We start from the raw sequence: 113,536 nt of genomic DNA, 5'->3' as shown, positions 1-113,536 counted from the left end.
ATCCTGAGAAGGAAGAATAAAACGGGGGGGATCTCACTTCCCAACTTCAAGCTCTACTACAAAGCCACAGTAATCAAGACAATTTGGTCCTGGCACACGAAAAGACCCATAGACCAGGGGTACAGAATAAAGAGTCCAGATATTAACCCAAGTACATATGGTCAATTAATATACAATAAAGGAACCATGGATATACAGTGGGGAAATGACAGCCTGGTGTTGTCAAAACTGGACAGCTACATGTAAGAGAATGAAACTAGATCATTGTCTAACCCCATATACAAAAGTAAACTCAAAATGGATCAAAGACCTGAATGTATGTCATGAAACCATAAAACTCTTATTAGAAGAAAACATAGCAAAAATCTCTTGAATATAAATGTGAGAAACTTTATCCTGAACAAATATCCTTGGGCAAGGGAAACAAAAGCAAAAATGAACAAATGAGACTACATCAAGGGAAAAGGCTTCTGGTACAGCAAAGGACACCATCAGCAGAACAAAAGGTATCTTACACTATAGGAGAATATATTTCTAAATGACACATCCGATAAGGGGTTAACATACAAAATATACAAAGAACTCACGTGCCTCGACACCCAAAAAGAAATAACATATTAAAAATGGTCAGAGGATATGAACAGACACTTCTCCAAAGAAAGAAATTCAGATGATCAACTGGCACATGAAAAGATGCTCCACGTCGCTAATTATCAGGGAAATGCAACTTAAAACCACAATGGGGTATCACTTCAACCAGTTTAGGATGGTCAACATCGAAAAGACTAGGAACAACAAATGCTGGCGAGAATGCGGAGAAAAGGGAACCCTGCTACACTGCTGGTGGGAACGTAAACTAGTTCAACCATTGTGGAAAGCAGTGTGGAGGTTGCTCAAAAAACTAAAAATAGAAATATCGTTTGACCCAGGAATTCCACTCCTAGGAATTTGCCCAAAGAAAACAACCTCTCAGATTCAAAAAGACATGTGCACCCCTAAGTTTACTGCAGCACTATCTACAAGAGACGAGATATAGAAGCAACCTAAGTGCCCATCAGTAGATGAAAGGATAAAGAAGAGGTGATACATATACACAATGGAGTAGTATTCAGCCATAAGAAGAAAATAAATCCTATCATTTACATCAACATGGATGGAGCTAGAGGGTGTTATGCTCAGTGAAAAAAGCCAGGCGGAGAAAGGTACTGCTCTGAACTTCCCAGAGCAGTGCTGGGTCAGGGCTGTGTTTCTTGCCCCAGCACACAGCTGACATGAGGGTGGTTGTTGACTAAGTGACTAGCGGGGGTGAAGATGCTGATGAGGGTGGGAGTGTTGGGGTCTTACACTTGTTCCCAGGAACCCCCAGAATCAGACCTGCCACCCATACAGAGAGTCAAACACCAGCCTTCTCTCTCTCTCTCTTACTACCGTCTCTCATCCTCTTTGTCTCCCCCATCTCTGCTTCTCCGCGTTGTGTTCTCGCTGTCTCTTTTATTCAGTTTCTCCGTCTGTCTCTCATTGTCTCTGTCTCCCCCTGTCTCTGGCTCACTGTCTCTGCATGTCTGTTTCTTGCTCACCATTTCTCCATGTATCTCAGTCTCTGTCTCCTGCCCTGGCCAGGCCGGGCCTGGGACGGGATGTGGAGTGACAGGCAGGCAGGGCTCCTGCCACTTGTTTTCCTGCCCTCACTGGCAAGGGGCCCAGCTGGGCCGCTGTTCAGGAATTCTCTGGCCACCCTGCTCCAGTCACCAGACACAGAAGCCAACGGCCTCTCCTCCCAGCACATTCTGTCCTGAGCAGGAAGCACTGGGGGCGGGCAGAGGCCAGGGCGGTGAGGGCATTCCTGCTGGGCTCCAGTTACAGGACAGATTGTCCTGGTGGCCTTCCTTCCCACCAGCACTGCCCCCTCACACCTCCCCTCCCTGGTTTGGGCTTAGGTCTTCCTGAATGGGGCCTCTGTGTTAGCTCATCCTCACCTCAGGGCCTTTGCACCTGCTATGCTGTCCACCTGGAGTTCTCTGCAGGCTTAGATCACACCCACCTCAAGATGCACTCCTTGTCCTTAGGCCAGAATGCTCCCTTGATTCCCCTGCTTCTGCCCTGATGCATTTTCCTTCCTGATCTTTCCACCACTTCCCCAGAATTATATATTTACTTGTTTGTTGATATGTTATCTGTTACCCCAGGGCCCCACTGTAGCCTTAGCCCTGGGCACACACAATAGGTGCTCAGGGAATATGTTAGGATTGACATCATTTCCTCCCAAAGCTCAGCTCTGCTTGAGCCGCCCAGGCTCACACCCATAGCTCCTCATCCTCTCAGCCTGCCTGACCTCCCCCACCCCTGCCTCCTGACTCTGCTGCCCTCACTGTTCCCTGCACCCCCTGCTGTTCCTTGCACCCTGACACAGCAGCAATCTCCCAGTCCTTCCCCCTTTGCCCAGCGAGTTCCTGCCTCCAGATACACCTTTTCTGCGAGGAGCTGGGTCTCACTACTTTTCAGGCCCACTGGGCTCCACACACAGGGACAACCATGATGTACACACACGTGTGCAGAAATACATGAGCATGCGTGCAGACACAGAAACAGGCCAGCAGACTCTGGCACACATGGCTGAGACCTCAGCTAATGCAGACCAGGTGCATGTGTGTCTACATATGCGCATAAAGCATGTTAACCCCTATTGGAACAAAAACAATAGTAATGACCAGTTCCTGGTGCCCATTGGCCCAGCTGAGGGCTGGTGGGGTGTTCACGTGTGGAGTTCCCCACCTCGAAGAAACAGTCATGCCTTCCATGTTACAGGTGGAGACAGGACATAGGGTTTGAACCCATGCCAGGGTGTGCACAGACTTGTCTACATGCGCCTCTGCCCTCTTTTCCCCCACCTAGGACTTGTACCCCATCCTTTTTTTGATGTTGAGGAAAGGCCAGGGAAGTCCCCAGAAAGCATCGGGCCAGACGAGAGGCCCAGGAGGGAGCAGTGACTCAGCTGGCAGCCATCAGCGCCTGCCAAGCTGAGCGGCCCCAACGCAGGATTCATAGAGAACAACAATAAGGGGTATGGGGCTGCAGAGTAAATGGCCCACACAGCAGACCAAAGGGAGGGGCACGCCTCAGTGGGCCCACTGTACTCCAACATGTCAGCCCTGCGGAGCCTTATTCACAGGTGGGGAAACTGAGGCACTGAGAACAGGTGACTTCCCCAGGGCCTCCCAGCCAGGATGGTACAGACAGAGGACCTCTAAGTCCTAAGCCCTTCATAAAAGGGTCTTGGGCACATCGACAGTCCCTGCCTGCCTTTTGGTGGGCAAAAGAAGCCGGGTCCACCTCATGGCTCCAGAAGTGGACATATGACCAGTTCTGGCCAGTTAGAGCCCCTTGTGTCCACCAACTACAGTACAGTTCAGGGATAGGCAGGTGACTCTGACTGGGCCAATCACCCTGGGAGCTTGGGGTCTTTCCAGAAGGGATGATAGTGGAGGTGATGATAGGGGCCGTCTGTGGAGCTAGAGGGAACATTGGGGGCTGGAGGATTCTGAGAGGGCTTCTGGGAGGAGAGGACAACAGAGTTGGAGCTTTGAAGGATGAAGAGGAGTTCACCAGGGAGCTAGAGAAGGGCATTCCAGGCAAAGGAAACATCCTATGCAGCCTCAGCTGGCAAGAGAGAGCCACACATATCCTCAGCCATCCCAGCGGCTCTGTGGGCTGGAGCCTAGCAGCAGCAGGTGCAGATGTGTCTGTTCATTTGCTCCTGGTGTCTTTGCGTGGGTGAACCACTGCCCTGCGCCTGGCACTCCAGAGGGACGCAAGTTAGATCTCAGGATCTAGACACCCAACACCATATCTTCCTTCCTGTGTGACCCTGGGCTAGTTGCAACACCTCTCTGAGCTTCAGTTTCCTTGGCTGGAACTTGACCTTGCTGAGGACAGGGTCAGTCCTGGGTACAGAAGGAGGGCAAGGTCTATGGAACTAGATGGCAGGGTGCTGAGGCAGTGGGAGAGGGGCCGGCCCATCCAGAATACTCCATCAACAGTTCCTGATCTCTCTGAAAACAGGAAACCAGTTCTCACGGGAGCTCCCAGCAGTGCTTCCTGAGCCTCCTCTTGACGCATGCTGGTGTGTGTGTATGTATGGAAATAGGTGGAGCCGCAGTGTATGCTTGTGTTTGCATGTCAGCCTTGTCTGTGGAGGTGCCCAGAGGCACGTGCACGTGTGCTGCATGTACTTGACTGAGGGTTTCCACATCTCAGGCAACATGGGAGCAGATGTGGGCTGGTTGGAGCATTTGCAAGTCTGGGTCTCAATGTTGGGCATGGGAGTGTGTCGGCAGTGAGCACTGCTGTATGCTGCCAAGAGCTGGCTTGTGTAGGAGCATACCAGTCTGTGCAGGCTAGTGCTGATTAAGGACTGGTGCGTGCTGAGGTGTGCTGGCTAATAGGAACCCGTGTGACAGCTCCAAGGCCTCTGAATCCCCAGGCTGGCCCCGATTCAGCTGCGAGTGGTCACTCAGATTCTTTCTCTTTGCTGCTCCAAACCCACCATGGCTCTTCCTGGTCCCCAAGGCCCTGCATGGACCCTGTGACTACCATGCCCACCTTTCCTTCCACCTGCCTCCCTGCTATTCTGGGAGGCTGCCAAATATATTCCTACCTCAGTGCCTTTGCACCTGTTATGCCCACTGGCCAGGCTGCTCTTCCCTCCCCTTCTCTCCGTCTCTCAGGCTTGTCTACATGCACCTCCTACACGTTTGCCTCCTTTCTGTAATGAGAGCTCTGTGAAGGTAGGGCTGCAGCCTGCAAGTGCAGGAACCCTTTGGGCAATCACCTCCTCCTTCCTGCTTCTTGCCCTCCTCCCAGTCCTGATCCCAGTCCCCCAGCTTTTACTACTTTCCTCTGCATGCTAGGGTGAGTGGCTCCCTCTATAAGCCTCAGGTTATTCTTCTGTAAACTGGGGCCACTCGTGGTGTGGCCTCATTTGCCCAGTCACCCAGGGAGCAGAAAAGCCTCGATTCAAACCTGGGCCGGCCTGATCTCAAGCTTTGTCCTTGCTCATATCAAGTGGGGGAAACACCAAGGGTCAGGGACAGTCTGGGGTCACTCAGTCACAGGAGCCGGGTGGGGCCAAACTGGGGCCTCCGCTATGTCACATTCCTGGGACGCCTGCCTCTTGCTGGCAAACTTCTCCAATCCCTAATACCCGCTTTTTCCAACTCAGTCCTGACCCCATGGGCTGAGAGCATTTGTGCCTGGCCGTGTCTGTACGCTCCCGTCAGGCCAGAGCTGAGGCCTTTCAGGAGCCTAGCATCAGCCAGCCAGGAGCACGGGGCCATGGCGCCCACATGCTGAGTTTCTGGAGCTGGCCCTCTGCCCTTGCCGTGCCTGATCCCCAGGAGGTGCCTCTTGCTGCCATTCACCCTCAGGACCTGCCGAGCTCTGCGATTTCAAAGGGCAGGCAAGATACTCCCACTTGCCCCTGAGGCCCATGTGTTCTGGTAACTGCCCTGCCCAGGTCCGTGGCCCCTGTGGCCTTGGCTCATGTCGGGCTGGTTCACCTGTGAAATGGACCAGAGACATTCCGAGGCCCAGGTACTGTGCTGGGGGCTTCCTGCCCATGTCTCAATGCCGCAGCCCCTCACACACTCCTGAAACCTACAGAGCCCCCTGTGGCCTGGCCCCCATAGCCCCTATCATGAGGCTCAATCCCACCTCAGGGCCTTTGCTCTTACTGTTCCTTCTGCTCATATAGCCCTTCCCTCACTCTTCACAAGCTCCTCTTTCAGGTCTAAGTTCAAATGTCCCCTCCACAGATGCCCCTTGGCCTGCCCCAACCGAAGCTGCCTAGTTCTCGCTCTCAGCCCCTCCCTTGTGCTTCTGATAATTCGGAATCATGACACACCGGTGAGTCCACAGCCGTCCTCCGCCTCCTTTCTGTAATGGGAGCTCCGTGAAGGTAGGGCTGCAGCCTGCAAGTGCAGGAACCCAGAGTGCGCCCCCGTAAAGGAAAGTCTCCTATCCTTGCCTCTGGCCTCCAGCTTCTTGCTGACTTCCTCCCACAGACCCTGCATGGTGTCTCAGGGGGCAGAAGGCCCTGCTCAGTTTTTTTGTGCACTGGCCTCTCCCAGGAAACTCTCCCCTCATGATCCTGAGCACCCTCTCCTTCCAGACTCGAAGCTTAGGAAGCTCCTCATTCTGGCCACCCCAGCTCACAGCACAGATGGGGAATCCAAGGCCAGGAGAGGTCCTGTTCATGCGGCCAGGCTCAGCATGTCCCTCCTCTGCTCACACACCAGCCACCGCTCCACAGGAGAAAGCCCAGCTCTGGCTCAGCATTCAAGGCCCTGCCCGTGTGTGGCAAGATCCTTTCTTTTCAATCTTCGCCTGATTCTCAGTCACTCTTGGGTCTTGTCTTGGTTGCATTTCCCGGTATTGACTGTTGATACAGTCCCAGGACACATTAACTGCTGTCAGAGACCAAATGTTTGCCACACGGAGCAGGTTAGCACATGAGGCTGCACGTGACTCTTACAGAGTGAGGGGACTCATATGCCTCGTATGGGAACATCATGGATCACTGTGCTCATTCTCTGCGGAGCAGGTGAACACCAGGAACCACTGACTACTGACAGAATACTAAGTGCAGTACCGGGAACAGGGACCTCCTAAGAGCTTAGATCAGGAATTGACAAACTTTTCCCAGAAAAAGTCAGATAATAAATAGTTGAGGCTCTAGAGGCCATACAATCTCTGTCCCAACTGCTCAACTCAGCCATAAACAATACACAAGTGAGGGGGCATGGCTGTGTCCCAAGGAAACCTTATTTGTGGACACGGAAATTTGAATTTCATCTGGTGTTCATGTGTCACAAATCTTCCTTTGGTATGTTTCCAAACATTGAATAGTGTAAAAGTCATTTCTAGGTGGTGGCCCTAGGGCTGGGGTTTGCCAGCCCCTGGATGAAGCTCCTGATGGGAAACAAAATGTCAGGATTCATTGTTTACAAAGTATCCGAGCTCTGTTTATAGTGCTTCCAGGTCTCCAGCTAAGAAATACTAGGGTGGGTTGATGATTAACAGTGTCTGATCCTTGACAAGTAACAGGTATCAGGGCTTGATGTTGACAAAGGATCAGGGCAGAGCAGGCATGATGGCTAACGGGGTGTCAGGAGCTGGGTTTCGGTTGGACCCAGCCCCCCACTTCCCGCACCGCACTGACCAGGTGGGGCGCTGCTGCTCTTGCTCAGAAAACTGTTTACCAAGTATCCAGTGACAGGGACCAGTGGCAGGGTATCAAGTCACAGCACCATCACACCAAGATTTGGGCCCTCTGACAACACCTCTAGACACCGGCTGTTTACAGGGGACCAGCTGCCCTATTTCCAGATGCTGGAGTCCAGACGGCCGGTGGGACAGGCTTCTCTACGGATGCCAGCAGAGGGCCCTGGGCCTGGGGACACCCTCCTCAAAATGAGAAAAGTGCTCCTAACCCAGGCAAAGGGGGATTTTGCTCATTCAGGGCCCCCATACTCAGGCTGGGCTCCGGGGAGGCAGGAAATGAGCGCTGAAGGCATTGGGTCCCGTAGTCTGGCTTGTATTCAGCCTCTGCTCATCCCTGGCTGTACCACCTTGAGCACATCACTTACCCTCTCTGGGCCTCTACTTCCTTATCTGCAAAATGGGCATGAGATGGATCACGGGTGCCAGACAAAATATGGGATACCTAGTTAGCCTTGGCTATCAGATAAACAATGAACGGTGTTTGGTTTTTCTTTTTTTAGTGTAAGTATATTGCAAGCAATACTTGGGATATAATAATACTAAAAAATGTATTGGCTGTTACCTGAAACTCATAATTAATTGGGTGCCTAGATGTTTATTTGCTAAATCTGGTTCACCAATGATGAAACTTCCATGACCGGTGAAACTATATGAACTATATGAAATTCAAATGTCAGTGTCCATAAGTAAAGTTTTATTGGAACATAGCATGACCACTGTGTTGTGACACTATCCTTGCCTCTGCCAGGAGCTCATGGGGATGGGTCCAAGTAAGGTCTGACAGCTGGCTCGTAAGTGCATTGTCTGTCTCTAGGAAACAGGCCCTGGGTGACAAGAATGAGTTGCACCAGAATGTCAGCAAGAAGCTTCAGACTGCAGGGGTCCTGCAGGAAGAGTGCCAGGGTTCTTCATTCACAGCATGTCCCCAGCACCCAGAGCCCGGCCTGATGCCCTGCAGGGATCAGTAAAAGTTGTTGCATGAACGAAAGATGGGACTTAATAAATAGTTACTAAACTCAAAGACTGAGTCCACCTTTCTTTATTAAATACTTACTGTGTGCCAGATACCCCACTCCCTGCCTGCCCAGGGCTCCTCATCAACAAGGGAGATGAATACTAATCCAAATATCACCATGAATGCAAAATTACAACCTGGACAAGATCTGCCAAAGGGAGACACCAGGGCTAGGACCTCCTGCATGGGGTCTCGGAAGGTTTCCTGGAGGAGGTCACACCTGACAGAGACCTGGAAGAAGAGATTTGTAGGTACAAATGGGTTAGAGGGTCCTAGGCAGAGGGCACAGCATGTGCAAAGGGCCTGGAGTGGGAGTGAGCACCATATGAGGAGCTGTCTTTGTGTTGCCTCCAACCGCCTTGACAATCTGCAGGTTCCAGCAGACAGTTGACACAGCTGAGCTTAGGATGGCCAGGGCTGCCTGGCAAGTGCAGGATGTGCTCCTTCAACCGCTCACAAGGGCAAAGACAAAAGCCCACCCAGCACTTCCTGGGTGCAGGTGGGTGCCAGATGAACAGTGCCCAGTACTGCTCTGCCCTGGAATTTCCTAAGCCACCTGCCTAGTGGGTGGACCCTTCTCTCCCTCACTGTTGTAACTGCGTCATGGGCTGTGGGACAGGAGGAATGGGACAGGGCCCCAGGATGCTGGGTGGGGTGGAGTCAGGACAGACAGAAGAGCTTTGGGACAGCCAGCCGGGAACTCTCAGGACAGAACCAAGGCTGGGATGGCAACAATAGCAAGCGCAGTAATAATAATAGCCTAGGGGCTACAAGTGCCAGGAGAGGCATCATTTAATAGCCCCCAGGATGGTCCCATAGCATCCCTACTTTACAGACAGGGAAACAGAGTCCCGAGGTGAAGCTGCTAGCTGAGGGCTCGAGGTTGACTCCAGGACTAAGGGGTCTTAGTTGGGCAGTTAAGACAAAAATCCCACGGCATGCGTGGCCTAAACAACAAACATTTTATTTCTCACAGGTCCAGAGGCTAGGAAGCCCTGGATCAAGGTACAGGTAGAGAAAGCCAGGGAGAGAAGAGAGAGACAGGGAGGGACAAAGACACAGAGACAAGGAAAAAGAGAGATAGTGGAGAGATGGGGAGAGAGAGACCAGGGGGACAGAAAAACAGGGAGAGCTCCTGGGCCTTTAATCCCATCTCCCAGGTCCGGCCTGGACCCCTCCCCAGGCCCCAACCCGGTGGATGCCCGTCCTACATACATATAGGGAAACTGAGGCCCCGAGCTGCCAACCTGCATGTGGGCCCTGAGGATGGAGTATAGGGAGGGCCCCAAAGGCTGCGGAGGAGGAACAGAAGGGCCTGTGCTGCCCCGTGGGTTTTGGAGCCAGGCTTGTTCTGTAGGAAGAATCCCACATCTTGGATGGGGAATGTGACCCTGGGATTCACAGGGACCTAGTAAGATAGAGGGGGAAGGCGGGGGTGGAAATGGGGTCAGCACCGCCTGGGTTACTGTGAATCTGGGGACAGCCCGTGGGTCACCACATTCTTGAGATTTTCCCTGACATAAAGTGTTTTAAAAATGACCTCTGGGCTCCTGAGGGCTGATCTCAGGACTGATGTCCAGGATCCAGGGACACCTCAGCAGCTCTTGGAGACCAGGCCAGAGGTGCTGGAGGAAACCCAAGGATACCCGAGGCCTGAGACAGAGGCAGCAGGCTGCCTCAAGGCGGAAGCTGGAGATTCTGCTCTGAGCATCCTCCTGCCAGAGCAGAACCATGGGTGCGCGCCGCACCTGCCCCCCGAAGCTGGAGTACCCCACTGGTGGCCCCCCTCCTCACTCCTGGGTGGGCCCGTGCAGTGCACAGAGCAATCTGCCTCCCCAGGGCTGACTTCCCGGTGATGCTGAGGGAAGCCCAGACACAGGAAGTGAGGGGGTTTTGAGGAGACTTGGGGTGTCACCCCATTCCCCAAGACCCGAGCACTGGGGCTGGCCTTATCACTGATATCCCTGAGCAACGGGGCTACCACCCAAATGAGCAGCTCTGGAGAGACCCAGCATTTAACCAGGAAAAAAAATCTCTGAACCATGGCCTCTACCCAGAGTGGGAACAGAAGGGCACACAGACAGCCAGGAGCTTAAAATGAACTTGACGTTCATCCCCAAACAGGAAGGGGAAGACGCCGGCCGTGTGAAAGTGGGTTCATCCAAAAAAAGCCTCATAGCGGGAAGAGGAATAAATGACAGCTCTAAAATTTATCTGGAAGGTCAGAAGATTGGAAATAGCCAGGACACTTCTACAGTAGAACAGGGCGGTGTTACCTGTCCTACCAGACACTGGGGCCCATTACAAAGCCTGTAATTAAGTCAGAAATATTGGCACAGGGAGAAGCATGTTGACCAACTGATGGGAATTAACTGCCCACAGACACCCGATGCAGGTCAGGAATTGGTTCCAAGATGGAGAGGGTCTGTGTCCCAGCAGCGGGGAAGGGGAAGCTATTCCACAAAAGGACCTGGGAAGTGAGAGTCCATGTTGAAAACAATTAAATTGGATCCTTAGGTCGCATCACACACAGCACTCGAAGCCATGTGCGTGAAGGAGTTATGTACAAAAAATAATAAAATAAAGCTTAAACGTCTTGGTAATGGACTGGAAGTTGGGACAAAGAAAATACACAAATGAGAAACAGAAGGAATAGTCAGAAAACAAAAAATAAAATGGTGAAATCTAGCCCTACGAGATCAATAATCACATTAAATGTAAATCATTTTAAGGAATGAAAAGAGAGACTGGCAAAGTCAATTTTCAAAAATCATGACCCAGCAGTATGTTGTCAGCAAGAAACCCCCTTCAAATATAATGATATGAGTAGGTTGAAAATGGAAAAGTGGAAAAAGATATCCCATACATACATTAATTTTAAAAAAAGAAAAAAAAGCAGTAGCAGCAATATTAATACCAGATGTAAACTTCAGAGCAGAGTAAATTACCAGGGACAGAGGCTAATACTGTATAATGATAAAAGGGCCAATCCACCAAGAAGACACAGCATTCCTGAATGTGTCTGCATCAACCAACAGGCCTGCAAAATATATGAAGCAAAATCTGACAGAACTGAAAGGAGAGATCAGCAAGGATATAGAAGAACTCAAGACCACGATCAACAGAATCTAATTGACGTTTATAGAGCACCCCATACAATAACCGGGGAATACCCATTCTTTCCAAGCTCCCGTGGAACACTTACCAAATAGACCATACCCTCAATCATAAAACAAACCTCAGCAAATGCCAGATAATTGAAATCAGAACCGAGTGTGTTCTCCGACCACAATGGAATCAATAACAAAAATAACAGGAAAATCCCCAAACACTTGGAAACTAAACAACATACCTCATCCATCAAAGAGCAAGTCTTAGGGCAAATCAAAAAATACACTGAACTGAATGAAAATGAAACTACAATGTATTGAAATTTGTGGAATATGATATATGAAAACTAAAAACAAATGAAACAGAAATAGACTCATAGACACAGAGAACAGGCTGGTGGTTGCCATAGGGAGGGAAGAATGGAGGGATGGACAGAACAGGTGAAGGGGATAAAGAGGTACAAACTTCCCATTACAAAACAAGTAAGCCACAGGGATGAAAAGTACAGTATAGGGCACATAGTCAATAATCATATTATATTATTGATATATTGTTATAAATAAATAATACTGTAATAACTTTGTGTGGTGACAGATGGTAACTACATTTATTGTGGTGAGCATTTTTAATGTATATTACTGTTGAATCACTGTTGTACACCTAAAACTAATATAATATTGTGTCAACTATACTTTAATAAAAACTGATCCTATGATGCAAGTGAAATAGCTCCTATGATTTAAAAAAAAAGAAACAGAAAAACCAATAGTGAAAATCAATAAAACAAAAAGCTGGTTCTTTGATAAGATCAATAAAACTGACAAACCTCTAACAAGATCGACAAAGAAAAAAGACAAATTAGCAATATCAGAATGAAACAAAGGATATCATTGCAGACCCTACTGACATCAAAAGGGTAATAAAGGAATACTAGGAACTATACACACATAAATTTGACAACTTAATTGAAATGGACAAATTCCTTGGAAATCATGAACAACCATAATACATCCAGTTTGAACTAAATCATTTGCATAGCTCCAAACTTTAAAGGAAATTCAATTTGCAATTAAAAAAAAGTCTCCAGGCTCAGATAACTTCACTGGATAATTAAATCAAGTGTTTAAAAAATGATTAACACCAATTCTAGACCATCTCTCCCAGAAAACAGAAGAGGAGGGAAAACTTCCCAAGTTATATGAGAAAGCTTTCAAGAAGATACCAAAACCATACAAAGACAGTATGAAAAAAAGAACACTACAGTTCTCATAAAAATAGCTGCAAAATCTTTAGCAAGATATTAGCAAACAAAATGCAGCAATATATAAAAAGTATTATACACCATGACCAAATGGAGTTTATTCTGGGGATGCAAGACTGGTTGAAAAAAACCAATCCACGTAATTCACCATATTAACAGGCTACAGAATCCACAAAAATAAGAACACTATTAGAACTAGTAAATGAGTTCAAGGTTGTAGGATACAAGATCAACATACAAAACTCAACTGTATTTCTATACATGTGCAAAGAACAATCTGAAAAATAATTAAGAAAATTCCACTTACAAAGGCATCAAAGTAAAATACTTAGAAATAAATTTAACAGAAGTATAAGACTTCTATGCTGAAAACCACAAGACATCAAGAGAGATTAAACACCTAAATAACTATAAAGACATCCCCGTGTTCACTGAATATAATACTTAATATGGTTGATGGCAATCCTCCACAAATGGATCTACGGAATCAATGCAATCCCTATCAAAATATGTGTAGAAATGAGTTAACATAACAGGCCTGAGAGCGCTATTCTTTGAGAATCCTGCTGGCAAGTTGGGGCCTTGACTAGGATCTGGGAACTGGGGGAGGGCTCCCACCACCCTAACTGATAAGAGTAGCTCACTGTGCCTTCATTGTGCAAACAATATGATTTGTGGTAATCAGCTTTTCTACTGGGAGTTTGGGTTTTGGTATGTGCAAGGAAGAGGGTGTCTGCATGACCAGCCCCCGATAAAAACCCTGGGCCTTGAGGCTCCAATGAGATTCCCTCACAAACGACATTTCACACATATTGTCACAACTCTTTACTGGGAAAATTTATGCTGAGTGAAAGAAGGCAGTCATAAAAGAGCACATATCGCATGAATCCATTTACATTACATGTCCAGAACAGGCAAATCTGTAGAGACAGAAAGTAGATTAGTGGTTGCCTAATGCTGTGGAGGGATAGAATTGGGGGAGCCTGGGGTATGATAACTCAGGGGTATGATAAGTACAGGATATGAGTTTTCTTCTTTTGGTGATGAAAATGTTCCAAAATTGAATATGGTGATGATTGTACAATTCTGTGAATATACTACAAATCATTGAATTGTACAGTTTAAATGGGTGAATTATGTGACATTTGGATTATTTTTCAATAAAGTGATGAAAAAAACGGTGGCAAATAAAATGTATTGGTTCTTTAAGAAATTCTGCATAAACATGAGTTACCTCTTCTTGAACATATCTCCCCGGGCAAGGAAAACAACAGCAAAAATGAATAAGTGGGACTATATTAAGCTGAAAAGCTTCTGTACAGCAAAAGACACCATCGATAGAACAAAAAGGAACCCTACAGTATGGGAGAATATATTTGAAAATGACACATCCGATAAAGGCTTGACGTCCAGAATATATAAAGAGCTCACACGCCTCAACAAACAAAAAACAAATAACCCAATTAAAAAATGGGCAGAGGAACTGAACAGACAGTTCTCCAAAAAAGAAATACAGATGGCCAACAGACACATGAAAAGATGCTCCACATCGCGAATTATCAGAGAAATGCAAATTAAAACTACAATGAGGTATCACCTCACACCAGTAAGGATGGCTGCCATCCAAAAGACAGAGAACAACAAATGTTGGCGAGGCTGTGGAGAAAGGGGAACCCTCCTACACTGCTGGTGGGAATGTAAGTTAGTTCAACCATTGTGGAAAGCAGTATGGAGGTACATCAAAATGCTCAAAACAGAATTACCATTTGACCCAGGAATCCCACTCCTAGGAATTTACCCTAAGAACGCAGCAATCAAGTTTGAGAAAGACAGATGCACCCCTATGTTTATCGCAGCACTATTTACAATAGCCAAGAATTGGAAGCAACCTAAATGTCCATCGATAGATGAATGGATAAAGAAGATGTGGTACATATACACAATGGAATACTACTCAGCCATAAGAAAAGGGCAAATCCAATCATTTGCAGCAACATGGATGGAGCTGGAGGGTATTATGCTCAGTGAAACAAGCCAAGCGGAGAAAGAGAAATACCAAATGATTTCACTTATCTGTGGAATATAAGAACAAAGGAAAAACTGAAGGAACAAAACAGCAGCAGAATCACAGAACTCAAGAATGGACTAACAGGTACCAAAGGGAAAGGGACTGGGGAGGATGGGTGGGTAGGGAGGGATAGGGGGGGGAGAAGTAGGGGGGTATTAAGATTAGCATGCATGGGGGGGTAGGAGAAAAGGGAGGGCTGTACAACACAGAGAAGGCAAGTAGGGATTCTACAACATTTTGCTAAGCTGATGGACAGTGACTGTAAAGGGGTTTATATGGGGGGGACCTGGTATAGGAGAGAGCCTAGTAAACATAATATTCGTCATGTAAGTGTAGATTAGTGATACGAAAAAAAAAAAAGGGGCAGTTCCTGTGTGGTAACCTCCAATGAGTTCTACACAAGAGTATAAAGGGCATATAAAAGTGTAGGCAAAGGGTCTGTTTGTGTTTATACGGAGGATCAAAGCCTAATTGCGCTACCCCGAAAATGAACTAGGATACGATATGAAAAAGAACTTCCAACATCAGCACTCTGGAAGACTCATGCCAGAAGATGATCATGAAAAAACCCCAACAAAGATCCATGCACTGCTACAGCTGTAGATGCACTCATCCCACCAGTTCCTGGACTTGCCATGGGAATGAAGGAGATATCTAAGCTGGCCTGTGCATACAGTAAAACAACAAATTTGACTGGATCTATACTGTTGGAACTCAACCAAGAATTAGGAGAAGTGCAAATTGTAGCGCTCCAAAATCTTACAACTACAGACTATTTACTGTTAAAAGAACATAAGGGATGTGAACATTCCCCAGGAATGGGTTGTTTTAATTTGTCTGATTTCTCTCAGACTTCAAGTTCAGTTGGACCATATCCACCATATCATAGATAAGTTTTCACAAATGCCTAAGGTGCCTAACTGGTTTTCTTGGTTTCACTGGAGATGGCTGGTAATTACAGGTATGCTTTGGTTATGTAACTATACTCCTATTATGTTAATGTGTGTGCGCAATTTAAGTAGTAGCTTAAAACCTATACATGCTGAAGTTACTCTACAAGAAGATATGTGAAAGAAATAATCAATCTTCCCAGGTTTTCTGCTGCCTGCTACTTCTACAGCTTTTCTTCTTCCTTCCTAATTACAACCCTTAAATAGAATTCGTGCCTCATATCAAATTTACCGAGTATCATAATTCTTCCAAGTGGTAAAGATACCTCAAGACAAATGCTGGGCATAGAAGCTACAGGGCATAAATATGCAAAGAAATAAAAAGCTAACCACTTCAAACAATAAGGCTTCTCTTTCACTTACCAACTTTACGTTTCCCTGTATGGCCCCGGAAGATGACTGGTTAGCCAGAGACGGGTAAGATTCCTCAAGGGAGGAACAACCTAAGACAGGCACAGTCGCAGGGGGGTCATCAGGTGAGAAATTGGGGATCAACAGAGGTGAGGCTTAGAACCTCACCCCCCCGCTCTGAGAGAAATCTTCTGCATACGTGGATGTTTTATTGCCCTTGTCTAGCTTGGATCAACACATAGTCTACAGGCACACACCTGATCATCTACATTTGCTCTCTTACAACACTAAACTATGTTTTCTACCTTTATCTTGTACCTACCTACCACTTCAGCATTTTATTAAAAATAGTAATAATAGAGAGAAATGTGTTATCCACATATAAATCAAGTATAAAAGTCAAATGAGTATTCATATTTGAACTGACTGTTTATAGTTCATAATGCATGAGCAAAACCGAAGGTTTCTGTGATGGCTGCCCTTGTAATGTTCACCATGTAAGAACTTATTCACTATGTAAGAATTTGTTCTCCATGTAAGAACTTGTTTGTTATGCCTCAGAAGATTGGAGACTGATGAAAATTAGGCTTGGGGTGGATTAATGATTGTGCATTGAGCATTGACTCCCCTATACAGAATTTTATTGTTGTGAACAACCATTTGATCAATAAATATGAGAGATGCCCTCAGAAAAAAAAAAAAAAGTATACACTTCCAATGGTAAAATAATAAGTAACCGGGATGTAATGAATATAGTCAAGATATTGTAACAGCTTGCTTTGGTATGGTGATAGCTGGTACCTAGAATTGTCATGTATATAAATGTTGAATCACTATGTTGTACACCTGAAACTAATGTAATGTAATACTGTGTGTCAACTACCCTTCCATAAAAAAATAATTATCTAAAAAAAAAAAAAAGAAATTCTGTTCAAGAGTGGCAAGAAAAGACTTGGTGGAACCAGTTAGGAAATTACTGCAATAAGCTAGGCAGTTTGCACCAAGGTGGTCAAACATTCTTGGCCACGGCCAAGCACTTCTATATGGTTCTAAGAAAAGCAGTTACTGAACAACCATTACCACCAATTTCTTTCTTGTTTTAAAATCGAGATATAGTTGATACATGAGTTTCAGGTGTACAGATTTTCAATTACATACATACCCTAAAGCACTTACTAATTAATATACATGAACCTAGTGCTCTCCCTCATGGAGTAAATGGAAATAAGTAAACACAATCCTCCTACTCAAGCATTTGTTTAGAAATAACTACAACACAAGGCAAAATGTGGCGAGTGGCAAAGTGAGGTGATACATAAAATTGCCAGAGGTCTCAGAGGACCCATGCTGTTGAACATGCTATTCGTGTGAACGCTGTCACCACTGTCACAGTCACCCCAGCACCAGCCAGGAGTGATTACTAAGAGTCTGAGTGCAGGAGCCACTGTTGGGCTCTTTAAGGGTTTGGACAATCACTGCTCTCCTCGCACCTGTACACATCTCTATGCGAGGGCTATTAAGGAAATGTACGAATAAGTATGCAAAAATGCCGTTTTTAGGATGGAAAGGGATTCTAACAGAAGGAATCATTAATTTCCCTTTTCATTTGAGGAATGCCTTGGCACAATCGGCTTTTGTCGGGGGTGATCCTGGGCTGCGGAGACACGCGCTTTCCGAGTAGCCACGAACTCCTAGTGGCCACGTGAACTCCACACCCAAGTCTTCCGCCTTGACTTGAAAGCAGCAGGCACAGAGGGTCTAAGCCTGATGCCCCCACGGGACGAGGCCGCTTTAGTGTCGGGAAGCCCAGGGGGGCCCTTGAGGCTGTGCGCGGAGGGGAGGATGCCTGCAGGCGCTGGGCGGGAACCCGAAACCGGAGACCCTTCCTCCCCTCTGGCTGACATCCATTCACTGAAAAAGGTAGAATCCGGACGGAAGGATGATATTTTTTTGCCAGGTAATGCTATATTTAAGCATGTCCTGTCACGTTTTCTGACAGGAAAAAAAAAAATCCCATTCACTGCCCGCTTCCCTCAGCCCCATCTCCAGGTCCGACGGAGGATGTATGTATATAATATATATGGCAAAAGGCTCTTCCAATACCTAGAAAAAATAAGTTTTACCTCTAACAAGCCATACACGGATCGGAACAGCTGTTCGTCGGAAAGCGGGTTCCCACCCACTGGCCACAGGAGGACGGGAGGCCCTGGCCCGACCTCTGTCCCCTTCCCAACACAGAAACTCTGGGGAATGGAGCCCCACCCCACCTGGCCTGGTCCCGCCCTCCAGTGTATAAGGAAGGCGCTCCCGGAAGCAGGCACACCTGGGTCGCCAGGAGGGTGCTGGGCCTGGGAAGAGAATCCAGAGTGTACAGGGACGTGGATGGCCAGACGCTCTGCCTCCACCTGTCCGTGTGTGCTCAGCACTGGTGAAAAGTGACTGCCCTCTAGGCTCAGCTGGCCAGGTTCAGCTCTAGGAAGTTGTGTGTGGCTGTTCCCCAGGAATCTTCCCATGCAGAGGCCCGGGAAGGATGGGGCCTTTGGGCTCAGGCTGTCGGTCAGCACATGGAGGCAGTGGGCTCACCCGCCCTGGTCCTCACCACATCACAGCGCCACCTTGAGCATCTTCCCCAGGCAACAGCCCCCTGGAGTCACTTTCGTAAGTAATCCCTTCGGGGAACTGGTGTCAGAGACCCAGGCCCTTCCAGCTAAGGGACGGTATAGGGCTATATAGCAGGTTGCCAAGCTGAGGGGTAGCCGTCCATTATGTGGAACTTGACAGAGTCTCTTGAACTTCCCCCAGTGCCCCATCCTGGTTTAGGCAGGAGAGCTAATGGTTTTGACATATCAAGTTTATCAAAACCCACCACATTGTAGACACTGTCCTGGGCACTGGGACACCGGTGAAGAAGGCCCACCCAGAACCTAAGAGGGCTGAGCTCCTGGAGTCTCCTCTGTTGTGGCCAAGAGGAGAGTGGCTGGGTTAAACCACACGGTTTTCCAGGGGGAGGCAGCTTTGGCCCTTAGTCTGAGAGTGGTAAGGCCACACAAAGGTTTACATCAGAGTAGGACGCCACCCTTTTGTGCTGCAGGCTGGGGACAGGATGTGGGGTCAGGGCTGGGGACACTTTGGGAGTCCAGGGAAGGATGGCCAGGGCTGGGCAGCAATGGAGGTCAAGTTTGACAATGGCTGGTGATGGGGGCCATCTCCCTCACCTAACTGGCGGGACTCCTGGGACACCTCACTTGCCTTTCCTCCTGTTTCCAGGGGAACAAGGAACGGTTACTTGTCTTCTTGCCATTGGGCTGTAGCAGGTCTTTATATACTGTAAATACAAGTCCTTTGTTGAGGTATGACTTGCAAGAATTTGCTCCAAGTCCATGTGTGGCTCGACTTTTTTTTTTCTTAATGACTCATGAGGGACATGGAAGTGAAATGTAGGTGGAAAACATAGACAATGCACATGAGAATGGCTAAAATTAAAAACTTGAATGAGAGAAGACATGAACGTAGTATCAGAGTCCCAGGGTATTGTGTGGAGAGGGGGCAGCATGGGGGCAGCTGCATACCCGGCCGGCTGCACAAGGCAGGAGGCACTCAGCAACGGCATCGGCTAACAGGTTCCCAGCAGGAAGGGCCAGCGCTGGTACTCACAGCACAGATAGAACTGAAGGACTGGCAGGGGCAGGGCCAGGTCAGGCTGACTCCTGGGAGCTGTAGGCTCACCTGTTCACTGAACCGAAACCTCAGTGAGGCCCAAGTTGCGCTTGTGTTTCTCTCCTAAGTTTCTGAAAGTGCTAACAAGCTTAGCAACAGCAGCAGCAGCAGCAGCAGCAGCAGGGGGAGCAGCCTGGAAGGCAAAGTGGAGGCCCTAGGCTTGCAAGCACTGCCCCCTTGGCTCCTGAGGCCTCTGTGGAGGGAGTGGGGCAGTGGGTCTGGACATAAAGGCATCTGTGGGCCCCCTCTTCTCATTTCCCCAACTTCTTCATGTGCTAGAAGTGGGGGAGGGGCTCTTGAGAAAATTCTGCATGCGAGTATTAAATGCAAGGCTGTCAGCTCCAAGCACTTGCAAGGAGACAGCCCCTTGCTGATTCTAACAGCAACATTTGCAGAATTTGAACACATAAGCCAAGTCCACTGGAAATCTGAACCGCAGATGGCAGTTCCTGTCTTATCAGCCAGCACTGATATTCCAAGAAACGCTTAGAGCTGTGTTTTTCAACTTGTGCCTATCTTCAGGTAATAGTCAGAAACTCTCCCTCAAGGCATTTCATGATCAGTTTTTGGGCTGCTGTTAAGGAATGTAACAGTAAGAAATGAATTTGTAATAGAAGAAAAGGGGAATCAAATCTTTGTTCAAAACTGAACACTAACATTTACTAGAAAGTGAACTCAAACAGCCCCAGAAACTTTGTCCACTAATGGGCAGAGGTGGATGGGGTGGCAGTTTCTTCTTGTTCTTCAGATTTTCCTAGTCTGAGGGTCAGAGTTAAAGCTGAAAGCTGATTTTGTTCAACCCCAAGCATCCAGTCCCCGGGAACTGAGGAGCATCAGAAAAGAAAAACACAAAGCTAGTGAATCGGAGGAGGAATGTCTGCTTGGACCTTTGCAGGCTGCTACTTCATGTGTCGGCACCCCAGCCCCTCTCCTACCATTTCCCCTTGAAAAGCCCTGACCGCTTGTGTCAGGAGGACGGTGGTTCTTCAAGGCAGGAGCTGGCCACTCCCTCATTTGCTAGCAAGTCAATAAACTATTCTTTCCTTTCTTCAAACCCTTGTCATTGTGTTTTGTGGTTTGACCTCAGGGACGAGGACTGGGTCTTGGTATCAGGAGCAGCACCCCCCACCCCGACCAAGTGCCCGCAGTGCCGCTCCTTCAGTGTCAGAGGCCACAGGGCCGAGCTGTCAGGGACGCAGAGCTCCCGGCTTCCTCCTTGCTAGACACGGGGGACTGTGCCGGCCAGGAGTTCATGCTGTGTGGCAGGGCAAGTACAAGCCTCTAGAACTCCCTGTATACATTGAAAGCAGTAATGCCTGGTGACACCAAGGATTTGAAAGAAGAACGGGTGGTGATTTCCACATACCCTTATTGAAGTCACTCATTTAGCCTACTTAGAAAACAGACGAATCTTGGAGATGACAGTGAATGATTGTCAGTGTAATCAGAGTGTCTCAAACTGCAGTTCCTGCTGCACATGGGGCTTCATCACTTGGTCCCCAAGCACCCAGTGTGTAAGTATTGGTCAGGAAAATGCTCTTTGTTCTCTTCCTGTGAGTAAAGACCAGCAGGGCAGTTAGCTTTCAGCCGGCAAGGAGAGAAAACTATCTCAGAGGCATATCAGACCTCCAGACTTGGGTTGTCATTTAGACAGAAGGAAGCTTCATCTCCTTTTTCTTCCAGAAGCCGTCACACTGGCCCATCCCATTGATGGTACTAGGCTGACTGGACCCAGTGATCAGGAAGTACAGCTCATCTAGGCATATTGACAGCGCAGTCACATGTCAGAAGGTGGACTAAATCCAACAAAAATTGAGGGACCTTTCATCTTAGAGAAGTTACTAGAAATCTATCTTGTGGGCATGCCAAGCTATCCCTTCTAAGGTGAAGAATAAGATGCTGTATCTGCACCACCACCCCAAACACACACACACGCCTGGTGCGGATTTCAGATTTGAGAGCAGCCTGGACCTGTGGAAGGTGGAAGGCAGTAGATGGCAACACCTGGATCTCCTCTCATTGCTGCCCCTTCAAGGTGCACACCTGAAAACGGCCTAGAAGGGGACTGACTTGCCCAAGATCACACGGCCTGGACCCCGGCCTGACCTGCGTGGTGTTCCATGCTCCATGCCAAGCCTGGTTGGCATTCTTCCATCTCTGAGTCTGTGTGTCAGACACATGTGACGCCAGTCCCCAGGAGCTGGAGGTGTCATCCATGTATCCCTGGGGATGTCCTTAGGGAGAAATGTCTGGCGTGACCCTCCCTGTGCAGGTTGGGATGTTGGGCAGGTCCTGGGAGGTGCTGTGGCCTCAGCAGGACAGGGAACTAGTGAGAAAAAGCGGACTGAGCTCAGCTCTTGTCTCCTCAGAGCTGGGACCCCGGTGACATTGCCAGAGAGCGTGGGGAGGGCTCTGGTGGAGATGTGTGTACTCATGCATGGCAAGGGCCAGGAGGGTGGGCAGTCAGCAGCCCAGAGGGGCACGTGGGCGTGTCTGAATGCAGGGAGGGGCCCTTGAAGAAGTGATGTCACTGATGACATGCCAAGTAGAACCTCAATTGTGACCCGGACGGATGGAACCCAGCTCCTGGTCGCAGAACCCAGTCCAGCTCACTTGACCGGAGGCGCTCGACAGAGCAACATGCGGTCTTGTTGTGCGGAGCCTTCTGAAAGCGAGGGAGTCAGGGAAGCCGAGAGGGAGAGTCTTCCTGCTCGCTGTGGGCGTTGGCTCAGTGACCTCCTCCAACGCCTCTATCCGTGTATCCCGAGGAGCCCCGAGGTAACACAGGGCAGCCCAGAGCGGGCCATTCCAGGGCCAGGCCACGAGTGTGACCCATCCTGGCTGACGTTTCCCCAGGCCCCTTGTGTGTGTGCGGTGGGCATGGGGCATGGGTGGGACTGAAGGCTGGGGAGCAGGGGGCAGTCAGTGTCACAGCTCTGGTCTCATGATTCAGGACATGGAGGTGAGTGTTGGGACCAGGTACTTCCACCCACATGTTAATCCTGAGCCCAGGGGTGTCCTCCTCTTCCCTGAGGGACTGGATGTCTATGCAGATGGCCCTGTGGGCCTGATCTCGGGGGCAGAGTTGGGGGCCCACATTGCCCCCTGTGGGGAGGTCCACGCAACCATGGGTGCCTCCTCCCCAGCTACCAGGTGCCGGCTTTGCAGAGCCCCACCCTGGGGAGCGTGGAGGAGCTGGTGGATGGATTCACCTACTCCATCTCCCTGGACCTGGGGCAGGCTGTCTACACCCAGGATCCCTTCCCTCCCAGGGCTTCCCCACGAGAGTGGCTGACAGGACCACTCCAGAGGGCCTGGAACCTTGTTCCCGGGGGCACCCCGTGCCTCTCCTTGCTCGCACCCCAGGGGGCTGGGGGCTCTCGGGTGAGCTGCAAACCTGCCTCGTCCTGGTGATTCCTGGGTTTCCCACTGACTATATCCCTGTTTCCCCCCTTAGCCTGAACCTGAGCCATCTGTCCATGGGACTGAGGTCCGCAAGTGCAGGGATCCCTGGATAGGTGTGAGGAGGAAGTGGAGAAAGCGAAAGGCACGAGTGGAACCAGCTCCAAACACCAGCCGGAGCGCTCCCGAGGCCACACTCCCACCCGATGATGCTGACCAGCTGACCACGGGCCAGCGGCTCCCCCGGTGAGCACCCAACCCCTCCTTGGCCAGTCGGGCCTCTGCCCACAGCCCGCGGTGTGTCTTGCGTGTCCCCACGTGTCTGAGCCTCAGCGTGCTCCTCTGACAGGCAGGGAGGCTGGCGATCAGCCTGTTAGGGTGCCCATGGGGAACATGGGAGGAGCCTTAGAGGGGTTCCCCTGGTGCCCGGCATGGTAAAGGACTGCCGGCCAAGCTGGGCCACTTCGGGGCTTACTTCTCTGTACCCGATGAAAGCCTTTGGCCTCACCCGTCAGTGGCCTGGAGCCTGGCTCATTTGGAAAAGCACATGGGAAGCAGCCTTTGGAACGGAGGCTCGCGATTCCCTGTGTTTGGGCCGGGTCCTTGTCCTCACTGTCGCCACATGAGGGACCTCTGGGGGCAGGAGAGGGGTACCTGGAGAAGTTCTGGTAGGACTTCCTTAAGCAACAATAGGTACGCAGTGCCCACTTTGTGCAGACCCTTTGGGGACACTTAGCACAACTGAGTGAAGGAAGCAGACACAATACTGGGACCCCATCCCGGGTGGACTCGGGCAGTCACTTCAGGCATCATCCGCAGGTCACGGCCAGGGAGTGTCACGACTGATGCCGTCACGGCCTCCTCAAGCAACAGGGGGCATGACGAGGGGCCAGAGGGGGAATTGAAAATGTGAGCGTTCACTGGGTCCAGAGGAGGTGCTGCCCATCTCACAGAATGGGGGGAGGAGGAGTTTGGGGCTTGGGGTTGGGGGAGCACAGCAGAGCCCAGCAGGTCACTCATCTTTGGGTTCCCATGGGTGGGCTGACGACTGGGGACTTCCTATTCGGGAGGATGGGAGAGGATGGGGTCCCAGGACAGACACGCAGGGTCAGGAAGGGGGAGGGGCAGGTGCCTGGACAGGCAGGGGAGTGCACAGCGGCCAGGCCCACACAAGGGTGGACCCGGAGGGCAGTGTGGCTGGAAAGACCAGGCTTCTCACTCTGCCACCCCCAGGCCTTACCCCAGCCGCAGGATGGGACGGGCTAGGCGCCTTGCCTGGGAGCCTGAGAGTGTGCCCAGCGACCTCCACGGCAGCCAGCCTTCATCCACCCTGGTGGGCCAAGTCCTCCAACACTTGGTCCAGGAGGAGCACCTGGGGCCCACGGTGGCGGTGCTGGAAGGTGAGGGGCTGCAGCCAGGGGACCGTCTAGGGTGGGCTTCCCGGACTGGGGTTCCCTTCAAGGCACTGAGGGCTCTTCTGTCATTGTAAGGCGCGGGGAATCAGGCCCACGGTGACCCTTTCTCTGTGTCCCGCTCCAGACCCACGGCAGAGGCAGCTGGCTCCAGAGACACGGGGAGGGCCGGCTTCACGGCTAGAGCCCATCCAGGAGCTCCCTGAGACCCCTGTGCTGGCAAGACGGCTGGTGTCACCTGCTTCAGCTCCTGCAGAGCTGGAGGATGTCCCAGCAGTGGCCTCAGCCTCAGAGCCAGGCCCCGAGCGGGAGCCCCATGAGCCCACAGCAGAGCCCAACAGGTCACTCAGCTTTGGATTCCCATGGGGGGGCTGACGACTGGGGACTTCCTATTCGGGAGGATGGGAGAGGATGGGGTCCCAGGACAGACACGCAGGGTCAGGAAGGGGGAGGGGCAGGTGCCGGGACAGGCAGGGGAGTGCACAGCGGCCAGGCCCACACAAGGGTGGACCCGGAGGGCAGTGCGGCTGGAAAGACCAGGCTTCTCACTCTGCCACCCCCAGGCCTTCCCGCAGCCGCAGGATGGGACGGGCTAGGCACGTTACCTGGCAGGACGAGCAACTGGGGCCCACGCTTTCAGAGCTGGAAGGTGAGGGGCTGCGGCCAGGGGACTGTCTAGGGTGGGCTTCCCAGACTGGGGTTCCCTTCAAGGCACTGAGGGCTCTTCAAGATGTCATTGTAAGTCATGCGAAATCAGCCCCGGGGTGACCCTTTCTCTGTGTCCTGCGCTCCAGACCCACGGCAGACGCAGCTGGCTCCAGAGACAAAGGGAAGGCTGGCTTCGTGGCTACAGCGAGTCCAGGCGCTCTTTCAGACCCCTGTGCGGGAGCTACGGCCATTGTCATCCGCCTCAGCCCCTGCAGAGCTGGAGGACATCCCAGCAGAGGCCTCAGCTCTGAGGCAAGGACCCAAGCTGGAGCCCCAGGAGCCCTCAGGCCTGGTGCGCAGAGCAACTGCCGTGATGGTACCAGGCCTTACAGAGCCAGAGCCATGTCCAGACCCCATGAGCCCCTGGGACATCCCAGGAGTGGTTTCAGCCCCGGTGCCAGGCCCCGAGCTGGAGCCCCATGAGCCCTTGGTCCCGGGTCCCGTGGCACCTGCAGGAATGGCACCGGGACTGGCAGAGCCAGAGGCGGACCCGGAGCCCACCCGCGCCTGTGTCGCCATCACCCGGCACGTGTGGAGGAAGGAGGAGTGGACCATTCTGGCATTTCCCCATGGCCTGGTGGCCGAGCAGCTGACCCTGATCTGTGCGGTGAGCTGAGCGGGCTCTCAGGGTCGGGGGTGGGCCTTCCCTGTGTCACGGGCTGCCCCAGACCTGCCGTCCCTGACGTGGACTCCTGTGATCTGGGCCCACGTCCCAGCTTCCCCCCAGACTCACCATGTGCCCTGAAAGACTCTCCTCGCCCCCAAGCCCTCACTGACCACACGGGGACAATAGGGCCGGCCCTTAGGGATCCTTGCAGACCAATGATTTGGAGCGGAGGGAAGGTGGGCAGGGCCTGGCCGGGCTGGGAGGGGCAGGGCAGGGGAGGGGTGCTCAGGGAGGTGCTGCCAGGGCCTTAGGTCCTCGGGCCATTGGCCTGGCAGGCTTCCACAGCCTCCACACTTCAGAGGCCCCTGCCATGGACTGACTGTGGGAGACACTGACACCAACAAAGGCTCTGGGTGGAGTTGTTTTGGGGGAAACTGCACCTGAGTGGGTAGTGGGGTCCACGGGGTGGCAGATGCCCCAGTTTGGGCAGGCGTGAGCTGCCTTTTGTTGCAGGGAGGAGGTGAGTGAGGGTGCCTGTGAGCAAAGCCCCTCTGTTCCCCACCACTGGGTGCCTCAGTGGACAGGGTCTGAAGTCCGGATGGCCACGAGGCTCACAGCACGTCCTCAGCTGCCTGGGCTCCAGCTCTGACCGGTGACCCTGCCTGGGAACAGGGGCACCAGGGGCACAGCTGGATGACCCTCCCTTGTGATCCCCAGGGGCTGTACGACAGGATGGACTTTGCGGAATTTAACAGTTACTTACGGAACCAGCCACAGATGGGAGACATTGAGCGCCTGGCTCTCACCACGTATAGGACGTATAGGGTCCTCAGGGAATTTGATGCCTTGGTTAAGTTGGTCACCACCACCTGCCTCGGGACCCCGAGCATGATGGCCTCGGACAGGGCCGAAGTGGTTAGGTTCTGGATCTGGGTGGCCATGGTATGTCATGGGATGCCCCCGGGGTCCCCTCCTTGGCCAGCTCTCAGAATGGGTGCCTGTGGTCTGCCCTGCACAGTCCCTGGGCCCCTCCTGCCAGGGGTGTGCAGACCTGCACTCACAGGTCCCAAGGGGGGGACAGCCATCCCTGGCCCCTTCCTTGGGTTGAGCTACAGTCCTCCACCCAGGAGGGCTGCTCAGCAGGTAGTAGGTGTGCTGGGCTCCCTGGATGTCTGTCTCCTTAAGGACAGGAGTTCATGGGGGGACAGAGTAGAGAAGCAGGCCACGCTCTCAGCTCTGTCTTCCGTCCCAGGGGAGTCTGAACCTCAGGAACTACACTGCCCTCCATGCCATTGTCTTGGCCCTGCAGAGCCCTGCTATTCATCGTCTGGAAAGCACCTGGGGACATGTTTCCTGGTGGGTACTCCTGTCCCTGGAACCAGGGCACCTGAGTGGACAGGGACACACCGACATCTGGCAGTGTTCCCTCAGTTGGCTGGGACTTCCTGGGAGGTGGCGGAGCTTAAGGACAGGGATGGCAGGCTCTTGGGGCCCCCTGTGGGTTAGGCCACGGGTACCCCTGCAGTAATCAGTTTCCTGCAATGTCAAGTGTGGGTTGAAGCCCACTGGAGATCTTGAGCTTGTGCTCTGCAGCAGGAGGTCTCTGCCCCAAGGACAGCGACCTCGCCCAAAGCAGATTCGCCCCTGGGGAGAACTGGGAATGGAGGCCCTGGGTGGAAACATGAAGCCCCCTCCACAGGCCATGGATTCCCCAGGGCTCAGGGCCGTGGTGGAAAGCCTCCTGCAGGCTAGTGGACCTTCTAGGATCTCCAGGAAATGGGGTCGGTCCCGAGGCTCTCCACCTGCTGGCCATGTATCTACCTCCTCCTCTCCTCTCCCCTTAGTGTCTGCCTGATGGTATATGAAGACCTGAAAACACAGGACAACTGGGTTCACAGGAAGCGGCTGTTCAAGGTAAATGGAGGTCTGGAAGGGAGGGGTCCTCGGGGCAAGTCCCCTTCCGTGCTGTGGCACAGCTTTGGGAAGGACTCCAGGTGTGCGGGGTGAGAGGGGGGAGCTGATGGAGGTAGGGTTCCCCAGGCCCCCAAGGGCCTCATCTGTCTCCCTCCCTGGCTCCACTTTACTGGGGGCCTGGCATCCATCAACCATGGACTGGTTGTGGGAGGCCACGTGGGAGGGGAGCATGAGCACCTGAGTGTCCTGGACCTTGCAGGAGCTGGAGTCCATATTGAGGGCAAGGCAGCGGGGCCGCATGGGACCCGAGGAGAGGAGGACAAAGGTGAGAGAGGCGTGGCCAGGTTCGGGGCTGTGGGGGCAACCCTGCACCTGCTCCTGGTGCCACCAGCCCTGAGCTGCCAGCACTGGGGTGACCAGGAGGAGGGCGAGAGCAGCTGGGTACAGGGGGAAGTTGGAGGACAGGAGCAGGGACCACAGGGCCTGGGATTGGCCAAAAGCCAGCCCTGGGAGGGCCCAGGAGGGGAGAGCTGGGCGAAGGGAGGTGGGGAGGCAGCACAGGGTGGTCCAAGGTAGCTGGGGGCTGCGGATGTGGGGTTCAGGGGAGGCTCTGTGGGCGCCCCTGAGGCAGGCAGGGACTCATCACCTCCCCAACCCGGTGCACAGGACGTGGTCCCCTACCTTGGACTGATCCTGGACGATTCCATAGACAAACACCTGGAATATGAGGATGTGAGTGAGCCCAGAGGGGCACAGGGGGGTAGGATGGTGAGCTTTAGAGAGGAGAGAGCCCCCAGTGAGCCCAGACCTCTCAGCACCGGGCCTCCCACACTCCTGAGTCCCCCCTCCACCCCAAGAGCAGGGCTTCTTGGAGAGGACTGCCAGAAGGACCGGCTTAAGCCCCGGTCCTGGCCCCAGGGCAGGTGGGGCTGAGGGCTCCAGGGGGCAGCATCTGGGCAGGACTGGCCTCCTCCTCAGGCCCTGCCCAGGGGGAGGGATGCTGCTCCTTCAGGGCAGGAAGCACATCAGGGGGCTGGCAGTGCCTTCCCACCGGAGGCCTCAGCTCCCCAGTGCAGTCCCTGCTTCTCGGTAGCCCCGAGCCTGGGCCAGGTCTGGGTGCTGTTTCTGGGCAGGACAGCCTTGGAGGCCCTGGTGGGCCTCCAACTTGAGAAAGGGTGAGGATGTTCCGGCCTTGTTCTGGGCTCAGGGGGCTGTTTCTGATGCACTTTGGTTTCCTTCCTGCCATCAAGACCCCCTGGGCAGGACCCTGTCCAGCCCATCCTCTGGGCCTAATGTGTCTTGAGAAAGTTAAGACACCCAGATCTCATGACACTCAAGGCTTTGTCAGGTGGGGGATGGGGTGTGGCATCAAGGCCAACTTCCTGGAGGAGGAGCTGGAGACCCAACTGTCAGAACAGGCAGGGCTGGATGGCATTGGAGGGAAGGCGGGTTCCCATGAGCAAAGATCCGGGACCATCATAGTGCCCCACTCCTCACACACCTCCTTCTCTGTACCCTGTTCTTTCTCTGCCCCAGTTCCCTGTCATCCAAAGTGAGATCACCATGCAGAGGAAGCTGGCCAAGGTGTATGACCTGGAGCCTGATGAGCGCTTCCGGTGCTTTGCCCAGGCCGTGGAGCCCCTGGATGAGGAGGAGAGGTGAGGCCGGCCAGAGTCAGGTGTGGGCTGCAGCTGCCGGGAGGCTCTGGGAGAAGGGCCCCCTGACGTGTGGCTCCAGGGGTTCACAGGTGTCCCTCTGTCCTGCAGCTACAGCCTGTCCTGCCAGCTGGAGCCCCCAGGCCAGGGGGCCGGCAGAAAGTGACTATTCTTCAGGCCCCACAAGATGTAAATTTACCAGCCGGCCAGGGCCAGGTGAGTTTCTGGGCTGGGGCGATCGGCAGGGGGTGGTGGGCTGCTCCTCAGCCTCAGGGAAGCTTCAGGCCATGTGGGGTGTGGGGGCGTCCTAAAGACAGGTGGGGCTGGGGTCCCAGCTCCACGGCCGACCAGGCCTGTCAGACTGAAGGGTGTTTCCCCTCCCCCTCCGGGACCCAGCCTCCTCCTCTGTAAGTAGGTGACGCTCAGGAGCCTTCCCGTGACAGGGACCCCCCGGGTGCTGGTGATGGACAGGACCCTCCGCACAGGGCCCGGAGCCCAGAGGGCAGTGGGGACGGGGTGGAAGCAGGATAATGGGGGGAACCCGGGATAACCTGCCTCTTCTGATCACCCGTGTGTGGCCCTGTAGCTGCTGTCATCGGGCCCGCGGCCCTGCTGGTGTCCTGGCTGCATGTGGAGGAGAGCTGCTTCCCCTTCGGGCAGGCGGCCCCTGGCGCCCCAGGACCCCAGTCTGCTTGCTGCTCCTCCTCCTCCCGCTGCTCATCCTGAGCCTCTGCTGGGGCAGCTGCTCTGGCACCTCCTCCGTCGGCCGACTTCGGCATCTCCCCGGGCTGCCGCTGCCTCCTCAAGGGCCTGTACGTAGCCCCTGCCAACCTGGCCGCCTTCGTGCTGTGTCCTACCCTCTGCTCGTGGCCCGCTGGACAAAGGCGAGCCACCCCACCGTGTGGAGGGTTTTCGCCTTTGAGTAGGAGGCCTCCCACCGTGACGCCAACTGCTGCCTGGGTGCCATCAGCCACCGAGTCGTAGCCACAATGGTCCAGAAAGAGCTGGGGCCCGTCCTCACCATGGCCAGCCTTTCCCAGGATGGACACAGAGACGGCGCAGTGCTGCATGGGACCACCGCCCCCTGGGTGCCCAGCGGAGGCATCCGAGGCTGCAAGGGTGGCCGGCTGACGCAGGGTCCCAGGACATGCTCCCAGCGGAGCCCTTGTGCAACTCCCTCCCCTAATCCCTGAGAAATAGCCTCCCCAGGCACAGTGTGGTCTGGGTGTTGTGTCTGAGGTTAATGGTTCCTGGGGGTTGGGGTCATCCCTGTGCAGAATGTAATAAATGATGAACGGATCGCCACCACACTGCTCTTTCTTCTCAAAGCTCTGCCCCTCCTGCAGACATCGTGTGCCCCAGCCCACCGCACCCCCAGCCCTCAAACTCTATGACGCAGGGGGGCCCTGACCTCCACCAGGTTTCCCTCTATCCTCTGTTCTCCCCCCATAAGGTGCTCAGGAAGAACGGGGCGCACTAAGCCCCAGGCTGGCACACCTTGACAGCACTGGGGAGGGCTGTTCAAACAGAAAGTGAACCTTATTTCCTGTCACCTATAGATTATGATCAGACACAGAAACTTGCTGATTAGAAGCCCCAGGGTGTCTCTTCAGGTCTTGAACACCACTGCAGACGTACCCAAGTAGATCCCACGGCTGCAGGGCACCAGTCTAGCACTGTCCCATTTAATGAGACACAGCTGCTCCACACATTCCAGAAAATTCCTTTTCAAAAAACGCTGAACTTGGTCTCTCAAAGCACCTCCAAGAGGTGCACTCCTTACATTGGGGGGCTTTCTGTGAGCCCAATTTCTCCACACTTCACACCTCAGAGCACCCCCCAAAGCTCCCAGGTCCCCAGTCCTCCCCCATGGTGCCCCTCAGCCATCCATCCCCAGGCCAGGCTGCTGAGCGGCCTGACGTCTGTGACAAAAGGCTCGGGAGGCTGAGCAGAGGCAATTGGCTCTGGTCTCCCCATAACACTCCCCAAGGGCTCTCGGGATGTGTTCACCCTCCCAGGAGAGGAGGCCTGGCCTGGAGGGGAGTTCCACGATCAGCACAAACACCTCCTTGGGGGGGCTCCAGGCTGGAGACAAGTCTTCAGGTCTTATGCTGCAGGTGGAGCCCCAGACTGGGAATAGGGAAGCAAGGAATTCATGCTGTGTGGCAGGTCAAGTACAAGCCTCTAGAAGTCTCTCTAAAGTATATATTCCAGGAGAGATTACAAACTGATGTCGCCACCAAGGATTTGAAAGATGTAGGGGTTGTGATTTCCACATACCCTTATTCAAGTCACTCGTTTGGCCCACTGAGAAAACAGATGGATCTTGGAGATGACAGAGCATGATTGTGGATTCCATCCTACACTAGATCCAGATGCAAAAGCACTTGCCTGCGCTGTGTGACCGGGAGCCCAACGAGCACTTCATGTTGTTTTTCCAGGCTGTGGAGCCCCTGGATGAGGAGGAGAGGTGAGGCCCAGCAGGTGTGCTGTGTGGGCACCAGCAACTGGTGAAGCAGCTTGGATTTGAACCCCTGGTGGTCTGTCTCTAGGACAAGCACACTTCATTCCCAGAAAGTATATTGGGGTAAGGGGGAGACCTCCCTGAATGGCCACAGCGGCTGTATTAGCTTTTCTCTCTTTCTTTTTTGTTTTGGATCTGAAATCATACCTTTTATTTACTCAGAGAGTGAGTGGTGTTGGTTCCCTATGTCTCAGTTCTCCATAGGGTAATGCAGTGAGAGGCAAAAATACCCTATGTGCACACTGGGGTTTGCACCACAAGGAAGGAATTCTGAAATCATGAAACTTGGAGCTTACATTGATAGCTGGCACTTTGGTCCATTTGCATTTCTGGAGATGGAAATAGACATGTTTGCTCTGGAATGTAAACAGATCCTCACTCTGGAAGAGAAGGAAAGGTCTCCTCTATTGCTTAAATAACCTGGAGTGTAAACATTAGGCTCTGGGGAGAGAGGAAACTTTCTGTCTGGTGGGCTCTGTCTTTTGGATCCTTATGCAGTCATGTTTAACCCAGATACCAAAGCTGTTTGCTCAGAAAGTCCTGACCATACAGAAATGTAAGAATATTCATGAGGCATTGTTTCCTGACAAGTATATGTTCTGCAGTGAGCATCTATGAGATGGGAAATGTGATTCTGCGGTTATGTCACTAGTCTCATTTCTTCATGCTTTGTGCGGCTCCAGCTGAGGGTGATTTTGGTGTTTAAAGATGAGCAAACCAGCTGCTTTCTCAGGTACTTAACTGAGGAAACAGTGCTCTACTGCGGTTACGTAAGGAAAGACTGCGAGGTTTATTAAGATGCATGTAGGTCTCTTTTTCCTAAGAAATTTGAAGTGTAATTTTGTCAATTAAAACCACAATGAGATAGCACTTCACACCAGTTAGGATGGCCAACACCCAAAAGATAAACAACAACAAATGTTGGTGTCGATGTGGAGAAAGGGGAACCCTCCTACACTGCTGGTGGGAATGTAAATTAGTTCAACCACTATGGAAAGCAATATGGAGGTTCCTCAAAAAACTAAAAATAGAAATTTGACCATTTGACCCAGGAACTGCACTCCTAGGAATTTACCGTAAGAATGCAGCAGCCCAGTTTGAAAAAGATATGCACCCCTATGTTTATCGCAGCACTATTTACAATAGCCAAGAAATGGAAGCAACCTAAGTGTCCATCAGTAGATGAATGGATAAAGAAGAGGTGGTACATATACACAATGGAATATTATGCAGCCATAAGAAGAAAAGAAATCCTACCATTTGCAACAACATGGATGGAGCTCGATGGTATTATACTCAGTGAAATAAGCCAGGCAGAGAAAGACATGTATCAAATGATTTCACTCATCTGTGGAGTATTAAGAACAAAGCAAAAACTGAAGGACCAAAACAGCAGCAGAGTCACAGAACCCAAGAATGAACTAGCAGTTACGAAAGGGAAAGGGACTGCGGAGGGTGGGGGAAAGGGATGGGATAAGGGGGAGAAAGGGGCATTATGATTAGCACACACAATGTAGTGGGGGGTGGGGGGGACAAGGGAAGGGCAGCATAACACAGAGAAGACAAGTAATGATTCTATGGCATCTTATACACTGATGGACAGTGACTGTAATGGGATATGTGGGGGGACTTAATAAAAGGGGGTCTAGTAAGCATAATGTTGCTCAAGTAATTGTACATTAACGATACCAAAATAAAAAAACAAATAAACTTAAAAAAAATAAAGACATTCTAATAAAATAATTATTCTTACCACTTTCCCAAATCCTGATTAATACCTTAAAACACTTTCAATTCTCCTACCCTTCCTGACTTTTATTACTGTTATCATGCACTTTAATTCTACATGGTCTGATCTCCATGAGAGCTCACTCTAGAACTCACAGACTAACATTCACCTCTCTTCATAAATTGCCTTGTCCTTTCCTCTTCGTTTCTCCCTGCATTGCCGGTTTTCAACTTGGGGTTACTTTCCTTTGGACTTTAGAACTCACTCTAGTAGTTCTTCTAATTCAAGGCTGCGAACTATGAAGTGTCTCACTTTTAACTTTTTCTTAAAACACCTTTGTGGTTAATATTGCTGATGGGTGTAGAATTGTGGTTTGACATGAAAATTTCTTGGGGCATTTTAAAAATGGTGCTCTGTTGATGTATCTACCTTATGCATATATGTTTAGACATCACCTGTCAGCCTTTTTCTTGCTTATTTGGTTGGCCTCTGATTTCCCTGAAGTCTTTTACGTTAATTCTGGTTTTTCTATCATACTGTAACCCCTTATGGTTTATACAGTGTAGATATTGTGCTTAGGGAATCTTAACTGCATGTGTGGATTGCTGTCCTTTATCAGCGGGGAGCATGCTGTGTATTTTCACCTGTGGTATCAATTCCTTACCCCGCATTCCCTCTGCTCCTCTTTCAGTCACATCCCACTTCTCCTTCCACTCTGTCCTGACATCTCCAGTATTGTTCACACAGCGCTTTTGTTGAGATATTGGTTCTTCAACTGTCTTGCCATTCAGGAATCCAGCCTTTGCTGGAATCAATCACTTCTTAAATTAACTTCTTAATTTAAGTTCTAACATAAACACAAAATACACCATTAATTTGGAACACAGCAGAGCTCTTTCACAATGAGGAGAAAAACATTTCCTTCCTCATACAGAGAAACACAGAGAGGAGAAAATGACAACCTGGATCACACTAAGATATATTATGAGCTGTTTTTTATCAAAGTTCACCAGTGAGATAGAGCAGTGGAAAGCCTGAGTGGGAGAGACTCAAATTACCTGCATCTGCTAAAGGACATCAAGCCAAATTAGGTAAATAATTTCATCCAATAAAACAAAGTACTGAAAGCCCACTAGAAAAATATGGCCAAAGCTAGAATAGACATTAGATAAAAGAGGATAAGCAAATAAGTGAAGTGTTTTTAAAAAGCTTTCTACCCTGTTTAATTTTAAGGGAAATGCTAATAAAAGTTGCAATGAGCTGTTGTAAGACAGAAACCAGGTTAGATGAATGAAAAAATACCAGGAATACCACATGCTCCTCAGGTTCTGGAACAATCAGATCATTCGTGTAGGCCTAGTGAGAAGTTAAATTGGTAGAACCTCTTTGGAAAACAGCCGGCATCTACTAAGGCTGTGTACACGCCTACAGTGGTCCCTGCACACAAACATCCCCAATATTGCGCACCTGTTTGGTCCCAACAACGAGAGTCAAAATCACTGTTCTAGAAACTAACCAAATGCTCATGAATACGGAATGGATATACACAGTGCTCTCTGCAGCCCCTGGGACCCCACACAGCAATCAGAATTTACAAATAATTACTGACAGAGGAAGAATCTCCCACATCAATTGTTGAGACACAGACAGATGCAGACACAGCCCAAGGATGTACAAGGATTCCGATTTTTCTATATCCCTGCCAACACTTCTTTTTATAATAGCCATTCTACATGAGGAGTGATTATATTTTGGTTTTGATTTAGTTCTCTGATTATTAGTAATGTTGAACGTCTCTTCATGTGAATCCCATTTCTCTGTTTTTAAAGAAGTATCTATTCAAGTTCTTGGCTCATGTTCCAATTCTTTTCCTGCCTGAGTTGTACAAATTACTTACATATTTTTGGATATTAAACCCTTACCAGATACACGATTTTCAAGTATTTTCCCCAATCTGTAGGTTGCTTTTCCATTTGATTATTTCTTTTGCAGTACAGAGCTTTTTAGTTTTATGCAGCCCCTCGTTTGTTTTTGTTTGTTACCTGTGCTTTGGAGCATCTGACCTAAAGTGATGAGCAGATTCAATACTGTCCCCACAAATACCACAATGATTACTTTTCAAAAATACTTTTTCAAAAACTAAGATTCAGTTGGAACCACAAAAGACCCAGAAGAGCTAAACAATCTAGAGAAAGAAGAAAATGGAAGGAACCACACTTCAGGACTGCAAACTATATTACAAGTTACAGTAATTAAAACAGTAAGGTCCTGGCATAATGATGCACATGTAACTCAACAGAATAGACGAGAGAGACCAGAAATAAACACGTACAATCAACTATTAAGGAACCAAGTGTAAACAGGAATGGGGAAAGGACAGAATCTTTGACAAATTATGCTGGTAAAACTGGATAAAGCCGTTAAAGAGCTCTCCTGCTAGCTTATGCTCTCTCCTCGCCCTCTCCCCTCCACCCCCCACCCACTCTCTCTCTCACACACACACACACAATCATTAAATACCAGTGATCCTTTGCCATAACCTGGATGTATTAAATCTTGTATTTGCAGATACCCTGAAGTTTTAAGTGGAGTATTTCCAGCAAGGCAAGTAGAGGGCCAAAGAAGATGGGATATGGAAACCTCAAGCTGGTCAGTGAAACTGGAAGCTGGGTCACCTCAGGGCTGTGCAGTCCTGGTAGGTGAGGTTAAGAGAGCCGTGCCTGGGTCCTGGCCAGGGCTGGGGACAGACATCCCTGTCCCTGTATCCAAGAGCCACAGCCCAACCCAGCTGTGATCAGAAGGGCAGCCACACAGGCCCCCCAGAAGCCAGGCAGGAGAGAGGGAACAGCCTAGACTGAAGTCCACCTATCCCACCGAGCATGGGGGGAGCCGTAAGGCAAGCAGTGACTACACAGCAGTGGGGGTGGGCCAAGTCCCCAACCAATTCAGGGAGAGGGAGAAGTGGGTTTGCTTTGTCACGCTCTATGGTTTACATGCACGTTATTTAGTAAACCAGGAAGAGAATTACAATAGCATTTTCTTTCTTTCTTTTAAAGCCCCTGAAAACATCTTGTCAGAGAGGCCACATGATGGGACCCGGAGGTGTGCTGGCAGCCCCAGGTGCAGGGGAAGCTGCTCACTGCCCGAGCCCCCTCCGCAGCCGTCACACGGGACTCCTCCAGGCTCTGGCCCTGCCCCTGCCGTTCCTTTTCAATCCGACCCACCTTCAGGCCTCAGAGGACGAGCCAGCCCCTCCCTGGACCAGTCCTGTCCTCAGCTACCCAGCCCCACAGCAGTGCCAGCTCCTCACCTGCCTTTCAGCTCAGGTGAAGGACGGAGCTAAACACCGTCTGCGCTGGTGTTGCAGTGGTGAGGAGGATCCCAGGGAGCAAGAATTCAGGGCAGACAGCAGCACGTGAGGAAGAGAGCAGAGCAACCGGAGTGCATTTTCGTGCAGCGCGCTCCTTGGTCTCAAACACGGATTCCTCACAGCAAAGCGATCATGCCTGTCGCAGACCTTACATGTGGCATAGCATTCATACAACAGATAGAACGATAGTACCAGTGCAAACAGGCCTGACATTTCGAGACGCCAGTGTGGGGTGGGGGCAGATTTACACTGATAACTCACTTGACCTATAAACTCATTACAAGCATTTTATATTGGTTCAGTTTGTCAACGTTATCTTATGACCAGAGTTTCTCCCAGAGTGATGTACCTCCGTTTTGCAGGCTGCCATTCAACCTTGCCAGGCTGCAAACGCAGTGTGGTCTTGGCAAACACAGAGCTTCACCCTTTGGGGCATGTGGTGTGCTTTGGCCGACAGGTACTATTTTCTTGGTTTGAGGCTCTATCTACTGAGGTATTAATAAAATGCTGGATTTCTCTCCAGGCATAACCCACTTATCCATCCCTGTACCCTAAGCTGTAATTTCCTCCTCTCTTCATTTGCCATTTATCTTTACCCAGATTTTTCTGCCTGTGGAGTGGACATCAGGTCTGGCTACAGTGCTGGTCCAGATGGCTGGCAGCAATACCAGTCTCACAAGTGCCTCCCCTCAGCCCCCTCCCACCCAAGGAAGGTAGGGTTACCAAGGAGCAGAGCCTGGGGGCTTTCCCGGCCACAGCTCTGCTATCAGTTCTGACCTGGCTACCTGGGGTCAAGGCACCATTCACCTCAGCAGGCGCTTAGGAATTATGACATAAAGATTTAAGGGTGTGGTTACATCTTCTTGCTTAATTAGTAAAGTTCACTGCTCTGGCACCCTCAGAAGCAGCTGTGTTCCTGGAACCATTGAATGGGTTAGGAAAAAACAAAGTTGTGGTGGTGTGAGTAAGAACAGAACAGTGCACTAGCAACCGCTCCCAGACCCCCTTCCCCAGACCCCTGGAGAAGCAGAGGAACCTACCCTCCCTTAGCCGCCTCACGTTGAGTGTGAGCACCCACTCTTGAAGGCATGTAAGCCAGCCCCTCATGCCTTTATCTCCCATTTTACACAGCCAATGTTCCCACAGCCCGTTCCAATTTTCTATTAAACCATTGCTCTGAGAGTGACATGCAACACTGTACATCCGTCTGATGGGATGTTTCTCGGCCCACCGTGGAACAGCATGGTCGGTAAAGCGTGTCCCCTGGTCGGAGATGTAACCTGGCTGTCCAAACTGGTATAGAATCTTCAGTTCCAAACCTTAAACGGTGTCTTCAGCATTTCACCTACCACTGGGTATGCAAAGCATAGTCCCGAATAAGTGTCTACTCTGCTAACGACCCACTTACAGCCTCCGAGCGGTAGCAGCGTTGATCCAATCTCACCCACTGGCCAGCTATGTGCAGGGCGTGCCCACTGGGGAACTTTCCCCATAGCCAAATGCAGTGTCTGTCTCTTTAGCTGACAGTCGGAACAGGTCTTGCTGGCATTCCGTGCCTCACAGGGTGCAAGAGGAATACGCGTAGACTCAGCCTGTGCGCGCGCTGCTGCAGCTCCCCACAGCCACTCTTTGTATGGACCCCGGCGGCTGCCTCCAAGGGCCGCACCAGCAGGCCCACCTGGTGGCTACAGTCACCTCCCACTCCTAGAAAGGCTTCTTCTGATGCAAACCAACATGGCCTGCTTTAATGTGCCCCTCAAATTCCCAGGGCAATATTCATATGGCCGTCGCCAACACAGGCATTCCTTTCATAGTCCAGTTTCTATTTCCCGTCTACCTGGCCACACAGCCAGGCCAGTGGCCACAGCCCCGGGTCATAGGAACCCCAGCACGAGGGGCTTTCCTCACTGCTCCATTCTCCCGTCACTGCCCAGAAAAGGGATTGGAATTCAGCCCACTGAGATCACTTTTTTCTCTTTCCTCCCAGCCAGTCTTGCCATCCCCTGGTCTTACGGAAGCAGCTCTCCAACCAGGATACTGTCCATGCCTCCTGGAACTGCCATCTGTAACCAAGCAGCTCTGTCGTTCAGCTGAGAGCTGCTCCTAGGGCACCGTCCATGCAGTTCCCCGGGGGCTCCAGCGTCGGTCCCAGAGGAGATGAGGCTGCCTGCTCATGGATCCGTGGGGGCCTCCTTGCATCCCCCCGGCAGCCTGCCCCTGCAGGAACCATATCCGTTTGATTATGGGACTCCTCTGGGCTCTGCCTTCCCTATTAGGGTGTTTCTCTGACATCACCCAACACGTATGGGTATCTCAGGTTTCAAAATTGTTTTATTTACTTCGGTCACTTAAGCAGTCTTGATTAATTCCCAACAGCATGTTCATAATTGTCTCCCAAGTGGTGTGTACCAGGCAGCACCATGTGGGAATTTTCTGGTCCAGAATCCCAAGGGTCACAGCTGGGAGGTGCTCGTTTTCTTTTTACTGCCACAAGCTGCAGTCTGCATGGGTGTGGGGGGCAGACACTACCAAAATCCTGTCTCAGTGGGGGTCACAAGGGCCCGATGGTGTCAAGCACACAGCTGCCATGTATAGTTCTGACGTGGCCCGCTTCTGTTCAGGACCCCACTCAGATGCAGCTTTCTTTCATGGAGTCTTACACACAGGAGCTAGAAATAGTCCCCACTGTGGAATATGAGTCCTCCAAAATCCAAATAAACCAAGAAAGTGCTGTGCTTCTTGTTTGGACCTGGTGGGGGAGTGACAGCAGTTTATTGATAGTCACACTTCTGGAATATCCTGGGTGGCTCCTGCCCATGTTCTTCCTACGAATTTCACTGAGCAGGACCTTGGACCTTCGCTGGATTTATTAACCAGCCCTGGTTGGGCACGTATGTCCTTGTTGCATTCAAATGAGTCCTAGCCAGCTCCTCCATTTCTGGTATTACCATAATGTCACCAACATCGTGTATTATTACACTCGAGCGTTGCGCCAAGTCCAAATCCCTCCTGACTGCGTAGTGACAATCAGCCGGGGAGTTCAGATCCCCGCCTAGCACAGCAGAGGCAAACTGGGATCCTTCCCACCTGAAGGCAAACCGGGCTTGGCTCTTTTCAGGAACTGAGATGGAGAAGAAAGCATTTGCAAGGTCCATCCAGGGGTACCAGCCTCCTCCAACCTGCTGTACTTTCTGTACGGCTGAGACCATGCCTGGAACTGCTGGGACTATGGGCGGCACGCACTTCATCTAAGCTTGAATAGTCTCTATGTGCCGTCCACCTCTGCACAGGCCACACAGGACTACTGCACAGCAGATCTGTGGACAGCAGCGCTCCAGCTTCCAGCATGGCACTCCTAAGAATGGTGATATGTTTGTCAAGTTCCAGCCATTCCCAATTTAGCATGTCCGACTAAACAGGCCTGAGGGTGGGCTTACATGCCTTCTGTGTTACTGTATTAGGCAGGGGAAGCCAACCCCAGTCAGACACAGTATCCACCCCAATAATCCTTTCAGGTAAAGGGGACGCAACCACCTCAAGCAAAACGTGCTCAAACACTCAATTTTCATCCAAACTTCCACCTCAATACCATCAGCCACTGCATCTCCATATCCTCCCACTCTAACCTTAGCCCCTGCTAAGACTTCACCAACAGGTTTTGGTATCATAGTGCATTGGGCTCCTGTACCAAGGAGCCCCAGGGCCATTTTCCTCCTCCCCCTGGCCATTTTTCCCACATACATGCGAACGGTCTCAGGTCCCAGGCTGGGGTGCGGCCAGAAGACCCTGGCACTTTTGTCTATCTTTAGATTGATTAACCTGCCTGACCACCACTCCCGGGGATTCCCAGTCAGTTTCCTTATTGTAATCATGGACTTCAGGCTTTTTAAATTCCTCCGAACTGGGGTACACAGAGTGGAGTTTTTGGGGGGCTGTAATGTTGCAGCAACAACAGGGGTTCCCACCGGCTCACCCACTTTCTGGTACTGCTACATTAATACCTTTTTTCAACCCCAGCAGTGTCTGCTTGATTCACACAATTTTTCAAAGACCATCTGAAAACTCCCACTCACTTGGCCCGAGTCCCTTCACTCTCCCCTTTGTCTCTCCCCATCTTCCTAGTTATGCTCATGTTCTTGGTATCGTAAGACCCACGAGGGGAAGCTGAGGTAAGAAATCTGAGAAGCCTCCTCAAACTGCTCGATTTTGTAGCCGTCAGGTTACACGGGCTGCCATGTACTGGGGCCCTTAGCCTCAGCGCTCACCGTGACCTGTGTACCAGGACCATTCAGTGGGCGCCTACCTCGGTCACTGCAAAGCCAGTCCCACATAGGAAGCATTAGCAGCTCTTCCATCTGGGGTGCTCCATCTGCACTTAGAGGGGCGGCTGGGCAGTCCCCCTTCTCAGGACATACAGACCTCACAGTGGCTTTTACACAGTCCGCCAGGCAGGCTGTTCCCTCGGGAATAACCTCCCGTGTGTCTGGATCACTCCCAGCCCCCTGTGATTGCCCAAGAGGGAGAGAGGGTCCCGCATCAGCCCAAACACGCCCTGCCACTCGGAGGCATTCAAAACCAGACACGGCCCCCAGGCTGGGGCCCTCACGATGCCCTTTACTAAAGGTTCTTCAGGAAGCTGGGGACACCGGTCCGCACAGGGAGCCAGTTCCCTTACACTATGTTCCCTGCTTTCACACATTTCCTGGCTTTTGCCTCCTCCTACATTATTTTCTTGGCGACTAGAGGTCTTAGAGGTACTTTGTGTTGCTTGACACCATTTTCCCTTTCTAGGCGGCTTTGAGGCTCATGGCCGAGGCTCAGGTTGACCCAAATCCCAGCTTGGTTCCGCATCAAGCCCTGACCCAGCACTTTCTTTCATTTTCATTTTGACTATTACAGATAACAACAACCAGGGAAAGGATTATTTAGCCTGCTTCTTACTCATCTGCTCTTCCTTACATAGGCACCAAGCCAACTCCTTAGGAGGTGGGTCCACTGCTATTTCTAAATTCCACTGCTAACTTTTACCCTTTAGTAGCCAATTTTAGGGCAGCTGCTCCTTCATACCAAGGGTGAGTGGGCAGCCGTCCAGGCATCAAAGGTTCCTCATTCTCTGCCCTTCCATTCTTCCTCTTCAAAAACCACGTATTTCAGAGCACGTGGGCAATTCTAGCAAATCCCAGCACCGTGACATCAAATGTGTTTTCTCACATCATAATACAACTCCTTTTGAGTTTGCGGACATGATTCCAGCACTGCACGCGCATGTGCGTGCATGTGTGTATGTGAATGTGAGATCTCACAGACACCAGGCAATTCTTAAACACTGGCAGGGTGTCTGAGAACTCAACTCAGTTCTAATGGCATCTGCCTGGAGACGGCACCAGATTCCCCAGGTGAAGGGCTCCATCCTACAAGACTCCCCACCTGCCCCTCCAGATGCCTGTCACAGGCCCCAGTCAGTGACCTGTGCTTCTACAGAACTGGCTACAGATTGCAGGTTCCGATGTCCTCCCACTTAGATTTGATTAATTTGCTAGAGGGGTCACAGAACTCAGAAAAACACATTTAGCAGTTTAAAAACGGGTGCCCTAAAGAATGCAATTTAACAGCCAAATGAAGACACACGTAGGGCAAGCTCCCAAATAAAGGAGGTTCTATCCTTGCGGAGTTTGGGGCCTGGGGACTAGCTCTGTTACACACGGAATCCTTTTGGTTCCCCAAGCGAGGAAGCTCTCTCCGACAGAGAAGCAGGATCCCGAGAGAGAGATACCCATCTCATTGATGTTGCTGAGGGCTTCACTCTATAGTCATGACTGACTCTACCATTGGCTGATTCAACCTCCAGCCCTCACCATCAGGTGGGGTCTAAAAGTCTCTCATTAACATGACAAGACTCTGACTTCACCTTTAAGGCTCTGCAGTGTTTTCAGGAAGTGTGGAAGAAGAAGAAATATACCTGGCAATTATATATTTGGGTTACTGAATGACCAAGTATGTATGTTGTATAATTGATTATATCACAATATTCAAAACAATGTTCATTACTTGTGTTATGCTCACTGCTGTGCCAGGCCAGGGGAGTACAATCATGCAAGACCAGTCTTCTGCATGGAAGGAAGACCAAAGTCAACAAAGTGAGAAAAAAGATAAACAAGACAAGATCCAGTTGTAACCAGTTACATTAAGTCACTAAACAGGGCACTGAGATAGCAGTTCATGACGGGAAGGAGGACCAGGCCAAAGGAAGTCATTTCCAGGAGGTCACATATAGGCTGAGACCAGAAAGGGGAATTTCAACAATACAATAAAACGGTCATGCATCATGATCAAGTGGGATTTACTCTGGGGATGCAAGGATAGTTTAATATCCACAATTAATCAATTTGACACATCACAGCAACAAAATGAAGGATAAAAAGATGGTCATCTCAACACATGCAGAAAAACTTTTGACAAAATTCAATATACATTTATGATAAAAATTTGAAACAAAGTGGGTATGAAGAGAACACACCTAAACATAAAAACAGACATATATGACAAACCCACAGCTATCATACTCGACAGTGCAAAGTTGAAAGCTTTTCTCTGAGAACAGGAACAAATCAAGGATACCCTCTCTTGCCATTTTTGTTCAACATTATACTCAAAGTCCTAGCCATAGCAATTAGCCAAGAAAAATAAAACATGTTCATATTGGAAAGGAAGTAGTAAAACTGTCACTATCTGCAGATGGTTTCATGCTATATGTAGAAAACTCAAAAGCATCCACCAAAAATGTATTAGAAGTAGTAAATGAATTCAATAAAGGTGCAGGATACAAAATCAATATTCAAAAGTCTGTTGTGTTTCTATACACTAAGAATGATTGCAAAATAGAAGAAATTATAAAATCATTCCTACTTACAAATGCAGCAGAAAGAATAAAATACCTAGGAATCAATTTAACCACAGAAGTAAAATAACCATATGCTCAAAACCACAAAATACTGATGAAATAAGCTGAAATTATTCATTTGAACTTACGCAAATAAGCGGAAAGATAAACCCCGCTCATGGATTGGAAGAATTAGCATTGTGATAATGTCCATACTATGGAAAGCAGACTACAGATTCAATGCAATCTCTGTCAAAGTACTCATAGCACAAGAAGATATTACAATGCTAGGAGCTACATTACCTATGCTATATTTCCATCCCTGTGACTAAATTATTTTATAATTTGAAGAATGTACCAAGGTATCCCCTTCACCAATAAAAAGAGAATATAAAGAAGGTTAGAGTCCTGAAAAAAAAATACCTATCATACTCTTCACAGAGCCAGAATAATCCCAAAATGTCTGTGGAACCACAAAAGACCCCAAACAGCCAAACCAATACTGAGAAACAACAAAGCTGGAAGTATGATGCTCCCCAATTTCTAACTATACTACAAAGCTGTAGTAATCCAAACATTATGGTATTGGCACAAAAATAGATCCTTATATCAATGGAACAAACTAAAGAGCCCAGAATTAAATCCACACTTACATGGTCAGGTAGTTTATGACAAAGGAGGTAAGAATATATAATGGGAAAAAATATCTTCAATAAATGGTGTGGGTTATACTGGACAGCTACATAAAAGGAGGACCACTTTCCTAAAACATATCCAAAAGGAAACTCAAAATGAATTAAAGACTTAAATGTAAGACCTGATACCACAAAATTCTTGGAAGAAAATATGGGCAGCAAGCTCTTTGACTCTGCTCTTAGCAACAGTTTTTTTCTACCTCTCTCCCGAGTCGATGACAATAAAAGCTAAAATAAACAAATGGGACTCCATCCAACTAAAACGCTCTGTACTGTGAAGGACACCATCAACCATACAGAAGAATAATGTACTCAATGGTAGAAGATGTCTGCACATGACATATTCAATTTTGGGGTTAACATGTAAAACATACAAAGTACTCCCTACAACTACTAATGAAAACGTAATCCAATTTAAAAAATGGGCAGAGGACCTAGATAGGCATTTTTCCCAGGAAGACATGTAGATGGCCAACCGACACATGGAAAGAGTCTCAGTATCACTAATCGTCAGGGAAACACAAATCAAAACTACAATGAGATCTCAATTCAAATCTTTTAGAATGGAAGTTTGAATCGGAGACAAAAAGTAACTATACAAGGATGTGGAGAAAAAGGAACCCTTGATTGTTTGGGAATAGGAATTGGTGTATCCAATGTGAAGAACAGTATGGAGGCTCCTCAAACAATTCAAAATAAAACTCACATATAACCCAGCAATTTTGCTTTATGTATTTACCCCAAGAAAGTGAAAATACTAATTTCAAAGACATATGCATCTCTCTGTTCAATGCAGCTTTATTTACAATAGACAACATATGGGAACAGCCCAAATGTTGAAAGATACATGAATGGATAAACATATGAAACACACACGCGCGCACACACACACACACACACACACGCACGCACACACAGTGGCATATTACTCAGGTTTCAAAAAGAAAAAAAAATCCTGCCATTTGGGACATCAACAATGTAAGTCTCCTTCAGAGCACTTGACCTTGACATGAAGTGCTGTGAACTGGACTTGCCCTCTGTGACGTTCTTCCCCATAAAACACAACTCCAAGTAATCACAAGAGAAACGTCACTTTAAGGGCGATCGGGGAAAAATTCTACAACATTAATGGCAAAGAATCTTGAAAATGGAAAAGACCATCCAAAACAAAGAAAGTCTCAGAAACGCCAACAACAAGGAGTGTCCGAAGGGGACGAGGTCACTGGATGTACTGAGGTGTCCTGAACTGGATCTGCGAGAAAGGGTCCAACTATGGAAATCTGAGGGAAAGAATCGATGGCGGATGGTGACAGTGCAGCGTCACTGTCTGTAACTGTAACAACGAACTGTAATGATGGTAGTAAGAGGGGAAGTGATCTGAGCAAATTGCGAAACCCTGCCCTATCTTTGCAAATTTTTTGTAATTCTGAAACTATCTTAAAATAAAAACGTACTAAAACATTTTCATAGTTCAACACTTACTATCTTTAAACTATATGCTAGAAATTACTATTGATTTTGATTCTCAACTAGTTCTACTGTTTTTTAAAAGTACTCTATGTCACAGAGAAATAATTAACCCAGGAAGATACATAATTTCCAAACTGTGTTACAGTTTTCACGTTCAATGGAGAATGCATGTGCATATTTACTTATTATACATAATTTTATTTGCAGGGTCTTTTTGAAGTCATTGTTTCACTGGTATGGTTGTGTCCTGGGGTCCCTCTGAAAAAATGTCATCATAAATATATGTAGAGATTCAGATACTATGGTGTGTATTTTACTTCAAAGCTGAACATATTCAAAAGACTGCTTATAAGAACATAAAATAAAATGGTCCAGTGTGACTAGTTCACAAACTCCAAGAATACTTCTATATTTCAGCAGTAATGAAACAAAATCAAGTGTAATTCAAATACTCAGATTACAATAATGAGAACAGAACGTGTGACCATGAAGAGATTCTATGGTTCATCTTGATATTTTCCAAACAGAAAATGTCTAAAACATATTCAAACATCAGTTCCTAGGTGAAAGTGAGCAAACAGTGAAAAAAAATCTAATTAGAACTGGCAGACATTCCTGCAAATGATAGTACGTGTTGGTACACTGTGTGCCAGACCTCAGTGATACTTAAGTGATCACACAGAATTATTCAAAGCTAGAACACTGGTATGCTCCACAATTTGATATAACTTACTTGTTGATGTAATTTTTTATAGCTAATAATGTAGGTGAACATAAAAAGTGATCTGTTGCTTTATGCTTACAATTCAAAAGGAACATACACCGTGCCTAAGAAATCGGGTTAGATCTGAAATACAACTCAGAACAGAAAAAGTTAACGGTTTTCCTACACTTTTGATTGCATAAGAGAAGTAACCCCGCGTGAATAATTCACAGGACAGGCTATGTTTAAGGTAAGAGCACTGCCAACACCACAGAAGCACGGCCTCTGAACAGCCCCAAAGGTTCGTCTAGCAGAGACGCGCACCACTGCCCCTCTCGGTCTACAATCACAGGAAACGCAAAAATAGGAAAGGAACGTAGGATAGAGAAAACAACTGGCAAACAAACAGTGATCAGAAAGAGTAATTTTTCCACTAGCTTCTGAGGATATCCTGCCAAGTGTTTCTATGCAGTTTTAGAAAGATTTTCCTTGAAATGTGGTTGGGACCACTCTGAACCATGAAGTTAGTTAAGGTAAAAAATCAGGACAGGAGTGCAAAGAGCACCAATGGTGTGTCTCCTATGTATCACGCCAAGGTGTAGGGGCTTTATTTCTACTACATCACTTAATCTCGACATGATTTAATGTGACGTTACTCATCACTTTCATATATGAGTAAAAAATTACTTCAGAATCACATCCCTAAACAGAAATGCAAGGAAGTAAATATTCCTAGAATTCCTGCCACTTTCACCCAACTCCTTAGGCTCAGCACCTTTTTCATAGGAACGGAAAGAAACATAGCTCTAAAAGCTACTATTCCATTTCAAAGAGAACTCACTCACATCTAAGTGCCTAAATGCAGTGAAATGCCATGTTCACACCTTGACAGCACAGAGGGGAGCAGTTTCCCAGCAATCTAGCTGGCCTGCCAACTCAGCAACCAAAGGGCCACCAACCAACACCAGCCCTGGGTGTCCCCAAAAGGAGGCTCCTTTACCTGTGACTACCCATGCTCTCTGGAGAATGGCCACCAGGCCGGACCACGGGGGTGACATCAGCGCACAGGCACAAAGACCTACGGGGCCTGCACCTGTCTCGGCCCCCGCAGGCCAGCCAGGGTGCTCCCTGTGTGGGGCCTCACATCCAGCACCTGGTCAGCCTCTCTCTCCATGAGGGCGTCCCCTTGCCTTGGAGCCTGGCTGACAGTGGTCAATCACCTCCTCTGCCAGGCCTACTGGGTTTCACCACTGCTTACCACCATGGCCTGCACCTTGACTTGATTTCCCTCTTGCCTTCCCACTAAGCAAGAGTCGCCTCAGAGCTCTGGATTTTTACTGCGACCTTACCAGTGTGCTCCTACTTTACGCCTTTTGGGAGTTGTAATCTAGCTCGTAGTTTTCTTTGCACAAGCTTTAGCATAGTGCACTCAGGATCATTCCTTGAGAGTCCCCTGCCTGTCCGATAAGTGCAGGGACTGTCTGATATCTCTCTGTCAGAGCTTTGGTCAGACTCAAGCCTGTTTCCCTTCCCTGGGGCTACAGGTAGGGAAATGACATAGCCCCAGGATGGCTGCCTCTAAGGAAGGGAGGTCAATAGCATAGAATCATTTACATGTTGGACTCAGGTTTCAGCCTGACTACTGCACAGACTTCATTTACATTATACAGGAGAAAGTGGCCCACCCCTAACAAGATGGCTTTGAATGAGGAGCAAGCGAACTATTTCCAAAGCGAGAGATAAAATTCAAAGGCTGCCACGGACATTTATGGGGGGGGTCCTATACACTTAAACACCTGTTTCTGCCATTGCCTGGGAATCACCGTGCTGGTCACCTATGGTAAGAAATCTGATCTGTGAGACAAGAGGTCAGAGGTCGTCTGTGACTCTCCCATAGGCAGCAGCCTAGCCGGAGGTTCACTCCGCGCCATCGGATCCATTGGCCGGAGCCGAGATCCAAGGACCACTGACTACTAGTCCGGTCTGCCGTCCCAGCCCGCAGCTTACGAGAGGAAAGCAGGAGCTCTGCGCAGCCACTGCCCGACATTCCCATCTATCGAGAGGAGGGGATCATGGACGGGAGACACCAGGAAACTTTCAGCAAGACTTAAGACTGGTAGCCGATGATAATTGTCTTTTACGTGGGTAACGGATGCACAGACACATTTTTATTAGATAAAAAGAACACCATGTAGACAGGAATAAAAGTGAAGCGTAGATCTCCTACCTTGTGGTGGTTGGCATCGGCTTCCGGGAAATCGATGAAGTTAGAAGAGAGTTAGGAACGCCCCCTGCCTCACTCAGAGGCCAGGGTGGCCTGGAGAAGCAGGCTGGAAGTCAGAGAGACAGAAAGAGGGACACGCCTCATGGATACCCAGTCGGGCAGTCGGGGTCTGATTCCAGACACGCGGGCCTTTGAGAAGCCGCTGAAGCGCATCCTCAGCCTAGACTCTCGCAGGTGCCCACGGCCTTCCTCAGTCCCTGGCGTCCAAGGAGATGCCTCGGAAGGGGAATCCTGGCCTCCACTCAGGTGACTTTCCCGGCTCCCAAGGGAGACGGGGGATCCACTGAGGGAGACGCAGGGGAACCTGGCGCTCGAGACTTTGAGATCGGCAGCCGGGCTAGTCCCATTTAAGTGGCTGACGAGCGCCCGATGTTGTGTGCCAGGGACGGCTTCCGTCTATAAGGACAGTGAAGGAAAAGGCAGGCTTGGACGCTGATACTCACCTCCGAAGTTATCCCGGACGAGCCCCCAAAAATGGTGCAGCTTCTCACACCACAAGGGTATGAAACTAGAAATAAATGATGCAAGTAAAACGAAAAAGCGCACCATCACATGGAGGCTTAACAACATGCTCTTAAATAAACAATGGATCAATGACCAAATACAAACAGAGATCAAGCGATAGATGGAGACAAATGACAACAATTATTCAGTGATGCAAAATCTGTGGGACTCAGACAAGGCGGTGCTGAGAGGGAAGTATATTGCAATACAGGCCTACCTCAGGAAATAAGGACAATCCCATATATGCACTCTAAACTCAAAATTAACGAAACTAGAAAAAGAAGAACAAATGAGGCCCAAAGTCAGCAGGAGGAGGAACATAATAAAGATTAGAGCAGAAATAAGTAAAATTGAGAAGAATAAAACAATACAAAGAATCAGTGAAAACAGGAGCTGGTTCTTTGAGAAAATAAACAAAATACATAAACCCCTCACCAGACTAACCAAGGAAAAAAGAGAGTCTCCACACATAAACAGAATCCAAAGTCAGAAAGGAAAAATCACTACGGACACCACAGAAATACAAAGAATTATTAGAGAATACTATGAAAAATTATCTGCTAACAAACTGCATAACCTAGAGGAAATGGACAACTTTCTTGAAAAATACAATCTTCCAAGGCTAACCCAGGCAGAACAGAAAATCCAAACAGACCAATTACTAGCAATGAAATTGAACTGGTAATCAAACAACTTCCTAAGAACAAAACACCTGAGCCAGATGGCTTCAACGCTGAATTTTATCAAACATTTAGTGAAGATCTAATAGCCATCCTCCTCAAACTTCTCCAAAAAGTAGAAGAGGAAGGAATACTTCCAAACTCATTCTATGAGACCTGAATCACCCTAACACCAAAAACCAGGTAAAGACACAATAAAAAAAGAAAATTACAGACCAACATCCCTGACGAACATAGATGCAAAAATACTCAACAAAATATTAACTAACGGACTTCAAAAATACACCAGAAAGGTCATCCATCATGATCAAGTAGGATTTATTCCAGGGATGCAAGGATGGTTCAACATTTGAAAATCCATCAACATCATCCACTGCATCAGCAAAAAGGAGGACAAAAACCACATGATCATCTCCACAGACGCTGAAAACATATTCAACAAAATTCAACATCCATTCGTGATAAAAAACTCTCAACAAAATGGGTATAGAGGGCAAGTACCTCAACATAATAAAGGCCATTTATGACAAACCCACAGCCAACATCATACTTAACAGTGAGAAGCTGGAAGCATTTCCAGGATCGGGAACAAGACAAGGATGCCCACTTTACCCGCTTTTATTCAACATACTACTGAAGGTCCTCGCCGCGGCAATCAGACAAAACAAAGAAACAAAAGGCATCCAGATTGGTAAAGAAGAAGTCAAATTGTCCCGGTTTGCAGATCACATGATATTGTACATAAAAAGTCATAAAGAATCCACTCCAAAACTACTAGAACTAATCTCTGAATTCAGCAAAGTTGCAGGATACAAAGTTGATACACAGAAATCTGTTGCATTCCTGTACACTAACGATGAACTAGCAGAAAGAGTAATCAGGAAAACAATTCTATTCACAATTGCATCAAAAAGAATAAAATGCCTGGGAATAAACCTAACAAATTAAGTGAAAGGCCTGTACCCTGAAAACTATAAGACACTCTAAACAGAAATTAAAGAGGACACTAATAAATGGAAAAACTCATCCCATGCTCTTGGGTACGAAGAATTAATATTGTCAAAATAGCCATCCTGCCTAAAGCAATCTACAGATTCAATGCATTCCCTATGAAAATACCAACAGCATTCTTCAATGAACTGGAACAAATAGTTCAAAAATTCATATGGAACCACAAAACACCCGGACTAGCCAAAGCAATCCTCAGAAGGAAGAATAAAGCAGGGGGAATCTCGCTTCCCAACTTCAAGCTCTACTACAAACCCACAGTAATCAAGACAATTTGGTGCTGACACAAGAACAGACCCATAGACCAGGGGAACAGAATTGAGAGTCCAGATATTAACGCAAGCATATATGGTCAATTAATATACGATAAAGGAGCCATGGATACGCAATGGGGAAATGACAGCCTCTTCAACAGCTGGTGTTGGCAAAACTGGACAGCTACATGTAGGAGAATGAAACTGGATTATTGTCTAACCCCATATACAAAAGTAAACTCAAAATGTATTAAAGAAAGACCTGAATCTAAGTCATGAAACCAGAGCACCGTCAGGAAAAAACACAGGCAAAAATCTCTTAGACATAAACATGAGGAATTTCTTCATGAACATATCTCCCCAGGCAAGGGAAACAAAAGCAAAAATAAACAAGTGGCACTATATCAAACTAAGAAGCTTCTGTACAGCAAAGGATACCATCAGTAGAACAAAAAGACATGCTACAGTATGGGAGAATATATTCATAAATGACATATCCGATAAGGGGTTGGCATCCAAAGTATATAAAGAGCTCACGCACCTCAACAAACAAAAAGCAAATAATCCAATTAAAAATTGGGCAGAGTATCTGAACAGACACTTCTTAAAGAATAAATTCAGATGGTCAACACGCACATGAAAAGATGCTCCACCTTGCTAATTATAAGGGAAATTCAAATTGAAGCCACAATGAGGTATCACCTTACACCAGTTAGGATGGTCAGCATCCAAAAGACTAGGAACAACAAATGCTGGCGAGGATGTGGAGAAAAGGGAACCCTCCTACACTGCTGGGGGGAATGTGACCTAGTTCAACCATTGTGGAAAGCAATACGGAGGTTCCTCAAAAAACTAGAAATAGAAATACCATTTGACCCAGGAATTCCACTGCTAGGAATTTGCCCAAAGAAAACAACTTCTCAGATTCAAAAAGACATGTGCCACCCTTATGTTTACCGCAGCACTATTTAGAAGAGCCAAGATATGTAAGCAACCTAAGTGCCCATCAGTAGATGAATGGATAAAAGAAGAGGTGGTAAATATACAGAATTGAATACTACTCAGCCATAAGAAAGAAACAAATCCTCTCATTTGCAACAACATGGATGGAGCTAGAGGGTATTATGCTCCGTGAAATAAGCCAGGCGGACACAGACAAGTACCAAATGACTTCCCTCATTTGTGAAGTATAACAACAAAGAAAAAATGAAGGAACAAAGCAGCAGCAGACTCACAGAGCACCCATGCCTGGCGACCACATCCCAATACACCCACCAACCCCACCAGCCCCCTCCTCAGGGGGCCACGCGCACCACTGGCCCGCTCCTCAGGGGACCCCGCGCCAGCGCCCCGTCCTACCTTGAACCAGCGCCTGGAGCAAGTGCAGCTGGAGCGTCCGGAGCGGCCACCACCCGCGCCACCGGCCTGCGCTCAACTTTGTCGGGCTCTTGGGCGCCACGGTGCAGCAGAGCGGCCCGTTATCAGGCAGCGGCGGGCCTCCAGGAGCGCGGCGGCGGCGACGTTGTAAGCAGGGAGATTTCCTCAGAACGCCTTCGGCGTCCCCGCAGCCAGTGCCAGGGCCGCGCCGCGGCTCCTGAGGAGTCCGCCTGCAGTTGAGGACACGCCGCTGCCGTCGTCCTCCCCGCCGGGTGCAGGGAAGAAAGTGCGCCCTCCCAGGGGCTGCCGAAGCTGCTGATTGGCCGAGGGGAGGAGGCTCGCGGCCCCGCGCCCCGCCCCCACCCCCTCGCCTGTTTCCTAACTCGCTGACCCGCCCACTAGGAACGGCTTCCTGCACCGCCTCGCCCCCTAGGGACGTGCAGCAGGCCCTGCAGGTACTGCTACCCTTGACCCTTTGGTAACCACAAATCCAAAGCCTGTAAGGGCAGTAGGTACATATCAGTAATCACCCTAAATGTAAATGGACTGAATGCAGCAACCAAAAGACACAGAGTTACACAGTGGGTAAAAAAGCAATACCCATCTATATGCTGCCTACAAGAGACAACTTCAAACCCAAAGACATACAAAGACCAAAAGTGAAGGGATGGAAAAAGATGTTTCATGCAAACAATAGGGAGAAAAGAGCAGCAGTTGCAGTACCTGTATCACACAAAATGGACTTCAAGACAAAGAAGGCAACAAAGATGCATGAATGCAAAAGAAAATCTCACTTATCAGAACCAGCTCCAGAACAATGCCTAAATGTGCAGGACGTATTCATTCCTGCATTCAGCAATCCTTTACTGAACTAAATGCTAGACAACATAGAAACAGAAAAAGGAAGAGATTGCCCTTATCTCACAAAGCTAAAATAGTGTGAGAAAGGCATACAAATAAATTCTTATACTACAAATAAAACTCATTTAACATTTGGGGCATCTTTTAAAAGGAAAAGAACACAAAAATAAAAATACAAATTTAAATCCAAGAATGTCCAAGGGGTCGTAGGGTGAGAGAGGCCACTGAAGAGTAAGCTTCATGAGCTTCCTGGTAAATAAATTCACCTCTACTGAGCTAGAGCCAAGGAAGAGCCATCCATGAATTTCTTGCACTTGGCCGTCTGCTAGTTCTCAGGGATGCTGGTATGATCGATCTAGAAGCTGGCCCTCTTCCCTGTGTCTGTCTTTCACACACAGACACACCCACACATACTTTCCACAATCCCTTCTCTTCCCTCCTGTGTTGTCTTGGAGGAGACGGGTCATTTTCTAGGTGACTACAAAATTCTTATAATTATATATCTAATTAATGTAAAATATTTACAAGACAGTGTTAATTGTATTCCACAATGAATTTTATTTTGGTGCAAAAATGTACTTCTCCTCTGCTTCAAAAGCATTTTTTATGTAGAAAAGCATTGAGATAAAAGAGTATCAGGGTCCCCCTCCGTCCGCCCCCGCCCTCCCCGCGAAGCCGCGGGGCCCGGGCCGAGGCAGTAAAGGTGGTGGGACGGCAGCGGCGGCGGCTCCTCCTCCTCAGGCTCAGCTCCGAGGGGCGGGAGCAGCTGCGCGCTGCCCTTCGTTCGGGCGGCACCGCCCTCCCCGCGCCCGTCCGCGCGCTCCTCCCCGCGGAGCCGAGCCCACTCCCCGCCGCCGCCGACTGCTCGGTGCTGGAGAATCTGGTAGAAGCACCATTGTAGGGCAAATGAGGACCCTGCATGTTAATGGAGTTAATGGAGAGGGAGGCACAGAGGACCCGCAGGCTGCAAGGAGCGACCACGAAGGAATATATCATCCCAGATGATGGCTGCAGGTTCTCAACTTCCCGGCGATGACCTGTCACACTTTGCATGCTGGAATTAGCCCGTCTTAGAAACTTCTAATAAGAATACTATTCTGAGGGGCGGAAGATGGCGGCGTGAGCAGAGCAGCGGAAATCTCCTCCCCAAACCATATATATCTATGAAAATATAACAAAGACAACCCTTCCTAGAATAAAGACCAGAGGACACAGGACAATATCCAGACCACATCCGCACCTGAGAGAACCCAGCGCCTCGCGAAGGGGGTAAGATACAAGCCCCGGCCCGGCGGGAGCCGAGCGCCCCTCCCCCCCAGCTCCCGGGGGGAGAAGAATAGGCAGAGCGGGAGGGAGACGGAGCCCAGGACTGCCGAACACCCAGCCCCAGCCATCCGGACCAGAGTGCAGACACAGTACGTGCCCAGGGGGCCCTGGATGCGAGGGAAACAGGGCAGCAAGAACAGTGAGCGCGTACCGGAGGCCGGAGGACATAAGAAAAGCGCGCGACCATTTTTTTTTTCCTGTTTTGTTTTGGCCAGCGCTTTTTGGAAGTCTTAAAGGGATAGGGACCCCAATACTAGGGAAACAGGGCAGCAAGACCGGTGAGCAGATGCCTGAGGCTGGTGCTGGAGAATAAAGAAAAACGAGCGGCCACTTTTTTTCTTTTTTAATTAAAAAAAAAATTTTTTTTTTAATTTAAATTTTTTTTTTTTTTGGTGGTTATTGTTTTGTTTTGGCGGGTGCTTTTTGGAAGTCTTAAAGGGGCAGGGCGGGACACTTAATCCAGAGGTAGGGAATCCGGGGATCTCTGGGCACCCTAACCCCTGGGCTGCAGGGAGCAGGGATGCCCCTCACGGAGATAAATAGCCTCCAGGCCGCTCCCCCTCCAACGCGACTCCACCACTTTGGAGCAGAGGCCCGAACCAGGCCACACCCACAGCAACAGCGGAGATAAACTCCATAGCAGCCGGGCAGGAAGCAGAAACACTGTCTGCGCACAGCTGCTCAGCACAAGCCACTAGAGGTCACTGTTCTCCAAGGAAAGGAGGGCCACAAACCAACAAGAAGGGAAGTTCTTCCAGCCGTCACTCGTCCCAGCTCTGCAAACTATTCCTATCACCATGAAAAGGCAAAGCTACAGGCTGACAAAGATCACAGAGACAACACCAGAGAAGGAGACAGACCTAACCAGTCTTCCTGAAAAAGAATTCAAAATAAGAATCATAAACATGCTGACAGAGATGCAGAGAAATATGCAAGAGAAATGGGATGAAGTCCGGAGGGAGATCACAGATGCCAGAAAGGAGATCGCAGAAACGAAACAAACTCTGAAAGGGTTTATACGCAGAACGGATAGGATGCAAGAGGCCACTGATGGAATTGAAACCACAGAACAGGAACGCATAGAAGCTGACAGAGAGAGAGACAAAAGGATCTCCAGGAATGAAACAATGTTAAGAGAACTGTGTGACCAATCCAAAAGGAACAATATCCGTATTATAGGGGTTCCAGAAGAAGAAGAGAGAGGAAAAGAGATGGAAAGTATCTTAGAAGAAATAATTGCTGAAAAAACTTCCCCAAACTGGGGGAGGAAATAATCGAACAGACCACGGAAATACACAGAACCCCCAACAGAAAGGATCCAAGGAGGACAACACCAAGACACATAATATTTAAAATGGCAAACTTCAAGGACAAAGAAAGAGTTTTAAAGGCAGCTAGAGAGAAACAGGTCACCTATAAAGGAAAACCCATCAGGCTAACATCAGACTTCTCGACAGAAACCCTACAAGCCAGAAGAGAATGGCATGATATATTTAATACAATGAAACAGAAGGGCCTTGAACCAAGGATACTGTATCCAGCACGACTATCATTCAAATATGACGGTGGGATTAAACAATTCCCAGACAAACAAAAGCTGAGGGGATTTGCTTCCCACAAACCAGCTCTACAGAACATCTTACAGGGACTGCTCTAGATGGGAGCACTCCTAGAAAGAGCACAGAACAAAACACCCAACATATGAAGAATCGAGGAGGAGGAATAAGAAGGGAGAGAAGAAAAGAATCTCCAGACAGTGTATATAACAGCTCAATAAGCGAGCTAAGTTAGGCAGTAAGATACTAAAGAGGCTAACCTTGAACCTTTGGTAACCACAAATTTAAAGCCTGCAATGGCAATAAGTACATATCTTTCAATAGTCACCCTAAATGTAAATGGGCTGAATGCACCAATCAAAAGACACAGAGTAATAGAATGGATAAAAAAGCAAGATCCATCTATATGCTGCTTACAAGAGACTCACCTCAAACCCAAAGACGCGCACAGACTTAAAGTCAAGGGATGGAAAAAGATATTTCAAGCAAACAACAGAGAGAAGAAAGCAGGTGTTGCAATTCTGGTATCAGACAAAACAGACTTCAAAATAAAGAAAGTAACAAAAGACAAAGAAGGACATTACATAATGATAAAGGGCTCAGTCCATCAAGAGGATATAACCATTATAAATATATATGCACCCAATACAGGAGCACCAACATACCTGAAACAAATATTAATAGAACTAAAGGAGGAAGTAGAATGCAATGCATTCATTCTAGGAGACTTCAACACACCACTCACTCCGAAGGACAGATCCACCAGACAGAAAATAAGTAAGGACACAGAGGCACTGAACAACACACTAGAACAGATGGACCTAATAGACATCTACAGAACTCTACATCCAAAAGCAACAGGATACACATTCTTCTCAAGTGCACATGGAACATTCTCCAGAATAGACCACATACTAGGACACAAAAAGAGCCTCAGTAAATTCCAAAAGATTGAAACCCTACCAACCAACTTTTCAGACCACAAAGGCATTAAACTAGAAATAAACTGTTCAAAGAAAGCAAAAAGGCTCACAAACACATGGAGGCTAAACAACACGCTCCTAAATAATCAATGGATCAATGACCAAATCAAAATGGAAATCCAGCAATATATGGAAACAAATGACAACAACAACACTAAGACCCAACTTCTGTGGGACACAGCAAAAGCAGTCTTAAGAGAAAAGTATATAGCAATCCAAGCATATTTAAAAAAGGAAGAGCAATCCCAAATGAACGGTCTAATGTCACAACTATCGAAATTGGAAAAAGAAGAACAAATGAGGCCTAAGGTCAGCAGAAGGAGGGACATAATAAAGATCAGAGAAGAAATAAATAAAATTGAGAAGAATAAACCAATAGCAAAAATCAATGAAACCAAGAGCTGGTTTTTCGAGAAAATAAAGAAAATAGATAAGCCTCTAGCCAGACTGATTAAGAGGAAAAGAGAGTCAACACAAATCAACAGTATCAGAAACGAGAAAGGAAAAATCACGACGGACCCCACAGAAATACAAAGAATTATTAGAGACTACTATGAAAACCTATATGCTAACAAGCTGGGAAACCTAGGAGAAATGGACAACTTCCTAGAAAAATACAACCTTCCAAGACTGACCCAAAAAGAAACAGAAAATCTAAACAGACCAATTACCAGCAACGAAATTGAAGCGGTAATCAAAAAACTACCAAAGAACAAAACCCCCGGGCCAGATGGATTTACCTCGGAATTTTATCAGACATACAGGGAAGACATAATACCCATTCTCCTTAAAGTTTTCCAAGAAATAGAAGAGGAGGGGATACTCCCAAACTCATTCTATGAAGCTAACATCACCCTAATACCAAAACCAGGCAAAGACACCACCAAAAAAGAAAACTACAGACCAATATCCCTGATGAACGTAGATGCAAAAATACTCAACAAAATTTTAGCAAACCGAATTCAAAAATACATCAAAACCATCGTACACCATGAACAAGTGGGATTCATCCCAGGGATGCAAGGATGGCACAACGTTCGAAAGTCCATCAATATCATCCACCACATCAACAAAAAGAAAGACAAAAACCACATGATCATCTCCATAGATGCTGAAAAAGCATTTGACAAAGTTCAACATCCATTCATGATAAAAACTCTCAGCAAAATGGGAATAGAGGGCAAGTACCTCAACATAATAAAGGACATCTATGAAAAACCCACAGCCAACATTATATTGAATAGCGAGAAGCTGAAAGCATTTCCGCTGAGATCGGGAACTAGACAGGGATGCCCACTCTCCCCACTGTTATTTAACATAGTACTGGAGGTCCTAGCCACGGCAATCAGACAAAACAAAAAAATACAAGGAATCCAGATTGGCAAAGAAGAAGTCAAACTGTCACTATTTGCAGATGACATGATACTGTACATAAAAAACCCTAAAGACTCCACCCCAGAACTACTAGAACTGATATCGGAATACAGCAAAGTTGCAGGATACAAAATCAACACACAGAAATCTGTGGCTTTCCTATATACCAACAATGAACCAACAGAAAGAGAAATCAGGAAAACAACTCCATTCACAATTGCATCAAAAAAAATAAAATACCTAGGAATAAACCTAACCGAAGAAGTGAAAGACTTATACTCTGAAAACTACAAGTCACTCTTAAAAGAAATTAAAGGGAACACTAACAGATGGAAACGCATCCCATGCTCATGGCTAGGAAGAATTAATATCGTCAAAATGGCCATCCTGCCCAAAGCAATATACAGATTTGATGCAATCCCTATGAAACTACCAGCAACATTCTTCAATGAACTGGAACAAATAATTCAAAAATTCATATGGAACCACCAAAGACCCCGAATACCCAAAGCAATCCTGAGAAAGAAGAATAAAGTAGGGGGGATCTCACTCCCCAACTTCAAGCTCTATTATAAAGCCATAGTAATCAAGACAATTTGGTACTGGCACAAGAACAGAGCCACAGACCAATGGAACAGACAAGACAATCCAGACATTAACCCAGACATATATGGTCAATTAATATTTGATAAAGGAGCCATGGACATACAATGGCAAAATGACACTCTCTTCAACAGATGGTGCTGGCAAAACTGGACAGCTACATGTAGGAGAATGAAACTGGACCATTGTCTAACCCCATATACAAAAGTAAACTCAAAATGGATCAAAGACCTGAATGAAAGTCACGAAACCATTAAACTCTTGGAAGAAAACATAGGCACAAACCTCTTAGACATAAACATGAGTGACCTCTTCTTGAACATATCTCCCCGGGCAAGGAAAACAACAGCAAAAATGAACAAGTGGGACTATATTAAGCTGAAAAGCTTCTGTACAGCAAAAGACACCATCAATAGAACAAAAAGGATCCCTACAGTATGGGAGAATATATTTGAAAATGACACATCCGATAAAGGCTTGACGTCCAGAATATATAAAGAGCTCACACGCCTCAACAAACAAAAAACAAATAACCCAATTAAAAAATGGGCAGAGGAACTGAACAGACGGTTCTCCAAAAAAGAAATACAGATGGCCAACAGACACATGAAAAGATGCTCCACATCGCTAATTATCAGAGAAATGCAAATTAAAACTACAATGAGGTATCACCTCACACCAGTAAGGATGGCTGCCATCGAAAAGACAAACAACAACAAATGTTGGCGAGGCTGTGGAGAAAGGGGAACCCTCCTACACTGCTGGTGGGAATGTAAACTTGTTCAACCATTGTGGAAAGCAGTATGGAGGTACATCAAAATGCTCAAAACAGACATACCATTTGACCCAGGAATTGCACTCCTAGGAATTTACCCTAAGAATGCAGCAATCAAGTATGAGAAAGACCAATGTACCCCTATTTTATCGCAGCACTATTTACAATAGCCAAGAATTGGAAGCAACCTAAATGTCCATCGATAGATGAATGCATAAAGAAGATGTGGTACATATACACAATGGAATACTACTCAGCCATAAGAAAAGGGCAAATCCAATCATTTGCAGCAACATGGATGGAGCTGGAGGGTATTATGCTCAGTGAAACAAGCCAAGCAGAGAAAGAGAAATACCAAATGATTTCACTCATCTGTGGAATATAAGAACAAAGGAAAAACTGAAGGAACAAAACAGCAACAGAATCACAGAACTCAAGAATGGACTAACAGGTACCAAAGGGAAAGGGACTGGGGAGGATGGGTGGGTAGGGAGGGATAAGGGGGGGCAGAAAAAGAGGGGTATTAAGATTAGCATCCATAGCGGGGTGGGAGAAAGGGGAGGGCTGTACAACACAGAGAAGACAAGTAGTGATTCTACAACAGTTTGCTACGCTGATGGACAGTGACTGTAAAGGAGTATATAGGGGGGACCTGGTATAGGGGAGAGCCTAGTAAACAAAGTATTCGTCATGTAAGTGTAGATTAATGAAGAAAAAAAAAAAAAGCAGTTCCTATGTGGTGACCTCTAATGAGTTCTACACAATGATATAAAGGGCATATAAAAGTGTAGGCAAAGGGTCTGTTTGTGTTTATACAGAGGATCAAAGCCTAATTGGGCTACCCCGAAAATGAACTAAGATACGATATGAAAAAGAACTTCCAACATCAGCACTCTCGGGAAGACTCATGACAGAAGATGATCAGCAAAAAAAAAAACTCCAACAAAGATCCACGCACTGTCACAGGTGTAGATGCACTCATCCCACCAGTTCCTGGACTTGCCATGGGAATGATGAAGGAGATATCTAAGCTGGCCTGTGCATACAGTAAAACAAAAAATTGGACTGGATCTATAATGTTGGAACTCAACCAAGAATTAGGAGAAGTGCAAATTGTAGCACTCCAAAATCTTACAACCACAGACTATTTATCGTTAAAAGAACATATGGGATATGAACAGTCCCCAGGAATGGGTTGTTCTAGTTTATCTGAATTCTCTCAGACTGTTTAAGTTCAGTCGGATAATATCCACCATATCATAGGTAAGTTTTCACAAATGCCTAAGGTGCCTAACTGGTTTTCTTGGTTTCACTGGAGATGGCTGGTAATTACAGGTATGCTTTGGTTAGGTAACTATATTCCTATTATGTTAATGTGTGTGCACAATTTAATTAGTAGTTTAAAACCTATCCATGCTGAAGTTACTCTACAAGAAGATATGTCAAAGAAATAATCAATCTTCCCAGGTTTTCCTATGCCTGCTACTTCTATAGCTTTTCTTCTTCCTACCTAATCACAACCTTTAAATAGAACTTGTGCCACATGTCGAATTTCTCGAGTATCATAATTCTTCCAAGTGGTAAAGACACCTCAAGACAAATGCTGGGCATAGAAGCCACAGGGCATAAATATGCAAAGAAGTAAAAAGCTAACCTTTTCAAACAATAAGGCTTCTCTCTCACTTACCAACTTAACATTTCCCTGTATGGCCCCGGAAGATGACTGGTTAGCCAGAGACAGGTAAGATTCCTCAAGGGAGGAACAACCTAAGACAGGCACAGTCGCAGGGGGCCATCTGGTGAGAAAATGGGGAGCAGCAGAGGGAGGCTTAGAACCTCCCCCCTCATATTCTGAGAGAAATCTTCTGCATACATGGATGTTTATTGCCCTCGTCTAGCTCAGATTAACACATAGTCTACAGGCACACACCTGATCATCTACATTTGCTCTCTTACAACACTAAACTCTGTTTTCTACCTTTATCTCGTATCTACCTACCACTTCAGCATTTTATTAAAAATAATAGTAATAGAGAAATGTGGTATCCACATATAAATCAAGTTTAAAAATCAAATGAATATTCATATTTGAACTGACTGTGTATAGTTCATAATGCATGAACAAAACCGAAAGCTTCTGTGATGACTGCCCTTGCACTGTTCACCACGTAACTTATTCACTATGTAAGAATTTGTACTCCATGTAAGAATTTGTTCGTTATGCATCAGAAGATTGGAGACTGATGAAAATTAGGCTTTGGGTGGATTAATGATTGTGCATTGACTATTGACCCCCCTATACAGAAATTTATTGTGGTTAACAACTATTTGATCAATAAATATGAGAGATGCCCTCACAAAATATATATATATATATATGTATATATAAACACACTTCCAATTGTAAAATAAATAAGTAACCGGGATGTAACGTATCGCATGAGGAATATAGTCAAAATATTGTAACAACTTGGTATGGTGATAGCTGGTACCTAGAATTAACATGTATATAAATGTTGAATCACTGTGTTGTACACCTGAAACTAATGTAATGTAATACTGTTGTCAATTGTCAATTACCCTTCAATAAAAAATAAAAAAATAAAAAAAATAAAAAATAAAAAAAAGATTAGCATCCATAGGGGGGTGGGAGAAAGGGGAGGGCTGTACAACACAGAGAAGGCAAGTAGGGATTCTACAACATTTTGCTATGCGGATGGACAGTGAGTGTAAAGGGGTTTATAGGGGGGACCTGGTATAGGGGAGAGCCTAGTAAACATAATATTCGTCATGTAAGTGTAGATTAGTGATACCAAAAAAAAAAAAAAAAGGGCAGTTCCTGTGTGGTAACCTCCAATGAGTTCTACACAAGAGTATAAAGGGCATATAAAAGTGTAGGCAAAGGGTCTGTTTGTGTTTATACAGAGGACCAAAGCCTAATTGGGCTACCCCGAAAATGAACTAAGATACAATATGAAAAAGAACTTCCAACATCAGCACTCTCTGGAAGACTCATGCCAGAAGATGATCATCAAAAAACACCAACAAAGATCCACGCACTGCTACAGCTGTAGATGCACCCATCCCACCAGTCCCTGGACTTGCCATGGGAATGAGGAAGGAGATATCTAAGCTGGCCTGTGCATACAGTAAAACAACAAATTTGACTGGATCTGTACTGTTGGAACTCAATCAAGAATTAGGAGAAGGGCAAATAGTAGCGCTCCAAAATCTTACAACTACAGACTATTTACTGTTAAAAGAACATAAGGGATGTGAACATTCCCCAGGAATGGGTTGTTTTAATTTGCCTGATTTCTCTCAGACTGTTCAGGTTCAGTTGGACCATATCCACCATATCATAGATAAGTTTTCACAAATGCCTAAGGTGCCTAACTCGTTTTCTTGGTTTCACTGGAGATGGCTGGTAATTACAGATATGCTTTGGTTATGCAACTATACTCCTATTATGTTAATGTGTGTGTGCAATTTAAGTAGTAGCTTAAAACCTATACATGCTGAAGTTACTCTACAAGAAGATATGCCAAAGAAATAATCAATCTTCCCATGTTTTCTTCCGCCTGCTACTTCTATAGCTTTTCTTCTTCCTTCCTAATTCCAACCCTTAAATAGAATTCGTGCCTCATATCAAATTTACCGAGTATCATAATTCTTCCAAGTGGTAAAGATACCTCAAGACAAATGCTGGATATAGAAGCTACAGGGCATAAATATGCAAAGAAATAAAAAGCTAACCATTTCAAACAATAAGGCTTCTCTCTCACTTACCAACTTTACATTTCCCTGTATGGCCCCGGAAGATGACTGGTTAGCCAGAGACGGGTAAGATTCCTCAAGGGAGGAACAACCTAAGACAGGCACAGTCGCAGGGGGGTCATCAGGTGAGAAATTGGGGATCAACAGAGGTGAGGCTTAGAACCTCACCCCCCCTGTCCTGAGAGAAATCTTCTGCATACATGGATGTTTTATTGCCCTGGTCTAGCTTGGATTAACACATAGTCTACAGGCACACACCTGATCATCTACATGTGCTCTCTTACAACACTAAACTATGTTTTCTACCTTTATCTCGTATCTACCTACCACTTCAGCATTTTATTAAAAATAATAATAGTAAAGAGAGAAATGTGGTATCCACATATAAATCAAGTATAAAAACCAAATGAGTATTCATATTTGAACTGACTGTTTATAGTTCATAATGCATGAGCAAAACCGAAGGTTTCTGTGATGGCTGCCCTTGTACTGTTCACCATGTAAGAACTTATTCACTATGTAAGAATTTGTTCTCCATGTAAGAACTTGTTTGTTATGCCTCAGAAGATTGGAGACTGACGAAAATTAGGCTTGGGGTGGATTAATGATTGTGCATTGAGCATTGACTCCCCTATACAGAATTTTATTGTTGTGAACAACCATTTGATCAATAAATATGAGAGATGCCCTCACAAAAAAAAAAAAAAAAAAAAAACAAAAAAAAGTATACACTTCTAATGGTAAAATAATAAGTAACCGGGATTTAATGAATATAGTCAAGATATTGTAACAGCTTGGTATGGTGATAGCTGGTACCTAGAATTGTCATGTATATAAATGTTGAATCACTATGTTGTACAGCTGAAACTAATGTAATGTAATACCGTGTGTCAACTACCCTTCAATAAAAAAATAATTATCTACAAAAAAAAAAAAAAGAATACTATTCTGTTTTCGCTGGGGGGTGGAGGGGAATGGGGCCCAGACACCTAACCTCTAAAAATAACTGATGGTGGCAGAGAATGTCATTTTTATAGGACTGTCATACATTTAAGAAGAAACAAGTTTAAAATATTGGGCCATGAGCCAGCATTTAAGAGGCAGGTGGGGAAAAAAAAGAATTTTAGGAAAAGAGACAGAGAAAGTTCTGCCACTGAGCTATTACCTGAGTCTCAGGAATGGGTTTCAAGATAATGCGGGGATCCGTGCTCCCTAGGCATGAGGACTGTAAAGAGGGCACTTCCTATGACACTTAGGAAGGCACTGGGGTATCTGGGGCACTTTCATAAGATTGGTGGTGAGGTGGGAAGGAGGTGGATTCCATGAGCTGATAACTGAGAAAGAATTGAGTGTTTGGTGGTAAGAGGAAAGGAAAAGTCAAAAGCAAGGCTTGGTCACGGCTACTCTGTTAGAATGGGGAAGGATGCTGTTCATGGAGGAAACGGGACCTGTGGGACCTGGCATTTGGCAGGGCGAGCACAGCAATAGGACAAGAGACAGAAAGAATCCGTAACCGTTTAATGCAAGTTTCTTAGGTAAGAGGAAAACAAGTACATTTTAGAAGAAAAAAATGAGGTTTAGAAAATACATATGAAGTTCTTGACATTCTGAAGTAGAACTATACAGCTTTAGTACCCATAGTAATAAACACACACTGATGGAAATCCTAGCACATTGCCGGCACTAGTGGGTCTACTTATTATCATGAAAATTAAGTGATAGTGAATCTCCCCCTCATTCTGTTAGACTGTCTTTTGAAAGCAACAAAAATAATAACAGAACAAAAGAGCATTTAATTCCAAAGCAAGATAAGTGACACCTAAGTAAAAGTGACTTTCCCTCTTAGCTGTAAAACCAGGGCTGGCTTTGGTCAGTCTTAAACGCAGGAGTCTCAACTGGACTGACAGAATTTTTGTGCCTGAATCCATCAGCCCCTATGGGATCTCAGAGATTTCAGTCCACTCTGGAACCAAAGATCACTCACAAATGCTAATCCATACATATTCTTAGATATCCAGCTGTATACCTAGGGTCCAGGATCACCCGAAGAATTTCTCTGGGCCCCAAAGAATCCTACATGCTGGGTAAGACCCTAGGCAAGACCCAGAGCTCCTTGAATGAGGTGGTTTCCATCTTGAACCTATGGGAAAGAGTTGGAACAAATCCAATCTTTATGATTAAGCAGAAAAGACAACATTTTCCATAAGAATGTTATCTTCTGCAGGGCTGGCCACCAGTTATGTTTTGGACAGTCATTTGGTTTTTGTCAAGTTAGCTAATTGTTAGCTAATGTCATCTTTAAAAAGATGACATGACTTTTTTAGTTGGTCATACTTGTGAGGTTCTTTTCCCAAATGAATGGGAATTGAAAGATATAACACACAGATACACAAAATTCCCCAAATATACAGTGCGTTGAAAGTTGGTCCATAGCAGAAAGACTGAATTCTAGGCCTGGGTCCAGGGGTGGAGATGACTATTACATTCCACTGAGAACTCCACGCTTGACTCTTCACTTAAAACTAAAAATCCCAAGTCAGGTCAGATGCATGAAGTATTGGTCTCTAACATGAGGAGGAACTGAAAAGAAAAGGGGGGGTTAGGGAAGTAGTCATAAAGATTTAGTAAGCAACTGAGAAGGAATTATGTGGGAAAGAAGGAAAAAAAAAAGAATAACTGTGGTGTTATTAAATGCCTGGGCCAGATACAGAATGTTGTGGGTCCGTGTTTCATTCCATAAAGCCCAGTTATCATGATGACATTATGAAGTAATTAGCTATGTACGATATACTCTGTTTTGGAAATGCTTTCTACCAGATGCCTTTTATGGCACATACCAAAGAAAAGAGTTAATTCGTTAAATTACTCTGTTTAGACATTCGAAGTCCTAAATCATCACTCGTGACATTAAATTTATATTTGAACATCATTATGAATGTCACAGGGGTAAATCTTTTCACAATAATGAATAAAGTGCCTCTTGAAAGATGTTAACTTTAGAGAGGATCTTGTGGGATGGCTCTTAAAAGACAGAGCTCTGACTCTCTTGGCTGTAGATTACATGTACACAGAATGTGAACCTCAGATACCTATGGAGAGATCCCTTTGCGTTTGCTGTATGGATATGGACAATGGGAAGGTAGAAGAAGATTAGAGGAATTAAAGCTAAATTCAAAGCTAGTTCTAGGGTGGTTACCGGGAGGGAGCAATTTGCTGCAATGACCACATACAGATTTACTGCTGGTCTGTGAAGTAAACAGTAATCTTATGGGGAGAGAAGCCTTAGATTATGCCCAGGCTGCAAAGGGGTTTTTCACTCTCTGTTAATAATGCTTGCAGAGTTTGCAGGTTTTCAACCATTACCGTTTTGTTAGAACATCCTTGCTAAAATAAAACCGCACTGTTTTATGGGTCTCTCTGACACCTCCCAAGAATCCAAGAGAGGAAATGGAGACAATCAATGTCATCTAGGTGAAACTTGCAGAGGCAATTTAGGGAAAAATGTCATTATCCTTTCTGGGGTTTTACCATTTTACAAAAGTTATTACCTCACCTCTTAAAGTATTGAGAGATTATACTTATTAGTCAAGATTTTTATGTTATGTGTTTGTTCTTGGAAAGGCTTATTTCAACAGAAGTTAACCCAAGTGTCATGCCTGGTATCATAATCATCATTATCACTTTAAAATTTGGTCAATGAACTTTAGTATGCAAATACAACAGGTATGCACAGTCTTACGTGCATATGAAAGTAATTCTCTTTATCCTCATTTACTCATCTGCTAACAAAATGTATGCAATTGGCTATGATGAGACAGGCACAGTGCTAGAGATAATAATATGGAACTTGAAATCATCACAGTGTTTGCCATCAAAGAGATTAACGCCCAGTGGGAACAGATAGTTGTTTAAAAAAAATACAGAAACAATGATATAGCAATAACAAACTGGAAGAAATATTATGGAGATACAAAGTGTGATAGGAGATTGAGTCGGTTTCCCAAGGTAATGGAAAGGTCTTCCAAGCAACTGGAATTCAAATGGAGCTTGAAAGGCAAGTGGCATTAGGCAAAGTGTAGTAGCTGTAGAAAAATTGAGCAGAAGAAACAGCAAGTGCAAAGGCCCGGAGGCCCAAAAGAATGGCAAATGTTAGAGGCTTGTTGCAAAGAGACCTCCTTGAATGAACTACAGAGTGAAGGATGAAGCGCAATGAGATAAGGCTGGAGTTAGGCCCAGCCTAACCCTTCAAGGCCATTAGATCTGATTCTGGTAAGCAAAGGGTGACTGGGTTAGATTTGCATTTCAAAAAGAGTACTCTGACTGCTATATTCTGCAAAGTATTTGGAGGGATCAAGATTCCAGGGAGAAACCTTTGCTGTGGTCAAAGCAAAGCAAAGATGAAGGCTTGGATTTGGGTGGTATTAGGTGAAGAGGGATAAAAGGAGACTAATGTCAAAATCACAGAACTTGGGCATGGGCTGGATGCAGTAAAGGTGCCAAAGATGACTGTCAGAAGTGGGGAGTCATTGATTAATGGAAAATGGTAATATCAGAACCAGGCTTTTTATACCTATCCTGTTCTATCTGAAATTCATTCCATGCAAAACTATTCAGTGCTTACTGGATGTAAAGTGTGGCTCTGAGGATTCTAAGGGATAGCAATATGAAAAAAGTGGACAGAAAATATATCATCTCTGGCCTTTAATGGACTCACATTCAAATAGAGATGATGCTTCTCATCGCCAAAACAGAAAAGAGAAACAACTACACACCCACACACGTGAATGTATCCACACACAGAAATACAGGTGTAGTACACATGTATGTTTGTATATGTGTATGTACATATATATGTATATATAAATTTGAGTTATTTGCATAACACATGTGAATTAAATATATGGCAAGTGGATTGAGGAAGATAAAGATAATTAGCGTGGAGGTGAGGAAGAGAAATTGAAAGTTGCATGAGATGGTGTTCTTAAAATAAATGAAAATGTTTTGAAAACTATGAAGTCTTCCTTCCTGATTACAAGAGATTTATGACACCAGCCTATTTATCAGAGTCCATAAAAAGAAATTAGGCACTAGTATTCAGCTATATAATCCATTTTTAATCTATGATATATCCCTACAATCATAAAAGTAGTCATTAATAATGATAAATAATAACAGTAATCATTGGTGTGTAGTCATTTTTTAAAACCATAGACATAAGTAGAAAAACATAAACATAGATTTCATTTAAATGTTCATTTGAATGTTACCTTTTTCATATTTGGGGGGTGTTCTACACTCACAATTTTTTAAATCAAATTGACTCTTTTCCTGGCAGACAGAATAGGATTCATTAGTAGTTCTGTTAAGTATTTGCCAAACGTTATGGAAGACACCATTTCCTGTTTTCCCCGGGGCATGCTGTTGATCAGAAGCCTTTTGTTTAACTGGACTTGCATGTTGATTCTAAGAATCTAACTGAACACTGGACAGTTGCTAATCTGTGAATTCTTAAGGCTCCTTCCATCTCATCTTCCTCACAAGGCAGTCTTTGCCTCATTCAGTTTTGCATGCATTTCTTTAGATTGCTTGTTAATGCCTCCAATTTCAGTGATAGTATCATCTAATCGCTCAGATAGCATGGAATTGTCCCTTACCATTACTGTAATCATGCAGATGGTGGAATATGCTTGGAATCAGAACTCATGTCATTATTATTTAACAAAGACTGTGTCCACCTCCACCTTCTAATAATGCCTAAACATCATGCTGATCTTTTGACGCTTGACTTCATACAGAACAGACCTGGGTGATACAGAAACAAAAGTCTACACTTAAATAGTAGCTGTTTCATGCTACATAGTGGTAAGTTTAGTACATTTAGACTCATTAGAACAAATTTTTCTGTGAGCACATTTTTTACTGACACTTAAGGTTATTTAATAATGTCCCAGTACGTTCGTTATTCAGAATAAGAGGCTTGTAAACAACTAATGTTCTGTTGTCAGGTTTTTTTTCTCAGTTAGAAATAAGAATATGTATTTGTTTGTTAGTAATCCTTATAACACAGTTTTATCTAACAATGGAATTAATTTTCCATTTGTATGTTCACAAGGTGTTAAAATATTTTGAAGAATCAGTTATAAATCAGTAGCTGTGACTTCACGCGAGATCAGGTATATGTCATGCACAGTAAAAGGTTAAGGTAAGACTAGGTCAAGAAATCATTGCTAAAAGCACACCTCTTGTGTAAAAATATAAAGTTCAGCGCTATACACTGCATCTTTGTAGAAGTGAATAACTTAAATTCAGGTACTTCTCTTGAGAAGGAGACTTGGGAAAACTTAGCAGAGCTGTGTAAGGTTTTAATTCACTTATCAAACAAATATGTATTGAGCTCCTGCAAAATGCCAGACAGTGTCCTGGACACCAAAAAATGACAGTGAAAAAAAAAAAACTGCAGAGATATTTACAAAGAGGAGAGATACAGGAAACTATGTAATAATAGTAGTAGTAGTAATAATAAATGAATATTGTGTATTAGAGGATGAACAAAGTACCTATATGGTACAAGACAGCGCAGTGAATTTACAGAAAGTTTTACAGAGGAGATGGTTATTTGAGCTGAGTCTGAAAGTCTGAAGGGCCACTAGCGGGAGTCATCAACCCGGAGTGTATAGAAACCTGCTTAGGCAGCTATGGACAGAATACAGGGGATCTATGCACTTGGGGATGTGAAAAAAATGTTTACATGCTTATTTTCCTTGAACTCTAACTGGAAATTACTATTTCTATCAATTTGGAATGTTGGCAACAAATCACAGTAATATTAATGGCACCTATGATTTTCCTCACCAGTAAAAATCAAATTTCCTGAAATAATAACAGCTATTAGCCCTGCTGATAGATCTTATTACCTAATGTACCAATAAAGAAGCTCATTTATTACTACATCACAATTTAAAAAATATTTACCTGTCTTTCAGTTTCATTGGCTGTCTTTGTCATCTGTATTTTACATATCCACTTAAAGACAGTCTCCTGAGAAAGGGTCCCCGAGCATTACTAGAATTCCAAGGGGTCTACGGGGCACCAAAACTTTTAGTATCACGATGAGAGGATATGACTGACTGGAGTAGAATAGGACGGTTAATATGCGCACAAACAGAATGTATTGGCTGCAAAAGCCCGTGACAGGAGATGTATAAGAGAATTCCTTTAGAAAGGACTGCAGACCCCAAACCCAAAAATGCAGAAACAGGGTATCAAAAAGAACTGAGAAGGAAATCAGGCAGTGCTTTGTCCAGGTATAACATAGATTTACCTGACAAGACCCTTTTAGACCGTATTAACAAAGAGAAGGGTAAAAAAGGCTCAAAATGAACATGTGTGCCCAGATTTAAAAAGACAGAACTTCAGAATGTGAACGGCCTTAGAATGGAGGCAAATTTGTGTGGGGTTGTATACATTTCTAGTCTCACACTGGTCTTCAAACTGTTATATGTACCCTTTTTGAAAAAAAGAATAAAGGAATTATAAATTACAAAGATGCTGGGGTTAAATGCAAAACAAAAAACAAACAAAAAAAGGCCTAAAATAATGTATCAACACAAGGGATCACTAATAGAGAAAAGCCAAGGGATACAAGGCATTTGTGCTTGAAGGGAAGGAGAATCAAGGTCCACTGTCAGCGTCACTGGTCAGACTGGACAGCCTGGGCTAATGGACCCCGAACACATTCTGAATATGAAAAGCAGTCTGTTCAGCCGAGCTTTGGAAACAGAGTAACTACATGTTGTAACACAGTCGAATGTTGAAAGGTTCACCCAGGATGTAAAGGGCCAGTAGGAGTGTCCAGAAAATGGAAGCAAGGAGCTTAAAGCATCAAGATAATTTTCTAAGCTACTCAATAAAATAAATATTATGAAATTTTAATGCATTTGTAGCACTTCTTATTTCCCAGAACTCTTCTAATCCTTTTAAATATAAGGTTAGGTAATTTGCCCACAATCTTACAGCTGAGAGGAAGAGGACAGGGCAGGTGCACTGCTGGCGCTGACGCGGGAAGAGGGGGCTCTGCAGGGGTGTAGTCAGTTTCCAGAAGGGCATCCTGGCAAAAGTTTCCAAGCTTCTTAGCTAGGTAAATAATTAGCTGTAGCACTTACTGTCTGAGAAAGTTCCTCACTCCTCTCAAATAAAGAGACATAAGAAAACCTTTCAGCAGTGTGAACAAATGGTGATTTTCCAACAGATGTTTACCTTCTAGTGTTGTTCTAGGGGTAAATCCTCTCAGGCTGAAGTGTGCTGATAAACCCAGAGGGTGAGTTATCAGGGTGCTAAGGTACTTTCTCTTTCCAGTTGGGTATCAGGAACAGCTGTCCCTGTACTGTTCCCCAACTCAGTGGGAGCTGAGTGCTTCCCTCCCTTAATTCCATGAAACCTCGGGAACCCTGAGTGTGAGGCTGTGGGTGACACCACCTTCCAGAGCAGCTCATGCCTCCAGCCGCCATCTGTGTCCTTTCCCTGCACCTAAACCCTCCCTCTTCTCCACTTCCAAACTTATAAAATCACCAAATCCTATCTACCTTACCTCTGAACGTGTCTTTACCTCATATATTTACCTCCATTCCTACTTCCAATGCTACTGCCACCTATGGCTCACCTCTGGTACTGCAGCAGCTTCCGGCATGGCCTGGCCGCGGCTGACTTTGTCCAGGACAGCCACTTCTCCACGTGAAAGCCGGAGTGTGTTTCCTTAATCACTGTCCTGCTTCTTAGCTCTCCATGGCCTTCAGAATGAAATGGGAATTCCTTACTAAAGCACAAGTCCTTTAACATGACCTCTGATTCTATCTTCCTTCATCTCACTACTCCTTCCCTCTCACACTAAGAAACTGTTCAACCAAATTACTTTTGGCTCCGTTGGCCTGCAGGCTCCTGGAACGGCAGCCTTTTTAAGGTACTATTTCTTTTCTTAGAGCTTTCTCCTCCCTTTCCCCTGCCCTGTTATTCTGACAAATACCCTTGACTCTTCAGATCACAATTCCAGAGAGCTCTCCTCTTGCAGATATTCTGAGGAAGACAGTCTTGTCCCACCTATTTGTGTGTCTGTACCCCCGTTGATAAGGCCCAGGAGTCCAGGGATGGTGACCTTCTTGTTCTCATTGCATTTCCAGCTTCTATCACAGCATCTGGTAGACAGTAAATATTTTTAAATGGATAGATGACTAAGATAGGCTTGTAATAAGATTTGCTCTTTAAAATAAATATTGATAGAGTAATAATCTTTCCAGACAATATTTCTACATCTATGTTTAAGAATGTCAAATTAAATGTCATATTTTTGCTATTTGCATCATCACTAAATATGAATTGATGACTCCTGACTAAATGAGTAAGAGATAGAATATTCTATTATTAAGTCCTGAAGCAAAAAAATCATTATTTACTAAACAATTTTTTAAAAAATATGCTTTCTTGCGTATTTTGGTCCATATTTTTTCTTCATAAAGTGTAGAAAGCAAGTGATGTAGATTTTGCATAACTATTACACGCATAAAACCTCATCTTTTCTCTTCTACTCTCCGCCCCCCAACAAACTAGACACAAAGGAAGTAAAGAAAATCCACTGATTGACAGAAGTAAATAATACTCTTGTATCATTGGAAGAAACTATGTAGGGGTAATATGAAGAATGTAGAATTTAAGAGACTGGGGTAAATCGCAGAATTTCCAGAATCTCCTGCCTGGTCTTAGTCTATTTACATATCAATAGGTATTTACTGCTGCAGATTTCCCCCCGGGGGCCGCTGGGGCAAGAGGTAAAGAGATAATGGTCATTCTTTCCTCCTCTCTGTTCCCGGTACATAATTGGTCTGGCATCTGTCAGTCACAAAGGACACACCAATGGAGTTCCTCCTGGAAGAGGTGGGCGGGAAGTAGAGAGCACACTGTAGTTGCAGAATGTGAGTGGGGTTGGGAGGAGACTGAAGGGGCCGGGCCTGGCCAGCGAATTTGAGCAACCCGTGCACATTAAAAAACAGTTTCTCCCAACCTAATCCTTTCCTTTGACTTATTTTGGTTTCATTGGTTTCACAGGCAATTCGCCCTGGGCCAGGGAACACCCTTCCCGCCAAAAGCAAAAGACACAGTTAAACAACTCCCAGCCTAGTCTGTTTACCACTGAACAGGAAAGCAGAAAAAGATCTTCGGGGAAAGTAAAAACAAAAATTGCCTAGAAACACAGGTGGATCAGTTGTCTAGGGCAATCGTTTTTGGAGGCTGGATACAAATCATTACCGTTTTCAATAAAACCCGCCTTGTTTGTTCACCATGATAGCCCTAAATTAACCGCAGGCTATAGACATCAAATATAAAACCAGGTGATGCAACTTGATGAAATGTACTAGGTTGATTTTTAGGCATCAGCGTCATACTTGAAAAATAAGAGAGTGATTACCTTTAATCAATGCATTTTAAACTAATTTTGGGGTCCGATTTGCCAGCTTTTGTAGAGCCAGGACTAATCCCAATTGGCATCAGAAAGTCAGTCTTCACCTGGGCAGCCAGAAGCAGGAGTACGGACGGACACCTGGGCTTGACGGCTGATATTTCACCTGCTGAGACTCTCTGACTATTTCTCCTCTTACTAGACTAGACAGAGGACCGGACAAGCTTCCAGAAAATGCAAACTCTCTGCTCTGCCAACTGCGTACATATTTCACCTCCAGTGGTAAGACTATATATAGCCTTCTATTTCACTTTTTGACCAGGGGTTCCCCCTTATCTTCCCCACCTAAGTCTAGGGAGGTGAATTCCCACTAATTACCACCAGGAGACTCATCACAAAATCATCATCTTCCCAGCAACTCAGTCCCAGAAGTCTTGGCCCTAGTGAATCCCTGACAAATTGTTATTAACATGAGAACATCTTTTCTTTTGTCCAGTCGGACCCTGCTCTCAAATTGTTACGTTCACTCTTACAAATCTCAAATGCCTAAATGTTTCCTCACCACAAACTTTCAAAATTCCTTCACTAATGGTTGCAGAAGTAGAATTAAAGAATCAGTTTTATGAAAACCAATTGCACCATGACTTAGTACCTGGAGAAGAGACCACCCAACCACACATTTAGCAGAGAAAGCAGAGTATCTTGTAACAGTTGCACATCAGTTGGTTTTGTGACTTGGAGACTGAGTCTATCAAGTTTCCATATCAATCTGAGATGCTCCCTTACGGGGGAATATGCAATGTTTTAATCAACTGTAACATCTTGCTTACTGTCTTAGAAACCTAAAGACATCTGTGACACTGACACTAGCACAGGGAATCTTAAACTCGGTAGTGATAGGGATAATGGCAGGAAAGTGCCAGCGATTCCAGATCCAGTAAGGGCTATTCCTCTCAGCCTTAGATGGGAGCTCTCTAACACACCACCTTGGGGACAACTGGGAAAAGTCCCTGTGGTGATGGGGTGTATATTCCAGAGTGAAGAGATAGACAATAAGCAAAGAAATAGGACATTTATAATGTGTCAGATGGTATAAGCCAGACAGAGAGATAAGGGAGGCTGGGGAGTGCCAGAAGGAGGGAGGGGTTGGGTGGTCAAGAAAATCCTGCTGTCTTACTACAGTGATGGAAAGTGACCGCATTGGGGTATGGGTGGGGACTTGATAATATGGGTAAATGTAGTAACCACATTGTTTTCTCATGTGAAACCTTCATAAGAGTGTATATCAATAATACCTTAATAAAAAAGAAAAAAGAAAAAAAAAGCTTGCTGAAAAAAATATCTGAGCTGAAATATGAGGGAAGTGGCAAGCCAGTTTTCCTATTCCTCTAAAAAGGACCATTTGATTTTATAATTCTTTTCATGGATTTCATGTTTTAAAACATTTCACTTTCCAAGAATTTAAAGTTCTGGTTAAAGGTCAAAATACATTCCCTTTGTAAGAAGCCGTCAGAATGCAGATAAAAATTGGGCGCTTGGCATTCATAGCAGAAGGCTAAATTCAACCAGCAAAAGGACCCTCACTTCATGATTATTCCAGCTCCAGGTTTCTACAGGGATGGTTGCAGTCCAATGAGACATGCAATGTTCTCAACAAAAGCCCCCAGAGGACAAAGAGCACTATGTTGCTCAGTGACGTATCCTGCGACATAGTAGGTGCTTAATAAATTTCTGTTGCATTCGATTTCTTGAACTTATGCCATTCAACTGGAGCATTCATTGATCACTGGGATTGATTTTTCCACTTAAGATCTGCTTTGTCCACGATTACAAGTTTCCATTTTTCTTGGCCATCCTTGTTTCCAGCTCATCACTGGCCACGATTGTTCTCTCAGTTGAGGCACATGAGAAATTACTGAATGCATCAGCATGATGAGAAATCAGCGATGTAACAATGCCAGATGTAGGCAGGGTGGGGTGTATTTTTCTCTAAATGGAACTATTAGATAAAGAGAACTCCCCAAATATATCAAAATGCACGTTTGGAGAGTTGGATATCCAAAGGGAGGGACCAGCTATTCACAGAAAATAAAGCCACTTCCTTTTCAGTCCCCTACTGATTTTAGCTGTTTCAAAAAGAAGGTACAGAACCGCACAGATCTTTCCAAATATCCATGCTTATCGCTAGTGGTTTGATCTTAAGGGCTGCTGAAGACACATTCTGATTTCTCTTCCAGTTCATTTCTCAGATTTGTACTGGATGCCATTTACCAGGGTTGGGTTTATATTTTCCCAGTATGTGCTTCCTACAAAGATCTGCTGCTGACAGCGATTATTTTAAATTCTATTTCTTAAAGCATGTATTCTCCTATTTGGCCATTTTCTACATTTTATCATATCCAAACCTATCATGGATGGCAACTGCCACAAATCCCTGTGGGAAAAGATCTTTGTGAAGAAAGGTAGATCTGGGAAGAATATCAACCGGTACTGAATACTTTTAGAGAGATCTTTTCTCCCCTCCCTTTTTTCTGAAAGAACTCCCCACCCCCACTCAAAAAAAATGAAACAAAGCTGCTTCACCAAAGATGGGTTATACAGTCATCAACCACTGAGTGCCTATTACATGCAAGGCATTTTTCTAGAACCTGATTGCTATGACATATGGTGTGGCATCTTAACAAAAATTTTCTTCTTTCAGTGGGTCAAGGGATGGGGGCAGAGGCTATCATAAGTCCATGCGCCTATCTGGCTTTCCCTAGCTGGATTTGGACTTGAATTTATACCAATTTGACTTCCATCTAAATTCATTTATTGGCTCCTCATTATGTGTCACCCCTGATTTTTAAAAAAATAACAGAAAACACTTAAAAGTTTAAACTCCTTAGGTTAAAAGCTTCACCCTTTCCTCTGAGATACAGCCTTTGCCATTCCCCGTGGGCTGCATACAGATCTAAATGGAAAATACAGAGGGAAACTTGTGCCTGGCAATGAAAGCACTCATAGGTTAATGTCCATTTTGAATGGTAAAGGTATTCTTCTATAAGCAGTTCATGAATTGTTCTTCAGGTTATTTCATCAGTTTGCAGAATGCCAGTTAAGTCTCTATTACCTATATACATAGAGGCAATCAACTCTGGGGTTACATTCCCACTGTTGATAGGCAAGGATTATTCACAGGCTCATTCCCAACCAGTACTGAAGCCACGGTGGCCCAACTAGACCCAGCATTGTGGCCATCAAGGGGGACCCCATGCTGTCTCCTTAAACTACAGAGACTTCATCACTCATGGTGAAAATGGTAGAAAAATGCAGCTTGTCACACATTTGCTGCAAGTGGACAATTCCTGCCAAGCGGACACACATAAGTTTGCTTCCTCTGATGGCACCGGATAATATAACTCACTGCTGAAACAGTGTTGCCAGGAAAAGAAGGAAAAATATGAACTTGTTGAGCTAAGGATAATATTACAAAAACAAGGAATGAGCAATGAGGCCATTTCTGCATATGTCTACATTTCAGTTGGCAAACTGCAATCTGGAGATGTGCAAGCACCGCCACAGCCACTGTCTAACCTGGGATTCTGTTCGCAGGTGTGAGCTGAGCACTTTGCCCAAGGACCTCTGCAGATAATTACTGGGTTAAACAAACAAACAAACAAAACCTTCTTACCCTCCCTAACCAGTACATACATGAGGAGTGTAACAAATAAAATGAAAAAAAAAAAGAAATCAGCCTTGCAAGCAACTGCCCAATGTAAGTCATTACTTGCCAAGTGCCTATAACTTTTATCTATAATGATTCTTCACGGCATGACATTCACTTCCAAGTAGATGTCTTGATAAATGTGGCCTCAAAACCCATGCCTGAGAAAAAGCTGAGTGAGGAAGAAATTATTCTATTTCACACCGGTGTGACCATCTGCGAGCTCGTACACAAGCCATGAGTGGACTGAACACATCTGCAATGTTTGAAAACCTACCTGCTTGCGGATGCTTTAAAGGCAATGTATGAAACATCAATTTCTTGGGATCTTTCCCGGCACCCATCATTGTAGGCACTCATTTAGTCATCCAGGAAAGATTCTGGGTCACGTACTAGATGCCAGGTACCGTGCTAAGAACTGAAATACAGAGGTTCGCACATCTGACAGACGCTGCCCTCACAGAACTTATCTTGTAGCTGTGAAGGGAAACAGTTACAAAGTGATCACACGAATGCATAATTGCACATAATACTTCCCCATCTCTTCCTTGATTCTCTAGTAAAATGAAGTGCTCCTTTTTCTGTTCTCCTATAGTAATTTTCTGGTTTCTCCATTCAGCACTTACTACTGCCTGCCTTGTTAATATTAAATCAGGCCCATGTCTCTTATTGGCCTACGATCTGCTCAAGAATAAGTTTCACACACCCCCTCCCTTCCACCTCTTACCTACCCCATGCCTGCCATTTCTACCACAATGACATATATATTTCATATGACTGACATATCAAGTTGACCCATTTACTAGCTTTTCTCTGTATGTCAAACTCATTTCATTTCTTAGTGCCTCAATTTATACTGTAGGAAGAATATATCCCAGCCCTGTGGAGCATTTAGACTCTTAAGGATGAATTGGAAATCCTTAACATAAAGGCATCAGGATATAAGAACCCCTTAGAAGCAAAACAATCAGCCCAAAGGCATTAATCATTTGCATGGGAAGAGGGACAATTTTATTGGACCTAAGGACCCGAAGTTGTATCAGCGCTGGTTGATATCCATATCCAGTTTTTGGTAAAATGGGAAAATAAAGGTAGAGCGGTGGATTTTTCATAGGCTAAATTTATTCAACTTATGTTGAGCTTATCTTTCCTAAAGTGTTCCTTTTTAATGTACTAATGATGATAATGGAGTAGTTTTTAAAGAGCGTTTTATCTGTTAATGTTTAAATGAAAGGCAATCTATATGAGTCTGTGTTTTTCTTCTGGAGTTTTACTGTTCCATAAAATCCAGTTATCTGGGAAACACTGGCCTGTGGTATCTGCTCCCACTGGCTGGAACAGTTAGCAGCAAAAAGTCGGCCCAGATCCAGGGAATTTCAGAAGATAATTTCCTTGGCAGGAAGCCCACCAAATTCAAAGATAGATACTGAAGACAGATATAGTTGGCCTCTCCCTTGGTCGATATTTTTTTTAAACAGAGAAAATAAAATTAGCATTTTCCATGGTGCTTACAGCTGAGGACATGATTATAGGTCAGCTGAAGAGAGGAGAGAAAAAAAGGGGCATAGGGAATAGGGAATCAAGAGAAGGAAGACATGAAGGCAACAGAACGTATAGAATGAAGAACGAATAAAAGGTTTAGTTTGTGGTGGGGGGTGTGGATAAAGGGAGAAAATAAAAATAAGAAATTGAATTGGTGTGTGTATAGGTGCGAGGGCACACATACGAAGACCACAATTGCCGCTGAAAATACAGAAGCCAGTAGCTCAGGAACTCAGTGTTGCCTGATTTTTCTTTGCTTCAGTTTCGTCAATCAGGCAATAGCCGAACTCAGGGGTCAGGAACCCTAAAATGAATTATTTTCCTGACCCACCAGTGTCCTCATCTTTGCTTGTAATGTCTGCTTTCTTCCAGGGCTGAGAAGATTAGTTAAAATGGAGTAGATACACACCTCAGACATCAATGAAGGACTGTGACCCCATTCTTAGGGACGAAAGAATATCACATTTCTGGACTTCTCCTCCCTAAACTACTGGTTGGGGCAGGGGGTGTGAGCAAAGCAAAGGAAAACAAAACCCAAACCATGTTTGCTCCTAAGCCTTTCCTCCAACTTCTTTCTTCTCTTGCCAAGGATGAAAGGAGTTATTAAGCATAGATGCTTATATGTGGGTTTTTTTTTTTTGGTCTATGTCCACAGAAAACATCCCTACCACTTAGAAACAAGTCTGCCCATAATTTGATGCTCAGCTCAAGGATTCTACTGTATTCCTGTGGATTTCTGCTACTTTCTTCTGCAGAGAATGCTCTTGAGAGCTAGAAGCTCTTCTCTGTTCCTGAAGTCAGTGTTCTCAGATCTACCAAGAAGGCCTGAGGGAGCGTACATGCGGAGGGCGCTCAAGGAACAAGGACAAGTTCCCGCCTTTGGGGTCCACAGGCTGGAAAACCAAGACCGAGGACCATCCTGCCAGAAGGGTCCCCTTCCTGCCTCATTATTTCCTTCAAGTTGAACCACCCATTGGATAAATATGGTGGATCCATTTGTCCCTCCAGGTCTTTCCCCATTTGCTTTTCTTTTGGGGGAGAAATAAATCTTTTGTTCATAGGATAAGCATTGCCTTGCAGTTTCAAGCCTAAATCATGCCACATTTGGAAGTTGGGAGGGATGGTCAAGAGCCACTTTGAAGGAAAGATCATGTTCACTATCTCTGGGATGTGGCTGGGTTATACTGCATTTCTCCTCACCCCATGGTGGGAGTGAGGTTTAATATCCATGTAATAAAGATTTTCCCCAGCAGGTGGCAGTCATCACACACAGCTCAAATGTCCAGCCATCAGCTTTCTTTCAAATTTATAATTCAAAAGAACTTAGGAGTAAATCCTACAATTTTTTTGCACCCTGAATTTGCTACCCAGTCTCCAATTCACAAAGCTTATAGGATTAGTCATAACACAAGAGTTTTGAGTTCACATGGTAACTCAAATTTTGCTGAAGATGGAAGCAACTGGCAAATATTTCCCATGGAACTGAGGCCTTTCATTATACTCTCTGTTCAACTCTTGTTTTCCGTTTTATTAATTTTTAAAAATTTCATTTACCTGGGATAATTTTGTTCTTAGAATTTTTTCACACTTTATATTTAGTCTGAAAAAAACAAGGATTTTGCCGTGAATTTTGCAGTATTGTCATTGTGTATTTTAGCTTAATTTATATCTATGCTCATGAAATACAACTGAAACCATGGTGAAACATTTGTACACACTCTCACAAAACTGAGATGACCGATATGCTCTCTTTCGGTACAGATATTTGGGCAATTTTCAGGTATAGATTATGTTGCCAGCATACCATGATGATGGATAAAATATTTTCTGAAATCCAATATTTCTTTCTTATCACAGACCTGTGCATGCAGTTTATGCTTATAAGCTTTGAAATTACTAGCTTATTACGGTTTTTCACTTTGCTTCTCTATACAAAGGGAGAAGTGTATGTGTATATATTTTACTTTAATCAATTAATCTTGTGGAATGTAATAAATGGAATTATTTTTATCTTTACTGGTACACTTTTTGAACCAATCCTATCATAGATACTGACTAAATGAGTACCAAATTTGTTTCCTTTTCCTGGACAAAAAACCAAACGACATTTCCCAGCTTCCTTAGATGTGGGTGGGGGCCCAAGTAGCTGATCTTGACCAATGGAATGTGAGCGGGTCTGTGCCACTTACAAACCAAGGCACTAAGAATGAGTGTGTGTGAGGGGATACATACATGTGCCTTTTTTCACACCCTCATTCTGCCCACAGTATGTTGGCTTCATAATGCAGGAATGACCGTGAAGCCAGGTGTTGAAGATGGAGGCACCATCTTCCCTTTACAGCACAGGAGGAGAATAAATTCCTGAGTCACCTCTTGGAGGAGAAACCCAACCAAGAAAAACTACTAAAACTTGAACCAACTAGATACAAGTTTTTGTTATATTAAAACACTAAGATTCAGGCATTATTATTATTATTATTTTTACAACAGCATGTCCTGAGTAAATCATAAAAATAACTTCTTTTTCTCAAGTTTGCACGTACCAGTTAGTATACCAATGAAATGCCTATGCATAGATAAAATGAGTTAGGTTGCACATTATTTTGATATAAACACAGGATCATTTTTCATCTGAGGATGCTCTAACATTATATATCTCCTATACTTATTTTTATAATTTTAGGTTTATGAGTGGCTCTTTTACTACATATATATGAGGACAGGCTCTTGGCCCATTTCAGCAATACTGCCAGCTTGTTCTACAGGCCTTTCTCCATCCTTAATTAATTGATTCCAGGAACCTCTGCCAAACACTTTCCAATTTCTCATTGTTTCCTCATTTAGAATTTGTAATCACAATTCATCTAATGGCTTACCATTTTTAAGGCAATATCAACTATTTGATTAGAAATGTAGTGATTGTTTTAACCCTTCCTAAGGAAGCAATGCTTGATGAGGAAACCAGGAGTGGAACTAGATTAGTACCCAGAACTCCAGAAAGTCTGGTTCATGAGGCAAAGTATTTACATTTACTCTCCTAAGTCTAGCTAATGGTTAGAAACTGAAGACCTGGAATGCTACCAACTCCCTTCTGAGGATGCTTAAAGACGTCAGCAGTGTGATCTGGATCAGGGGAACAAGGGGCGAGCTTAATTATCTTAGGCTGGATTTTAGGCTGTTTCACTTGCAGCCGCGCTTTCTCCATCTACAGAGTAGGCATTATCTAATATGTCAATTTTCAAGGTGAACATCCTTAAGACAAAAGGCATTAATATACTAAGATACAAGTTTTCAAGTCCATAGTAGAACTGACCATTTTTTTAAAGGCTTTAGGAATCACCACTCACAGGAAAGATAAGAATCCATCTAACTGTACTAGTGTTCATAAACAGAGATGGTCTATAAAATCCATGAAATGTCTTACATGTCTTAATCTAGTTTTCATACATTTTTAAGAATGTGTACATAAGAAATTGAATCACAACCAAAAGGTGGCAAGATTAAAATCTCTTGCTCATAAAGGACATGTCCATAAGTACTTTGGCATTAGCGCCACCCTAGACTTAGGGCCCCATTGCCTCCAAATAGTTGACTGTGTATATACATATACGGATGTCCTGAATGTGCAGATATATCTTATTTCACTTCCTGGTTAAGGACATGGCTCTGGAGTCAGGTTGACTTCAAATCCCAGCCCCACACAATGACTACCGGGGTGACCTTGAGTATATTTCTTAACACCACCGGACCCTCAGTATGCTCATCTGAAGAATGAAGAATGATTTGTCTCAAGAGTGGTTAGGAGGAGGAATGTGAATTATCTCTGGGAAACACTCTGCACAGTTGCAGGCACACAGCAAGGGCTCACCAAATATGAGCTATTTTTATTATCCTTCCTCTGCATGCTTGGGCGGTCCACTTCATTCCCTTTAAATCGGCCGAGCCCTCCCACAGAGGGGGCCCGGCCTGCACAGCGGCTACTGTGGGGATCTAGGCTTTCCCTCCAGAACTCTCTCTCCCACACCACCCTTCATTACTCTACTCTTTTTCCACCTTGGCTCCCACAAAATGCCTCACAGGGAAAGAAACATGCTCTTTTCTTGTGCCAGTTTCTTTATCTGCCCCATAATACTTCTTTGGACTTTTAATACCTCAGTAGGGAAAATGAATTCTCCTATTATGCTAGCTTGACTCAGTATCTAATGTGTTAGCCAAAATCTTGGCTCTCCCAGGGCCACCTTCCATCCCAACATATCATGAAAGAGTTGACCTCTAAAATACATATATTTGAATTATAATTATAGGGCGATTCATTCCATTATGATTACTAGGACTGTTATAATAATTCACTCAGATTAACTGACTTCCTAACCATTGTAATAATAAAACCTTTTTGGCAAAAGGCATTTATGTAATGTATTCAATTATTCTAATTATCTTACATAGTCTCCATTTTTGTCCACCATTTCTCTATTTTAAAAAGTACTGGGAATAATTTTATAGGAAATAGTCCTATTTCCAATTGCACAGAACACCTTGATTTCTTTTTTTAACTACTTAGTGTACTTTAGAAGTTAAGAGTTTATAGTTCTACACTATTCTGACTCAGCTACTGGTTTTTTGCTACTGCTGCTGACAATGCTAATAAGTGGTGATCCATTGGCATTCTACTGCGTAGTCAACTGGGAAGTTCATCCCAAGGAAGGCTTGCTTCTGGGTGCATTGGCATTCTTTTCCTCGCACTAGGTGTAACCGATGCCAGGTGAAGTAGCAGAGGCTCGCTCTGGACCATGGCTAGGCAGCAAGGGCCCCCAGCAGGCTCCTGGGCCACAGGAGTGGGGAGGCGCCCAGCGTTCTAGCGCTCGGGTGGATCTGACCATCAGGATGGATGCAACAGAGAGCTCTCATCCGGGTTCCTACCCCTGCACCCTAATTGTGCTCTCCACCCCCACCCTGAGCTCCCAAGCCCTCCAGCCAGGCTAGCGCCTCCGGTTTCCTTTCCTCCCTGAGTCTGTCTTGCCAGGAATAAACGGAATGTTTGTATGTGTGTCCCTAGGAAGGGGAGCAGAGGTGGGGGATTATCAATCATGGCTTATTTTCTCTGAAGATAGAGAAGTTTCTTTATCTTTTTGTATCTGATTCTGTCATTCTTGGCAGAAAACACATGACACCTCAATAATGGATACATAAAGAGAGTTGAAGTGTATTCTGGGGGTCAGAGAATAAAAAAACCCATTACCAGCCCTGGTCTGTAGTTGCCCAGTGCGGACTGTAAGCTGGAAGGACGAGGCACCCGGCAGGAGCGTGGCCGTCAGAAGAGGAATAGCTCTGGCCAGCCGTGGTCAGGCAGAGAGCTCACGGGAATGAATGCCTATGACTCTCTCCCCCCAGCCTACAAACTCTTCACCAGGGCCTCTCTGGACAAACGCAACCTGAAGACAGAGGGCAAGGGAGTCCTGCTAATGCCGCCCACAGATGCCGACATCCCAGACCACAGAGCCTGAATGAGCCAGTTGGGAAGTTCAAATGGAGAATCATCATCACATGAACAAATCTCTTAAAAAACAAGCCACACACTATCTCCTGTGCAAACTGTAATTACTTTTCAAAGCACAGTTCAAGTGTGGCCTCTTGGGAGAGCTTCCCGGGGACTCTAGTTTTTACTGGTCTCTCTCTTATTTGGATTTCTAGCCCTTGTACTTTGTCTTGATATTTCTCTTTATATATACAAAGAAAGGGAGCTATAATATTGGAAAATAATTTGGAGTATTTCTTTTTATAGTATATTGGCATTTAGTTGGAGGCTATATCAATGAATAGTTCTTTCATATTTAATAGTGTTATCTTTAAAAACATTAATTACATATCTCAGTACTTAAAAAAAATTCTCTGACCTTCCTAGCCCTGTGGGCACTTCACTGCTTTTCAGTTTTATTCAGACACTATTTTATTAATTATGTTCTATGGTTCCAAACCTGTAATGTGAGACAATGAGGATATAACTTCTAAACTCAGGAGCTTCTATTCTTAGTTTTCATTAATTAATTTATTCATTTATTCAGCATTTTAGTGTGTATCCACTACATGTCAAATACCGTTCTGGCACTGGAATTACAACAGTGATAGAAAAACAGACATGGTACTACATAGAATGTACAATCTAACAGGGGAGAAGCTATCCAAAAAGAATTCAATGAGCATATATAAAATCACAACTATGATAAGTCAATAAAAACAAGGATAAAAAGTGCCATGAGTGGGGAGGATGGGTGGGAAGGGAGGGAGAAGGGGGGGAAGAAGAAAGGGGGCCTTACGATTAGCATGTATAATGTCGGGGGGACACGGGGAGGGCTGTACAACACAGAGAAGACAAGTAGTGATTCTACAGCATCTTCCTACGCTGATGGACAGTGACTAATGGGGTGTGTGCGGGGGGACTTGGGGAAGCGGGGAGTCTAGTAAACATAATGTTCCTCATGTAACTGTAGATTAATGATACCAAAATTAAAAGAAAAAGCGCAATGAGGACAAATAATAGAGGGAATTGACTTAGGAGGTCAGAGAAGGCTTCTCTAAGCACATGATCATTAATGAGAACCCAAAAGTGTAAGAGTGAATTACATGACTGCTAGTTGGAGCATTCTAACCACAGGGAACAGCAAAACCTGTGTCTCCAAACATAGGGTGGTGACAGGGAGGAGCCAAGGAAGGCAGCAGGTTAGGGGAGACGACGAACCTGGGGACAGAGGAAAGGCCAGGAACCACCTGCAGGGTAGGGATTGGCGAGGATTTTCGGTCTTTACGTGAAGAGCAATGGAAAGCCATCGGGGGTTTAGGTAGCGCGGCTAACACGGTCAGATTTGCAATTGAAAATCATCTTTTTGACTTCTCTGTCGAATAGGCAGGTTGATGTGAGGGGTCATTGTGGCTTGGGCTAGGACACAGTGGGAGAGGGAGAAGTGAATGAATTTGAGTGACATGGCGGAGATAAAATCCATTAAGAACTTGGTGAACCATTGGATGTGGAAGTGAGAAATACAAAAACAGGAAGAAAGTTTCTCTCCTGCATTAGTAAAATGAGGGAGGAGCTCATCATTGCAATCATTTAGAAACACCAGAATAGAACCAGACACGGACCAGCAGAGCCCTGTGACATACAATGTAATCTAAGGGTTATAATAACTTATCAACAAGACATGATAGAAGCACAGAGGAGTAGGAATCATGCTGCATCATGTTTTATAATGTAACCAGAGCCAGGACATTGTCCAGTGGCATGACCATAGTCCTATTCTAGCTCTAAGGACAAGTTAAATGTCTACAGATACAAAAAACCTAATGTGATTTCTAAAGATAATCCACTTAATGTAAGATCTTTCGGTACCTATTTGCTAGGAAAATAGGGGAATGTGTTCTCCCTTTGCACTTGGAAAAATTGAGATTTGTGGCAGTTAATAACTTGGCCAAGGTTATATACTCTAAGTCAGCAGAAAAGAGAAGGAAAAACAATCAAGATTCAAAGAACTGGAAGGAAATTTAGAGATCCTTTGACCTAGTGCCTTCATGGACCAAGAGTAGAATTTTTGTCAAGGTCTGTCAGGTGGTTAGTAATAGAGTTATAACTAGAACCCAAGTGTCTTGACTGTCAGCCCTGTGTTTTTTTTCACTTCAGCACTATCACTGGGTTTTAAGCTAATGCCCCACTGTTCAGTGATTTGGCCTCTCCCAGGAGCCAAAAGAGCCCTTTCTGAAAGCGAAAAACATTGAGGCAAAATTGAGGCCCAACTCTGTTGCGTGAAAATGTAAGCTGACGAGAACTTTGGCAAGTCTGTGAATAGCACATATGAGAACAAGTACAAATAATGCCCTGCGATCTCAATTTCTTCATCTATAAAATGTGATAGCTGTGAATAATTATGTTCCTGTTCTACGAAATTATGGTTCTATATATGATTCCCCCAATATCTATGTATCCCTGCTGGACTTGGGAAAGTATCCCTTACCTTTCATTGTTTGGAATATGTTTCCTGAGGAAAGGGGGTAAGTGCTGGGTTTTATCATTGAACATATTTTCATGTTTAAACTTCAGAGAAAGTGAAAGGAAAGCATAAAACAGGAAGCATCTGTATTTTTAACTGGCAGAACAAGTGGAATTTCATGTGACTTCAACATTTTTCACTGCCTTATATTAACAGATGGCTAGAATTCAAAAGTGCTTTATATAAGAAAATGGATGGAAACTGGTAAGAAGACCCTGCAGAGGGGAGAAGGAAGGAAGACAGGGAGGGAGGGACAGAGGGAGGGAGGGAGAGAAAGAAAGACTGCAAAATTGCACTGGCTTTCCTCATAGTCCAGGGATAGGGCCCTGGGTTCAGAGCTGGCTAGCGGACCCCAAGTCTTGACGCCTCCACCGTTCGCTGATTTTTCTAAAGTATGCAGACTTCCATCTTCCTCATCCGAAAGATGAAGCCGCCAAGAGAGAATGAGAGGACTTTGAGAGAAACAGAGCTTCACTGAAGCACTTGCTTGCTGTTTGCCCAAAAGCATATGTTTAGTAGGCCTTGGTCCCAACACCGGGACTGAAACGCAGTTGTTGTTGTTTTCCCACCTCGTTGTTTTAGGAGGAAGCTCAGTAGCCCAGGAGGAGGTTATTCGATCCCTAGAACTAAACTGTTAAGTCCTCCCACCCTACTTCCCAGACCACCAACAGGCCATCGGGCTTACGTAGATTTCTCCTGGTACCCAACACAAAACACGACTATCACCTTCTTCCCTAGCGTATCCGTAGACTCTGAAGTTTTCCCGCCGTCAGGCTCTCTGTGATGTCACAGATGCCTGGGAATACAGGTGCAAGTGAGGTGAGTTTACAGCTTTTCATCAGAATTCTTGACTCAGAAAAAAACGGTATGCGAGAGTTTGCTACTGATGAGACAACTTCCGGGAGCTCCTGGCTGGCATATCCCTAGCCCGTATTTCCCATACTTTCTCTGCCTACCTTGAACTATGACGTCAGCTGGCAGACCACAGAGACAGGAACTCACTCCTCCCTCAAATTCTCCCTCTGTGGCACACCTTGGTATTTCCCCCTTTTTCTTTCTTCCCATCCTTTCTGTACTCAGTGAGAGAGGAGTCCCTGAAGGGGACATCATGGAGAAGGCTGTCAGTGCCCGAAGGAGGAGGTCAAGCATACAGGACGTGTACGCACGGAGGTTCCTGCCTCCTCCTGCACTCCTGGAGCCGGCAAGCTCATGAAGTCCCCTGCCCCCACCCATCCCGTGTCCCTGTCCTTCTAGGTGTCACACATCGCTTCTGCCTAGACCTCTGAGCCAGTTGGAAGAAATCTCCAAAATGCCAGCCTCACTTGGGTCTTAACTTCAAACCTTTGCGTGCGCAGTGTCATCGTTTCTCTGCATTTTTCCCCCTTTCACAGAACCTAAGAGAAGAGATTCTGACTCTTCATATCTCACTGGTTTCTCACTGTCACTGACAGATTTATTCATGTGTTCTGAAAAGCGCAGAAAGTTCTTCCCCAGGGGACACGGAAGGGAAACCCTGATTTAAAAGCAATCAATTGAGGCATTCGGTTACAAAGCAGGCTGGACCTTTTTGGAACCAACATTCGGGGTGAAAAAAAAAGGTTCTGCCACACCTCAGAGGCTACTTAATTTTTAGAATTAAGGGAAATCCCTGGTGCTCACTCTTAGCCACATGAAGGATGGAGAGTCCTCTCTCCTATTAAGCATATCAAACCAAAATACAGTATGTCTTCTCCTAAAGAATTTTGTTTTATATGGTTACCATTTTATTCTCTACTTTCGGGTTCCTCAATTAGGGGACATTCGAGTGGGTTCCCACCCCCCTTCAAAGTGTGAGCCAGGTTTTGTGTGCATATGTATCATAGCAAGTGAATTTACTAGGACAGCAGGTTCATAGCTTTACACTGACTTTTTTTCTAAAAAGGGATAAAGCAAGCTTGCCTCATAGATTAATTACTGCAATAAGTTTTTTGTGCGCTGATCCGAGGCTTTAACCCATTCAGCACTTACTCTTTGGGACACTTGCTTTTGGACTCCATTCACGTAAAATCAACTTGTGAAACATAGTATTTTCTCATAAACTGGAGACTGACTGTATTACCTGAAATAGTTCTGTATAAATTGATGTGTGGACCACACACAGCAAAGGAATTTACTGTTTAAAGAAGTCTTATGGGAATTTATCTCATGATCATTGATCATCCCCTACATTATGTGAGTTATGAGTGTGAGTTAGATGGTCTTAAAAGAGTACTTGCATGTGTCAAAAACTAGGGTTTTGAGGTTTTTTTCAATTATCTATCTTTCATCCACTAACTTATTTTTTAAAATAAAAGTTAAAGTTGGAATGTGTGACAAATCAACAGGATTTCTTCAAATAGAAGGGCTTGTAAATCTCCATCACCAGCACCCACAGGGAAGAGCTGTCTCCCTATAAGGACCATGACTTTGAGCAAGCAGTATTTCCTTTCTACTTATACAGCAATTCCCGCCCCACTCCCCACCCCCCGGATGGAATGTCTGAACACTACATGAACAGTGAAGATTGTTACAGTGCAAAAAGTTATTGAATATAGCTATGGAGTTCTTTGGATACAAAATAAAAAGATAAATTACAGATGACTTGGAGTCTTATTTTGTAATGTCACTATATTATAGCCTAGCTCACTAGTCAGGCATTTATAAAGTCAGTCAGAAATCTCCACTTCTCTCCCCTCTTCCCTGCTCCGTTAAATGTTCCCATTTTCCTTATGGGAAATATTGCCGAGGGCCTGGTGCATCTGGAGGGACTTTGCTGACGGTCTCGGAAATCCTTTCTGACACTGACATTTTAGGAACATCACCCAAAGGCACTGGGCCTCCCAGGTGGAACTTTAAAGTTGGGGTCTAAAGGAAAAACTTGGCTCCGAATCTGCCCCTGGTCTTCCAGCTCACGCTGGCCATTGACAGGTCCTTTGGCCCACATCCCTGATCCCAGCTGCTCCATCGGGCTCTCCCCCTTTCGCTTCTTGCCTGCCGCATTAGCACTTTCCCATCTTTAGGTTTCTGGTCCTCATGAGCTGTCTTGTCCACCACTCATGCTTTCCCTTGAAGTCAGGCTTCCCAGGGTCTAACTTACTGGGGATTCTGGTGCCTTCCCCTACCCTGCCATCAATACAGCTCTGAGACATACCTGACCCCACCTTACCTTAACCCCACATCTGCTTTCCTGATCCAGATCTTCTATTTGCAGAATTACTACTGGGGAATTTATTTCATGTTCTTTCATTTATTTCTATGAGTTTTATTTTATATTGATATCATTACTGTACAATTACTTGAACATTATGGTTACTAGACTCCCCATTATCAAACCCCTCCCCCCACATACCCCATTACAGTCACTGTCCATCAGCATAGTAAGAGGCTATAGAATCATTACTTGCCGTCTCTGAGTTTTATTTTTGTCCAAGTGAAAGCCTGATTCTTAGCTTCTCTGTTCAGGCTTTTTTGCTTTATCTTGGCCATTCTCTCAGTCATTTTCTGGGAGTTCCACCCAGGTAACCTCCATGCATATCAAGAACTAATATGCCCTTATCACTCCTTCCTAGACATCTCCCTGGGCTACGAGGACGGCATTTATTCCTTGGTACCTGGATCCTGTGCAACTACTTTAGGTATAATTTTTTTCCTTACCAGCTGTCTTGCCTATGGTCTATAATGTATCATGTATCCCATTTCATATAGATACTCCTTAGCTACTGCACCTCTTCCTAAGAAACCTCCAATTTACTTTTTCCTTTCTTTTTTCAGCCACCATTCCAGTTTACAGTTGCAAAGAACACAACAATCCCATCTTATTTGTAGATGCAAATTTATAACCTGGCTTCTGACCAACAGGAGACAGGTTAATTGGCAATAGGATACACACACACACACACATATATATTTTTGGTATCATTAATGTACAATTACATGAGCAACATTATGGTTACTAGACTCCCCCCATTATCAAGTCCCCACCACATACCCCATTATAGTCACTGTCCATCCGCGTAGTGGCAATAGGATATTTAAGAAGAAAAAAGAGAGGCTGATTTACAATCAGTATGGGAATGGGACACTTCTGTCTTCATACTTTTCTCCTCCATTTGACCATGGGCTGAAACTGACAGTCTAGTCCCCTTAACAGCCTCAGAGGCACTGAGACGCTAAGGAGTCAATAGGCCAAGTTGCTTTTCCCTCTGTCACTCTCAGTGCAGGAAGTTCTCAAGTTAAAATGTGTTTTCTCTACTAAATTGTGGCATTTACTTCCCTGGAAGGCTTTCAACCCTTTGTTCTTTTTCTTTTCTCTGCATAAAAACAAATAAAAATGCAGTTTGCAAATGCTGTGCAATCTCTGCTTTGTCCTGTTTTCATTTATCTGATTATCTTTTGAGATTTACTTTTGACGTAGCTGGATGTCTTCTCATAAGCCAATGGCTATGGTATAAAGCATCTTAATAAGTTCAATCAATACATATAGAAGAACTATTTTTTAAACATTCCGGATCTTGCAGCTTGAGTGGAGAGAGTGAGCAGTCAGTGGGGAGAGGAAGCCTAGGAGGCAGCTGGTCCACCTCTCAGAGAGAAAGGAGGGGCACTGCCCTCGCTGTGCCTTTTCCAGGGGAAACACATCCAAAGATCTGGGTGAGCCCATTACCAGGGAGACCCAGGATCCCAGGGCTGAGGGTCCAGACTGTCCCTACACAAGTGAAGCGGATCGCTGTCCTAGAAACAGGGCACCTGGCCTCTGATGCCTCTGTGCCCCTGCCCAGGCCTCCCCCAAGTTTCCTCCACCCTCCGCATCGTCCCGATGCCCACTCCTTCTACCCTAACCCAGGCTGAGGCTGCCTTATGGGAGAGTGGACAGAGCATGGTTTGGGAGCGGGACAGACCTGGATTTGAATCCTAGCTCTGCCCCAACACACTGAATGACCTTGAACTATTTAATCCCTCTAAACCTCAATTTCTCTACTTGTGAGAAAGGGGATACTGGGTTGACTAGGTGGCTATGAGTCTAAGATGTTGTGTATGAATTATCTAGCATGGAATAATCAATAAACAGAGCTATTGCTCCTTTAAAAAAAAAAATTCCAGATCTTGTGGGCCCTGCCAAGAAAAAGTTTTAGTAGATGAAAGAATTTTAAAGCTGAACTCGGTATTGATAGTCCTTTTAATTAGTATTCCCCTTGCATTTAATGTTTCCGAGCAGCTTACAACCATTCATCAGGTTTTTTATGTCAAACCTAGTGGACAAAATATATGGCCAAGCTCCATTTTCCAAATTGGGACATGGAGATTAAGGAAGATATATTTCTTCTCTAAAGCTATTATAACCAACAGAAAAAAAACTATTTTACTTTTTACTGCACTTGGGATAATTATACGAAGTCCCTGCCACATACTGGTCACTTCATTTTATTCTTTTTCCTTTTTCTCTAAAATCAACACAAGCACAATTATGTACAAAGTGTCTCCTGTGCTGTCCTTTATGGGGATAAGAAAGAAAGTTCCTGTCTCGAGGAATTTATAACCTATTTTTAAAGAAAACACATTAATCTCTAATAAAATATATAACCTCCGAGGAAATTTGAAGAAAATGATCCGGCCGGCATTATGGACATTGAGGGGCACCACTTCAGGTCCGAGTGACCTGGGGGGCTGCACATTGAAGCTTATTAAGATCTGGAAGGAGGAGAAGACATTCCAGACCAGGAGATGCCCACGGGCAAAAGATGAGCAGGCTTTACTAAGAAGACAGGGAACAGGACAACGAAGATGGAAAATAAATTTCAAGTAGAGGAAACTCTGTATTATAGCTTTGGAAATGAAACATAACACAGGTGCAGAGTTTGGAGAAAACAAATCCTACCATTTGCAACAACATGGATGGGGCTGGAGGGTATTATGCTCAGTGAAATAAGCCAGGAAGAGAAAGACAAGTATCAAATGATTTCATTCATCTGTGGAGTATAAGAACAGAGCAAAAACTGAAGGAACAAAACAGCAGCAGACTCACAAAACCCAAGAATGGACTAACAGTTACCAAAGGGAAAGGGACTGTGGAGGACGGGTGGGGAGGGAGGATAAGGGGGAAAATGGAGCATTATGATTACCACACATAATGTAGTGGGCAGGGGAGGACATGGGAAAAGCAGTATGTACAGAAAAGACAAGTAAAGATTCTATACCATTTTACTATGCTGAAGGACAGTGACTGTAATGGGATATGTGGCGGGGACTTGATAATAGGGGGAGTATAGTAACTATAATGTTGTTAAAGTAATTGTACATAAACGATATCAAAATATAAATTTAAAAAGTACAGCATTCAGTCAGGAATAAGAGTGAAGCGTGGATCTCCTACCTTGCGTTGCTGAGCATCGGGGTCCGTGGCACTGACGGAGTTAGAGGCACACATCGAGCGAGTAAAGGAAGTAAAGAGCACCCTTGCCTCACCCAGAGGCTGGGGCGGCCCGGAGAAGCAGGCTGGAAGACAGACAGACAGAAAGAGAGACACTCCTCACGGATACCCAGTCGGGCTGTCAGGGTCTGATTCCAGACACGTGGGTCTTTGAGAAGCCGCTGAAGCGCATCCTCAGCCTAGACTCTCGCAGGTGCCCACGGCCTTCCTCAGTCCCTGGCGTCCAAGGAGATGCCTCGGAAGGGGAATCCTGGCCTCCACTCAGGTGACATTCCAGGCTCCCAAGGGAGACGGGGGATCCACTGAGGGAGATGCAGGGGAACCTGTCACTCGAGACTTTGAGATCGGCAGCCGGGCTAGTCCCATTTAAGTGGCTGACGAGCGCCCGATGTTGTGTGCCATAGACGGCTTCCTTCTATAAGGACAGTGAAAGAAAAGGCAGGCTTGGATGCTGATACTCACCTCCGAAGTTATCCCGGGTGAGCCCCCAAAATGATGCAGCTTCTCACACCACAAGGGTATGAAACTAGAAATAAATGACGCAAGTAAAACGAAAAAGTACACCATCACATGGAGGCTTAACAACATGCTCTTAAATAACGAACGGATCAATGACCAAATAAAAACAGAGATCAAGCGATATATGGAGACAAATGACAACAATTATTCAGTGATGCAAAATCTGTGGGACTCAGACAAGGCGGTGCTGAGAGGGAAGTATATTGCAATACAGGCCTACCTCAGGAAACAAGGACAATCCCATATATGCACTCTAAACTCAAAATTAACGAAACTAGAAAAAGAAGAACAAATGAGGCCCAAAGTCAGCAGGAGGAGGAACATAATAAAGATTAGAGCAGAAATAAGTAAAATCGAGAAGAATAAAACAATACAAAGAATCAGTGAAAACAGGAGCTGGTTCTTTGAGAAAATAAACAAAATAGATAAACCCCTCACCAGACTATTCAAGAAAAAAAGAGTCTCCACACATAAACAGAATCCGAAGTCAGAAAGGAAAAATCACTGTGGACACCACAGAAATACAAAGAATTATTAGAGAATACTATGAAAAATTACCTGCTAACAAACTGGATAACCTAGAAGAAATGGACAACTTTCTTGAAAAATACAATCTTCCAAGGCTAACCCAGGCAGAACAGAAAATCCAAACAGACCAATTACTAGCAATGAAATTGAACTGGTAATCAAAAAACTACCTAAGAACAAAACACCTGAACCAGATGGCTTCAACGCTGAATTTTATCAAACATTTAGTGAAGATCTAATAGCCATCCTCCTCAAACTTTTCCAAAAAGTAGAAGAGGAAGGAATACTTCCAAACTCATTCTATGAGACCTGAATCACCCTAATACCAAAAACCAGGCAAAGACACAATAAAAAAAGAAAATTACAGACCAATATCCCTGATGAACATAGATGCAAAAACACTCAACAAAATATTAACAAACTGACTTCAAAAATACATCAGAAAGATCATCCATCATCATCAAGTAGGATTTATTCCAGGGATGCAAGGATGGTACAACATTTGAAAATCCATCAACATCATCCACCGCATCAGCAAAAAGGAGGACAAAAACCACATCATCATCTCCACAGACACTGAAAACTTATTCAACAAAATTCAACATCCATTCGTGATAAAAACTCTCAACAAAATGGGTATAGAGGGCAAGTACCTCAACATAATAAGGGCCATTTACGACAAACCCACAGCAAACGTCATACTTAACAGAGAGAAGCTGAAAGCATTTCCTCTAAGATCGGGAACAAGACAAGGATGCCCACTCTAACCGCTTTTATTCAACATACTACTGAAGGTTCTCACCATGGCAATCAGACAAAACAGAGAAATACAAGGCATCCAGATTGGTAAAGAAGAAGTCAAACTGTCACTATTTGCAGATGACATGATATTGTACATAAAAAGCCATAAAGAATCCACTCCAAAACTACTAGAACTAATCTCTGAATTCAGCAAAGTTGCAGGATACAAAATGAATACACAGAAATCTGTTGCATTCCTGTACACTAATGATAAACTAGCAAAAAGAGTAATTAGGAAAACAATTCCATTCACAGTTACATCAAAAAGAATAAAATGCCTAGGAATCAACCTAATAAATGAAGTGAAAGGCCTGTACCCTGAAAACTATAAGACCCTCTAAACAGAAATTAAAGAGGACACTAATAAATGTAAACTCATCCCATGCTCTTGGCTAGGAAGGATTAATATTGTCAAAATGGCCATCCTGCCTAAAGCAATCTACAGATTCAAAGCAATCCCTACCACATACCAACAGCATTCTTCAATGAACTGGAACAAATAGTTCAAAAATTCATATGGAACCACAAAAGACCCAGACTAGCCAAAGCAATCCTCAGAAGGAAGAATAAAGCAGGGGAAATCTCACTTCCCAAATTCAAGCTCTACTACAAAGCCACAGTAATGAAGATAATTTGGTGCTGACACAAGAACAGACCCATAGACCAGGGGAACAGAATTGAGAGTCCAGATATTAACGCAAGCATATATGGTCAATTAATATACGATAAAGGAGCCATGGATACGCAATGGGGAAATGACAGCCTCTTCAACAGCTGGTGTTGGCAAAACTGGACAGCTACATGTAAGAGAATGAAACTGGATTATTGTCTAACCCCATATACAAAAGTAAACTCAAAATGTATTAAAGAAAGACCTGAATCTAAGTCATGAAACCGTAACACTGCTAGGTAAAAAAAACACAGGCAAAAGTCTCTTAGACATAAACATGAGGAATTTCTTCAGGAACATATCTCCCCAGGCAAGGGAAACAAAAGCAAAAATAAACAAGTGGCACTATATCAAACTAAGAAGCTTCTGTACAGCAAAGGACACCATCAGTAGAAGAAAAAGACATGCTACAGTATGGGAGAATATATTCACAAATGACATATCCGATAAGGGGTTGACATCCAAAATATATAAAGAGCTCATGCACCTTAACAAACAAAAAGCAAATCATTCAATTAAAAAATGGGCAGAGGACCTAAACAGACAATTCTCCAAAGAAGAAATTCAGATGGCCAACAGACACATGAAAACATGCTCCACATCGCTAATCATCAGAGAAATGCAAATTAGAACCACAGAGACATATCATCTCACATCAGTTAGGATGGCCAACATCCAAATCACACACAACAAATGCTGGCGAGGTTGTGGAGAAACTGCTGGTGGGAATGTAAACTAGTTCAACCATTGTGGAAAGCAGTATGGAGGTTCCCCAAAAAACTCAAAATAGAAATACCATTTCATCCGGGAATTCCACTGCAGAAATTTACTTAAGAATGCAGTTTCCCAGACTCAAAAAGACAGATACACCCCTGTGTTTATCACAGCACTATTTACAATAGCCTAGACATGGAAGCAACCTAAGTGTCCATCACTAGGTGAATGGATAAAGAAGATGTGCTCCATATATACAATGGAATATTATTCAGTGATAAGAAGAAAACAAATACTAACACTGGCAACAGCATGGATGGAGCAAGAGGGTATTATGCTCAGTGAAATAAGCCAGGCGGAGAAAGACAAGTACCAAGTGATTTCCCTCTTTTGTGGAGAGTAACAACTAAGAAAAACTGAAGGAAAAAACACCAGCACACTCACAGAACGCCCTGCCTGGCGGCCGCATCCCACAAAACCCACCGCCCCCACCGCCCCGCTCCAAAGGGGTCCCCGCGCCAGCGCCCGTCCTACCTTGAACCAGCGCCTGGAGCAAGTGCAGCTAGAGCGTCACGAGAGGCCACCACCCGCGCCGCCCGCCTGCGCTCAACTTTGGAGTCGGCCGACCGCCGCGCCGCCGCCGCTCGGGGCCAGGCGAGGACCACCGCGGGCCATACTGAGGGGCGGCCGCGACCTGCCTCCGGCCCCGGGTCCTCACGCGCTCGCGGGGCGGCCCGATATCGGACGGCAGGCCTCGCGGGACAAGGCGGCGGCGGCGGCGAAGTTGTCAGCAGGGAAATTCCGTCAGACCGCCTTCAGCAGCCCCGCAGCCAGGGCGCCCGGGCCGCGCCGCGCCTCCCGAGGAGTCCGACTGGAGCAGAGGGGACGCCGGTTCTGCCTTCCTCCCCGCCCAGCGCAGAGGAGAAAGTGCCCCGCACAGGGCGCGCGCCGCGGCCGCCGAGGCCGCTGAATGGCCGAGGGGAGGAGGCTTGAGGTCCCGCGTCAAGCCCCCACCCCCTCGCCTATTTTCTAACTCGCCTGGTCTCCCGCTTGGAATTTCGCGCACAGCCGCGAGCCCGGGGCGGCTTCCTGCGCCGCTTCGCCCCCTAGTGACGTGCGGCAGGCCCTGCAGGCACTGCTGCCCTTGACCCTTTGGTAACCACGAATCCAAAGCCTGCAAAGGCAGTTAAGTACACAACTACCGATAATCACTCTAAATGCAAATTAACTGAATGCAGCAACCAAAAGACACAGAGTTAGAGTGGATAAAAAAGCAAGACCCAGCTATATGCTGCCTACAAGAGACTCACTTCAAACCCAAAGGCTAAAAGTGAAGGGATGGATAAAGATATTTCATGCAAACAATAGGGAGAAAAAAAAGGAGTTGCAGTATTTGTATCAGCCAGCCAAATAGACTTCAAAACAAAGAAAGTTATAACAAGAGAGAAAAGAACGACATTCCATAATGATAAAGGGATCAGTAGAATAAGAGGATATAACCATTATAAATATCTATGCACCCAACACAGGAGCACCTACATATGTGAAACAAATACCAACAGAATTCAAGGGGGAAATAGAATGCAATGTATTCATTTTAGGAGACTTCAACACACCACTCACTCCAAAGGGCGGATCAACCAGGCAGAAAATGAGTAAGGACACAGAGGCACTGAACAACATCCTAGGAACAGATGGATCTAACAGACATCTACAGAAATCTACACCCAAAAGCTGCAGGATACACATTTTTCTCAAGAGCACATGGAACATTTTCCAGAATAGATCATATCCTAGGCCACAAAAAGAAACTCAGTAAATTCAAAAAGATTGAAATTCTACCAACCAACTTCTCAGATCACAAAGGTATAAAACTAGAAATAAATTGTACAAAGAAAACAAAAAGGCACACAAACACATGGAGGCTTAACAACATGATCCTAAATAATCAATGAATCAATGACCAAATTGAAACAGAGATCAAGCAATATATGGAGACAAATGAAAACAGCACAACGACCCAACTTCTGTGGGACACAGCGAAGCAGTTCTAAGAGGAAAGTACATAGCACTCCAGGCCTATTTAAAGAAGGAAGAAAAATCCCAAATGAACAGTCTAATTTCACAATCACTGACACTGGAAAAAGAAGAACAAATGAGGCCCAAAGTCAGCAGAAAGAGGGAATAATAAAGACAAGAGAATAAATAAATAAAATTGAGAAGAATAAAATAGAAAAAAAATTAATGAAACCAAGAGCTGGTTCTTTGAGAAAACAGACAAAATAGATAAACCCCTAGCCAGACTTATTAAGAGGAAAAGAGAATCTATACACATCAACAGTATCAGAAATGAGAAAGGAAAAAAATCACTATGGACACAACAGAAATACAAGGTTTATTAGAGAATTGTACGAAAATCAATATGGTAAGAAACTGGGTAGACTAGAAGACTTGGACAACTTTGAGAAAAATACAATCTTCCAAGACTGACCAAGGAAGAAACATAAAATCGAAACAGACCAATCAACAGCAACAAAATAGAATTGGTAATCAAAAAACTATCCAAATACAAAATCCACCTGGACCAGATAGATTGACTGCTGAATTCTGTGAGACATTTAGAGAAGACATACTACCCATTCTCCTTAAAGTTCTCCAAAAAACAGAAGAGGAGGGAACACTCCCAAACTCATTCAATGAAGCCAGCATCACTCAAGTACCAAAATCAAGCAAAGATGCTACAAAAAGAGAAAACTACAGACCAATATCCCTGATGAACATACATGCAAAAATACTCAACAAAATATCTGCAAATAGAACTCAAAAATACATCAAAAGGATCATACACCATGACCAAGTGGGATTCATCTCAGGGATGCAAGGATGGTACAATATTCTAAAATACATCATCAGCACCCACCACATCAACAAAAAGAAGGATAAATACCATTTGATCATCTCCATAGATGCTGAAAAAGCATTTGACAAAGTTCAGCAGCCATCATGATAAAAACTCTCAACAAAATGGGTATAGTGGGCAAGTACCTCAACATAATAAAGGCCATATATGACAAACTCACAGCCACCATTATACTTAACAGCAGGAATCTGAAAGCTTTTCCCCTAAGGTTGGGAACAAGCAAAGGATGCCCGCTCTCCCCGCTTTTATTCAACATAGTATTGAGCGTCCTAGCCACAGCAATCAGATAACACAAAGAAATACAAGGCATCCAGATTGGTAAGGAAGAAGTCAAACTGTCACTGTTTGCAGATGACATGATGTCGTATATAAAAAACATTGAAGAATCCACTCCAAAACTACTAGAACTACTATCTGAATTCAGCAAAGTTGCAGCATACAAAATGAAATCACAGAAATCTGTTGCATTCTTGTACACTAGTGATGAACTAGCAGAAAGAGTACTTAGGAAAACATTTACATTCACAACTGCATCAAAAAGAATAAAATACCTAGGAATAAATCTAACCAAGGAAGTGAAACACTGATACCCTGAAAACTACAAGACAATCTTAAGAGAAATTAAAAAGAACACTAATAAATGGAAATTCATCCCATGCTCTTGTGTAGGAAGAATTAATATTGTCAAAACGGCCATCCTGCCTAAAGCAATCTATAGATTCAATGCAATACCCATCAAAGTACCAACAGGATTCTTCAATGAACCAGATACATTTTTATGAGGTAAAACATACAGCATTTCGTCAGGAATAAGAGCGAAGCGTAGATCTCCTACCCTGCGGTGGTGAGCAGCGGGTTCCATGACTTTGATGAAGTTAGAAGAGAGTTAGGGACGCACCCCCGCCTCACTCAGAGGCCAGGGCGGCCCGGAGAAGCAGGCTGGAAGTCAGGCAGACAGAAAGAGAGACACTCCTCATGGATACCCAATCGGGCTGTCGGGGTCTGATTCCAGACACGCGGGCCTTTGAGAAGCCGCTGAAGCGCATCCTCAGCCTAGACTCTCGCAGGTGCCCACGGCCTTCCTCAGTCCCTGGCGTCCAAGGAGATGCCTCTGAAGGGGAATCCTGGCCTCCACTCAGGTGACTTTCCCGGTTCCCAAGGAAGACAGGGTATCCACTGAGGGAGATGCAGGGGAACCTGTCACTCGAGACTTTGAGGTCAGCAGCCGGGCTAGTCCCATTTAAGTGGCTGATGAGCACCCAATGTTGTGTGCCATAGACGGCTTCCGTCTATAAGGACAGTGAAAGAAATGGCAGGCTTGGATGCTGATAACTCACCTGCGATGTTATCCTGGACGAGCCTCCCAAAACAATGCTGGGGTTCTTCTTGTATGCGGAGGTGAAGAATAAACTTAGCGAACACCCAAGCCAAGGTAGGAGAGGTTTTTAGTGAGATATACAGTGAGAGGACAGAGCTCCTGGCTCCCTGCACCAGGAGGGGACAAGAGAGCCCATAGTTGTGCATTGTCTAGGGGTTTTATAAGCAGTTGAGGATTTTTGGGAACTGGATAAAGGCTTAACGGTGTGGACTTGTTAAGTGGTCCCTGAATATTTAAAATTAACGTAACAAACGAAATTTACTGCTCTGGTTTCTCCCTGGGATATTGGCGTCTTGGTTGGGGAGCATATCAGACAAGGCCGCCCGCCCAGTCCACAAGGTGGGCTGAGTTATTGTCTGTCTGCTAAAGCATAAGTTAAGAATCTTACTACTTCTTCACTCTGAAGCAGAAAGGTAAATCCCAGATATCACAGTAGCTCCTCTCCTGACAGTAAATAAGTGCAACCAACAGAGCCATACAGATTTGACAAGTCAGAACATCAAATCTGGGTGGAGCATCAAAACGACTGAGACTGGATTAAAGACAGCGGCGTGAGAGGTGAGACAGAGACCCCCTCCAAAACCACATATAATATGAAATATAATTAACACAACTAGTCCTGAAAGAGCACCAGTAAAGAGGGCTGCACCAGACTGCATACACCTGGAGAAAAGAGTGGACCTCATGAAACAGGGCACCAGCACCACTCCCCTGCCACCCCCGACACGGCTCCAGGGGCTGAGCAGCTCCAGAGAGGAGAGCTTCTGTTCACTAGAGGGCGCCACATACAAATCGTCAAAGGACCCTGGTTCAAAGCAAAATCTCACCACCAGAGAAAGGACTGAGACTGAATTAATAAATCTTTCTGAAAGAGATTTCAAAATAAAAATCATAAACATGCTCATGGAGGTACAGAAAAATATTCAAGAACTCAGGAAAGAATTTAGGACGGAGATTCAATCGTTGAAGAGCACAATGGAGGGTATTAAAAGCAGATTAGATTTGGTGGAGGAGACGATAAATGAAAATACAAACTAGGGAAGAGGAACATAAAGAAGCTGAGGCACAGAGAGAAAAAAGTATCTCTAGGAATGAAAGAATACTGACAGAAATGTGTGACCAATCCAAATGGAACAATATTCGTATTACAGGGGTGCCAGAAGAAGAAGGAGAGAGAGAAAGGGATAGAAAGTGTCTTTGAGGAAGTAATTGCTGCACACTTACCCAATATGGGAGGAGAGAGTCTCTCAGTCCATGGAGGTGCACAGATCTCCCAACACAAGGGAAAACCCATCAGGCTATCATCAGACTTATCAGAAGAAACCTTACAGGATAGAAGAGAATGGCATGATATATTTAATGTAATGTAACAGAAAGAAGGGCCTTGACCTAAGAATACTGTATCCAGCACGACTATCATTTAAATTTGAAGGAGGAATTGAACAATTCCCAGACAAGCAAAAGTTGAGGAAATTTGCCTCCCACAAACCACCTCTACAGGATATTTTAAAGGGACTGCTATAGATGGAAGCACACCTAAGGCCAAATAGATGTCACCAGAAAAAACAAAATCACAGCAAAGAAAGCAGACCAACCAAATACTAACTAAAGGCAAAAAATTAAAATCAACTATCCATAAAAGCAGTCAAAGGAAACGCAAAGGAGTACAGAATAGAACACCTAACATATAAAGAATGGAGGAGGAAGAATAAGAAGGGAGAGAAATAAAGAATCATCAGACTGTGTTTATAAATAGCCTAATAAGAGAGTTAAGTTAGACAGTCAGATAGTAAAGAAGCTACCCATGAACCTTTGGTAACCACGAATTCAAAGCCTACAACGGCAATAAGCACGTATGTTTTGATAATCACCCTAAATGTAAATGGACTGAATGTATCAACCAGAAGACACAGAGTAACAGAATGGATAAAAAAGCAAGACACATCTACATGCTGCTTACAAGAGACTCACCTCAAACCCAAATACATACACAGACTAAAAGTGAAGGGATGAAAAAAGATATTTCATGCAAACAACAGGGAGAAAAAGCAGGTGTTGCAGTACTGGTATCAGACAAAATAGACGTCAAAACAAAGAAAGTCACAAGAGATAAAGGAGGACATTACATAATGACAAAGGGCTCAATCCTACAAGAGGATATAACCATTATAAATATATATGCACCCAATACAGGAGCACCAACATATGTGAAACTAATACCAACAGAATTAAAGGAGGAAATAGAATGCAATGCATTCATTCTACGAGACTTCAACACACCACTCACTCCAAAGGACAGATCCACCAGACACAAAATAAGTAAGGACACAGAGGCACTGAACAACACACTAGAACAGATGGACCTAATAGACATCTATAGAACTCTACACCCAAAAGCAACAGGATACACATTCTTCTCAAGTGCACATAGAACATTTTCCAGAAGAGACCACATACAAGGCCACAAAAAGAGCCTCAGTAAGTTCCAAAAGATTGAAATTCTACCAAGCAACTTCTCAGACAACAAAGGGATAAAACTAGAAAAAAATTGTATAAAGGAAGCAAAAAGGCTCACAAACACATGGAGGCTTAACAATATGCTCCTAAATAATCAATGGATCAACGAACAAATCAAAATAGAGATCAAGCAATATATGGAAAAAAGGACAACAACAACACAAAGGCCCAACTTCTGAGGGACGCAGCCAAAGCAGTTTTAAAAGGAAAGTATATAGCAAACCAGGCCTATTTAAAGAAGGAAGAACAATCCCAAATGAATAGTCTAAAGTCACAATTATCGAAATTGGAAAAAGAAGAACAAATGACGCCTAAAGTCAGCAGAAGGAGGGACATAATAAAGATCAGAGAAGAAATAAAATTGAGAAGAATAAAACAATAGAAAAAATCAATGAAACCAAGAGCTGGTTCTTTGAGAAAATAAACAAAATAGATAAACCCCTAGCTAGACTTATTAAGAGAAAAAGAGAATCTACGCACATCAAAATAATCAGAAATGAGAAAGGAAAACTCATGAAGGACCCCACAGAAATATAAAGAATTACTAGAGAATACTATAAAAATCTATAAGATAAGAAGCTGGTAAACCTACAAGAAATGGACAACTTCCTAGAAAAATACAACCTTCCAAGACTGACCAAGGAAGAAATAGAAAATCTGAGCAGACCAATTAACAGCAATGAAATTGAAGTGGTAATCAAAAAACTACCCAAGAGCAGAACTCCCGGGCCAGAAGGATTGACCGTGGAGTTTTATAAGACATACAGAGGAGACATAATGCCCATTCTCCTTAAAGTTTTCCAAAAAATAGAAGAGGAGGGAATACTTCCAGACTCATTCTATGAAGCCAGCATCACGCTAATACAAAAACCAGGCAAAGATCCCAACAAAAAAGAAAATCACAGACCAATATCCCTGATGAACATAGATGCAAAAATAATCAATAAAATATTAGCAAAATGATTTCAAAAATACATCAAGAGGATCATACACCGTGATCAAGTGGCATTCATCTCAGGGATGCAAGGATGGTACAACATTCGAAAATTCATCAACATCATCATCCACCACACCAACAAAAAGGAGGACAAAAATCACCTGATCATCTCCATAGACGGGGAAAAAGCATTCGACACAATTCAACATCCATTCATGATAAAAACTCTCAACAACATGGGTACAGAGGGCAAGTACCTCAACAGAATAACAGCAATATAGGAAAAACCCACAGTCAACATGATATTGAACAGCGAGAAGCTGAAAGCTTTTCTGCCAGATCGGAAACAAGACAGGGAAGCTCCCACTCCATGTAGTACTAGACACTGTATTGCTAGTACTGGAGGTCCTAGCCATGGCATTTACACAAAGCACAGAAATACAAGGAATCCAGATATGAAAAGAAGAAGTCAAACAGTCACTATTTGCAGATGACATGATATTGTTCATAACAAACCCTGAAGTCTCCACTCCAAAACTACTAGAACTAATATCGGAATACAGCAAAGTTGCAGGATACAAAAATTAATGCACAGAAATCTGACCCTTTCCTATACACTAATGAGGAACTAATGGAAAGAGAAATCAGGAAAACAATTCCATTCATAACTGCATCAACAAGAATAGAATACCTAGGAATAAACCTAACCAAGGAAGTGAAAGACCTACTATACCCTGAAAACTACAAGACACTCTTCAGAGAAATTAAAGAGGACACTAACAAACAGAAACTCATCCCATGCTCTGGGCTAGAAAGAATTAATATTGTCAAAATGGCCATCCTGCCAGAAGCAAACTACAGATTCAATACGATCCCTATCAAATCATCAACAGCATTCTTCAACGAACTGGAGCAAATAGTTCTAAAATTCATATGGAACCAGAGAAGACCCCGAATAGCCAAAGCAATCCTGAGAAGTAAGAATAAAGTCGGGGAGGGGAGATCTTGCTCCCCAACACCAAGCTCTACTACAAAGCCACAGTAATAAACAAGACAATCTGGTCCTGGCGCAAGAACAGAGCCACAGACCAGTGGAACAGCATAGAGTCTCCAGACATTAACCCAAACATATATGGTTAATTAATATGCGATGAAGGAGCCACGGATATGCAATGGGGAAATGACAGCCTCTTCAATAGCTGGTGTTGGCAAAACTGGACAGCTACATGTAGGAGAATGAAACTGGATCACTGTCTTACCCCATACACAAAAGTAAATTCGAAATGGATCAAAGACTTGAATGTAAGTCATGAAAAAATAAAACTCTTAGGAAAAAACATAGGCAAAAATCTCTTGGACATAAACATGAGTGACCTCTTCTTGAACATATCTCCCCGGGCAAGGGAAACAAAAGAAAAAATGAACAAATGGGACTATATCAAGCTGAAAAGCTTCTGGACAGCAAAGGACACCATCAATAGAACAAAAAAGTATCCTACAGTATGGGAGAATATATTCGTAAATGACAGATCTGATAAAGGGTTGACATCCAAAATATATAAAGAGCTCACACACCTCAACAAACAAAAATCAAATAATCCAATTAAAAAATGGGCGGAGGAGCTGAATAGACAGTTCTCTAAAGAAGAAATTCAGATGGCCAACAGACACATGAAAAGATGCTCCACATCGCTTGTCATCAGAGAAATGCAAATTAAAACCAGAATGAGATATCACCTCACACCGGTAAGGATCGCCACCATCCAAAACACAAACAACAACAAATGTTGGTGAGGTTGTGGAGAAAGGGGAACCCTCCTACACTGCTGGTAGGAATGTAAATTAGTTAAACCATTGTGGAAAGCAGTATGGAGGTTCCTCATAAAGCTCAAAATAGAAATACCATTTGACCCAGGAATCCCACTCCTAGGAATTTACCCTAAGAATGCAGCAGCCCAGTTTGAAAAAGACAGATGCACCCCTATGTTTATCGCAGCACTATCTACAAGAGCCAGGAATTGGAAGCAACCTAAGTGTCCATCAGTAGATGAATGGATAAAGAAGTGGTACATACACACAATGGAATATTATTCAGCCATAAACAAATCCTACCATTTGCAACAACATGGATGGCGCTAGAGGGTATTATGCTCAGTGAAATAAGCTGGGCGGAGAAAGACAAGTACCAAATGATTTTACTCATATGTGGAATATAAGAACAAAGGAAAAACTGAAGGAACAAAACAGAAGTAGAATCACAGAACCCAAGAATGGACTAACAGTTACCAAAGGGAAAGGGAATGGGGAGGATGGGTTTGAAGGGAGGGAGAAGGGGGGTAAGAAGAAAGGGGGCCTTATGATTGGCATGTATAATGTCGGGGGGAGGGGGCACGGGGAGGGCTGTGCAACACAGGGAAGACAAGTAGTGATTTTACAGCATCTTACTATGCTGATGGACGGTGACTTTAATGGGGTTTGTGCAGGGGACTTGGTGATGGGGGATGTCTAGTAAACATAACGTTCCTCATGTAATTGCAGATTGTAGATTAATGATACCAAAAAAAACCCCCCCAAAAACAAAAAACACACAACAAAAAAAAAGCAGGTGTTGCACTACTTGTATCAGACAAAATTGACATCAAAACAAAGAAAGTAACAAGAGATAAAGAAGGACATTACGGAATGGTAACGGCAGCAGTCCAACAAGACGAGATAACCATTATAAATATATGTGCACCCAACACAGGGAGCATCGATACATGTGAAACAAATACTAACCGAATTAAAGGGGGAAATAGAATGCAATGCATTCATTCTAGAAGACTTCAACACACCACTATCTGAAAGGTCAGATCCACCAGACAGACAATAAGTAAGGACACAGAGGCACTGAACAAGACACCAGGAACAGATGGACCTGACAGACATCTACAGAACTCTACACCCAAAAAGCAGCAGGATACACATTCTTCTCAAGTGCACACAGAACATTTTCCAGAATAGACCACATTAGTAGGCCACAAAAGTAGCCTCAGTAAATTCAAAAAGATTGAAATTCTACCAAGCAACTTCTCAGATCAAAAAGCTATAAAACTGGAAATAAGTTATACAAAGAAAACAAAAAGGCTCACAAACACATGGAGGCTTAACGACATGCTGCTAAATAATCAATGGATCAATGACCAAATTAAAACAGAGATTAAGCAATATATGGAGACCAACAAATGACAACAACAGCACAAATCCCCGACTTCTGTGGGACGTAGCGAAAGCAGTTCTAAGACGAAAGTATATAGCAATCCAGGCCTGTTTAAGGAAGGAAGAACAATCCCAAATGAATAGTCTAAAGTCACAATTATTGAAACTGGAGAAAGAACAACAAATGAGGCCCAAAGTCAGCAAAAGGAGGGACATAATAAAGATCAGAGAAGAATAAAGCAATAGAAAAAAATCAATGAAACCAAGAGCTGGTTCTTTGAGAAAATAAACAAAATAGATAAACCCCTAGCCAGACTTATTAAGAGAAAATGAGAGTCTACACACATAAACAGAATCAGAAATGAGAAAAGAAAAATCACGACAGACCCCACAGAAATACAAAGAATTATTAGAGAATACTATGAAAATCTATATGCTAACAAACTGGATAACCAAGAAAAACTGGAGAACTTCCTAAAAAAATACAATCTCCAAGACTGACCCAGGAAGAAATAGAAAACCTAAGCAGACCAATTACCAGCAAACGAAACTGAATCGGTAATCAAAAACCTGCCCAAGAACAAAACCCCCGGGCCAGATGGATTGACCGCTGAATTCTATCAGACATATAGAGAAGACATAGTACCCATTCTCCTTAAAGTTTTCCAAAAAATAGAAGACGACGCAATACTTCCAAACTCATTCTATGAAGCCAGCATCACTCTAATACCAAAACCAGGCAAAGACCCCAGAGAAGAAAATTACAGACCAATATCCCTGATGAACATAGATGCAAAAATACTCAACAAAATATTAGCACACCAAATTCAAAAATACATCAAGAGGATCACACACCATGATCAAGTGGGATTCATCTCAGGGATGCAAGGAAGGTACAACATTTGAAAATCCATCAATATCATCCACCACATCAACAAAAAGGAGGACAAAAACCATAGGATCATCTCCACACACGCTGAAAAAGCATTCGACAAAACTCAACATCCATTCATGATAAAAACTCTCAAAAAAATGGGTGTAGAAGGCAAGTACCTCAACATAATGAAGGCCATATATGACAAGCCCACAGCTAACATCATACTTAACAGTGAGAAGCTGAAAATTTTTCCTCTGAGATCGGAAACAAGAAAGGGATGCCCACTCTCCCCACTGTTATTTAACATAGTACTGGAGGTCCTAGCCACGGCAATCAGACAAAACAAAGAAATACAAGGCACCCAGACTGGTAAAGAAGAAGTCAAACTCTCACTATTTGCAGATGACATGACACTGTACATAAAAAACCCTAAAGGCTCCACTCCAATACTACTAGAACTAACATCTGAATTCAGCAGAGCTGCAGGATACAAAATTAATACACAGAAATCTGTGGCTTTCCTATACACTAATGATGAACGAGCAGAAAGAGAAATCAGGAAAACAATTCCATTCACAATTGCATCAACAAGAATAAAATACCTAGGAATAAACCTAACCAAGGAAGTGAAAGACCTACTATACCCTGAAATCTACAAGACACTCTAAACAGAAATTAGAGAGGACACTAACAAATGGAAAGTTATCCCATGCTCTTGTGTAGGAAGAATTAATATTGTCAAAATGGCCATCCTGCCTAAAGCAATCTATAGATTCAATGCAATTGCTTTCAAAATGCCAACAGCATTCTTCAACAAACTGGAACAAATAGTTCAAAAATTCATATGGAGCCACGAAAGACCCAGACTAGCCAAAGCAATCCTGAGAAGGAAGAATACAGCAAGGGGGATCTTGCTTCCCAACTTCAAGCTCTACTACAAAGCCACAGTAATCAAGACAAGCATGTGCAAAGGCTCTGAGGTGGGAGTGAGCCTGATGTGCCTGAGGACCCATGAGGAAGCTGATGTGGCTGCAGTAAGGTGAGCAGGTGGACATGGCAGGAGCCGGGTGGGAAGGGCAGAGGGAGGGCAGTGGGAGTGGGTTTAGGCTGCAGTGACACCAGATTACACGACTGTCACAAAGATCCATCCTGGGGGTGCATCAGTACAGAGACTGCCGCACCCTATGGCCCATTCTCAAACCTCTGGCATGTCTTCTAGGCTCCGCTTCAGGCCCCAGGGACCTGACCTGCTACCGGGTGTTCAGCGCTGGTTACGAATGCTCCTGGCAGTATGAGGGTCCTGCGGCCGGGGTCAGTCACTTCCGGAGGTGCTGGTGAGGACCCCATCCCATTCCCCACACTCACCCCCATCTCATCCTTGCTCCTGGCTCCGTGACCCTGCTCTCTGACGTGTGACTTTGGCAGGGTCCTGGCCCCTTCCTGGGGCTCAGTATCTTATGGCCCTGTATTTTGGGGGCCCTGTATTCAGTGTGAGTGGGCATCCGTGTTGGGTGGCAGTTAGGGTCCCTCTAGCCCTTCCTTCATCACCCTCTCATTTATTCATCCATTTGTCCACCCATTCATCCATCCATTCATTTCTTCCTTCCCTCTGTGGCAGCCCATGCTGGGAGATTCTGGGGGTCCTCAAGCCCCTCAGTCCCAGGATGATTCCCCGGGGAACCCCCAGGCTGGGAAGGGGGAGTAGAAGGGGCAAGAAAGGATGCTGGGATGTGATGCACACTGCTGTGGCTGCTGAGACACTCTGGGGTCCACTAGGACCCCCAGGCTCAGCACCAACATCCTCCTTCCCACAGCCTCAGGCCTGGGCGCTGCTGCTACTTCGCCGCAGGATCAGCCACCAAGCTGCAGTTCTCCGACCAGGATGTGGTATCCGTGCTCTATGCTGTCACGCTCTGCGTGGAATCCCGGGCCGCGAACCGGACAGAGAAGTCGCCTGAGGTCACCCTGAAGCTTTATAGCTTGGGTCAGCTCCCTGTTCTCCTCTTTTCGGCCCCCACTTCCTCACCCAGAGAGGCCTCTGGTTTCCAAGCCTAGACCTTGGGGGATTCTGGCAAGGAGCTTGATAATGCCAACCATTTTCACATCACACACTGTTGCGTGGCATGGCAGAGTCTTGCACAGTCCCCCAATCCCCAGCTGCTGGACATTTGGATTACTTGTTTTCTCCCTGATACTGAAATGCTGCCACCAGGACCCCGTTACGCCTTTAATATCTGTTTCCATGACTCAACCACATGCGTTTAGCATATAGTTATTGAGTTCTACTGGGTGCCATGCTGAATCACAGCAGGCATGGCCAAGGTCAATGGAGGTTGTAGCCCAGGTGGGGCTAGGATAAGGCAAGTGAGACACCCACCTTGGCCACACAATTTTAAGGGTGTGTCAAAAAAAACTCAGTTCTGTCAATATAAACAATACTGTAATGCAACATTTGAATAAGATCAAAATTAATGCAAAAAAGTCCATGAAGAACAAAATATCAAAATTTTAAATAAAGATAGGATCTTCCCCTGTATGTGTACAGCCTTGCCTCTCTTGTCTTCCCGATCCCAGCTCAGTCTCTGCCTTCACGGAGCCCAGAGTAAGGTGGGAATGATGGGCAAGGCCTGATCATGCCACATGATGGATACCGGTAGGGGGTCAAGGGGGCCTCCAGGTCATGCCGAACCCTGAATAAAAAGGACCCAGAAAGAATAAAGGTGCGGCAATGGGCAGCTTCTAGTCAGAGGGCAAAACCTACAGAGAAATCAAGTCACTAAGCCTCTCATCAATAATTTTCAAAAGTGCCTATCTCACCACAGTGGTACCAGCGAGGAGTACCATTAGGATGCAGATTTTCACTATCAAAATGCTGTGTATAAATCTTGACTCTTTGGCCCATTGAATCCAAGGCTTGGATAGAAACTGTCAAGGTGTTCCTGATTCACATTTGGGGGACTCAGTTGGTTACCTGGGGCTGGGTGGGGCATGGACAGTTTTTCTGGAATTTGCAGAACCAGTTCATACATATGCTGGTTCCCCTCCCCAACCCCTCTTATGCTTCCAGTTAAATATGACCCTCTGCCGGAAGACATCAAGGTGTCCACGACAGCAGGGCAGCTGCGCATGGAGTGGGAGACCCCAGCCCGCCAGGATGGGGCTGAAGTGCAGTTCCGGCACCAGACACCTGGCAGCCGTTGGAAGTTGGTAAGTTGACTCTCCAGGTCAGGGGGTGTGCAGAGCCCTCTCCCAGGACACCTTCACCCCTCAAATTAATTTCACCATATTTACAACCTCACCCGTCGAACCCAATCCAACTCTTGCCCCATGTCTAGCCACTGGGGTGTCTCTGATACTCAGATCTGATTGTGACCTCTCTGACTCACACACCCTCCATGGCTCCCTAGTACCTTCAGAAGGGCATTCTCATCCTTGGCTGACCCCATGTGCTCTCACCTGTCTCTTGCTTCCTCTGCGCCCCTCCTGAATGGCTGTCATTCTCTGCCCATGCCCTGGATTTCCAGAGACATTATCTTTGCACACACAGTTTCCTTCACCTGCATGCCCTCCTTTCCATCTGAGCACATGAGAATCCAGCCCACCTTCAGGGTCCAGCTTAAGGGCTACCTCTTCCAAGAAGCTACCTTCCATCCATTCCTCCCTTCCTTTTTTCTTTTTTTGAGATGTAACTGACATACAACATTACATTAGTCTCAGGTATAAAACAGATTCGATATTTGTATATGTTGTGAAATGATCACTGCAATAAGCCTTAGTTAACATCCATCACCACATGTAATTACACATTTTATTTTCTTACGATGAGAACTTTTAGGATCTACTCTCCTAGAGACTTTCAAATACACAACACAGTACTGTTAACTATAGTCACGGTGCTGTACATGACATCCCCGTGACTTATTTTATAACTGGAAGTTTGTACCCCTTTTGCCTCCGTTCGCCCATTTTGCCCACCCCTACTCCCCACCGCTGGCAATCATCAATTTGTTATCTGTTTCTGAAGTCGGTTTTGTTTTGCTTTTTTGTGTTTTAGATTCCACATGTAAGTGAAATCATACAGTATTTGTCTTTCTCTGTCTGACTTATTTCACTTAGCAA

The 113,536-nt window shown here is 45.2% G+C and overlaps 2 protein-coding genes and 1 long non-coding RNA gene across 6 annotated transcripts in view; 2 read left to right on the top strand and 1 right to left on the bottom strand.

Moving 5' to 3' along the window:
* Positions 1-16,953: 16,953 nt before the first annotated feature.
* On the bottom strand, positions 16,954-98,536 carry LOC118921545 (uncharacterized). 4 transcript variants are annotated; one of them, XR_008995568.1, is made up of 13 exons: positions 98,125-98,536; positions 94,821-94,884; positions 94,302-94,423; positions 78,613-78,812; positions 73,202-73,370; positions 72,842-72,968; positions 52,910-53,157; positions 49,548-49,612; positions 49,048-49,150; positions 28,476-28,511; positions 21,118-21,302; positions 19,761-20,574; positions 16,954-18,382 (listed from the first exon to the last, which is right to left on the bottom strand). It is a non-coding gene; the product is annotated as an uncharacterized LOC118921545 (long non-coding RNA). The 4 variants fall into 4 exon arrangements; XR_008995569.1 differs by lacking the exons at positions 49,048-49,150; positions 49,548-49,612; positions 52,910-53,157 and having other exon boundaries at positions 16,954-20,574; XR_008995567.1 differs by lacking the exons at positions 28,476-28,511; positions 49,048-49,150; positions 49,548-49,612; ... (5 more) ...; positions 94,821-94,884; positions 98,125-98,536 and adding an exon at positions 25,171-25,291 and having other exon boundaries at positions 16,954-20,574; positions 21,118-24,776.
* On the top strand, positions 25,282-31,980 carry LOC130682344 (uncharacterized). The gene is made up of 4 exons (XM_057496725.1): positions 25,282-25,880; positions 29,331-29,452; positions 29,561-29,665; positions 30,036-31,980. The coding sequence occupies exons 1-3, from the start codon at positions 25,311-25,313 to the stop codon at positions 29,613-29,615; spliced, it is 747 nt and encodes a 248-aa protein (XP_057352708.1). The 5' UTR covers positions 25,282-25,310; the 3' UTR covers positions 29,616-29,665; positions 30,036-31,980.
* An 11,843-nt stretch (positions 98,537-110,379) lies between the features above and the next one.
* The window catches only part of LOC118907484 (interleukin-12 receptor subunit beta-1-like), a 14,671-nt gene continuing 11,514 nt past the window's right edge, over positions 110,380-113,536 (top strand). Inside the window, exons 1-4 of the mRNA XM_057496724.1 lie at positions 110,380-110,451; positions 110,540-110,751; positions 111,232-111,401; positions 112,485-112,624. Of these exons, the coding sequence (XP_057352707.1) occupies positions 110,380-110,451; positions 110,540-110,751; positions 111,232-111,401; positions 112,485-112,624 (594 nt within the window). The remainder of the gene's footprint in view (positions 110,452-110,539; positions 110,752-111,231; positions 111,402-112,484; positions 112,625-113,536) is intronic.

This window comes from Manis pentadactyla, unplaced genomic scaffold (genome assembly GCF_030020395.1).
Source record: "Manis pentadactyla isolate mManPen7 unplaced genomic scaffold, mManPen7.hap1 scaffold_297, whole genome shotgun sequence".
Lineage (NCBI taxonomy): Eukaryota > Metazoa > Chordata > Mammalia > Pholidota > Manidae > Manis > Manis pentadactyla.
This window is presented reverse-complemented; position numbering and strand designations above follow the sequence as displayed.

Bases quoted from the DNA above. Each gene is read 5' to 3' on its own strand.
- LOC130682344 (XM_057496725.1), top strand. From the start codon at position 25,311: ATGCGAAATCAGCCCCGGGGTGACCCTTTCTCTGTGTCCTGCGCTCCA. The intron at 25,881-29,330 runs GTGAGCTGAGCG...TCTCTGCCCCAG, and splicing joins AGCTGACCCTGATCTGTGCG to TTCCCTGTCATCCAAAGTGA. The intron at 29,453-29,560 runs GTGAGGCCGGCC...TCTGTCCTGCAG, and splicing joins CCCCTGGATGAGGAGGAGAG to CTACAGCCTGTCCTGCCAGC.